Source organism: Oryctolagus cuniculus, chromosome 7 (assembly GCF_051225735.1).
Source record: "Oryctolagus cuniculus isolate XC-2025 breed Fujian yellow rabbit chromosome 7, ASM5122573v1, whole genome shotgun sequence".
Taxonomy (NCBI): Eukaryota; Metazoa; Chordata; class Mammalia; order Lagomorpha; family Leporidae; genus Oryctolagus; species Oryctolagus cuniculus.
In genome coordinates, this window is record NC_142873.1 from 145376452 (window position 1) to 145498379 (window position 121928).

The following is a 121928-nucleotide window of genomic DNA, read 5'->3' on the forward strand; positions in this document are numbered from 1 at the left end:
CAGGTAAGCAGGTGATTACAACACCGTGTGCTAAGAACTCTGTTAGGGGTGTGGAGTAGGCTGGTCAGGAATTATCCAGGCACACAAAGAAAGGGAGAGGCATCGCAGGCTGGTGGGAGAACACAGAGAAAACCTGGAGGCATGAAGGTATGTGTGATATATTCAGGGACCAAAGAGCTTCCCAGTGCCGTCTCCAACTCCCAGTTCCAGTTTTTCTTTCTTTCTTTTTCTTTCTTTCTTTCTTTCTTTCTTTCTTTCTTTCTTTCTTTCTTTCTTTCTTTCTTTCTTTCTTTCTTTCTCTCTCTCTCTCTCTGTCTCTCTCTGTCTCTCTCTCTCTCTCTCTTTCTTTCTTTCTTTTTTTAAGATTTACTTATTTGAGAGGCAGAGTTACAGACAGAGGCAGAGGAAGACAGAGAGAGGTCTTCCATCAGCTGGTTCACTCCCCAAATGGCCACAATAGCTGGAGCTGGGCGGATCCGAAGCCAGCAGCCGGGGGCTTCTTCCAGGACTCCCATGCGGGTGCAGGGGCTCAAGCACTTGAACCATCTTCTGCTGCTTTCCCAGGCCATAAGCAGAGAGCTGGCCCCCCAGTTCCAGTTCTTAATCCAGGCCTTGTGAGGCCCAGGCACTCCCAGCTGTCCCCTCCGTCAATCTAAGGCCTCCGTACGTAGGAGGAAGTACGTGTCTGTGGTCCAGGGAGTGGAAAGCATTTTCACAGAAGTTGTCTGATGAGCAGTTATTGCCGCTCTTGTGATAGCAGCAATTGTTGACCCTGCCTGGTGATGCTATCTTCGCTGTTGCACAGCGACTAGCTGAGATAATTGCTAGGAATGTCGTTTGCGAACCGTGCAGTGCTGTACAGTTGGAAGGGCACTGGCATGGACTTTTCCTCCCGGCGGCCACTGCTTTCGCATCACCCCCTACCCCTGATACTGATGGGGGCGCCCCGGGTCCCCTGTCAGATCTGGAGCTACAGAGAGCAGGGCTGTCTTCAGACAGGAACTCCTGAGGATTCACATGCGTTTGCTCCCAAGAGCAGGACTCACCTCCTCCATCAGCCTGTGGTCTCTGAGAGCTGACTTGTGTCGCTCCAATCTGATTTTGGGTACCCAGAGGCAGGGCCAGGCCAAGGCCCAGGCAGAGAGCTCCTGACAGACTGTCTTCCAGACAGAAACCCTCGCCTCGCAGCAAATGGTCCCAGTCGGGCTCAGGGCTGTAGAGACCCCAGCCAGGGCCCTTCTGCAGGCTCTAGGACTGACCACACACAGGACTCAGTTTCCAGGGGCAGGCGTTTGGCCTAGCGGTTAAGACAGGGCTCAGGACGCCTGCATCCCACGCGAGATATCTGGGCTCAATTCCCAACTCCGACTCCTGGTTCCATCTTCCTGCTCGTGTGGACTCTCAGAGGCAGCAGTGATGGCTAATGTAGTTGGGCTCTTGCCATCCACGTGGGAGACTGAGGACCTGCTGCTGGCTGGGGTTGCGGGTAAACCAGCAGATGGGAGCTTGCTCGCACACGCTCTCTCCCCCCTTCCTCGAAAAATAAAATAAAAATGTTTAAAAAGAAAGAAAACCCAATTTCCTACAGTGAAAAAATTCAACGCTGACAATGCGGGGACCTAGATTCCAGCGCAGACCTAGCTTCCAGGGGCCATCTCCCTTCTCTCTCTCTTCCTGCTCACTTCTTCCAGAAAATGAGGGTGAAGGCAACAGTAGCAGCCACAAAGCCACCTTTTATGGAGCACCTGTTGTGTGCAAGATACTTTGTATCCTAACGCACTGAGCCTCACTGAAGCCTGGAGGGGCAGGTTTTCTTTAAAAAAAAGAAAAAGATTTATTTTATTTATTTGAAAGAGTTACAGAGAGAGGTAGAGACAGAGAGAGAGGTCTTCCATCCACTGGCTCACTACCCAGATGACTGCAACAGCCAGAGCTGTGCCAGTCCGAAGCCAGGACCAGGACCTTCTTCTGGGTCTCCCATGCAAATGTAGGGGCTCAAGAACTTGGGCCATTTTCCACTGCCTTCTTAGACCATAGCAGAGAGCTGGATCTGAAGAGGAGCAGCCGAGACTTGAACCAGCACCCACATGGGATGTCAGCGCTGCAGGCCTGGACTTTAACTTGCTGTGCCACAGTGCCAACCCCAAAGGGCAGATTTTCTGTGGCGCTAACCCAGCCTGAAGTTCAGGGACCACACTTGCAAGGTTCATCCTAGGCACGGGGTGAGGCCCCAGCAATGTCTTTGGGGATCAAATACATATGTTTTTTGCGTTTTAATTTGCAAAAGTAAAGTTTCAAGCAGGGACAGTGCTGTGGTGCAGCAGGTTAAAGCCCTGGCCTGCAGTGCTGACATCCCATATGAGTGCTGGTTTGAATCCTGGCTGCTCCACTTCCAATCCAGCTCTCTGCTATGGCCTGGGAAAGCAGTAGAGAATGGCACAAGTCCTTGGGCCCCTGCACCCACGTGTGAGACCCGGAAGAAGCTCCTGGTACCTGGCTTCAGATCAGCTCAGCTCTAGCTGTTGCAGTCATTTGGGGAGTGAATCAGCAAACGGAAGACCTCTCTCTCCTCTCTCTCTCTCGCTCTTGCTCTTGCTCTCACTCTTGCTCTACCTCTCTCTGTAACTCTGTCTTTCAAATAAATAAAAATAAATTTTTTAAAAAAGTTTAAAGCTACAATTGGTTAAGATTACTGTGGCTTCCCCTGCATGCTACTTGCACATTGAATCAGGAGTTTCCAGAGAGGCCACAGGGATTTGGGCATCCAGCTGAGGGCAAGTGTGTTGGGGATATGTTCAGCTGGGGTGTGGTGGGATACAGGGAGGTGGCTGGCAGTTGCTTGTGGGTATGGCTAAGTCTTTGTGCGCTATCCTGATGTGGAAAGAACTTCAGGAACGTCCCCACCACTCACTGTGCATTGTACCCCTCACTGAGCAGGGTCTCATCCACACCTGTGTGGATAGTGATGGAGCAAGAAGCAAAACCATGTGTGATTTTTTCAATCACCACATGTATAAATTGTCATTTTCATGTTGACATAAACTCAAAAAGGATGTTACCTCCTATAAGGGATCTGAAGCATGTATAATCACAGATGCTCTGTGTATAATTTTATTGTTAATAGAAATTAGACAAAGTAGAATTTATCAAAATTTCTACTACACACATTCTCTCTCTCCCTCTTCTTCTCTCCCTCCCTCTCTCTCAAATTAAAAAAAAAAAAATCCTGCTACAAACTTATGATCTGTACTGGTGCTAGTGACTGTGTGTAGTGGCCTATTTTATGTATCCTATCAAGAATAAAAAATTTGAGGCCGGCGCCACGGCACACTAGGCTAATCCTCCGCCTGCAGCGCTGGCACCCCGAGTTCTAGTCCCGGTTGGGGCACCGGATTCTGTCCCGGCTGCTCCTCTTCCAGTCCAGCTCTCTGCTGTGGCCCAGAAGGCAGTGGAGGATGGCCCAAGTCCTTGGGCTCTGCACCCGCATGGGAGACCAGGAGGAAGCACCTGGCTCCTGGTTTCAGATCGGCACAGGGCGCCAGCCGTAACAGCCATTTTGGGGGTGAACCAACAGAAGGAAGACCTTTCTCTCTGTCTCTCTCTGTCTAACTATGACTGTCAAAAAAAAAAAAAAAGAATAAAAAATTTGAAGACTGGTATTGTGGCACAGTGGGTTAAGCTGTCACCTGCAACCCTGGTATCCTATACCCAGTGCTGGTTCAAGTCCTGGCTGCTCCACTTCCTATCTATCTCCCTGCTAATGCACCTAGGAAAGCAGCAGAAGATAGCCCAAGTACTTGGGGTCCTTGCCATCAGTGTGGGAGACCTGGTTGGAATTCCAGGCTCCTGGCTTCTGCCTGACCCAGCTCCAGCCATTGGGGCCATTTGGGTAGTGAACCAGCAGATGGAAAATCTCTAAATAAATAATAAATAAATAAATAAATAAATATTTTAAAAAGACACTTTTTGATCAACCATGCAAGAGGAAAGATAAAATCACTTCTCTATTCTCACTGTAGAAAATAGTTTTTTAAAAATGATTGCCAGCCCCCCCCCCCCCCCGATCATGGGGTTATTCTCTAAGAGATTGATCCAGAGCTCTCTGATGAACTGGTTGATTCCAGGGACTGGGGAGGTTGATATCAGAAAACAAAGGAAGGTTCCAAGAATGCTGAGAGCAGATCAGGAGGGGGCTATCAAAGGCCAAATCTGTGACAATCTGGGCATCAAAATAGATAATGAAGGGAGGGTGTTGTGGCACAGGGCGTTAAACCACCACTTAGGACACCTGCATCCCGTATCAGAGTGCCTGGTTTAAGTCCTGGCACACTTCCAATTCAAGTCCCTGCTGAGGTCCCTGGGAAGCAGAGGATGATGGCAGGTGGCTGGCCAGGGTGGGCTGGGCAAGGTCTAGAGACCTCCTCACTCTCTCTCTCTCTAGCCCCATTGGCTACCGTCTGAGACGGATGTCAGGACGGAGGAGCCGTGTGGAAGTAGAGCGCCGTTTCTGTCCCAATCACAAGCAGGCCTGGCCCCACTCTGGGGGACTCAGGCCCTGGCTGCACAGTTGAGCCGGTGCGTCCCGAGGAAGGAGCCAGGACTTTAGGGTCAGGCAGCTCAGGGTCCCATTCCTTCCTGGAGGGATGGCTTTGGACACGTCACGTCACCCCTTTGGGTCTCACAAAGGAAGAATCCGGAGTCAACACTAGCTCTCAATATTGGATCGGAAGAGGCCTGGCCCCCAGCAAGTGCTCAATACAGGCAGCTGTGGTTTGTGCTCATTCTGGAAGGACTTTTCCGCAGCCATGACCTTTCAGGAGCTCTAGGTATCCAAAACTGGGACAGGGGAGTCTGCAGCATTGGGTTTCTGCAGGGCCCCCAGAACTGGAATCAAAGGAGGGGCCACACAGCACAGTGGGCAAAGTCCTCCCAACCCCCCCACCAGGGTCCTGGCTCCCTTCCCCGCAGCCTGTTTCTTACCAACAACACGAGCAGGGCCCCAAGGTTAGGCAAACAAGCTAGTGATAAGGCACTTCCAGGCTGGGCCTCGCACTCAAGGCTCGTCCAGCTCCAGGGCTGGCTTCCTGGCTTAGCAAGAGCACTAGCCTTGTGCACACGCAGGAGCAGGCACCTTTAGGGACACCAGCCACAGCCACATGCTGATTGTGCACCGGAGGCCTTGGTGCCCTGGTACAGCCTGGGTTAATGACCCTGTTTATCCACTTGAGTCATCCGATAAGAAGCAACCGGTCAGCAGGCAGGTGGCCCTGTGCCCCGCACTGGCTACTTCATTGACTGAAGTGATATCAGCGCCACGTGGAGCTCCTAACGGCCCCGCCCTCGCCACTTCCCCATCAGTCCTGCCAGGGTCAGTGTGCGTGTGTGTGTGTGTGTGTGTGTGTGTTTCAATGAACATGACTTCTGGAGTCAAGGTTGCTGGCCCATTCCTCCCTCCTGCCCACTGGGGATATAAATAGCACTCGCAGCACAGCACAGAGGGCAGAGAGCAGGGAGGCAGTAGGAGTGGAGCCGTGACCATGAGCTCCAGCCAACCAGGGGCCTGCCCGTGCCAGGCCGCCGCAGGCCGCCCGACCATTCTATATGCACTGCTGAGCCCCAGTCTCAGGGCCAGGCCCTCTCTCCCTCCATCACGCAGCCACTGCCTGTGCAGGGAGCATCGGCCCGTCCGGCTCTGCAGCCCTCATCGCACCTGCCGGGAGGCCCTGGACGTTCTGGCCAAAACAGTGGCCTTCCTCCGGAACCTTCCGTCCTTCGGCCGCCTGCCGCCCGAGGATCAGCGGCGGCTGCTGCGTGGCGGCTGGGGCTCCCTCTTTCTGCTGGGTTTGGCCCAAGACATGGTGACCTTCGAGGTGGCTGAAGCCCCGGTGCCCAGCATACTCAAGAAGATCCTGCTGGAGGAGCCCAGCTGTGGGGCCAGCAGTGGCCAGCTCCCCGACAGGCCGCAGCCCTCGCTGGCTGCCGTGCAATGGCTGCAGTGCTGCCTGGAGTCCTTCTGGAGCCTGGAGCTGGGCCCCAAGGAATACGCCTACCTGAAAGGAACCATCCTCTTCAACCCTGGTGAGCTTCCAGACACTTCTGGGTGGGGCCGCAGCTGGGAGGGGGCACGGGGCACCCTCCGAGGGCTCAGTATCTATTATACTACTGGGTCCCACAGGGCCATCTCACACGAGGGGCTGAGTGGCTAGCAGGTGGGAGCAGAGCAGGCGTGAGAACTCGGGCCGGGCCGGGCCCCCTGACCCTTTGAGGGGAGGGCGGCTGACACAGCCGCGTCTCAGCACGCTCTCAAGGGCAGGTGGCGTGGCGAAGCTTTGAAGGCTAAACTCCCGTGTGGGGTCAGAAAGTTCCCATGGCGGGGGGGATGGGGTGGGGTGGGGTGGAGAATGAAGGAGGTGCGGGGGAGGCAACTCAGCGGGGAGGGCTACAGATAGAGATGGAGATGGTGTCCTTTGTAATCTGGGGGCAGCTGAGGAAAGCGTGCCATGCCAGAAGGTCCTTGTGCCCACGGACTGCCCTCCCCGCAGCAGAACCTCATGGTGTGGTTACCATACGGACCTTTAGATGCGCTAACTCCTTTAACCCTCACGGCAAGTCTTGGAGACAGGTGCGGTCATTATCATCTCCACTATACAGATAAAGAAACTGAGGCACAGAGATTAAGCACCCTGCCCAAGGTCACTCAGTCATCAATGATGGTGCCAGAAATCCAATCCAGGCAGCCCGGTCCTTAACCCTTACCTTATATGGCCTCGCTGTCGATGGATAGATAAATAAAGTGATAAAGAAATCGATGGAGGCCGGCGCCGCGGCTCACTAGGCTAATCCTCCGCCTTGCGGCGCCGGCACACCGGGTTCTAGTCCCGGTCGGGGCGCCGGATTCTGTCCCGGTTGCCCCTCTTCCAGGCCAGCTCTCTGCTGTGGCCAGGGAGTGCAGTGGAGGATGGCCCAGGTGCTTGGGCCCTGCACCCCATGGGAGACCAGGAAAAGCACCTGGCTCCTGGCTCCTGCCATCGGATCAGCGCGGTGCGCCGGCCGCAGCGCGCAGGCCGCAGCGGCCATTGGAGGGTGAACCAATGGCAAAGGAAGACCTTTCTCTCTGTCTCTCTCTCTCTCACTGTCCACTCTGCCTGTCAAAAAATAAAAAAAAAAAAAAAAAAAAAAAAAAGAAATCGATGGAGGAGGTAGTAGCGGAGCCTTGAAGGCTGAGCCGAGGAGGCAGGTGATGCCTGCTGGTGGCGGGGAGAGGGTGCTTACCAGACCTGTCCGTCCTCTCTGCCCACAGGCGTGCCAGGCCTCCAGGCCACCTCCCATATCGGGCACTTGCAACAGGAGGCCCACTGGGCGCTGCGTGAAGCCCTGGAGCCCTGGTGCTCAGCAGGCCAAGGCCGCTTGGCCCGAGTCCTTCTCACGGCCTCCACCCTCAAGTCCATTCCGGCCGGTCTGCTCGGGGACCTCTTCTTCCGCCCCATCATTGGAGACCTGGACATCGCCGGCCTCCTGGAAGACATGCTCCTGCTGAGGTGACATGCTGTGGCCCAGGCAGGGGTCAGCCATAGCCTGTGCAGACGCTGGCCATGCCACTTCAGCCTGCCTGTCCCCAGGGGTGCCCCGCTGCTCCTGCACAGCCCCTCTCTCAGCCACCTCCGGACTGGGACTTCCTTGGCATGGACGTGGCGCTCCAGCTGTCTGGCAGGCCCTCTGTGGTCTCCAGAGGCTCTGCGCCCAGACTCCTGTCCCCTCCTGCTGATGGCAAAGGACTGAAGCTGCTCTTTGGGCCGGGGGAGTCCTGCTGGCTTTGTACAGAACTGAATTTAAGTTATTGGTTTTTGTAATAAAAGGTGTGACACTCTCCAAGCCTGCCACTGTGTTTTGGGCACACGACAGGGACTGTCTCACCTCCGGGGCCCACCTGCTCCTATCAGAGGAGGGCAGGGGTCGTAAGGGGCACAGGAGCCAGGCCTCAGGAAACGGGGGTGTGAGTTGTTCTGGCTGGGATGGCGATTTCATCTCTGAGATGAGACTCATTTTGCATGTGGGGGAGTTCTCAGCACACAATGTCACCTCCTTGCCTTTATCCTTGGAGCGAGAAGGCTCTTCTCCCTGTCCCATGCCTTCCACTAACCCGTCTCTCAGCGCCCGAGCCCTGCAGACTCCCTCTCTCTCAGGGAAAGTTGGATCAGAGCCGGTCAGGAAGCAGCCTGTTCCCAAGTTGAAACAGACCAGGTGACTGCAATGTCTGCAGCTTGGGACCCGTCACTTGGCCATTCCTGCAGCTGGTAGCACAGGGGGGTCCGTTATTTCCCAACAGGAGAGGGCAATGGCACCCGGGGCTGGCCTGGCAGCTACTTGGAGGCCAGGGCAGGCCAAGGTTCCGCTGCTCACGATGGTGTGGCCTCATCTGTTGTTGGAGTCTGAAACACTTCCGCAACAGTTGGTTCAGGGCCACCACCTGTAGCTCCCTGAGTGCCCTCGCACCGCCCCTCTCCCATTATCTGTTAACCCAAGAGCCAACGCGTGCCATAGCCATGGCCTCTGCACTGCTTCATTCAGAGCCGGGCTTGGGGCTGTTCCGATCAGCCAGTGTCTGTGCCTCATCGTTCGTTAAATATTTGAACCCACTCTCCCCGGGGTCAGGGTGACTGACCTGAAGGGTGGACAGGAGGGAGCGATGACAACACCCTCGCCCGCGGGACTTCCAGGCCTCCTTTCCCCAGCAATGAGGCTGCCAGGCCCCGCCCCCATCACCACCACAGTTTGGATTCTTCTCACGGGGGCTGTTAATTATTGCCCAGTGAGAGGTCATTCACTTGGGGACAGCAGCCTGGGGGTCATCATCCAGGCCTTTCTCTAGGGCCTCCTGCTGGGACCACAGCCGAAGTTGCCTGTAGGGGTGCCCAGTGCCAGCAGCAAGCAGCAGCACCCCGTCCCTTACCCAGCACCCCACATACACACACACACAAGTCAGGCACCAGAAAGACACAGAAGCACAGAGCTCCAACCACACAACCAAGACCCACGTAACTCAGCCCCGCAGCTCTGCTACACACACACACACACACACACACCCCAAGACGTACAACTCAGACCCACCCCAGCAGGCCCATGACACTGAGCCTCCATCTGCCTACACACACACTCACTGGGAAACACACAGGAGCCCCAAACACATTCACAGCAGACACGGGCCCCCACGCCGGGCAGCTACGCACCCCAGGCCGAGCACACTCCAGCTTCGCAGAGAAGGGAAAGGTGGCCCCCAGAGTTTGCAGATCTTCAGGGCCTGCCTAGAGCCCGCAAGTCCAGACCAAGCTGCTCTTCCAGGCATCTGAGGGCCTCATCTAACCAATAGCCCCTTTTACCCATGGTGACCCGGAAATCCACCCCCAGCCCAGCCAGAACCTAATGCAATCCCCAAAAAGAACAAGCCCTGCATCACCCCCGCTCCTGCTTCCCGCCAAGCCCCAGGCCTGCCCTCCCCTCCCCAGTCCTTGCTGACACACAAAGCCACTGGAAGTCACAGGACCCAAATTCAGCAGAGTCAGGGGTCTGGGGCCGTCCGGCATCTCTGAAGCCTTTTTCCCGACGGCTTCTGTTAACTGTGGAGCCTCTGAACCCTTCCTGCCTCTCGCTGCCCACGCCCCTCCTCCAGCCCTGACCAGTCATCAGGAAGCTGTCCTCTCCCTGTTGCCCCCGACTCCCCACCCCTACCCCCAGCTCCCAGCCTTTCACCTTCAACTCCTTTAATCTTCCCATCATCCAAGGAGCTTCCCTTTGTACCTCTCCTTTTCCAGTTTCTCCCCTGCCTTTCTACCTGGCTGGGGAGTCATTTCTTGTTTTCATCTCTCAAGTCCTTCCCCGCACCCTGCCTCCTAGCCTTGGGCATGGGACACAAAGACAAACATGGGAGAAGCTCAGAGACATTATGGTACAACGAAACCAAACAAGGGTACTATGCTCTTTCAAACAGATGGCAGACTTCCTGGAGGTGGAGGCTCTGCCTCCAGTGTCACATCCTGGGACACAATGGACGTGTGTCTCATTTCCAGGGAAGGAGGAAGAGGAAATAGGCCCAAACCAAGAAGCACTTACTCCAGATCTGGGTCTATCGCCATCTGTGCTGAGATTTGAGCTCAGACCTGTGTGGTTCTGGAGGCCACGTCCTTGCCACCAGTGCAGACTGGAGCGAGTGATGGCCAGGGTCAGGCTGTCTGGAGCCAGCCCAGCCACCCCTCAGGCATGACCGCTGTCCTCAGGCCCAGCCAGGGGTGACTCACTGGAAAGCAGGAGAGCAGCCATGGCTCCAGGGCAGTCCAGGATACCCTTTTATTGCCATCATTATCTCGATCTTCATTAGCTGCGCGCTGCCCCTGCACTGACTCACCCTGTCCTTGATGCCAGCAGAAACGGCCACACCAGCCTCCGCTCCCTGCCTCGGCAGCTCTCGCTGTCTGCTTAAACCGAACCCCACACTAGACGTTGATGGTTGGGGCACGGAATAAAGAAGACACCAGCCCCTGCCCCCGTGGGACCTCCTGTCTATGGCTGAGGAGAACACAGCAGGAACTGTAACATCGAGTGACCTGAACTGTGATAGAGGAACACACAGCAGGCAGCGATGACAACACAGGGACTAAACCTGTCTGCAGGTGCGTGTTGCACTGGCTTGACTACAGAGAATGAGTGAAGGTTGCTAGGCAAACCAAGACAGCAGGAACAAAACTGGCGGAGCACAGAGGTGTCACAGAGCCAGAGATGCTAAGCTGACTGCATGCAGGGCCCGGGACAGCAGGGGATGGGCCTGAAGACAGCAGAGAAAGGGGCATCCTCATGAAAGTGCTGCAGGTGACAAGGACGAGGCTCAGGGGAAACGGGGTTAAGAAGGGTATCTCGGGGCAAGGCATGGCCAGAGGAACCCCAGACTGGGCTGCTCACTGTGTGTAGCTACTAACCCACAACCAGCTAACATTTAAGATGTATTTATTTGAAAGGTAGAGCAACAGAGAGAGGAAGAGAGATAGAGGAAGACTGACTGACTTTCCATCCGCTGGTTCATTCCCCAAAGGCTACAACAGCCAGGTCTAGGACAGGCTGAAGCCAGGAAATCTGCAAAAATCTAGAATGCTTCAGGAATCTCTGTGTTCTGAAGCCAAGAGCCCAGAACTCCATCCTGGGTTCCCACGTGGGAGGCAAGGGCCCAAGCACTTGGGCCATTCTCCGCTGCCTTCCCAAGCCCATTAGCAGGAAGCTGGACAGGAAGTGGTGCAGCTGGGACATGAACAGCGCTCTGCTATGGGATGCAGGTGTCACAAGCACCGGGTAACATATATTAAAAGCTGTGCTCGGAACGTGGGGCCGGCGCCGCGGCTCACTAGGCTAATCCTCCGCCTAGCGGCGCCAGCACACCGGGTTCTAGTCCCGGTCGGGGCACCGGATTCTGTCCCGGTTGCCCCTCTTCCAGGCCAGCTCTCTGCTGTGGCCAGGGAGTGCAGTGGAGGATGGCCCAGGTGCTTGGGCCCTGCACCCCATGGGAGACCAGGAAAAGCACCTGGCTCCTGGCTCCTGCCATCGGATCAGCGCGGTGTGCCGGCCGCAGCGCGCCGGCCGCGGCGGCCATTGGAGGGTGAACCAACGGCAAAGGAAGACCTTTCTCTCTGTCTCTCTCTCTCACTGTCCACTCTGCCTGTCAAAAAATAAATAAATAAAAAAAAATAAAAATAAAAAAAATAAAAAAAAAAGCTGTGCTCGGAACGTGTTACATGGATTGTGCTATTTACTCTGACAACAGCACTGTGCTGGAAGTGCTACGATGCACTCCATTTTAGAAAGAAAATACCAAGGGGAAGACAGGTTACGTCACGTGTTCAAGGTCACACAGTTACTGAGTGGCAGAGTCAAGATTTGAACTCCTATCATCTGCATTCACGTTCTTCGACACCGAGCTAGCTGAACAGTCAGAGATTCTGCTCACGTCGGCAGCACGTAGACTAAAGCTGGACCCCTGCAGGGTGTGCATGGCCCCTGTTCAGCATGACACACAGATTCCTGAAGAATTCCAGGTTTTTGCAGTTCTTCACCAAAGGTGCTACAGGAACCTGCTGTGGAAACGCCTGGCTAGCGTGTGTGTCTGCCCCCAGCTTGCTTGTGCGGGGTCCGTGTGTGCTAGGCCCCTCATGGTTCCTCAGAGCAGGCCTGGGGATGGCCTAGCCCCTCCCTCGCCTCCCTGGCTCGAGTCTGGGCAGTTTGCTGTGGGGCCCCCTGGCCTCTCCTCCTGGCCCTTCTCCTTGGGGGTGGTCAGGCCTTCAGTGAGGACACAGCATGGTGGGGGCTGCGCTCGAGAGAGGCAGCCCCCCGTCCAAGCCTCCCCTTCCTCCTGGGTGTTTAAGGAGGCTTTACGAGGCTCAGAGACCATCCCCGAGGCTGTCCGGTGTCTCCCAGTTCCTCTCTTGTGCTTCTGACAGCCCAGGTTTCCACATAGCCCAGCCAGCTCATAGCAGAGGGGAAGCCGTGGCTGCCCCGAGCTGCCTCGGTTGCCTTCTGCTGCCAGAGAGCTGAGCCATCCACGCCAGTGCAGAGACCAAAGCCATACTTACAGGGCGGGCCACTGCCAGGGCCTCCGCGGGGCAGGGCTGGAGCCAGCTCCCCTGTCAGCAGCCCTCGGTGCCTCTCCCCGGAGGGCACTGGCAGGAGGGAGGCAAGAAAGGGATGCAGGCAGACAGCAAGCTCCTGTGGGGCAAGGAGGGGAGGACACTTTGTCTGCCATCTTCCTGCTGGGGGTGCAGCCTGCCTCTGGCCCACCCCACTCCAGGCTGTAGACTAGGGGCCCTCATGAGTGGGAGGGGGCTGCACTCAGGGTCTCGCCCTTCCCTGCCCTTTCTGTTGGCTCTGTGGCCATCCAAGGGCCAATTGGCTTTTTCCCCAAACAAGGGCTGGGATTTCTCCTCCGTTCCTGGAGGTGATTTCCCCTAACTTCCACCCCAGGTGGGTGACCACCTGGGGGCCAGTTACAGGTGTTTCAAGAGACCACAGACATGTGTTTTCATGAAGAAAAAAAAGAGATGATCAACTGGGAATAAATAATGGGGACCAGAGCCTTTCTCCTCACCACCCCACTATAAGATGAAAGGAGAGTGATAATAAAGTCTTGGGTTCAGTGTTATGGTGCAGTGAGTTAAGCTGTAGCCTTATGGTGCTAGCATCCCATATGAGTACCAGTTCAAGTCCCAGCTGCTCCACTTCCAGAGGAAGATGGATCAAGTGCTTGGGTCCCTGCTATCCATGTGGAAGCCCAAATGGATTTCCAGGTTCCTGGCTTCGGCCTGGACCAGCAACAGCCATTGTAGCCATCTGGGGACTGAAACAGTGAATGGAAGTGCTCTCTTGCTCTCTCTCTCTCTCCCACTCTCTTTCTCCAGCTCTACCTTTCAAATAAATAAAATTAATCTTTAAAAAATTATATATCGGCTGGCACCACGGCTCACTAGGCTAATGCTCCGCCTTGCGGCGCTGGTACACTGGGTTCTAGTCCTGGTTGGGGCACCGGATTCTGTCCCGGTTGCCCCTCTTCCAGGCCAGCTCTCTGCTGTGGCCAGGGAGTGCAGTGGAGGATGGCCCAGTCCTTGGGCCCTGCACCCCATGGGAGACCAAGATAAGTACCTGGCTCCTGCCTTCGGATAGGCACGGTGCGCCTGGGGGCCCCACAGCAAACTGCCCAGACTGGAGCCAGGGAGGCGAGGGAGGGGCTAGGCCATCCCCAGGCCTGCTCTGAGGAACCATGAGGGGCATAGCACGCATGGACCCCGCACAAGCAAGCTTTCCCCTTTGTCTCTCTCTCTCTCACTGTCCACTCTGCCTGTCAAAAAAATTATATATCTATTTATTTGAAAGTCAGGGTTACAGACACAGAGAGAAGAGAGAGAGAGAGAGAGAGAGAGAGAGAGAGAGAGATCTTCCATCCACTGGCTTACTTCCCAAATGGCCAAAACAGCAGGAGCTGAGCCAATCTGAAGCCAGAAGTTTCCCCCTTGTCTCCCACATGGGTGCAGAGACCCAAGCATTTGGGCCATCTTTCACTGCTTTCCCAGGCACATTAGCAGGGAGCTGGATTGGAAATGGAGCAGCCGGGACTTGAACTGGTGTCCACATGGATGCTGGCGCTGCAGACTGGGGCTTTAACTAGCTGTGCCACAGCACTGGACCCCCTAAAATAAATTTTTAAAAATTAAATATATAAAAGAATTTAAAAAAAAAAAGAAGAAGAAGAATGGGGACGGTGCTGTGGCATAGCTGGTAAAGCCACTGCCTACAGTGCCGGCATCCCATATGGGCACCATTTCCGGTCCCGGCTGCTCCACTTCCAATCCAGCTCTCTGCTGTGCCCTGGAAAGGCAGTGGAGGATGGCCTGGGTCCTTGGGCCCCTGCACCATGTGGGAGACCCAGAAGGGGTTCCTGGATCCTGGCTTTGGATCGGCGCAGCACTGGCCATTGTGGCCAACTTGGGAGTGAACGAGTGGATGGAAGACCTCTCTCACTTTCTCTCTCTGCCTCTCCTTCTCTCTGTGTAACTCTGACTTTCAAATGAATAAATAAATCTTAAAAAAAAAAAAAGAAGAAGAAGAAGAGCAGGAGGCCGATGGAAAGCTGCTCAAGAGAGGGACCAGATTTATAAAGGCAGTCACCTTCTCCCTACTGTAGTAGTCATGGAGGAAACAGATCATGTTCCAGATTCCGATCATGTTCACCTTGTTGCTATCAATGCAGGAGGTATAACACTTTGAAACTTGCCATGAGGGCATATTTTTTATTCTTTCTTGTTTTACTTTTTTTTTTTTTTTTTTTTTTGACAGGCAGAGTGGACAGTGAGAGAGAGAGACAGAGAGAAAGGTCTTCCTTTGCCATTGGTTCACCCTCCAATGGCCGCTGATCCGATGGCAGGAGCCAGGTACTTATCTTGGTCTCCCATGGGGTGCAGGGCCCAAGGACTGGGCCATCCTCCACTGCATTCCCTGGCCACAGCAGAGAGCTGGCCTGGAAGAGGGGCAACCGGGACAGAATCTGGCGCCCCGACCAGGACTAGAACCCGGTGTGCCGGCGCTGCAAGGCGAAGGATTAGCCTAGTGAGCCGCAGCGCCGGCTCTCTTGTTTTACTTTTAAACAGATAGCCCTATTTATTTATCTGGATTTGTTTATTTGAAAAGCAGAGTGGCAGAGAGAGAGGGAGAGACAGGGGTCCTCCATCCATTGGTTTACTCCCCAAATGCTCCCAACAGCCAGGGCTGGGCCAGGCAGAAGCCAGGGGCCAGCAACTCTATCCAGTCTCTCATTTAGGTGGCAGGAGCCTAAATACTTGGGCCACCACTGGCTGCCCTCCAGGAGAACTAGCAGGAAGTCTGTGTCCAGCCCAGTGCTGGGTTAAGAACAGAGGCATTGCGCACCTTGTCTAAGTCACACATGGCGATTCTTTGCGGTAAGCCATGTTCTAGAACACAAGAGGGTGGAGAAATTGTTCAACCTTCTCTGTCTTCCAGGTCCACAGGGCTTGGGTCAAGGTCAATATTGCCAATACACCTGACAAACACCTGCAAGAATTTTTTAAAAAGATTTATTTATTTGTTTGAAAGACAGAGTTACAGAGAAGCAGAGGCAGAGAGAGAAGGCTTCCATTAGCTAGTTCACTCCCCAAGTGGCTCCAACAGCCAGAGCTTGGCCAATTCAAATCCAGGAGCCAGGAGCTTCTTCCACATTTCCCACGTGGGTGCAGGGGCCCAAGCACTTGCTCCATCTTTCACTGCTTTCCCAGGCCACAGCAGAGAGCTGGATCAGAAGTGGAGCAGCCAGGACTCGAATGCAGGCACTGCAGGCAGTGGCCTTGACCCACTGCACCACAGCACCAACACTGACAGTTTATTTTTTATATTTTTTATTATGAAATAGGAGCAAGAGAGGGAGAGAGGGAGAGAGAGAGAGAGAATATCTCATCCGTTGTTGATTTACTCTCAAATGCATGCAGTGGCTGGAGCTAAGAACTTAATGTAGGTCTCCCCCGTGGTTGGCAGAGACCCTACCACTTAAGCCTTCATGCTGGCTCCCGGGGTCTGCATTAACAGGAATGCTGAACTCAGGGCCCAGAGTCCCCCAGCACTCCAACACCAGGTACAAGCATCTTCACCACTGGGCTAATCCACGCGGTGAAGCTTTTAAGGATCCTCCCACGTGGCAGAAGTGATGCTCCACTCCTTGCATTTCCTTCCTTAATGAGATTGAGCATCTTTCACTGTTAACTCAGAGTGGGCATACCCTCCTCAGTAAAGATGCCTAGCCCCGTTTTTCTGTTGGGTTGTTCAATTTTCTTACAGATTTGTGAGTTCAATATGTTTTGGAGGAATAAACAAACGACTGAAACGGTTCTGAGTTGAGGAAGACAAATGAGAATTAACAGATCCACAAAAACTAAGTCTTGGAGCCGGGGCTGTGGCATAGTGGGCTAAGCCTCCGCCTGCGGCACCGGAATCCCATATGGGCGCCAGTTTGTGTCCGGCTGCTCCTCTTCCCATCCAGTTCTCTGCTTTGGTCTGGGAAAGCAAGAGAGGACAGCCCAAGTCCTTGGACCCCTGCATCCATGTTGGAGACCTGGAAGAAGCTCCTGGCTCTTGACTCTGGATGGGCTCAGCTCCGGCTGTTGAGGCCATCTGGGGAGTGAACCAGCGGGTGGAAAACCTCTCTACCTCTCAAATAAATAAAATCTTAAAACAAAAACTAAGTATCTTAAAATGAGCACTCCCGGAGGCGTCCTTCTGACCCTCGCGAGAACTTGACGAAAGCGATTCCTTCATCACAGGCTTCCCTCTGTGGGAAAGAGACTCAAGACTTCCCCTGGCCTTGGCCAGCTCGGGATCGTTCACCAACCACAACCTGCATATACATTAATCCCAGGTCCACAACCTCATGACGTAGACGCCGAGTGCAGCGCGGGATACTCTCGCGAGACTTGGTTACAGGCGATCATGTGACAGTCCAAGATGGCGGCGCCCAGCGAGGCGGAGGAAGAGGCAGCAGTTTACCTGGTCGTGAGCGGTATTCCCCCGGGGTTGCGCTCGGCCCAGCTACGGAGCTACTTTAGCCAGTTCCGAGAGCAGCGCGGCGGAGGCTTTCTCTGTTTCCACTACCGGCATCGGCCTGAGCGCGCCCCTCCCCACGCCGCTCCCGACTCCGCCCCGACTACCGCCGGCCGTGCTGCTGAGGGTCCAGCTCTCGCCGAGACTTCGGCCACCGATGCCGGCGCTGTCTCGACCCGCACCTGCTGCTGCGTGATCTCGGTACGAGGACTGACGCAAGCCCAGCGATTTCTCCGCATGTACTCGGGCCGCCGGTGGCTGGATTCCCAGGGCACTTGGCTGCCGGGTCGCTGTCTCATCCGCAGACTTCGACTACCTACTGAGGCATCAGGTACGAGAAAGATGATAAGCTGCATCCATGGGCGCTAGAACAGAGGCGCTTCTCCTGGGGGCAGTGAGGGTTAAGTCGGGCCTCTTGTTCCCGCTCTTTCGGAGTTTGGATGGATTCCGGATAGAGCTTAGGGTCCAACCTGCACCTTAATTTAATGCGGAGAGAAAAAAACAAAGAGAGGCCTATTCGGATGATCTTTAATTTTTCAGTTTATCTGGTTCCTTCTGAGACCCTTTGCTCTATCTAAGGGGTTGGTTTTGCAATGACACAGGAGGGCCACAGGTTTCTGTCAACCCAAAACTCTTCTCCAAAGAGTTTATTCAGGAGGGAAAGAGAGCTTGCAATGGGGATACACATACCTTGGTGAACCGGGGGGGTGGGGGTGGGGGGCAGAGGCCTGCCCAGGGCCACAAAGGTTTTTTGTTTTGTGTAGTTTAAAGATTTTACTTATTTATTTGAGAGGTAGAGTTACAGACAGTGAGAGGGAGAGACAGAGAGAAAGGTCTTCCTTCCGGTGGCAGACACTGGCTTTCTTGAGAGATCAGGAAGTGTGGCTTTTCATCTGGATCTTGAGTTTGTGGGAAAGAATGGTGTTCAGGTAAATGCATTTGCAAAGACACTGAGATGTGAAAGCTGGTGAAAGGGGGCACAGGGGGATGGAGTGGGAGTCGGTGCAGCTGAAAGTCAAGAGGGTCAGCGGGAACGAGATCTGGAGCAAGCTCATGTGCCCAGCCAAGACGATGACAAGTGGCATGGTTAGTAGGTGCTTCTGGCCAGGAAGGGAGGAAGGAGCAGCATTGGGCTAATGGCATTAAGCCTCGACAGATCTCTGCCTCATGTGTTCTGGAAGCTTCTGGGTTCCGAGATCCACCCTTCTCTCTCCACCCAAGGTTTGGGCTCCTTTCCCTTTAAGACCCGGAAGGAGCTGCAGAGGCGGAAGACTGACAGTGAAGCCTTCACCCTGGCCGACCTGAGGCAGCTGCCAGAGTTGAACCCACCGGTGCTGATGCCCAATGGCAACGTAGGCACTCCCCTGCGGGTCTTCCTGGAGTTGATCAGGGCCTGCCGCCTGCCCCCTCGGATCATCACCCAGCTGCAGCTCCAGTTCCCCAAGACGGGCTCCTCTCGACGCTACGGCAACGTGCCCTTCAAGTACGAGGACTCGGAGACCGTGGAGCGGGAAGAGCTTGTGTACACAGCTGAGGGTGAGGAGATACCGCAGGGAACCAGCCTCGAAGTGCCAGCCAGCCCCTGCGGAGGGCCTGAGGAGGAAGGGGAGGAGCAGGAGGAGGAGGAGCCGCACTCAGAAGACGTGAGTACGCCTGCAGCCCTGTTCTTGCTGGCACTGTTGGCAACACCATGCCTCAGCTGTGTATTACAGGGCTCCTAACCCGGGGTCCTTGGGAGGGCTCCAGGGAGCAGGAGGCCTCGCGGACGCTGACTGAAGCCGCAGGTGCGTGTGTGCACTTCTGTAGTGGGAACGTCCAGAGCATCAGTTGGAGGATTCTTCTTTTGAAGATTTTATTTGAAAGGCAGGGTTATGGAGAGAGACAGAGACAGAGACAGAGAGAGAGAGACAGAGAGAGAGAGAGAGAGAGAGAGAGAGAGAGAGAGAGAGGTTTTCCATCTGCTGGTTTACTACCTACCGGGCCACAGTGACGGGGGCTGGGCCAGGCTAAAACCAGGACCCGGGACCCAGGACTTTCTTCCAGGTCTTGCACATGGGTGCAGGGCCCATGCACTTGAGCCATCCTCTGCTGTTTTCCCAGGTGCGTTAGCTGGGAGCTGGATTGGAAGTGGAGCAGCCAGAACTTGAACTGGTGCCCATATGGGATGCTGGGGTTGCAGGCCAGGGCTTTAACTCGCTGCGCCAAGGTGCCAGCCCCTAGTTAGATTTCTCAGTGGGTCATCTTTTCATTTCCTCAGAAGGAATAGAAGAGCTTTTCACAAATGAAAACGTACCGGCCAAGAGAGGCACAGTGACTTGCCTAAGGTCATCTAAGTAGAGACAGCGCTGGGATGTGAACCCCTCCACCCCCTGCTTCTCTAACCTCCGTGGGCTTCCACCCTGTGGCTGGAAGTCACTTCTACTTTCTGACCTTGAACCAGCAGATTGAACACCAGCCTCTGCTCTGACTTTGTCAGCGAATGGACAAGTCTTTGACTGCCTTCTCCAAGCCTGGTTGTCCATCCATAAAATCAAGTGATGTGGGATTAGTTAGGAATTTTTTATAGTGTCTATTCTGGGTGAAAAGTAATTCACCTGGGGCCAGCGTTGTGGCACAGTGGATAAAGCCCCTGCCTGCACCCAGTATGGGCACTGGGTGGAGTCCCAGCTGCTGCACTCCTGATCCATCTCCCTGCTAATTGCCTGGGAAGAAGCAGCAGAAGATGATCTAAGTGTTTGGGCCCCTGCCACCCATGTGGGAGGCCCGGCTGAAGCTCCTGGCTCCTGGCTTTGACCTGCCCCAGCCCTGGCCATTGCAGCCATCTGGGAAGTGAACCAGTGGATGGAAGCTCTCTGTCTATATATAACTCTTTAAATAAATAAATCTTTAAAAATAAAAAAAAAGTAAGTGACCCATGCTTTCGCAGCCCAGCGTCGTTAGTACAGCTGGACCACGTCCTTGAGGTGCTACCATCCTGACGGTGTCAGCCGCTGCTGCAGCCTCCTGGGGTCTACCTGGGACAGGGGCCCCCAGGGTTTCACTCCAGCAGTCAGCCTGTCTTTCCACAAGTCCAACCACAGTTGTAAGCCAGGGGCTAGTGTAAGATTTTGTTCAAAAGCATTCTAAGACCCATTTCCTGCCCTCAGGAAGCTCATGTTTCCCCAAAGGGAGAGAAGCAGCTTCTGGAAAGGCTGCGTGGGTGGCGATTTGGTTTGCACACCAGCTCTGCTCTCCGGTCTAATGTTTCGGGCAAGTCACTTGACTCCGGAACCTCAGCTCATCTGGAAAATGGGAGTAACGGTCCTCATCTCACAGGGTGCTGGGGTGACTGAAGGGTTTGACACAGAAGCCACACAGTGTTAGTTCTTGTCCTTCTTTCTTGGGACATGTATAAAGGCCTAAACTGGATGTGTTGATTAGCACTGAGATTGGCGAGGCACCTGTTCGGGAGGGCTCTGTGCAGCTGTTAGGACCCAAGGGACATCTGGAGAAGAGGCTGTTGGAGGGGAGGGTAGACATTTCAGGCATGGGGAACCCCATGACCAAACACACAGAGCCAAGAGTGAATCAGGCTTGTGGGGGAAGGGGAAGAAAGAGGGGAACGAGAGGTGTGTTGGCCAAGGCTTCAAGGGCCAAACTCCTGCTACTGCTTGGAGAAATCGGAAGGGATGGAGGTGAGGGCCCACTCCCACGCACATCTCGCACGGGAGCAGGCGGGTCACCTCCCCTCCTTCTCCCAGGACGATGACCGGGGTGAGGAGTGGGAGCGGCACGAAGCACTGCACGAGGATGTGACGAGGCAGGAGCGAACCACCGAGCGGCTCTTCGAGGAGGAGATCGAGCTGAAGTGGGAGAAGGGTGGCTCCGGCCTGGTGTTCTACACCGACGCCCAGTTCTGGCAGGAAGAAGAAGGAGGTAAAACCAGTGCCCAGGCAAGGGCAGGGGCCATCGCTTCTGCATTCTCTTGGGGTCCCCTCTTCTGCATGGCAGATCCCTGGTGGTAAGCTCAGACAGAAGGCCAGGGATCAGCTTACCCTGAGACCAGTCTTCCTTTCTGGGAGTGGGTTATCAGTGGGATGGAGAGAAGATGAGTTCCAGCCTCATCATTGTTCCCAGCTCTGGCATCTGTCTCTAGCTTCCTGACAGTGTGGACCCTGGGAAACAGTGGTGCTGGCTCAAGTAATTGGGTTCCTGCCAATCACATGAGAGACCTGGATTATGTTCCAGGCTCCCAGCTTTGGCTCAGGCCAGCCCCAGCTGATGTGGGCATTTGGGGAGTGAGCCAAACAAAAGTCCCAAGTTGTAGAACATATGTCTTAACTCTAGGTTAGCTCTCAGCAGAACTGAAGATCCTTACGGTACTCTTCTGGATGCTTTTCTATCCCTACAGACTTCGATGAACAGACAGCCGATGACTGGGACGTGGACATGAGTATATACTACGACAGAGGTACTGGGCAAGGACTGGCAACCACGGGACGGGGGACTGGTGCCTGGCCTTGCAGCGACACTTTGCCAGACCTGTTTAACAGAGGAACAGCTCCCTTGGGGCAGCCCAGAGAGAGTTCCTCTCTTAAGTCATCTCTAGTTGAGTGCATGCAGTAGTGGTTGTAGACAGAACTTTTCTTTCCTTGTGGAGGAGAAGACAGGGCCTCTGGGAGCTCTGGGGCTGATGGGCTGCTAGTACAGTGGGATAGTCAGGAGCTCAAGTTCTGATCAGAGCAGCAAAAAATAACAAGTGAGGGGGTTTGTAGAGGGGAGACTGGGTTCAGCCCCATCTCCCTCATTTGCTGGCGCTGTGACTTCTGCACTAGAATTTCCTCACCTGTAAGATGGGGTGGGGCAGCCTGGTCCTAATGTTGCCTGGCGCACAGTCTAGTGATAGAACGTAACGGAGCACCATGAAATGAATAAATCTCATAGGGTCCTAGAAGCCTGATTTCCCCCTTCTGCTGAGGGCCCCCCTTCCACAAACTGGCTTCTGGTACCCCAGGTGCTGGAGACAAGGATGCCCGAGACGCTGTCCAGATGCGTCTGGAACAGAGACTCCGTGAAGGCCGGGAAGATGGCTCTGTGATTGAACGCCAGGTGGGAACCTTTGAGCGCCACACCAAGGTGAGTAGTGCTGTGCCCCGCCCACTGACCCCCTTTTCCTTCTCTGCCTCCGTCCCTCCCCCTCCTCCCATCCCCATCCTCTTCCTCGGCAGGAGCCCCAAGTTTTGAGTCTTGTCCCTTCCCTCTGCAGGGCATTGGGCGGAAGGTGATGGAGCGACAGGGATGGGCCGAGGGCCAAGGCTTGGGCAGCAGGTGCTCAGGGGTGCCCGAGGCATTGGATGGTGATGGCCAGCACCCCAGGTGCAAGCGTGGATTGGGGTGAGTGTGGCTGAGGGACTCGTTGAGGCTCCAAGGCAGCCTTCAGCTGTACCCTGGTTTCCTTTTTCCCAGTTGGACGTGGGAAGGTGCTTGGGGACAAACTTTGAAGCAGAATTAGAAGGAAAAAGCGGTTCTGGCACTGTTTTGTTTAGACCAAGCGCTGACTTAACAGGTTGTTGATCGCCTGTTCGCTCATTCTGCAGTCTGCAGTTAGGACTCGAGAGCTGCTGGGGAGTCTCCAGTGACGGAACCAGCGTGTGGCTGAGGCCCCCGCTGCTGGCGCTGTCAGTGGATAGAGGAGCCGAGAGCAAAGATCCAGACCAGATAGTTGTAGCTTGTTTTTAAGATTTATTTATGGCTGGCTCTGCGGCTCACCAGGCTAATCCTCCGCTTTGCGGCGCCAGCACACGGGGTTCTAGTCCTGGTCAGGGCGCCGGATTCTGTCCCGGTTGCCCCTCTTCCAGGCCAGCTCTCTGCTGTGGCCCGGGAGTGCAGTGGAGGATGGCCCGGGTGCTTGGGCCCTGCACCCCATGGGAGACCAGGAGAAGCACCTGGCTCCTGCCATCGGATCAGCGCGGTGCGCCGGCCGCAGCGCACCGGCCGTGGCAGCCATTGGAGGGTGAGAGGGTGAACCAATGGCAAAAGGAAGACCTTTCTCTCTGTCTCTCTCTCTCACTGTCCACTCTGCCTGTCAAAAATTAAAAAAAAAAAAAAAAAAGATTTATTTATTTTATTTGCAACTGAGAGTTACAGAGAGAGAGAGAGAGAGAGAGAGAGAGAGAGAGAGAGAGAGAGAGAGAGATTGAGACCTGCCATCTACTGGTTCACGTGGCCACAACAGCCAGGGCTGGGCCAGGTGCAGCCAGGAGCCAGAAGCTTCGCGTCTCCCACGTGGGTGCAGGGGCCCAGGCAGTTGGGCCATCCCCCGCTGCTTTCCCAGGTGCGTTAGCAGGGGGCCGGATTGGCGGTGGAGCAGCCGGGCCGTGAGCCTGGGCCCACGTGGGATGCCGGCATGGCAGGCGGTGGCCTCACCCGCACCCACCCTGCGCTCCCGGCCCTGTGACGGGGCTGAGAGAGAGCGGCCCTCTCACGGGGAGCCTTTGTCATCCAGGTACCACGGAGAGAAGCTACAGCCTTTTGGGCAGCAGAAGAGGCCCCGCGGCACCGGCCTGGGGCTCATTTCCACCATCTACGACGAGCCCCTACCTCAGGACCAGGGCGAGGCACTGCTGCGCCGCCAGCCAGCCACCAGCATGAAGTTTCGGACAGACCTCGCCTTCGTGAGGGCGGCCAGCTGCGCCGCGCCCGAGTGACGGCGCCGCCGTGCGGGAGCAGCCGAAGCCCCCTCTCCGCCTTCCGGATTTTAAGGCTTGACGAGCCGTGCTCGTGGGTCTGCCAGGCCCCGGCCCGGCCCCCAGTGCTCTGAGACGCTGGGCTGTCCGGAGTGACCTACGCGCCTGGGAAGAGGAGCGCGCTCCTGGTGCTCTCGGGACGGTCGGGGGCCTGACTGGCCGGCACCGGGCGGCGGCGAGTCCGCGGGAGACGCCCCAGGCCTGCGATGTGATGGGAGAATAAAGTGTACCGACGCACCCCCCTCTCTTACCTGGGGCTTGGAGAAGGCGGGGAAATGACAAGAGGCGTTTCCGCTCCCAGGAAGAAATGCGTTTGCGTGGCCACGCCCTTTCACCGACTACGTCACCGGGTTTCGGGCGGGGCTTCCGCCCCCAGGGCCCGCCGCTTCCGGCGCTGTCCGGAAGTCGAGGGCCGATCGGGTAGTACCGGGTCATTTTCTCCCTTTGCGTACCGCTTGGTCTCTGCTGTTGTGTGGTACGAGACACTTGTCCTTCCCCGTCAGCCTCCAGCTAACTGCAGGCCAGTAGGTCTTGTCCCCGCGGTCGGTCTTTCCTCCTGCGCGGCTGACTGTCCTGTTTCCCCACTGATTCGGCTTGCCCCGCGCCTGGCCGCGTGCGCCCATGGCAGAGGCCGCTCCCGCCACCGCTTTCGGGCAGGCGGTAATCGGCCCGCCGGGCTCGGGGAAGACCACCTACTGTCTGGGCATGAGTGAATTCCTGCGCGCGCTGGGCCGGCGCGTGGCGGTGGTGAACCTGGACCCGGCCAACGAGGGGCTGCCTTACGAGTGCGCCGTGGACGTGGGCGAGCTGGTGGGGCTGGGCGACGTGATGGACGCGCTGCGGCTGGGACCCAACGGCGGCCTCCTCTACTGCATGGAGTACCTGGAAGCCAACCTGGACTGGCTGCGTGCCAAGCTCGACCCTCTCCGTGGTCACTACTTCCTCTTCGATTGCCCGGGCCAGGTGGAGCTGTGCACACACCATGGCGCTCTGCGCAACATCTTCTCCCAGATGGCACAGTGGGACCTCAGGGTGCGTCTCGGGCCAGGGAGACCCATTTGCAGAACTGAGAGAGGGAGGAGGACAGATGCCACGCCCCCATGTCACACAGCGAGGTAGGGGCTGAGCCTGACTCTTCGGAGTAATATAGATGGGAGTTCAAATCCTGGCTGTGCCACTGACTCGCTGTGTGGTCTGGGAGAGTCGGTTCATCTCTCTGAACCTCAGTTTCTTATTTGTTAAATGGATGTGTGTGTTCTCGAGTTGGCATTTTTGGGAGTAAGGAGGGATTTTGTAAAAAGTGACATGGTGGGCCGGCGCCGCGGCTCACTAGGCTAATCCTCCGCCTAGCGGCGCCGGCACACCGGGTTCTAGTCCCGGTCGGGGCGCTGGATTCTGTCCCGGTTGCCCCTCTTCCAGGCCAGCTCTCTGCTGTGGCCAGGGAGTGCAGTGGAGGATGGCCCAGGTGCTTGGGCCCTGCACCCCATGGGAGACCAGGAAAAGCACCTGGCTCCTGGCTCCTGCCATCGGATCAGCGCGGTGCGCCGGCCACAGCGGCCATTGGACGGTGAACCAACGGCAAAAGGAAGACCTTTCTCTCTGTCTCTCTCTCTCTCACTGTCCACTCTGCCTGTCAAAAAAAAAAAAAAAAAAAAGTGACATGGTGAGTGTTTTAAGTCGGTGGGCAGAAGTGAAAGAATGAAATCAGATGCAGTGGGATTTGAGCCTGCCGCCCACCGGAAGGCGCTGGTGCAAGGCATCTTGTAGGAAGAGTGCCCCTTATGTCCTGGGAGAAGGAAATGAGGGTGGCATTAGAACAAAACAGAAAGAGGAGGAGACTGAAGGGGACAGCTTACGCCGTCTCGAGTGCCCGGCCTGATGGGGGAGACTTGGGCTCTGAGGTTCCCGTCTCTTCCGCTTCCAGCTGACGGCTGTGCACCTCGTGGATTCTCACTACTGCACAGACCCAGCCAAGTTCATTTCGGTACTGTGTACCTCCCTGGCCACCATGCTGCACGTGGAGCTGCCTCACGTCAACCTCCTCTCCAAGATGGACCTCATCGAGCACTACGGGAAGCTGGGTAAGACCTCCCGCCCCGGGCGTGCAAAGGCGCAAGCCGCTGCAGCCGGCCAGGCTGAGGCCGAGGTCTCAGCAGAGGGAGGCTGCCTCGGGCGGGCCGCGCAGGCCTTGTGATGGTAACCACAGGCACGTCCTGATCTGGCCCGTTTCTGTCACTCTGTGCCAGATACCGTTGTAGATTCTGGAGACGAGAGCTGCGGTTGGTGACGTGGGTGTGAAGGAATTAAAGCAAGGTGACCTGACAGCGGCAGTGAGTGGGGGCTGAGCGGTATCTGACTGTTCTGGGGCAGTCGCGTCTGAGCTGAGGCCTGAGTGTCGAGAAGGGGCCAGTGGAGGGACAGATAGACATAAAGGCCTTGTCTTGGTTTGGGCTGCTGCACCCAAAATACCGTAGACCAGCTGGGTCCAGCCACATTTATTTCTAACGGTTTTGGAAGCCAGGAAATTCTGCATGAGGCTCTGGCAGATCTGGAGTCCGATGAATGCCTGCTTCGGATAAATTATCGGAAGTGAGATTGTTGAGTCAAGGTATGGCAGTGTGCGTGTGCGTGTAGGTAGGAGCCTGCTGCACGCTGACAGCTGTTTTCTGAAATGGCTGTGCTAATTTACTGTGCCGTGTGCAGGATGCTGCACCAGAAGAAAATACTGTGGCAGTCCTCAGACTTCAGCCTGATGCCAGCTGCCCCGACACTGGTTTCTCTCCTTAGCCTTCAACCTGGACTACTACACAGAGGTCCTGGACCTCTCCTACCTGCTCGACCACCTGGCTTCTGACCCTTTCTTCCGCCACTACCGCCAGCTCAATGAGAAGCTGGTGCAGCTCATCGAAGACTACAGCCTGGTCTCCTTTATCCCTCTGAACATCCAGGTACTGGGCACTAGCAGGCCTCTTCCCCTGCTGTCTGGCTGTGCTTGAGACTCCCCAAGCCAGGGGCACAGGAAGCTGTGCAGACAGTGGTCTTTGTCCTGGCTTGGACTGTCACAGGGTCCTCTTGGTTTTGGTGGGAAAGGCTGTGGTGGGCAGGATTCCAGTAAAGAGAGTGGCCCACGTTCTCACCTGATCTCTTCTGGAGTCCTGGGTCCCCTCCATACACGTCCTCCTCGGTGTGAAAAAAGGTGGGTTCAGGAAGCCCTCAGCGAGACACTTGTCCTCGTCCAGGGCGTGTCTGTCAGGCCCGTCAGCTGGGCAGGTGCCCAAACCCTGTGCCTCTTACCTTGCACCCTGCAGAGAGCGCCTGGGAGAGACAGGTACTTTGTAGATTCCTTTCCTTGAACTGACTTGCCTCTACCCTTTCTCTTGTTTTTATTTATTTATTTATTTGAAAGGCAAAAAGAGCTCAGATCTGCGGATTCATTCTCCATTTGCTAAAAACAGCTGGGGCTGGGTCAGGCCAAAGCCAAGAACTGGAATTCAGTCCAGTTTTCTACATGGATAGCAGGAGCCCAACTGTTTGAGCCATCACCTGCTGCCTCCCAGAGTGTGCATTAGCAAGAAGCTGGAATTGGTCACAGAGCCGGGCCTCAGACCCAGGCACCTAATATGAGAGGCTGGCATCTCAAGCAGCACCTTTTGTTTTGTTTTGTTTTTATAAGATTTACTTATTTATTTGAAGTGCAGGGTTACAGAGAGAGAGAGGTCTTCTCCCCAAATGGCCGCAGTGGCTGGACCTGGGCTGATCTGAAGCCAAGAACCAGGAACATCTTCTGGGTCTCCCATGTGGGTACAGGAGCCCAAGCACTTGGGCCATCTTCCACTGCTTTCCCAGGCCACAGCAGAGAGCTGGATCAAAAGTGTAGCAGCCGGTACTCAAACCAGTGCCCACATGGGCAGCAGGCACTGCAAGTGGCAACTTTACCTGTGATGCCACAGCTCCAGCCCTTAAGCAGTATCTTAATTTTCATGTCAGTTGCCTGTCCCTGGTTCTTCCCTTTTTCTTTCTTTCTTTCTTTTTTTTTTTTTTAAGAGTTATTTATTTGAGAGGCATAGATAGAGATGTTCAATGTACTTGGTCACTCCCCAAATGGCTGCAATAACCAATGTTAGTTCAAGTCAAAGCCAGGAGCCAGGAACTCCATCCTGGTCATTCACGTGGGTGGCAGGGACCATTCTCTTGGGCCATTCTCTGCTGCTTTCCCGGGCTCATTAGCAGGGAGCTGGATTGAAAGTGGAGCAGCTGAGACACCAACCAGTGCTCCTCTGGAATGCCAGCATCGCAGGGGGTGGCGTAACCCGCTGTGTCATAATGCAGGCCCCCATCTTTCCTTTGTAATCCATACTTTTTTAAAAAGATTTATTTATTTATTTGAAGAATTACACAGAGAGAGGAGAGGCAGAGAGAGAGAGGTCATGGCCGGCGCCACGGCTCAATAGGCTAATCTTCCGCCTGCGGTGCTGGCACACTGGGTTCTAGTCCCGGTCGGGGCGCTGGATTCTGTCCCGGTTGCCCCTCTTCCAGGCCAGCTCTCTGCTGTGGCCTGGGAGTGCAGTGGAGGATGGCCCAAGTGCTTGGGCCCTGCACCCATCTGGGAGACCAGGAGAAGCATCTGGCTCCTGGCTTTGGATCAGCGCGGTGCGCTGGCCGCAGCCAACGGAAAAGGAAGACCTTTCTTTCTGTCTCTCTCTCTCACTGTCCACTCTGCCTGTCAAAAAAAAAAAAAAAGAAAAAAAAGAAAGAAAGTAGAGAGAGAGAGGTCTTCCATCTGTTGGTTCACTCCCCAGATGGTTGCAACGGCTGGAGCTGCGCCGATCCAAAGTCAGGAGTGTCTTCCCTGTCTCCCACATGGGTGCAGGGGCCCAAGGACTTGGGCCACTGGGCCATCTTCTGCTGCCTTCCCAGGCCATAGCAGAGAGCTGGACAGGAAGTGGAACAGCTGGGTCTCAAACTGGCACCCGTATGGGATGCCGGTGCTTCAGGCCACGGTGTTAACCCACTGCGCCACAGCGCCGGCCCCAATCCATGCTTTGTTCTCTGTTATGAGATGGCAGATTCTGTGTGTGAACATAGCAGGTAGCACTTGCTGAAGGCCTTCTCTGCTAGGCACTGTAGCAGGGACTATACAAGCAGTGATTTGATGCACCCCCATTCGGTGATGTGGGCTATTCTTAACACCATGTGGTGATGAACCAGTGTAGTGAAATACCGTACATACTTACTGAATGCCTCCTTGATGACCAGTGGCACTGAGCCAGGGCTGGGGATCCCTCTGAAACAAGCCCCTGGCCTTACAGGGGACGTGGTTGGGTAGGGGAGGCAGGTGAGTTGATGTTCCTCAGGTGAAGGACAGTCAGCTCTCTGCTGTGGCCTGGGAAAGCAGGGGAGGATGCCCTGATTGCTTGGGCCCCTGCACCCACACGGGAAACCTCAGGGAAGCTCTTGGCACCTGGCTTCAGATCAGCCGAGCTCCAGCTGTTGCAGTCATTTAGAGTGAACCAGCAGATGGAAGACCTCTTTCTCTGTCTCTGCCTTTCAAATAAATAAATCTTTTTTTTTTTTTTTTTAACAGATTTATTTATTTTACTTGGATGTCAGAGTTAAACAGAGAAGGAGAGGCTGGGGGTGGGAGGGTCTTCCATCCGCTGGTTCACTCCCTAGGTGGCTGCAACGGCCGGAACTGCGCGGATCCAAAGCTGGGAGCCAGGAGCTTCTTCCAGGTCTCCTATGTGGGTGCAGGGGCCCAAGGACTTGAGCCATTTTCCACTGGTTTTCCAGGCTATCGCAGAGAGCAGGATTGGAAGTGGAACAGCCAGGACTCGAACTGGTGTCCATATGGGATGCTGGCACTACAGGCAGCAGTCTCACCCACTACACCACAGCGCTGGCCCCCATAAATAAATCTTTAAAAAAAAAAAAAAAAAAGATGAGGATGGGGGATGGTGTCTACAGTAGGAGATCCAGGGGAACTTGGGAGAGATGGAGGAGCTTTTGTGTTCTGGTCAGGGTGGTTGCATCAGGAAAGAGCCACGCGGCACTCCCCCCAGGCCTGGGGAGCTGTGTGCCCAGAGGCACCACGGGGCCGGACGGTGCCTGGGAAGGTGTGTTTGAGGAGGCCTGCTGTCCACTGCAGCCTCCATCCTCACAGGGCTGTTTCTGTCCTTCCTGCTCAGGACAAGGAGAGCATCCAGCGAGTCCTGCAGGCTGTGGATAAAGCCAATGGCTACTGTTTTGGAGTCCAAGAGCAGCGAAGCCTGGAAGCCATGATGTCTGCAGCAATGGGAGCTGACTTCCATTTCTCCTCGTATCCTTTCTGTCCAGCCTCTCCTGGCCGTAGCTGAGGGGGTGAGACATGCGGTCTAGGAGTGGCCTCGGGAGGTGCAGTCACTGCCCTTGTAGGTGACTGATTCCGTGAAGGTGGGTTCCCTGTGACCGTCTTTCCTATGCTTCAGGATTGCTGTCCTGAGGATAAGAGAGGATGCCGATCCGAAGCAGCAGCACCTTCGACCCAGAAGTGACCCCGTCACTGGGAGAAATGCAAAGGGTTCTGTTGGCCTGGAGTGTTGTGTGTGGAGGGCATCGGAGGGTGCCGGGGTGCAGGGGCAGGCTGGCTGGCAGTGGAGGGCTTGGATGCGCTACTGCAGAGCGTGGACTTCAGTTCACGGTTGAGTACTGTTCCACTAGTGCTGTCAGGGCGTGCCTGGATCAGATGCACATTTTACAGAAGCTCTTCCGAGTGTGGAAAGCACACTTAAGGGATGTGATTTGGGACGGCGGAGTTTTAGTCCTGCTAAGTGAGAACAGAATGAAATACATATATAGGGAGACTAGAAAGAGAACACAGATCAGAAAAGGATGCGGACTGCAGGAGCTGGTGACTAAACGGTTACGGGTGGAACAGACCAAAGGCTGCAGGCTTCCGGCTTAGACGGTGGGATGGGTGGTTGTGCCAGTCACCGAGGCAGAAGAGGGCTAGGGCGAGATGAGGTGGGAGCCGGCAGATGGCAGATGTGTTCTGTAGATGTGTGTGTATGATTGACTTTATTTATTCGAAAGGCAGAGTGACAGGAAGAGAGAGATCTTCCATTTGTTGGTTCACTCCCCAAATAGCTGCAACAGCCAGGAGCCAGGAATTCCATCCTGGCGTCTTACAAGGGTGGCGATCTTCGCTCCGTTCCTTGGCATGTAAGCTGGATTAAAAGTGGAGTAGCGGGACCAGCATTGTGGCATAGCAGGTAAAGCCACTACCACCTGTGACACCAGCATCCCAAATGGGTACCAGTTTAAGACCCGGCTGCTCTACCTCTGATCCAGCTCCCTGCTAATGGCCTGGGAAAGCAGCAGCAGGTGACCCAAGTGCTTGGGCCCCAGCACCCACCTGGGAGACCCGGACGAAGCTCCTGTCTCCTGACTTCTGGCTGCTGGCTTCAGCTTGGTCTAGCTCCAGCTGTTGTGGCCATCTGGGGAGTAAACCAGGGGTTGAAAGATTCTCTCTAACCCTTCCTTCAAATAAATACATTTTTGAAACAAAAAAGTGGAGTAACCAAGACGTAAAACCAGCAAGTGGCAGTTTAACCTGCTGCACCACGATGTCAGGCCGGATGTGTTGTGTCCAGAGCCATGCAAGAGACAGTGAGGCCTTTGAGCAGAGTTGGTGAGGGAGCTGTGGTCACGGGCTGGTGTCTGTCAGATCACAGAGACCGGACATGAAGCAGGACAGGGCAGCCCCGGCCCTCCAGGCCGATGGCCTCAGAGTCCACATCTACATGGGATGCAGGAGACGAGGGGGGCTCCAGACTGTTCGGGTGCAGAGCCTCACTTCCAGCCAGCGCTTTGTGCTCTGTGTTAGATGCTTTCCTGTGCGGGGACAGAGCTCCCAGAAGCAGAGGAGTGAGGAACGGTGGCAGTGGGGTGTGATGGAGCCATAAAGGGGCCACCTTGCACCGGGGGTAATGTTGGCCAGTTCATCTACATGTGCTAGCAAGAGGAAGGGGATTTAAAGAGCTGTGTATTATGTTGCTGTAATATTTTACTGCACATCATTTCATGTGCTCCGCGCGTCACACAGGGTTGTGTTCACAGAACTGTGGATATCGCTGCATTTAACCAGTGATTTGAAGAATATTTTTTTTAATAAAGATTTATTTTTCATCTGGGAGGCAGAGTGGCGCAGAGAGAGAGGGAGACAGAAGGGATTTTTCCATCTGCTGGTTCACTTCTCAAATGGCCACAAAGGCCAGGGCTGGGCCAGGCCAACGCCAGGAGCCAGGAATTCCATCTGGGGCCCAAGTACTAGGGCTGTCTGCTGCTTTCCCAGGCACATTAGCAGGGAGCTGATTGGAATCAGAGCAGCTGGGACTCAACTGGCGCCTGGGTATGGGATGCTGGTGCTGCAGGCAGTGACCTAACCTCCTGCTGCACAGTGCCAGCCCCTGGAGCAGTGTCCCAGGGCACTTTTGCCCATACATATTCGTGCTAGTTTTAGATTCTGCCCCTCATCCTAACCCCCTTAAGGTTCCACTCCACTGTGGGTAAGAAACCAGAGATTGGCACAAGGAAGGGAGTGAACAGCTCTACTGAGGGGGGCAGATGGGTGAGAGAAGCTTCACGGAGGTCATGGGCCGAGCGGAGTGCCCACCACACCCTCAGCAGTGCCCGGGAGCCGTGGGCCCTGGCACCAGGAACATTGGCCCCGCTTGGGCTGTGCTGGCCCTAAGTGGGAACAGGAACGCTACAGGCAGAGGTGTAGGGGCTTCAAATTGGGTGGCGTGACTTGTGGGCGGGGCTTTGGACTGTGGCGAATGGGGCCACATGCAGAGCTTCTGGGGCCCTGCTCAGAGCATGGACTCAGGGAAGGGTTTCTGATCGCGACAGGTCAGGCAAGATGGACTCCAGTGGCGCTGAGCCGTTGTCAGAGGCAGCTTCCCCGAGTGACGCGGGGGCCCGGGTCAGAATCAGTCTGAGTAGGGGTGAGATGGGTTCCGATGGCTGGAGCCAGAGGGATGGCACAGAAAGGCCACTTCGTGGATGAAGCGGCTGGGCTCTGAGTCAAGGACTCCACCCAGGCTCCCACGTGAGTGGCAGGGGCCGCTGTCTGCTGCCTTCCCCGCACGTTAGCAAGGAGCTGGACCAGAAGCAAGGTAGCCAGGGCTTGAACCAGCACTCCAATACGGGGTGCTTATATTGGAACCAGTAACAAAACCTCCCGCTCCACAACACCGGCCCCCATAAATTCCTTCTCTGGCAGAAAAAGAGAAGTCACAAACATTTATTGAGTACCCAGTATGTGCAGGTGCCATGCCCGGCACTTCCTGTTCATTGTCCCATTTGATCCTCACAACAACGCAAGTGATACTTACGGATGAGAAGAAGGAAGTGGGAAAAGCAGGATTTGAACCCCCTGGCCTGACTTCGGTGCCATGTGATGTACCTGTGAGCCTAGCAGTGTGGGAAGAGGCAAAGCCAGGAGCACTCAGGTCTGGCTGCCTTGGTGGGCTTCCCAGATCTCCTAGGTCCTTGCGGCCTGTGGTGTGAAGCTGTAATGAGAAGGAAGAGGGGTGGGGGGGATTGGAGGGCAGGCATCCCTGGAGGTCTGATCCTGCACAGACCAGCTTCCCATCTGCCTATGCTATCACCTTGACACACCCTCCCTCAGCACGCTGGGCATCCAAGAGAAATACCTGGCACCCTCGGACCAGACAGTGGAGCAGGAAGCCATGCAGCTCTAGCTGCGGGCTGAGCCCTGGAAAACAGGGTCCATAACCCAGCACTGGGGAAGCAGAGGCTCCCAGTGGGCAGTGAGCGCTGGCCAGCTTAGCGGGCACAGACCCAGGAGCAGTCTTCTGAGCCAGAGCCGGGATGCTGGCACGGGGCCATCCAGCGAAGGGTTTCTGGCCAGAAAGCCAGACGTGGCGCCGAGCGGAGTGCCCACCACACCCTCCGCAGTGCCCGGGAGCCGTGGGCCCTGGCACCAGGAGCTGAACAGTGGCCCCGCTTGGGCTGTGCTGGAAAGTGCTACAATATAAGAGTTTATTTTCTGCTTTTTTGTGGCTGAAAAAGTTTCTTCAATCCTCCAGGCTGAGGGAGCTTGGGCAGAGCGAAGGGGATGTCACCCTCCCTTGGAAGAGTCCCATTCATACCGACAGTGTTTCCCAAGCACCTAATGTGTCATCCTAGAGGCTGGCTTCCTCCCTCCCCTCCCCTCCTCTCCCCTCCTCTCCCCTTTCCTCTTTTGAATGATTTTTTTGGAAACAGTACAACAGAAATGTCCCATCTTCCACTAACTCCCCAGATGCCTGCAGTAGCCAGAGCTGGGCCAGGCTACAGGAACCAGAACTCAATCCAAGTATTGAAGTCGCCACCTGCTGCGCCCCCAGGTGCACATCGTCAGGAAGCTGGATGCAGAAGCGGAGAACTCAAACCCAGGCACTTCGTACGGGATGTGCAGGTCCCAAACGACAGCTCCGGGCCGAGCCCGCCCCATCTGCTGGAGAACTGAGGGTCTCCAGTCGTGCGTTTTGTTAATCCCCATTGTATCGGGGAGCCTCAAGCTCCACCTTTTCCAGGCAACACGTCCTACTTATTTTAAAAATATTTATTTATCTGAAAAAGAGAGAGAGGGAGAGCTCTTCCATTCACTCATTCACTCCCCAAATGGCCACAATGGCCGGGGCTGGGCCAGGCTGAAGCCAGGACTTCTTGGTCTCCCACATGGGTGCAGCAGGACTGGGCTGTCTTCTACTGCTTTCCCAGGCACATTAGCAGAGGTGAAGCAGCCGGGACTCGAACTGTTGCCGACGTGGGATGCCAGCACTGCAGGCAGCTAACCCACTGCACCACAACACCAACCCCCGTCCTATTTAATATTTTATTTTGTATTTCATAGTTTTGCTCTTTTTGGCAGGTTTCAGCCTAATTTTACACTTATGACAATAATTATAAGTTCACCTCAAAGATGCTATTTCTACAAACCGAGTTGGTTAAAGGAAAATGTAAAGTGTATGATATAACAGTTACAAAGGTGTGGCAAAATTGAGATTGGTTTTGCTCTTGCCGCTGGTCAGGTACAGTACATATTTTGAGCCAGTAGGTGGCGTCCCCGACTTACTTTTTACAATTACAACCTGGAGACAGCTGGGGAAGGTGGTTGTGCACATTTGGGGCCTGTTAACAGCTGAAGCTGTGGTATTTTACAGAGAGCTTCCACACATCTCACCCTTGATGGTTCTCACGGCAACTCCTCGAGTTAGACAGTCGGGAATATCACTGTGCCATTACCCAAAAGATGGAGTGATGGGGACAGGGAGTGACGGAGAGATCTTCCATTTGGTGGTTCACTCTCCAAATGCCTGCAGTGGCCAGGAGTAGCCCAGCAAGAGCCAGGGTCTCCATCCTGGTCCCCTGTGGGGGTGGCAGGGACCCAAGAGCTCAGGCCATCATCTACTGCCTCCCAGGCCTACAGCAGGAAGCTGGAACTGGAACCAGCATTCCCAGTGTAGGACGCATGCGACCCAAGTGGCGGCCTACTGCTCAGCACACAATGCCCACCTGGCACCTCTTTTTGTGGAAATGAGACCAAAAGGTGAAGATTTGAACTTGAGTTGGCCCAGCTCTCTTTCATAGCCTGCCTTGCTGACTGAATTGTGAATGTGGCGTCTGTGGTTGACTTAGTGGTGAAACGTCTCCGCCCTCGCTGGACAGAATCTAGCCATCGACAGAAAGAACTGGGGCACCTAAAATGTATAAGTTAAGGGAAAGGTAGGTCACTGGTGGTTTGAGCCGCTGGAGAATTCCATTTGGGAAAATACTCTGCCAGCACTGACACAGGGCTAACAGCCTTGCCTGCCAGTGTCGGGAGCTGGAGCTGAAGGCAGAAGAGTGGGCGCTGCGGGGAGGCCGCTGTGGCTGGGACGGTCTGAAAGCCGGCCCGGCTCCCACGCCTGGCTGCAGAGGGGATAATGATGGGGTGCTGCTTCCCCAGCCTCTTTCATCTGGACTTCAAAGCACCTCAGCCCTATTAACACCCTGTACAGCAGGTGGGGAGTTCCAGCAGAGCAAGCCAGGGAAACTGAGGCCAGGAGGCACCGCCTGGGGCTGGCTGTGAGTCACCTGTGGGGCCTGGAGCCCAGGAATCCTGACGCCGGGGCTGCTGAACAAATCCCTCATCAGGGCGTGCGGGTTTCTTAAGACAGCACCAATAGCTGCGGTCAGGAGTTCTGATGCTGGCCCGTCGGTGAGGCCCCAGCTGTCACCAGAATGGCCCAGATGGGGCTGGAAGGCGTCACCGCGGACTTCATGACCTCATGTGCAGGCCCCCAGCATTTAGCCTCTGTAGTCACTTCAGGCTTTGGTGTGACTGCAGATGTATCTGCTTCCCCCAATAAATGGAGCTTCCATCTCCCGCTGATGGCAAAATGACCTTCTGTTCTCTGTAGACACCAAGGTGATGGGGAGGGGACAGCATCGAGCAGATGGGGAGATGCCTGGGTTCCAAGTGAGGCCCATTCAGTGAACAATGGTGTAAGGTAAGGGGACGTTCATCTTCAGTAAGACTGGCACATGGCAGCCATCTTGAAGTTATTTGTTTTTTTGAAAGGAAGAGGGAGAAAGAGTTTTACCATCTGCTAGTTTAATCTCCAAATGCCGACAACAGCCAAGGCTAGGTCAGGCAGAAGCTAACAGCCTAGAGCTCATTCTGGGTCTCCCAAGTACGTGGGCCATCACCTTACCTATTAGCAGGAAACTGGCCTTGAACTCAGGTGTGGGATGTGAGATCCCAGGCAGCATTCCAGCAGCTGCACCAAATGCCTACCCCACAACCACAACCAAGACTTGTTTACTCCCCAAATACCCAACAACAGCGGGGACTGGGCTGGGTCCGAAGCCAGGAACTCAATCCAAGTCTTCATTGTTTTTTTTCTTTCCTAATAAAAATGAAAAAAAATTTTTGAAAAATGAAAAGAGAAAATAAGTCACTTATAATCCTATAACAGAAATGATCATTAATATTCACAACCAATAATAAATTGTCTATCAAATGTATGAATGCATTTTGTGTATTCTTTCAGTCTTTTGTATAAATACATAGGGATGGTGGGGCTGACATGTAGGAGGTAAAGCTGCCGCGTGCAATGCCAGCATACCACATAGGTGCCGGTTCAAATCCCAGCTGCTCTACTTCCAATCCAGCTCCCTGCTAATGTGCCTAGGAAAGCAGCAGACGGTGGCTCAATTGCTTGGACCCCTGAACCCACATGGGAGACCCAGAAGAAGCTCCTGGCTTCAGCCTGGCCCTGCCCTGGCCATTGTGGCATTTGGGGAGTGAACCAATGATAGAAGATCACTTTGTCTCTCTCTCTCTGAAACTCTAATTTTCAAATAAATCTTTTTAAAAATAAATATATAAGGATGGATTTTGTATTTAAGTGAAATTTTTAAAAGATTTGTTTATTCACTTGAAAGGCGGAATTACAGAGATCTCCCATTGACTGGTTCACTTCCCAAATGGCCACAATGGTCAGGGCTAGGCCAGGCCAAAGCCAGGAGCCTAGAACTCTATCCGGGACTCCCATGTAGTTGGCTGGGGCCCAAGTACTTGGAACATCTTCCCCTGCTTCCCCAGGCACATTGGTAGGGAGCTGGCTGGGAAGTGGAACAGCAGGGACTGGAACCAGCGCTCACATGGGAGGCTGGCGGTGGAGGCAGAGGCTTAACCTTGCTGTGCCACAACTCTGGCCCCATGGAATATTTTGTAATTGTTTTTCATCTTGCTCTTTTTAGTTAACAAATTATACTGTATAATTAAGAATATACAGGCTGGCGCCATGGCTCACTAGGCTAATCCTCCACCTGTGGCACCAGCACCCCAAGTTCTAGTCCTGGTTGCTCCTCTTCCAGTCCAGCTCTCTGCTGTGGCCCGGGAGGGCAGCGGAGGATGGCCCAAGTGCTTGGGCCCTGCACCCGCATGAGAGACCAGGAAGAAGCACCCGGCTCCTGGCTTCAGATCGCCTCAGCGCCGGCCGTAACGGCCATTAGGGGAGTGAACCAACAGAAGGAAGACCTTTCTCTGTCTCTCTCATTGTCTATAATTCTCTCTCTCACTGTCTAACTCTGCCTGTCAAAATATATATATATACAACGAACTTTTTTTTTTCTGTAAGTTTTTTATTTGAAAGGAGAGACAGAGGGCACTTCATCTGCTGGTTCACTCCCCAGATGGCCACAGTGGCCAGGGCTGAACCAAACCAAAGCCAGGAGCTGAGAACTTCTTCCAAGTCTTCCAAGTGGGTGGCAGCCCAAATACTTGGGCCCTCCTCCACTGCTTTTCCCAGGCCTTTTTCCAGGAAGCTGGAGTGGAAATGGAGCAGACAGCACAAAAAAAGGCTTCCATATGGGATGCCAATGTCATAGGCGGTAGCTTTACCTACTATACCACAACACCAGTCCCCAAAGAAATTTATTTTTAATTATTTTATTTGAATTGGCATTTTGGCTAAGATGAAGTGTAAAAAAAAAAAAAAAAAGATTACTCTGTTTGAAAGGCAGAGATACACAGATCCTTCAAATGCCTGCAACAGCCAGGGCTGGGGCAGGCTGAGGCCAGAGGCGGGTAACTCAATCCGGATCTCCCATGAGGGGGCAGGGACACCACTGCCTCAGCCACCAGCCGCTGCCTCCCGGGATGCACATTAGCAAGAAGCTGGGGTGAGAGCGGAGCTGGGGCTCAGAGCCAAGCACCGATGTGGCGGGCAGGCACCCTAAGTGGCTGCCTCCGTGAAGGCCTCTCCTGTCTGCCTGGGAATATTTGGTGGTGTGGCTGCAACAGTTTATCCGTTATTAGTCATTTCCTGTTTAGCTATTTTAAATAGTGCCGCGATTAACATCTTCGTGCCCAACTTTGAGTCTCTGATTTCTGACTTGAGCTATAGACCTACACATGGAAGAGCTGCCATTTTCCTACTCACACTGCTTGACATCTACCGAAAGCGTCTGAAGCTGCCCCTCGCCTTGCTTACCTCGCTTGCCGCAGCCACACACAGGCGTGGAGGGAAGAAACCCTTTCCCATCATCCCTGCTAACCGCTGACCGCTCAGAATGGGAGACCCAGCAGGTGGAGGGTCGCATGGACGTGAAGAACCCACTGGGGGCTGCAGGGAGTTGGAGAGGCCCGAGTTAGCCAAGCGCTCACCACAGCCAAGTGAGAGTGGGAAGTCTGATCCCATTAGGGTGTGGGGGAAGGAGAAAGGGAAGGGGGGGGGCTGAGGGCCTCTCACCTGTCTCAAGAATCCCGAGCTGGGGGGTGGGGGTGGGAAGTGGCTTCAGATCCACACCAGCCATCGGCACTACTGGGGGCACACTGTTTCTCTCTCTCTTTTTTATGTTTTTTCAAGATTTATTATTTATTTGAAACAGAGCTACAGAGAGAGAGGGACATACAGAGATCTTCCATCTGCTGGTTCACTCCCCAAACAGCTGCAATGGCCAGGGCTGTGTCGGGCCAACGCCAGGAACCAGCAGCTTCTTCCAGGTCTCCCACATGGGTACAGGGGCCCAAGCAGTTGGCCTCCACAGCTTTCCCAGGCACATTAGCAGGGAGCTGGATCAGAAGCGGAGCAGCCAGGACTCGAATGGGCGCCCGTATGGGGTGCAGGCGTCACAGGCAGAGGCTTTAGCCGCTACACCGCACTGCTGGCCCCACACTGTTTTCCTAAGCAGCGAGACAACCTGGACAGAAATTCTCTGGCACTCTGAGGAGCTCCCTCCACTCCCTTCCCTTTGCTTCTTCCTGGTCCCTGGCTAGTGAGCCCTCACCCAGGCTGATCTGGGCCACCCGCCCCCTCTTCCCGTGCCCTTGAGAAGGAAGGCGCCCAGCAGAGCACATCCCCTGCAGCGTCAGGCCTGCCCGGGGTGCGGAAGCCCCCTGCCTCCTTTCCAGCCCCGACAGCCCCGGGAGCCCTCGTGTTCAGACGGCTGAGACGGGCTGTGAGGGGTAGGCTGGGGACTGGGGGCCCACCTGAGCTATTTTTTAAAGGTATTGATGAAATGCTCCAGACAAAAACACACAGCAGGTCTTCAGGCCTTTCCCTTCATTCCAAAACTCTGGAAGCGGTGTGGAGGGAGATGAGAGGCCCTCCGAGCCATCCCGGATGACCGTGAAGTCTCCAGCTACATGTGGGCTGTGTAAACTTGGCTCCAAGGGGTGACCCTCAGTGCTTCCCTGTGCTCTGAACTGTCCCCTCGGAGTTCTTCCAGTTAACCCTGGCGCCTCCACATTGCTCTCTGGTGTCACAGCAAATAGCAAAGAAGGGAGATCCAGGCATGGCTAAGATTTAGCCCCACATACAAGTCCTCTCCAAGGTCACAGAATCTACTTGGAACGTAACATCCACTCTGTAGTCAGGCAAAGAGATCCCAGGTGAGATCTCCCGGGAGCAGGGAGGAGAGCCTGTGCCCTCCCTCCCTTCCTCTTCCGCAGCTGCAGCATTGAACGCCCTGCCTGGCCACAGACCTTGACTCTGGTTTGCAGAGGCCAGAATTCCCCTCTTATCCTTAGACAAAGAGTTAAATCTCTTGAGAGAGAAGGCTGGGCGGGCAGAGGTGAGTCACCTGACACCCCGGGGTGACATACCTGTCTGCTGCCCCCACAGACATTCCTGCCTGCTGACTCGGTGGGGAGGTGGGGTTAAGGGGGTTCTCTCTCGGGGGAGAGAGAGACAGGGACCCTGCAGGAACCTGCCTTCCCACCCCACACGTGGCAGGGGTGGGGATGGGGCGGCCTCTGAAGAGGATGAATAAAGGGAAAAGAATGGGTCCAGGTTAAGGAAGCCAAACTTGGGGAGTGAGCTGAGACTTCGGTCCACTTCACCATCTCTCATTTAATTCAGTTCCTTGCGGCCGCTCTCTCAATGCCAAGACAGGAGCAGGGTAGTATAGCATAATGTTCTTTTCTAACCTATTTTGAAACCGCAGTAGACAAAGCAGACATCTGCGTGGCTGTTTTAGCCGAAAAGTGTGTGAAGACAGAAAACTCTGATCACGGGGCCCCTACCCCTTGGCAGGTTCTGGGGAAGCCTCTGAACAAAGTTTGAAATAGCTGCTACGGTTCCAAAGTCCTGGGCCTCGCAGTCAGCCCTGGTTCCAGGCCCCCGTAGGTAAGCCGTGTGGAACCTTGGCTGTTAGCTTGTTTTGCTGCTCTGAGCTGCAGTCTCTTCATATGCGAAAGAAAAAGCATACATGCCGTGGGATGGAACTGCCTGGCGCCCACCCGGCTTGCCAGCCACTGTGACTGTGGAGAAGCAGGAGTAGCGCGGGCATCTGAGACCAGGGGGATCTCCTGGAAAGGCCCTGCGCGGTCTGGGCGTTGGACAAGCCTAGGTGGGGGGTGGGGGGGTGGTCGCGGAGGAGGGGAGAGGCACCTTGTTTTCCTGGAAGCAGCCAGAGTGGCCGGCCTGACCCCAGTGCCGTGGCCCCTCCTGGGTGCCTGGTGGCTCTGAGAAGGCAGTGTTGTGCTCCATCACCTGCTCGTGGGGCTGCGGTGCCAGCTTGGACGCGGCTCTCTGACTTGGCTGCTCTGAGGAAAGTAGATACCTTTAGGTTGTAGACACCTTTAGGGGATTTTAGGTTAGCAATTTTCCATGTAGAAAGGCCTGGGCTGAGGTTTCTTGAATCTTTGTGGGCTTGATCTCTGTCTAGACAGCCACGTCTGAGGACCAGCTATATGGCCATTCCCGTGATAAAGGATCTGGCACTAACCTGGCTTCCAGGCATTGGGGAGGCTGGTTTTATACCCAGGTCAGCATCATTGTACACACAAGCCTTGCTGCTATCATTATGGGAAGAAAGGAAGAAAATAGGACAGAGTTACTGGTCTTAGGGAACTCTCTGAGGAGACAGAACAAACTAGGACACAGCTGAGACTCCATCGAGTGAATCAAGCAGATCGGGAGTCGTAACCGAATACATGTACCCACCGAAGCCAGGAGCTGGGGAAGCAGTAGCAGCCTCACCCATGGGTTCAGGGAGATGGCAGTCACATTCTGACCTGAACATGGATTCTGAAATTTGGAAAAGGTCAAAAGAGCACGGCCTAATGGACGTGGTGGTGGACAGTGGGTAGAATGGCCGCCATGAAATTTCCCGTGGAACCTGGCGTTCTTACTTGCTGCCTTCTGGGACAGTTTTTCCCAATTGAGATATAATTTACATATCATTAAAGTCACCCTTCTTTTGGGTTTTAATATATTCACAAAATTGTTCAGCTATCAGTTCTACTTAAATGTAGAAAATGTCATCAAGCCTCCAAATAGCCAGACCTGGACCAGGCAGATGCCTGGAGCCAGGAACTCCATCGCAGGACCCCAAGAACTTGGACCGTCATCTGTGACCTTCTGGAAGCATCAGCAGGAAGGTGGATAGGAAGTGGAGGTGAGGCTGAATCCAGGCACTCTGCTCGGGGTGCTGGTCTGCAGTGCAGTCCAGTGCAGCAGATTAACCCACTGTGCCACCATGCCTAACTGCCCTCCCCTCAAAAAGAAGTTTGTAAATGTCAAATCTGGGCCAGGAAAAGATGGCAAGAAATGCTGAGTTGTTGTTTTTTTTTTTTTTTTTTAATATGTCATGAACAAAATGATCTGCAACCATAATGATCAGAAGCTGGTGCCCAAACCAGCTCACACCCAGTGATAAACACCTGATCGGACGATCTAGTCCATAGCATTCGCTTTGGAAATCCCTTCAGCACCAACTCCAGCTTAGAGTAGCTTCTGTCTTCCCATACAGGGCAGCCACGCGTAGTCTGGAGCCCACAGACACGAGTCAAGAGATACAGATAACAAAGAAAGAGTTCCTTTCCCAGGACCTACCCTGTTAAGAGAAAGTCACCAGACCTGTCTAGTGAAAGAAACCAGGTCACCTCCAGAGCGGAGGGAGTCACTTGCCCTGGCCCGGAGTTTCTGCCTGGGTTGGAACCTTGAAGCCAGACACACCTCCAGGAAAGGAAGGGAGAGGAGCAGGCACCCAGAGGCATCAGGGCGTCTCCGCAAGCTTCCCCTGCAGAAGTAGCTGTGACAAGAGCCTTTCGGATGGAGTCCCACGGGTGCAGCCAGACTTAAGACTGGGGAACCTGCGGAGTCTGGCCCGCGGTCCCTTAATGTCACCAGGAGGCGGAGCGGCCCCTGCTGTCAGGTGGCCCAGCCTGCAGTGGAGCCTGGCTTGTTCTGCTTAGTGTGCAGCAATGCTGGTTGAGTCCTAGACTTGTCGATGCCAGGATTAATAAATAGCTGAAATGTGTTGAACAGGAACTACTTCAGGTGCACTTCTTTTCTCAAGCTTCATGGCAACTCTAAGATGGTACTGTTGTGTTTTTGTTTTTTTTTTTAAGATTAATTTATTTGAAAGAGTTACAGAGAGAGGGAGACACACACACACACACACACACACACACACACACACGGTGGGGGGGGGGGAGCGAGCGAGCTTCCATTCGCTGGTTCACTCCAATGGCCACAATCAATGGCTGGAGCTGGGCCAGGCCTAAGCCAGGAGCTTCGTCCTGATCTCCCACATGGGTGCAGGGAACCAAGAACTTGGGCTATCTTCTGCTGTTTTCCCAGGCCACAGCAGAGAGCGGAACTGGAAGTGGAGCAGGCAGGACTCCAACCCGAGTCCACGTGGATGCCGGCACTGCGGGCGGAGGCCTAACCTGCTGTCAGTGCCTGGCCGGAAGGTACTGTTTTTTGAGTGTTCCCTTGAAAAGGCAAGCAAGGCCGGCTGGGAGTCGATCCCAGTCGTCAGAGCGCCTTTTGGTCAGGCCCCTTATGACACAAAAGGGAAACTGAGGCCCAGGGCTTTTCCAAGGTGGCAGTCCTTGACACTCCAAGCCCCCTCAGACCAGGCTGCCTCCACTCTGAAGTGCGGTGGGGCATCTTGCGGGCTTTCTCCCAGCCGCGCCTGCCGGCCCGCCCCGTCCGACCCAGCCCGGCCCGGCCCGGCCCAGCCCGGCCCAGCCCAGGCACCGCCTGGTGAACGCATGACTCAAAGGGCGGGGGCTGCATTTTGCGCACGGCCCGCCCCGTCCCGCCGCCTTGAGGAAGCCGCCTCCCGGGTCGGGCGGGTGGCAACTTGTCTGAGCGAAACCTGGAAAGCGCCGCCCCCTCGGCGCCCGGCGGGTGGTGGGGACGCCGCTCGGTCAGTCTGCGAGCAGCCGCGCCGGGGGGCGGGGCGCTGGCTCCACTGCTCACTCCCTCATTGGGCCATTGCGCCCCGAGGGCGGTACCCCGTGAAACTCTCTCCTGTGATTGGGCTGTGTCGGCCTCCGGCCCCGCCTCCAGGGGTGCCGGCTGGCGGAGCGCGGCAGCCTCCGGTCCCGGCGTGTTGCTTCCTGCCGGGAGTGGAGGCTGTGGGTCCAGCGAGCCAGGCACCCCGAGGCCGTTCCCACCCAGCGGGTGCCTCCTCCGCATCCCCGAGCGCTGCTGGGGGCGGGGGGCCGTTCTCTTTTCCTCAGGTCTGGGCATCTAATGGAGGCGCCGTGCCTCTGCCCCAGGTCGTGCACCCTTCACTCGCTCTCGAGGGTGGGGTGCTCCGTGCCGCTCGCTCCGCGCAGCACCCCGCGGCCTTACCTCACACCTGAGGCACCCGCTCCCCTAGCCCGAGGGAGGCGCCTCAGTGCTGCCTCTGCTCTCCGCCCCTCCCGGGACCAGACCAGTGTGGGGCCACCCGGAGCGGGGAGAGGCCCCCGCCTCGAACCTGGCTGCGCCCCCGCAAGGTGTCTCGCCCGCGGGCCGTTGGGCCAGCCGCGGGGGAAATCGGGGCCTGTGCAAAGCCCACTCCCACCCCTCTCCCAGCCCAGCGCCAATAACTGGAGAAGACCGGAGGACTGAGTGTCACGGGGAGTTTATTGAGCCGAGCCGGTCACCGCCGGCAGACAGACGCTTTCCCTCTCGCTCACTCACAGTCACACGCGCACCCCAGCTCCCGCCTCTGCCGCCCGGCGCCGCGCTCAGCCGCAGGGCGAGCAGCCGGAGGCAGCAGGGGCAGGAGGGAGGCGAGGCGGGAGGGGAAGGGGTGCGGAGAGCAGGGTGGGGGGGCGGCCAGGGGCTGGGAGCGCCCCGCGGCTTGCAGGGAGAGCGAGACCCCCGGGCGGCCTCGGCTCAGCGGCTCCCTTCTCCAAGGAGCCTTTGGGAGCCGGGGCGGCGCAGCGAGGGGGAGAAGGGGGGCGCCTCCCACCCCGTAGTAGTCCTCTCCGCGGGGCGTCGGGGACCGGAGGGGGCAGGGCGGCGGCGGGCGGCTCAGCTCTGCGGCTCCTCGGGAGCCTCCCCGCCCTCTTCGCCGGCGTTGTCGGCTGTCCAGAGCGTCAGGTTGTCTCGCAGCAGCTGCATGATGAGGGTGCTGTCCTTGTAGGAGTCCTCGCTGAGGGTGTGCAGGTCGGCCATGGCCTCGTCGAAAGTGGTCTTGGCCAGCGTGATGGCCTCCTCGGGGCTGTTGGCGATCTCGTAGTGGAAGACAGAAAAGTTTAGGGCCAGGCCCAGGCGGATGGGGTTGGTGGGCGGCATCTCCTTCTTGCTGATGTCCATGGCCTCCTGGTAGGCGGAGCGGGCCGAGTCGATGATGCGCTTCTTGTCGTCGCCGGTGGCCACCTCGGCCAGGTAGCGGTAGTAGTCGCCCTTCATCTTGAGGTAGAAGACGCGGCTCTCGGCCTCGCCTGCCTCCTTGATGAGGTGGGAGTCCAGCAGCCCCAGCACGGCGTCGCACACGCCGCGGAGCTCCTTCTCCACCCTCTCCCGGTACTCGCGCACCTCCGGGCCCTTCTCCTCCGAGCCCTCCTCCGTGCTCTTCTGCTCGATGCTGGACAGGACCCTCCAGGCCGCCCTCTGGCCGCCCACCACGTTCTTGTAGGCCACCGAGAGCAGGTTTCGCTCTTCACAGGAGAGCTCCTCGCCCTTCTCCACCGCGCCCTTCATGAAGGCCGCCATGTCCTCGTAGCGCTCAGCCTGCTCGGCCAGCTTGGCCTTCTGGATCAGACTGGCTCTCTCCATGGCTCTGGGGACAGAGAGACGGGCGGCGGGCGAGCTGGCTGCCTGGGGACCAAGGCTGGACTCTGTGCCTCTGCTGCTCTCAACCTGCCTTTTGGCTGGGTGGCTTGGCCTAGGCAAGGGTGGGGAGGGGCGGGGGGGCGGGACTGGGGCCCAGGACCTGCCTCCCTGTCTTCTCCCCACACCCTTTCCGGCTCTTCCTTAAAGGTAAAAGGGCCGGGATGTGGGGGTGAGTCATTGGAACAGTCAGCAGGAGAAATCTGGGCGTGGGCCCCACCTGTGCGGGCACCTTGCTGGGCTCCAGGCTGCCCCCTCCTGTCCAGCACCCGCGTTAGGAAGCTGCCAGGAGGTAAGGACGGCTTCAGCCACCTGGCAGCTTCGGCTTTGGCATAGCCTGTGGGCTCAGGTGGGTGCAGGAAGATGGGGCTGCTAATCCGGCCAGGTGCACTGCCCCCCCCCTTCAGGCGAGGTAACCCAAGCGCTTCCCTAGTCCTCACTGGGTGCAGTCCCCACCGTGACTGTGAGGTGTGCAGCCCTGACGTGGTGTGGGAGCCTCTTCACTCTCAGGCTGTGAGACTTGCTCAGGGCCACACAGCTGCCAAGTCCCTGCAGCTCTCTCCTGCACCCAGCTTCCTTGGGCTTTTCTCCTATGGGCTCTGCATGCCAGGTCACCTGCCCCCTCTGACCGGGGAGCTCCAGACTTTTAGAAGTGAGGCCAGGCTTCTTCCTGAGTCTACTGGGAGACAATTCCAGCCCCAGGGCCTCAGCCATGCAGGGTCCCCTCCGAGCTCCCAAATGCTCCCAGAAGGGTGGCAGCTATCAGGGTGCTACTTAACGAAGTGTTTAACGAGCGGCCTCCGAGGCTCCAGCCGGGCCTGCGTAATTAGTCACCCAGTAGGTTCGTCGGACACCTTCCCCTTCACAGCACAATTTTCCCTTTCAAGTCGGTGGCCTGTTGCCACTTGTTGGAGGACTTCCCATGAGGCTCTCCAGGCCGGGTCAGCTGCCCCCTCCACGCCGCCTGCCATCACAGAGCAGCAGGGCTCACGAAGGGTCCCACTCTCCTTCCTGACTCAGCTTGTCCTCTGTCAGAGGCTGGGAAGCAGGCCACCTGGGTGCTCAGTCCAGTTTGGTCCCCCAGGGGGGACGCAGGCAACCCCGGGGAGAGACGGGGCCGAGGAGAAGGAGGTGGCGCTGACACACACTGTTTTATGGGGCAGCCGTGGAAGCTGAGTGACGCCTCCCCCCAGCCTGTCTCCCAGAAGTTTCCATGTCCCTTGCACTTGACCACGGCCCCAGCTCTGACCACAGCAGAGGTGTCGGAGCTGGAGACCTCCGTCGCCAACCTCTGTCCCTGCGTGTGGGGACCCAGTCCTCGAGTTTCACGTTGGCACTGAGCCAAGGAGGGTGGGTTCCTGTTTAGCTGCCCTGCCCCTAGCCAAAGCTTAGCTGGGACTCAGGGGTGCGGCTCCCGTCTGGGATTCAGCCAGCCTAATCCTTCAGCTGGGACCGTTTCACAGGCCTGTGTCTGGGCCGGTTCTCAGTGTCTGAACATTCACCTGCCTCCTGGAGAGTGGCCTGGGCCAGAACCCTGAGGATCCAGGACGACATCTGGCTCTCTGCCACAAGGGACAAGTTTGGGCCAGGCCTCCCAAGGCAGCAGACAGGCTGTTGGCCCTGACATCCTGACAGCTCTGCTCAAATCGGAGCGCTGACGCAGAAGACGAAGGAAAGGAACTAGGCTCGAGTACCAGTTTAGCCAGAGTATCTGCTAGTGAAACTTCGTGGTTTTTTTCCTCTTCACCTTTATTCTCTGTTATTCTTGCTGCATGTGTATTATTTTGCTCTGAAAGACAGAGCGGCCTTGCATCTTTGGGATCAGACTGTGTGAGTCTGTGGTGCTGTCAGCCGGTGGCTGACCCTCTGAGCCTCAGCTCCTGGCGGTGTAAGGTGAGGCTTTTGTGAGCATTAAATGAGTTCGTGGGAATCTCTTGCTAGAGTGGATGGTGACTACTGCTACGTGAAGAAATCCAGCCAACTCTGTAGACATATACACACAGAGCTGGGTGCTGGCAGTGAGGAAGGGCCCCAGACCGGGCCCTGCCCACAGGGGAGAGGGGCAGAGTTGCCCAGGCTTCCCTCTCCAGGGGATGAACTGTCAGGTGCACTCAGCTCTGCCGCCCCCTCTCCACCGAGCAGGCTCTGGGCCCTCAGGGAGCTTCCCTCGCACTAGTCAGCCAGCCAGGGCTTCCCTGGGCTTCCCCAAGTCCGGGGGGGTTGGGGGTACCTGGAAGGCAGAGCCCAGCAGGCGTGGGAGTTTCGGAGCTTCTTCTGAATGCAAGGAGGGGCCTGGTTTAGACCACGTGCCGTGACTGCCTCAGCTCAGCCCTGAGCGAGGCAGAGGGGGGCCCTCACTCTTCCTCCCGCTGGGCTGCAGGTCAGGGATGAATCCGGGAGCCAGGCAGCCGACACCTCCTGCCCGCTCTGGCCTGTTGCTCCTGACTCAGTTCCTGTCTCAGGTTCCTCCCTTTGCCTCCAGGCCTCCATTTCCCAAGCCCAGGAGCCCGGGCGGGCAGGAGGCAGCAGGCCCTAGCAGGGCTCAGAGTTCCACCGTCAGCTCCCTGAGTCAGCAGGGCAGCAGCTGGGGCTGCGGCCCAAAGGGGCTTTCCTCATGCTGCCTGCTGCCTCCGCACACTCTGTACAGGATCTGCCCCCCTGCCCCCAGCGGGCTCAAGGTCCCTGCACCCACAGCAGGCAGCCCCTTCAGCGGTGGTGACAGCTTTGAAGGACTGTGTTGCGGAAAAGGCAGCACCCGGCTGCTGTCTATCCCCACTGAGAAGAGGGCAGGGCCAGGCGGCTGGTGTAGGGGTCAGAGGCCACTTGGGGCGCCCTCGTCTCACAGCAGTGTCCCCGGGTTTGCGTCTTGGATCCCCTGACAAGCCAGCTCCTTACTAATGTGCACGTTGGGAGGCAGCAGTGAAGACACAGGGCTCGGGCTCTGGTCACCATGTGGGCAACCCGGAGTGAGTTCTGGGCTCCCGGCTTCAGCCTGGCCCAGCCCCAGTCGTTGGGGCCATTTGGGAAGTGAACCAACAGATGGAAGATCTCTCTCTTCCTCCCTCTCTGCCTTTCAAGTAAACTTAAAGAGGAAGGAGGGGAGGGGAGGAAGGAAGAGAAAGAATAGAGGACAGGCCTCTGATTACAACAGGAGAGATTGGTTAGACTCCAGAGAGAACTTCCTAGGGAGTTTTTCAGTCTTGCAACAAAAATTAAACCGGTGAGCAGAGGCAGCTGTAGCTCCTTCTCCCCCTCATTAGCTGTGAATGTAGCTGCCTGTGAGAAGAGCATGACATGTCTTTTAAGTGATTCAGCTGTTTTGAGTCTTTCTCTTCTCAAGTCACTGCTGTTCAGAGTATCCCACATCTGCTAAACCAGTCCAGTGTGAGATAGCTTAGAGTTTATGGAGAGAATGGAGTGAGGTCAGAGTGTGGGACCACATCCCAGCTCTGCCGTAGGCCTCGGGCAGGCCCCTTCCTGCCTCTGGGGGCTGCCCCCATGATCTCAGCCCCTGTGAGCCATGGCCGTCTCTCATGTCGGGGTTTCTCAGAGACCCCATCTGTTCACTCCGGGGTAGTGCAGACGAGTCAGGTACTGGGGAAGAGCTTCGGGTTCCGATCCTGCCTGCTGGGTACCTGGAACAGTCCCTGTACCTCCCAAGCCTCAGTCCTTTTCTTCATGTGTCAAAAGGTCATTACCTTTCTTACAGGTCAAGACACTTGGCAAGCCCTTGCTAAATGCCCGTGGTCATTATGTTTTTTATCTTTTGGTACAGCGTGTGCGCGTGCACTTGTGTCTCTACGTGGGGGGACAGCCTCCGGGGAGTGAGAAGGTTGCATGAGGGGGATACCCTGGTTCAGGGTGTGACAGTCCTTGACTGGAGTTAAAACAGGGACCAGCTAAGGCCTAGAGGTCTCTGGAATTGAGACCGAGTGTTCCAGAGGAGTAGAGGTACCTCTGGCCCCTTCTAGGTCCCTTCTGGCTTTTTTGTGTCTCTTAAAAATCTCCAGATCGGTAGCCGGCACTGTGGTGTAGCGGGTAGAGCGGTGGCCTGCAGTGCCAACATCCCATATGGGCGCCTGTTGGAGTCCCAGCTGCTCTGCTTCCAATCTAGTTCTCTGCTATGGCCTGGGAAAGCAGTGGAAGATGGCCCAAGTGTTTGGGCCCCTGCACCCATGTGGGAGACCCGGAGGAAGCTCCTGGCTCCTGGCTTCGGATTGGCCCAGCTCTGGCCATTGCAGCTATTTGGGGGGTGAACCAGTGGATGGAAGACCGACCTCTCTCTCTCTCTCTGCCTCTCTGTAACTCTTTCAAATAAATAAATCTTAAAAAAAAAAAAATAATAATAAAACTCCAGAGCCGTACTGAGGAGTGGGCACACAGCTGGGAGTGAGGATAAGCTAGACGTTCTCCTGAACACAGGGCCCACCCCCAACCCCAGAGTAAAGGTGGCACCAGACAGCAAGGCTATGGCAAGAAGAGGGGAATCTTTATTTGGTTATAAAAGGTACAGGACAGCAGATGAGCGGCCCCCGCCCTGGGCTCAGTGGGTTTTCCCAGGCCAGGCCCAGCTTCCTTTAGTTCCTCTGAAGAACTTGGGGCTGTGCGGAGTGAGCTCAGCCCCTCAGTGCCTGGAGGGGGCATCCTGCCTACTCCGGGGGCGCGGGCGTGGGAACAGCGTCAAGCCCTTCGTGCTTACAAGTCACCCAACTTGTTCAGCCGCGTCGGCAACCACCACCACCCCAGCCGGCTCCTGAAGAAACCTGCTCGGCTTGACCGCGGCTGGGCCTGCTCTGGGGGAGGGGGCAGGAAGGCCAGATTCCTCGAGGCCCAACACCTCGCCACGCTGGGGAAGGGGCGGTGAGGCAGAGGAGGGCGGGGGTCTCGGCGTCGTGTGGCACTACTGTGCTGCCCCTGCCTTATGGCTTTCCACACTCCACCGGCATGGAGGGGGCGCAGGGGCAGAGGCCAGCCCATCCCCCTGGGCGGGGGCCCTCAAGGGCACACGTGTGGGGCAGGCTGGGGGCAGACCCTGTAGGCACAGATGGTGGCAGACGGGCCACAGGTTAGGCAGGTGGAGGTGCCGGGTGCCTGTCTCCTCCCAGGCCGCTCCTGGAGAGGCAGAGAGCAGCGGTCCTCAGGAGGTCCTTAAGCCCTCGCACACACTGGACATCCCCGGCAGGACAGCAGAGAAGGAGAAGAGAGAGGGTTAGCGGGGCCGGGAGGGGAGAGGCGGTCTGCAGGGCCCCGCAGCGGTGGGGACAGAGGGTGCCACAGCACCGGCCACTCCCCCAGAGAACCAAGGCTCGGGCAGCAGGCAACGAAGCGGGAGAGAAGACGGGCAGGTGAAAGCTGGGCAGGGACAGAAAGCCAGGGCGCACGTGTTAGTGACCGAGGGGCCCTGCACCAGGACACCACCGGGACAGGCCCACGCCCCGCGCAGCCTTCCAGCGGGAGAGCTGCTCTGTGCAAAGCTACCTCCTCAGTCCAGAGCGGGCAAGGCTCTCGGCCGTGCTCCCCGCGCCGGGGTCTTCTGCCCAGCGTGGAGACCTGGGGCCCTACCACCATCAGCACACACGCTACACCACACACCAGACGGATGGATGGGCTCGGTGAGGTGGCGAGGCATGCGATGAGATGAGATGGTGTGTGAGGGGAGCGGGCAGTGCTGGCTGCCAGGGGAGATCCGGTCTTACCAGCTAACCCTCTGCAAAGAGGCCTGTTAGCGCCCCTCAGGCTGTGCAGGAGATGGCAAAATCCTGACAGGTGTCCTCCTGGGGGAGATACCAGAGAGGCGGGCCAGTGTTATGAGTTGTCTGGCCAGGCCCTGCTGCCCGGGGAGGCTGCGGCTCTCCAACAGGAATCTAAGGTCTCACATGCGCTCTGGGCTGGTGGTCACTGGGGTGAGAGCGGAGAGGCTGCGGGGGAGGACGCGGCGTCTCCGAGCCTCAGGGGGCAGGGGACGGTGGAGGCTGGCCTCTGGTCACACCTCCGGGTCACAGCCCCCTGCTCTGCCTGCCTGAAGCGCACGGCTCCAGCCTGCTGCCTCCTCTGTCTCCCCACATCTGAAAGAACCAGGGCTGCCAGCTGGGCCTCAGCAAAGGAAAAGCAAACAAAAACCAAACCAAAGCAAATCAACTCTTAAGAACCAAAGTTTTATTACAAGCAGGAACAAAGGATACTGACTTAAAGAAGAGGCATGTGGGAGCCCCTCCCCTCTAGCTGGCTCCCTCCCTGTGCCCAGGGCCCTGAGGCTGGGCGAGGCTACTTTTCCCAGAGGGGACCCTCTGTGGCTGCCACTTCGCAGCTGTTTGTGACCCAGAAGGGCAAGACCCAGGACCTCCTATGTCCCTCTCCAAGGCCTCGGCCCACCTGGAGGGCGATGGGAGGGGCCAGAGGGACAATTCTCTGCCTACTTGATGGGAAACTGCAGCTCCCACCACAGGGACACCCTCTTTCTGGCGCAGACCTGGGCCCCCCTCCAGGTGCCTCTAGGCCCACCCTGCTCCTCCACTCCTCTTCTTCGAGTGGAGGCTCCCAGGTGGCACATCCTGTCCTCTGGTCTCTGGCACTGGGTCCAGGACTCAGCGCTCTGAGGAGGGCGTGTGGCTTAGAGGACAGCAGCTACCCCGCACAGCCATCACCCCCCACCCCTGTGGCCTTGGCCTGTCTGGGCAGATCCCAACTTGGGGCTGGGGTAGGGGGCAGCCAAGTCCCCAGTCACTGGTTGTCTGAAGTCCTTGGAGAAAGGAAAGGTAGGAGATGGGGGATGAGCCCCAGGAGAGCCCAGGGGTCTCTTACGACCAGTACATTTGTTCCCTGTCCCCATTGGCTCAGGCTGCTCATGACAACCTGGAGATGGGTGAGGGGCAGCCCAGGGAATATGGGAGCCACATTCGTATAAGGGCACACGTGAACACACACACACACGCACGCACACGCACACACACACGCACGCTCCCTCTCTCACAGCCAGAAGGTCTCTTGTAATAAGTTATGACAACCAACCAGCCCTCTGACAAGCCTTCGCCTGGCACTGGGGATAGCAACGTAAGCTGACTTTTTTTTCTCCCTTTTAAAAAATGCTATGTAGAAAAAAGGTCTATAAAATTGTGCAAAATACCCAGCATTAGTAAACCCACTTCAAGTATTGCCAGCAGGAATATAATCTGCCCAGCCCCAGCCCTGGCTTGGGTGAGAAGAGGGGTGGGGTGGGGGTGGGGCTGGGACCCCTTAGCGAGTCCCCATGGATGGGAGAGCTCCTACAGGGGCGGAAGCTCTGGCTGCCTCCCAGCCTCCCCCAACCCTGCCCTATCCTACCGGCCAGCTCCAAACAGAGAAAAACAAAAACAAAAAGCCCATCAGAAGAAACAATTACAACCCCCAAGAGAGTGCAGGGGCCCCCAGCCACAGCAGCGCCCGGGGCCTTCCTGTCCACGGCCACCCAGAGCTGACTGCCTGCAGTCCTGCAGCACCCTGAGAGCCTGGCGCAGCGTGGCCCAGGCAGTGCCCCCCACTGGGAGGCCTCACGCTCAGCTCACACCCTCACTCACACAAGGCTCGCCCTGGTACGAGCAGACACTTGGCATGGTCCCCTTGGTGGCCTCCAGAGGCCTCTCCTGTCATTCCTGCCACGGAGCAGCTCGGGGGGACCTCGAGCCCTGGGCTTAGGGAGCAGAGGGTGCAGCCACGGCAGTGTGAGGAAAGCCACGCAGAGTGGGAAATAAATACGAAAAGACTTGAGTCTTTGGCAGCTCTGCTCCCCTCGGCTGGGATGGGGAGGGTCCCGGCAGGTGTGGAGGGCGCGGGTGAGTGCAGAGGGGTGGACAGGCCAGCAGGTGGCAATACTGAGCCCCTCTCAGGGGTGGCCTCCTACCATGCGGGCATCAGGCTTGGCTCCACAGGCCGGCTCGTCGCTTCTGATGGGCGAGGGCAACACGGTGTCCGGCTGCACAAATCCCCTCCGGTCAATCAGGCTTCCAAAACACAAAGGGGCAGGCACCGTGAGCAAGGCCAGGGGCCCCAGGCTGGAAGGCAGAGTGGGCCTCCCAGCCACGGAGACCCAGCCCTAGAAAGGCTAAGGGCAGGGGAGCTGCTCTCCACCTGGGGGCTCAAGACCCTCCCCTTTTGGAAGGCCTCTCTCTGCCCTCTGGGCAGCTGGCTTTTGGCCACGGAATTTACTCACTGTCAGTTCCAACTGGCCCACCTGTCTGCCAGGGAGCCGGGCTGCAGGTGGGGGGCATAATGAGGTGCCCACTGCCCCTCCCCCCAGGGTGGGTGACAGGAATACTGGGCTGGGGGAAGGGAAGAAAGGGGGCGGGAAGGACACGGGTGTGGGCAAGTTTTGCCCCAGCAGTGTCCCCAGCAACCAAATCCTGTTCTGGAGCTCTGGCGCCCCCTGGTGTTGGGAGACTCCCCCAGCCCCTAGGGCTCCTTTCTGCCCAGAGGGGGAAGACCCCACCCAGTGCAGGAATGGCTATCCCTGGGGAGTGGGATTATGTAACGCTGAATACTCTTCTCTCTATAGGGATCCCCCAACCTCTGAGGTGTGGACTCAGGCCCAGCGCCAGGCCCTGCTGCTTACCTGGGAGGCAGGGGGCCGCAGAGCACAGCACAGCAGTTGGTGACGATACTTTTATGGCTGTAGGGGTTGACAGAGGCCTCACCGCCCCTCTTGCTGGACCACGAGCCTTTGATCTGCAAGCAGGAAGGAGGCCTGGGTCAGGTGCCCCCTTTGAAAGCTTCACTTTTCCAGGAGGGAGGGAGAAGCCGAGAGCCTCTAAAGTGGTTCTGGTTAGATCACCGGAGGGACGGGTCTCTAACACAGGCCTGAGGATGTGCCGGGGTGGGCAGCAGCAGTTAGGAGGCCTCAACCAGGGCAGAAGACAGAGCCAAAGAGAAGTCTCTGGAGGACACCTTTTTGGGTGACTCCACACAGGGCTCGGCTGACCGGGCTGAGAACCCTGGCCGTGCCCACTCAGGAGTAGCACCACCCTGAAAAGACCGCTTCCGCCAGGGCGGGTCCTCATCTCAAAGAGCAGAGACCCTCGTGCTCAGCTTTAGGTGCAGCCCTGCCCGCCTCCTGCTAGGTGATGTTGGCCACGGGAGGCCGCCAGCCAGAAGGTTCTACACTGACTTGACCACAACGGCCCTTTCCGCTTAAGCGCCGGGAAGACGCCGCTGAGTCAGCACCCAGGAAACCACTTGGGGAGATGCTGGCTGATGTCACTGCCACTCCCGTCCGTCACGCAGCACATCACGCCCGTCTCCTCCGCAGAGGCTGACATCGGAGTGCACCTGCCGTTGGCGGAGGGGTCTGATCTGACCAGATGCTCACCCAGATGCTCTCATTCGCTTCTTCAGTGTTTGGAGGGTGGGGAGGGGAGGCCAGGTGTGGCCCACGGCCGGGCACACACTGGTGGCAGACTGCCAGGCAGGCCCCGTGCAGCCCTCAGGAAGGACCCCCGAGCCCGTCACGGCTCTGCTGCCTGCGGGTGGGGTGTGGCGGAGCACGGCAGGACCGGGATTCTGGGCACCAACCCTGGCTCTGCCCCCTCCCAGCTGTCACCCCTGCTCCTCTTGCCTCAGGCTTGGCAAAAGGACCCAGAGAGATAACGGAACTGAGAGCGCTGTAAGCCGGGGTGTTGGCCACTTGAGGGGGTTCTAAAGGAAGCAACCTGGGCGCCTTGGGAGCCTGCGTCAGGTGGCCCAGGCCAGGCCCTGAGTGCCGGAGACGCCTGGAGGAGCCACGCCGCCACCTGCTTCTCCAGTGGCCCTACCCCCTCAGCCCTGCCCCCTCCTGAGCAGCCTGCCCAGGCCCGGGGGGCCGCTGCAGCCGCACTCACGTCTTCATTGGTCGTCAGGTTGGAGGCGACGAGGTACGTGTGAAACCCTGAGAGGCCCAGGATGGACCAGATGGAGAAGAAGCAGATCACCAACTCCAGCACGGTGGGGCGCAGTCAAGGACTGTCACGGAGGGGCGGAGCGCCGTTCCCCAGCGAGGGGTACCTTCCGGGACCTTCAGAAAGGATCACCTCCCGGATCCTCACCCCACCCCCACCCCAAGAGCAAGACCAGACCAGGGAGACGGAAGGCACAGGGCACTAAGGGTCCCACACGGCCTCGGGCACGGCGCAGTCTAGGGAGCTTGGCCCCGCAAGGGACGCGCTCTCCTCCAGGCCCCTGAAGATGGGAGGGCGCCTCCTGAGAGGGCTTGGCCAGCCCAGGTCCCGTAGGGTCAACCTAGTTTGGGTGGGGGCTGCGGCAGCTGGTACCGTGGACACTAGGTGGTAAATACGGCTCTACCCAGCTCCCTCCTGCTCCTGGGGTGGGTGCGGTGCCCGCCCTGCCCTGTGAGGGACCCTGGTCCCCTGGGCGGCTAGGAACCAACAAAGGATATCTTGCCGGCGTCGCCTTCAGAGTGGAGAGGAAGTTGCTTCGCTGAGAGCCTGGGGAGGAAGACGCCGGGAGGGACACGGCTCAGAGGGGCACAGGGAGGGACACGGCTCTGAGCCTGCAGGCCAGCCCCCCGCTCCCCGCTGCCCTCACCCCCAACTCACGCATCGTCAGGTGGGTGACCACGCAGGCGAAGATGAAGGCCGTGAGGAAGGAGAGGGAGAGAATGAACGCGTAGAAGAAGCGGTAGTTCCGTCTCCCCACGCAGTTGCCCACCCAGGGGCAGTGGTGGTCAAACCGTTCTGGAGGGGATGAGGGGAGGCGGTCAGTGTGCGCCAGGCCCGTGACCAGCACAGGTGTTTGGAGGCCCCACCCACAGCCAGGCCTCTCCTACCCCTCGCTCTGTCCACTCCACTGCCAGCCGACTCCCTCGGACACACCCTGCTTCCGGTCCTGCCTCACATATGCCTCCTGGCCTCTATTCCTGTGTCCCAGCTGCACAGCCACTTCTGTAAGCCTCCTCGGACAGGCTAGGTGGGGGTCCCTTGTTACCTGCCCCTCACTTCTCTTTTGCAGTGATGCGCATTGTGTGTGTGTGTTGACATGAGTATCTACAGGAACCGCAGTGGCCGATACCCTGGCTTGACTGTGCGCTCCAGGGAGGAGGGCTCCCGACCCACTGCATCCCCGGGGCTAGGCAGTATGTGGCCCACAGAAAGAACTGGCTGCCCGACCTACAACCCAGCCAACAGCCAATGAACCCCGACCCTAGCCCCAGGACTGGAGGCCCAGAGAGGGGCTGGGCCGCTATAGAGCTCACGGACAGCTGGCATCGAGGGCTGAGCTCACACCAGCACCATGTCCCCGGGGTGGGGGCACACCCAGGCTGGTGAGGAAAGTGGCTGTGAGAATGTGGGTCACAAGCCCGTTGCAGGCCTCGTGCCAAGGCTAGCACCTTGCAGGGAGTGGGTGGAATAGTCTCGGGGGTGAATGACACCCATTGAGTCACCCACTTCACTGCCTGCCTCATGGGTGTTCCCACCGCTCTCTGGCTCGGGGCCTGCTGAGCTGGCGCGGTGAGCTCACTGTGCACCATCACCGTGGCTCAGCTCACCTGGGCCCTCTCACACAGCCCTTCCCTTAGGACACTCTCCCTGGGGACCACCCAGGGGGGCCTCTGGAGAGCAGGGAAGGGGACAGTGCAGCAGTGTGGGTCAGGAGCCCAGCGTCCTGTTCCTGGACACCCTCTCCAGCCCAGCAGTCCCGGAGTCTTGTCCCTCCCATGCCCTGGGAACCCAGGAAGTCTCACAGAGGCGGCCTTCAGCCACTGGGTGACAAATCTTTCTGGCCCAAACACACCTGGAATGTTACCACCCCAGACTGTGGGGCCTGGGAACCTGGACCTACTTAGGACCAGGCTAAAGCCTGGAGAAGGGTTCACGGCCTGGCTGTGTCCACTGCGCTTGTCAGAGCTCGGGGAAGGAACCTGCCAACCCCGGGCTGAAGCCACAAGCCACTGGCAGCCCTCAAAGCTACCCAGGCAGGGCAAGGCTGGGAGACCCTGCCCACGCCAGCCAGGACTCGGTCTCTCGGGGACCCCTGCGCCCCTGCAGCCTCTGCTCACCCACGCAGTTGTCACAGACGCTGCAGTGGGAGGTCCGGGGTGGCCGGAACATCTTGCAGGTGAAGCAGTACTTCAGCTTCACCATCTGCCCGTTGATCATCACCTCCCGCGTCCGAGGGGGCGGCCGGTACGTGGAGCTGCCGGTGTTGTCTGAGGGTGGAGGTCAGAAAGACGGACGATGCCCAAGGCAGCCAGGCCAGGGGCCCTAGCAGGGGTGGTGGGGAGCTGCGGCTGCCTGGCAGGCCCGAGAAGCCTCCCAGGAACAAATGAACACCGGGGTAAACGGGCAGAGGCAGCAGCAGACTCTAAGAGCTGCTAGCACCGACAGAGACCTCCTGCGTGCCAGGTTCCGTGTCCCACCTGCTCACACACCTGCGGGCCTAATACAACCCCGATCAGGGCCCTCACAGAGGGAGACCCCAGGAGGGCTGGGAGGTTTATCTACATCTAAGCAGGCCCCAATCTAGGTTCCAGTTTACAGGAGGTTCGGGAGATGGAAGCAACCACGTCTGGAACGTGGGACATCTACAAGACCCGGCCTGATCTCTAACAGAAGCCAGCGTCACTGACGAGGACACAGGGGAGACCTCGGAGTCAGCAAATCCAATGCATGATCACATGATCCTGGAGTGGGCTTGTCTTGTACAAGTGCATTTACTTATTTACCTAACCTGAAAGGCAGAGAGAGAGGGAGAGAGGGAGAGAGGGAGAGAGGGGGAGAGGGGGAGAGGGAGAGAGGGAGAGAGGGGGAGAGGGGGAGGGAGAGGGAGGGGGAGGGGGAGGGGGAGGGAGAGAGGGAAGGAGGGAGAGAGGGAGAGAGGGAGGGAGAGAGGGATAGAGGGGTGAGGGGGAGGGAGAGGGAGGGGGAGGGGGAGGGAGAGAGGGAAGGAGGGAGAGAGGGAGGGAGGGAGGGAGAGAGGGATAGAGGGGAGGGAGAGAGGGAGAGAGAGAGGGGGAGGGGGGAGAGGGAGAGGGAGGGAGGGAGAGAGAGGGAAGGAGGGAGAGGGAGGGAGGGAGAGAGGGATAGAGGGGAAGGAGAGAGGGAGAGAGGGGGGAGGGGGGAGAGGGAGGGAGGGAGAGAGAGGGAAGGAGGGAGGGAGAGAGATGGAGGGAGAGAGGGAGAGAGGGAGGGAGGTAGAGAGGGAGGGAGAGAGATGGAGGGAGAGAGGGAGGGAGGGAGAGAGAGAGGGAGAGAGGGAGGGAAGGGGAGGGAGGGGGAGAGAGGGGGGGAGAGAGGGAGGGAGAGAGAGGGAAGGAGGGAGGGAGGGAGAGAGAGGGAGGGAGGGAGGGAGAGAGGTCTTTCACCCATTGGCTCGCTCCCTAAATGCCTGCAACAGCTGGGGCTCAAAAGTGGCAGCTCAAACAGCCTTAACACCTGTCCCAAAGTCTTGTCACTGGGGAAATCTGAATGTAGATTAAAAATTAGTGAACTATGTGGCGTAGAAGGTAAAGCTGCCGCCTGCAGTGCCAGCATCCCATATGGGTACCGGTTTGAGTCCCAGCTGCTCTGCTTCTGATCCAGCTCTCTGCTATGGCCTGTGGAAACAGTAGAGGATGGCTCAAGTCCTTGGGCCCCTGCACCCATGTGGGAGACCTGGAAGAAGCTCCAGGTTCCTGGCTTCAGATCGGCCCAATGCCAGCCCTTGCAGCCACTTGGAGAGTGAACCAGCAGATGGAAGATCGATCTCTCTCTCTCCATCCCTCCCTCCCTTTCTACATCCCTCCTTCTCTGCCTCTGCTTCTGTAACTCTGCCTTTTTAGTAAATAAATAAATAAATAAATAAATTTTTTAAAAAATTAGTGAACTATTAGTTTTCCTGGATACAATGATGGAATTGCGGTTATGTAGGAGATTGTCCTTAGGTTTTGAAGATACATGTTGAAATATTTATGGGTAACATCGATGCTTTCTACAATTTACTATGATATGGTTTAATAAAAATAAAAATTAGGGAGTGGACATTTGGCCTAGTGATTAAGACATCCCCATCACAGTGCTTGGCTCTGACTCCCAACTCCAGCTTCCTGCCAATGCAGACCCTCGGAGGCAGTGATAATGGCTCAAATACTCAGATTCCTGCCAATCATGGGGGAGGCATGGATTGCATTCCTGGCTCCAGAACCCAGAAGCAGCTCCTGGCTCTTAACTTTGGCCTGGCTCAGCCCTGGCCATTGCAGCCATCTTGGGGAGTGAACCAGTGAATGGAAAATCTCTTTCTCTCTCAGAGATCTTTCCTCTGTTGGTTTACTCCCCAGGTGCCCACAACAGGTGGGGCTGGACCAGGCTGAAGCCAGGAGCCAGGAACTCCATCTGGGTCTCCCATGTGGGTGGCAGGGCCCCAAGCACTTGGGCCATTTCCTGTTGCCTTCCCAGGCACATTAGCAGGGAGCTGGATAGGAAGCGACTGAACTGGCGCCCCAATGTGAGATGCTGGTTTCCCAGGTTGTAGCTGTACCACAATGCCAGCTCCCAAAATCTGTAATTTAAAAAGGTAAAAAATATACAAACATATGATACAAATAAGACACTCTTAATAACTACCAAATCTAGATGATGAATGCATAGGAATTTGTTGTATTATAATTTTTTAAAGATTTATTTACTTATTTGACAGGCAGTTACGAAGAAACAGGGATAGAGAGAGGTATTCCACCAGCTTGTTCAATTCCCAAATGGTGGCAACAACAGGTGCTGGGCCAGGCTGAAGCCAGGAGCCTGGAACTCCACCCGGGTTGCCCATGTGGGTGCAGGGACCCAAGCACTTGGGCCATTTCCTGTTGCCTTCCCAGGTGCATTAGCAGGGAGCTGGAATGGAAGCAGAGCAGCTGAGACTCAAACCAGCAGCCACATGGGATGCTGATGTCCCAAGCCGTGGCTTAACCTACTGCGCCACAACACTAGTCCCTGCTGTACTATGATTCTTCCCACTCTCCTATGTGTTAGAAAAATGTTAAAACATTTAAAAGAAAAAGAAATGCAGTGCTATAACAAGAGTGGAAGACAGAAAATATTATGAAAAGATTTATTCTCCCCAAAAGGAATTTAACATAAGCCCAGTCAAAAAGCCCAGCAGTTTTGTGGAAACTGATACACTTGTTCTGATTCCTCGGGAAATGCAAAGGACCAGACTGAGAGGACAGCTGAGGGACAAAGCTCGGGGCTCCGACTCCCACGGATTGATACGGAAGAAGCTACAGTACCCAAGACAGCCTGGCTGGGTGCAAAGATAGAGGTGCTGCCCAGTGGAGCGGAGGACCAGACGCACACCCAGCATGTGTTTGCTGGTGTGACTCTGACAGGCCACACTGCAGGGTGGCGAAGGAAGATGGCCTTTTCCCCCCAAATGGCACTGGGTCCCCTGGAAATACAAAGGGGGGGAAGTATACCCAGCCCCTCACCAAACACAACATTCAATTCTGCACAGATTGTGGCCCTAAACACATTACTTTTTAAAATGATTAATTTATTTATTTGACAGGTAGAGTTACAGACCGTGAGAGAGAGAGAGAGAGAGAGAGAGAGAGAGAGAGAGAGATCTTCCATCCGATGGTTCACTCCCCAAATGGCCGAAACAGCTGGAGCTACGCCAATCCAAAGCCAGAAACCAGGTGCCTCTTCCTGGTCTCTCATGCGGGTGCAGGGCCCAAGCACCTGGGCCATCCTCCACTGCTTTCCCAGGCCACAGCAGAGAGCTGGACTGGAAGAGGAGCAACCAGGACTAGAACCCGGTGCCCATATGGGATGCCGGCGCCGCAGGTGGAGGATTAACCTAGTGCGCCAAGGCACCGGCCCCTAAACACATTACATTTTAAAAAATTTAATTAATTTTATGGGGCTGGGGCTGTGGTGTAGTGGGCTAAAGCCTCCATCTGTGGCATCAGCATCCCATATGGGCACAGGTTTGAGTCCTGGCTGCTCTTCCTCCAATCCAGCTCTTTGCAATGGCCTGGGAAAGCAGTGGAAGATGGCCCAAGTCCTTGGGCCCCTGCACACGCATGGAAGATCTTGAAGAAGCTCTTGGCTCCTGGCTTCAGACTGGCCCAGTTCCAGCTGCTGAGGCCATTTGGGGAGTGAACTAGTGGATAGAAGACCTGTCTCTCTCTCTCTCAAAAGAAGTAAATATTTTTTAAAAATTATTTTTAAAATTTGAAAGGCATACAGACAAAATGCATCTTCCATGTGCTGGGTCACTCACCAAATGCCTGCAAAGGCTAGAACTGGGCAAGACTGAAGCCAGGGTCTGGCGCTGTGGCGCAGTGGGTTAATGCCCTGGCCTGAAGCACCAGCATCCCATAGGGGCGCCGGTTCTAGTCTCGGCTGCTCCACTTCCGATCCAGCTCTTTGCTATGGCATGGGATAGCAGTAGAGGGTGGTCCAAGTCCTTGGGCCCCTGCCCCCACATGGGAGACCTGGAAGAGGCTCCTGGCTCCTGGCTTCAGATCGGTGCAGCTCTGGCCGTTGTGGCCAATTGGGAAGTGAACCAGTGGATGGAAGACCTCTTTCTCTCTGCCTCTCCTCTGTGTAACTCTGACTTTCAAATAAATAAATAAATAAATAAAAATCTTAAAAAAAAAAAAAAAAAAAAAGACTGAAGCCAGGAGCCTGGAATTCAATGCAGATCTTCCAAGTGCTGGTACAAGAGTTAATGACTGGATACATGTGAAGTGGAAAGAGCAAAGCAAATGTTTAACCAAGTGCGAGCTGCGTTTATCAGTCATGGAATTATAGAAACAAGTGAAGAGGCATGGGGGGACATGTCACTGAGCGCCTACTGTATACCGAGCACATGGCAGACATGACCTTTCTGCCCCATTACAGCTCAGACTTGTCCAGTGAGGCAAGGCGACCTGCCCGGGGCCACACGGCCAGGACTACGGAATCAGGACGTGTACCCGAGTCTCCAAAGCTTGGGCAAGAACTCTTCAGTAAGTGTTAAGCATCAGAACGGTCCCTTCCCGGTCCGTTATTTCTTCTTTTTTAAAAGATTTGTTTTATTTATTTAAAAGGCAGACTAGTTTGAGAGAGAGAGAGAGACGGAGACACAGAGAGGGCTCTCCCATCCGCTGGTTCACTGCCCAAATGGCCCCAACAGCTAGGTCCGGGGCAGCCTAAGTCTGGAGCCTGGAATTCCACCTGGGTCTCCCAGGAGGGTGGTGGGGGGACCCGAGTGCTTGGGCATCATCTGCAGGTTGCACATTAGCAGGGAGCTAGATGAAAGCAGAGGCAGGGCTCGATCCAGGCACTGCTATGTGGCACGTGGGCTTCTCACGTGGCGGCTTGACTTGCTGAGCCCCAGTGCAGGCCCCAGCCTGTGTTGTCATGTACTGACCTCTCTAACTGACTGGACGCCCCTTGACAGCAGGGACAGTGTAATGAAGAGGCAGTCCTGGAACCACCATCGATGAGGCAGCAAGCACGGAGGAGAGAGACCTGCCCTGGGCTCAGCCTGGGGTTCAAATCCTGACCCTTCCACGTTTGGGCTGGGGTTGTGGTGCAGTTACTTAGCTTCTGAGAGCCTGCTGCACACAGCTGCCTTGCAGGGCTGTGAGGAGCCGAAGTAATACCCATAAAGGAACCGGCACTCAGGTTCCAACTCAGGTTCCTCTCAGGAGGGGCGGGGCGGCCCCTGCAGCCTGAGAACACCGCCTGGGAATCCGTTGGAATCCAATCCACTTGCTGCTCAAGGAAGTCCCTTCACTTCAGTCTCTATCCGTGAGACAGACAGGAGCCGCCTCAACCCCACAGGGCTGGGGTGAGGACTGCATGAGCGGCTGTGAGGATGGCCATGGGCACAGAACCGGAGTCGTGGGAGCTCTGGCCTTGGTCCTGACCAGCAGTCCAGCGTGCAGACTCCCCAGCTCTCTGCAAAGCTATTGACGCTGCTCCAAACCAAGGCTCTAACCCTGCCCCACTGGCCCCTAGCCCACTGCTGCCTCCTGGGCTGGGACACAGGCTCTGGAGCCAGTGAGCCCCGCAGCTACCAGTCTCTAGCCAGCCACTCCCTAGCTGAGTCACTGAACTTCTCTGAGCCATCATTTGCTCAAAATAAAGCAGAGAAAAACTAAACCCACTTCAGGCAAGGATTCGGCAGGCATGGTTTAGCAAAGTGTCTCACGCCCGGCGGCAGCTGAATTGGCACTAGCTGCCGTTATTCCTGCGGTCTGTATGAAACACTGCATTCCAGATCCTCAGACCGCAACCCGCGGCGAGCGCCCGCCAGCCACCGACCCGCTTCAGCACCAGGGAAGTGACTGAAGCTCCCTGGATCCCTACAGTTCTTCCCCAGAGAGGAAGGGACCTCCGCAAGGCAGGGAGGGACTGCGGAGCAGTGTGTCCTGGCCTCGGCTGCCAGGCTTCTGCCCGAGGGCTCTGCCCACCCAGCTGCCGAGAGCCAGGGAGGCGGGAGGAGGGGTCGCACTGGAGAGGGGGCCATCCAGGTGCTGAAGGGAAACCAGCAGGGAAGGGGCTGGCGATGCCGTGCGGGGGCAGCCGTGCTACTGCTTCGTCTCGGCCAGTGCTGGCCAATCACCGCTCCGGACGCAGCCTCTGAATTCCCCACCTGCTCCTCCCAGTACCTGGAGCAAGTCCACTGGCCACCCCTCACCAGAAGGCTTGAACCTCTTAAGTTTCCTACAGAAAACTCATCTTTAAAGCGTCCTGACAGCCCCTGGGCCAGGGAACCCACACTCCCACGCCACAGCTGGGAAGCCAAGCTCTCTCTAGTAGTACAAGGTGGGGCTGAAGTGAGAACCCTTGTTTTCCACAGCATTCATTTGTCCCTTCTTTCAAGCACTGGGGCCTGCTATATGCAAGATTCTGTTCCAAGGCCTGGACCGGTCCAGCCCTAGATATTGCAGGTGTGTGAGGAATGATTAGTGGATGTAAGATCTCACTCCTCTCTGTCTCTTTGCCTTTGAAATAAAATGTTAAAAAGAAAAAAAAAAAAAAGCTATTTGCTTTGTTGATCCTGTGCCTTCCCGGCACACAGATGTTCAAAATGTTTGCTGACAAATGAAAGGGGCAGGAGTGACAGACAGAGATGTATGCCTGCCCTGCAGACCTGATCCGCTCCAGGGCGCCTTCCGCGAGGCCAGGCTGCTCCCCGAGGGAAAGGCCTGCCTGCTTTCCCATCCCTCCCGGACAAGAAGCCACAGCTCTGACGGTGCGGCAGCAAGGGCAGGCGCTCACCCTCATGAGTGTCTGTGGGAAGCAAACAGATTTCCCCACGCCTTGCTGACCAAGGGGCGGACTGTGGACCTCCCCATCCCCGGAGAGCCCTCGAGGAGCGGCTGGGGCGGCCACTGACGCTTCCGTGGAAGTCCCCCGGGGCTGGCCCGGCCTACTGAGAAGGCCTAAGTGAAGGAAGGCTGCTGAGAGCCGGCTGCCCTTCCGCTGTGGCTACCTGTGGAGGAAACAGCTGTGCAACTGCGGTCTCCCAGACCCCGGGGCCAGGTCAAGGTCAAGGTCAAGGTCAAGGTCAAGGTCAGCCACAGTGTCCGGGCTGGTTTGCTGGCCATTTCTGTTCATTTCAGAGGTCTTTGGAGTCCCGCCCTACACCCGGCTTAGAGCGAGGCCTGGGCATACAGGAGGAGCTCAGCCTGAGGGCAGAGTCCGAGAAGTAGTTAACTGCAGGGCCCTGTGGGAGCACCGTGAGTCAAGGCCGCCACGCTCTCATTCTGAAACCAGGCGTGCCATGTGACTTGGAGGAAGCAGCTCAGCTGCTCTGGGTCTCTGTTTCTTCACCTCTAAAATGGGTAATAATAGCAACCCTGCAAGGTTTATGTAAGTTACAGATGATGTAATATCAAGGTCTATCAGTTAACGACATCTACACTCAAAGCCTCCACCATACAGAGAGGCCTATGTGGGTGAGGGGCAGGAGGTAGCATTCAAGACAGCAAGGAAGTAAGAAGGGGCACTTAGGCTGGACCAGAAAGAATGGGACCACAGGCTCACCAGAGGGGGGCACAGCAGGCAGGGGTGCAGGAAGGCGGGCAGCAGCCTGCAGTACCTGAGCCTGAGCCTGTTTCCTGACCTTACAGAAAGCAACACTGAATCACCCGACCAGGAAGTCATTGCCTTTCCAGTCTTTTGACTCCATCAAGGGGAAACTCTCATCACCTGTGAGCCTCAGGACACTTCACAAGTCACCAAGAAATCGGCACACTCTCACGTTTGTCTACGATTATCTTGTATGAAAGCAAGGGCGTCTGCCTTTCCCCTTAACACGGTGATACAAATTTTCCTTTTAAAACACACAGGTCGGGCTTTTGGTCTAACAGTTAAGACACCCACCTCTCATATCCTACTAGGGGTTCAACAGCTCCAGCCCCTGCCTCCAGCTTCCTGCTCATTCAGACCCTGGAAAGCAGCGGCAATGGCTCGAGTGACTGAGTGCCAGTCACTGGGTCCCTGCCACCCAGGTTGGAGACCTGCACTGCATTCCCAGTTCCTGACTTCAGCTCAGTCCCAGTTGTGGGCATTTGTGGGCATTTGACGAGTGAACCAGAGGACAGGAGCTCTCTGTAAGTCTGCCTCTCGAGTAAAAATTAAAATTATATGTGTGTATATACACACACACACATACACAGAGTTGCACATGACCTAATGAACAGGATATGTTCTAAGAAATGGGTCATTTGGGGGCTGGCATTGTGGTGTAGTGGGTAAAGCTGCCACCTGCAGCACTGGCATCCCATATGGGCGCTGGTTCAAGTCCCGGCTGCTCCACTTCTGATCCAGCTCTCTGCTATGGCCTAGGAAAGCAGAAGAAGATGGCCCAAGTCTTTGGGCTCCTGCACCTTTATGGGAGACCCAGAAGAAGCTCCTGGCTCCTGGCTTTGGATTGGCTCAGCTCCGGCCATTGCAGCCATTCGGGGAGTGAATCAACAGATAGAAGACCTCTCTCTCTCTCTCTCTCTCTCTCTCTGCCTCTGCCTCTCTGTAACTCTTTCAAATAAATAAATCTTAAAAAAAAAAAAAAAAGAAGTGGGTCATTTGGCAATTTCCTCATTGTGCAACATCATGGAGGGTGCTTACACACACGATGACCATGACGACACCAAGCGATACACTCATTTGGGCCACTGTTGTATACGCAGCTTGTCATTGGCTTAAACATCATTATGCAGTGCATGACATCTTTTAAAACATTTATTTATTTCAATCCATTTGAAAGCAGAGAGAGAAAGTGAGAGACAACTTGCATCCATTGGCTCATTACCCAGATGTCATCATCAAGGGCTGGGCCAGGCTGAAGCCAGGAGCCCAGAACTCCACCTGGATCCCCGACGTGGGTGGTAGGGGCTTAAGTACTTGGGCCATGATCTGTTGCCTCAGAAGCAGACAGGACTCAAACTGGCCCTCTGAGAGGGGCTGCAGACGCAGCACGTGGAGTTGTGATCCCCTGAGCCACAACACCCGCCCAGAGTATACAACCATTCTTAAAAGCCAGCTACTTAGATGAAAATACTAAAGAAATGAAGATACAAGACGGGATATGGAAAGGGCAAAAATCACATAGGTTGAGCTCAGGTGACCAATATTCAGAGACAATGCTGATGGCACTGAGACTCCCCCAAATTCTGAGTCCAGGAGGGTGGGGACAAATTTGGGTGTTGGGAGACAACTAAAAGGGAAGGGAGAGACCAGGTGTGTGGGGCCTGGTCAGCAGAGCCAGTCCAGGAGGAAAGTGAGGCAGGTGTGCCTTGGCAAGGTGGCTTTGGGACAAGGCGCTGGGGGGACAGACAGCAGGGAGTGTGAGCCGTGCGCGGCAGAGGGGAAGCTGCCTTTGCCTCTGTCCTGCGAATGGCAGCAGCGTCTGGGCGGGCAGCTGTCACTCAGATGCAGACACCTCGCGTCTCCCGCCAGACTGGGGGCTCCTTAGGAACAATGTTCCCGTCCCCTACCCTTTTCCCACTGCCAGGAGCCTGCAGGATGATCTAGCTATGTGACCCATCAGCTGACAAGTCCAGCTCTCAGAGGATAGTGACCAACCTCCCAGGTGGCCTGCACGGAGTGGTTTCCCATGGCAGGAGACTGTTGGCGCTAACCTGGGGCAGTCCTGCGCATGCCGTGACGAGCGGTCACCCTACCTCAGACTGTCCTTGCAGGGCAGGAACCTGGGCCAGCAGCTCACGCCTACACGGGCAGAGCCATCCGCCTGGGAGCCAGCCGCCACCTTTCTCAGATGGCAGTGACCCTTGTCCTTTCTGAGAAAACACGCTTTACCTTGGTCAGAAGCCTCCTGGCCACACCCGGAATTTTGGCTTTTACTCAAGTTCAAGAATTCAAAGGCTGGGCCAGTATCGTGGCACGGCAGCCTGCAATGCTGGCATTCCATGTGGGCACTGGCTTGAGACCTGGCTGCTCCACCTTTGATCCAGCTCCTTGCTAATGCACCTGGGAAAGCAAACAGAAGCCGGCCCAAGTGCTTGGGCCCCTGCCATCCACATGGGAGACCCAGATGGAGTTCCAGGTTCCTGGCTTCCACCTGGCCCAGGCCTGGCTATTGCAACCATAGATAGAACATCTCTCTCTCTCTGACTCTGCCCCTCTCTGTAACTCTGCCTTTCAAATAAATAAATAGTAAAAAAAAAAAAAAAAAAAAAAAAAGCGTGAGAGAATTCAAAGTCCAAAGGTCCCAAAGATGCCTCCCTAAGGCTTGGGAACGGTTCTCGAAGGAAAACCTTCTGCCCTGACGTTCAGGACCCAACCAGAGGAATTCCACCCCATCCTTGCACCTCTAGCTTCCCTGGTACCCACAGGCTCGCCTCATACGCCAGCCGACACGGCCAGCTCAGTGGCTCCATTCCTGCCCCTCCTCCTTCCCAGTCCTGCCTCTTCCCTCAGTCCCACCTGCCCAGAGGGCTCTCTCCACACATCCGTCCTGTGCCGAATTCCACCCGAGCTGCAAGGCCTGGCTCAGGCATCTCCAGTGGCCTCCCCACGTCCTCCAGGCAGGAGATGCTCCTTGTCTCACTCCTGCTGGTCGGTCGGGTCCTCCATCCCGGCTGACCCAGACTGCAGACCTCCAGAGGGCAGGCTCTACATCGGATCCGTTTTTTACCTCCTCCTCTTTCCCTCAGAATTAACATGCAAACGAGCGAGCAAACACGGATGCTCCTGGCTGGGAGCAGTTCCTACTGTCTTTCCATCCTTCCCCTCGGGACAGCAGGCAGGGCCTTCACGCAGACCCTGCGGTTCTTCACTCACTCACCCACCCGCGAGGCCGCATCACTGAGCCATGCGAGGGCGACAGGTGGACAGGCACTCACGTCCCACGCCCTCACAGCCCAGCAGAAAGGACAGTCGCACAATGGGGACAGGGAGGAAGGAGAGGACGCTCCGGGGGTGCCCGGTTGGGGGGTGGGGTTCCCAGAGCACAGGACAGCAGAGACAAGGATGAAGGGGGTGCGTCCCTGCTCCCATCTCAGAAGACAAACTTGGGGCCAGCATGTGGTGCAGTGGGCTCAGCAGAGCCTGCTCGCCAGCCTCCCATGTGAGCAGCGCTTTGAGTTCTGGCTGCTCTGGTTCAGAGCCAGCTCCCTGGGAAGGCAGAAGATGGCCTAGGTACTTGGGCTCCTGCCACCCACACAGGAGATCTGGACGGAGCTCCTGGCTCCGGAATGGCCCGGCCCCAGCCGCTGTAGCCATTTGGGGAATGGACCAATGGGCACAATATCTCTTTCTCTCTTGGTCCTTCTCTTTATGTCTTTCAAATAAATGAATCTTTAAAAAAAAGAAGGAAGGAAGGAAATAAAGGAAAGGAAAGGGGGAGAGAGGGGAGGAGAGGGGAGGGGAGGGGAGGGGAGGGGAGGGGAGGGGAGGAGAAAAGAAAAAGAAAAAAGAAAAAAGACGACGACAAAGCTGAGGGGTCTGGGAGAAGGCACACTCACTCCATCTCTGCTCCCCCTGGCTGAGCAGTCTGCTGCCCGGGTTAACAGGGCCACCTTCACCAGGATGCTGTGAAGATTTGTGTGCTAACGGACGCAAAGCACTCAGCACATGCCAACCACTCCCCAAACACGGGGATTACAGCTGTGGGTATTACCCGAGCCCACAGGAGGCCAGACCTGCCCGGCTGAGCAGGACAGTAATCCTGCCTCATGATTAGCCCCGACCTTCAGAGGTGGGGGACAGGCTGCCACCGAGCCTCCCCAGCCGCCGGCACACAGGCCCAGGGCCGCGGAAGGAGCTGCACCCGGGAGGCAGGCGGAGGGCAGAGGGGAAGCTGGATGGCGCTGCGGAAGGCAGCGAGGATGGGCGTGGCTGAGCGGGCCTGGGCAGGAGCGTGAGACAAAGAACAAAGCTCAGAGAAGGCCCTGGAGCTGCTCCAGGGACCCAGGGAAAGGCTTTGCGGAGGAGGGTGCGGCAGGGCCTGACATTCACGCGCCAGCAGACCTCCTGAGGGCCCCGCGTGCAGCCACGCTGTTAGGGGAAGGAGCCAGCCACGGGGCGGAAACCCCGGCGTGTGCAAACACTGGGCGTCACTCCTCAGCAGGAAGGGGCTGGGGTGGAGCGAGCCGAGACCAAGGCCGGCTCTAGTGCCCAGCCACCGGGGGAGCCAGGTGGCACCTGCCTGCGAGGAACCAGGGCCCAGCTCGGCTGCAGGGAGCCCAGAGGCTTTCCGGCTCACTGGAACGTCCTGCTGTTCCTCAGATGCACCCAGCCTGCTGGCAGCTCCGGGCTCCTGCCTTTCCTCTTTCCAGGTCGTCAGATTCCCACGCCATCCAGGTCTCCCAGAGGCCTCCTCTGCCACCTCGCGAGAACCAGCTGGCAGCCCCACGCCCACTGTAGTGGTCCCCAGGTCCCTGTCGCCTCCACCCCCACTTCTTAAGGCCTGGGCTCAGCAGATCCTGCTTGGCAAGATGTCCGCTGAGCGCCCTGTTTAAAGCCACAACATCCTCCTCCAGTCCCCCCCTTCTCTGACACCTTCTCTGTTTAATGATTTGTTTGGAGTCTGTTGCTGTGGTGTAGTGGGTAAAGCCGTCGCCTGCAGTGCCGGCATCCCATATGGGCGCCAGTTCAAGTCCCAGCTGCTCCACTTCCGATCCAGCTCTCTGCTATGGCCTGGGGAAGCAGAAGATGGCCCAAGTGCTTGGGCTCCTGCACCCACGTGGGAGACCCAGATGAAGCTCCTGGCTCCAGATCGGCGTAGCTCTGGCTATTGCAGCCAGCTGGGAAGTGAACCAGTTGGATTGAAGAATCTCTCTCTCTCTCTGCCTCTCCTTCTCTCTGTGTAACTCTGATTTTCAAATAAATAAATAAATCTTAAAAATCTAAAAAAAAATGATTTGTTTGTTCGCCATCTTCTTCCTCACAGGGAGATGTCGCCTCCAAGAGGCATGGGTGACTGTCAGTTCTGTTTACTACAGAATCTAGAGAAGTGCCTGGTACACAGTAGGGGCTCAATAAATGTTTGATGAGAGAAATGAATAAGCATAAGTTTTAGAGCCGGGGCACTGGCCAGACTGCCTGGGGTCTCACCCCAACTCTTCCACTTACTGTGTGATCTTGGGCCATTTAACCTCTCTGTGTCTCAACTGAATTAAACGGTACAAGGAGAATCACAACTAACCTACCTCATAGGATTATTAGGGGATTAAGAAAGATCCTGCAAATAAAGAGCTTAAAACAGTGCCGGGCCCCCGGAAGGCCCTCTGTTCCCCGCTGGCCGCCACCACAGCCTTTGCTCGCTGGCATTTCTGGCTTAGGCGCTTGCTCACTTGTTCACCCTCTGTCTCCTGCTAGCCAGAGGCTGCCCGTCTGCCTTGCTCGCTCCACGCAGTCAGGAGAGAGCACCAGGCCTCCTCCTGAGCCAGGGAACCTGCAGCTTGGGCTGGGGGCCCGTGCCTCACCGATCTGCTTCTCCAGGGCAGCCGCTTCACAGACGGTGGCCCGGGGCAGGATCCCGGGGTCGGTGAAGCTCGTCTGCAGCAGGCAGCTCATGACGAAGAAGAAGAGGATGGCGGCGATGATGGGGATGGCGAGAGTCAGCTCACAGGCCAGGAAGGGACAGCTGGAACGAGAGGGCGGGGGAGGTCAGCAGATCCGGAGGGCTGCCTGGAGCACCGGGCCACAGCACCAGCAAGTGCTGCTGCCTCTCCCTGAGGCAGGTACGGCCCTTGGGGAACGCGGCCACTCTCCCTACAAGCGCCCACAGCCCAGATAACCACCTGATCCTGCACCTTCCCCTGCAGCACAGGCAGGTGTAACCAATAGGCCCTAGCACCGACCCCTGCGCTGAGCTGCATCCTCACGGTCCTTCTAAACCCAGAGCCTCAGATGCCCGCTGTGGCACGAGTGACCATCATTCCAGAGCAAACCGTTCATCCAGTGGGTCAGTCACGCACTCCACAAACATTCACTGAGGTCGTCACCTTCACCAAGCAGCAGGAGCAAGGCAATGACCAAGACGGGCGCCCTGCCCCCACGCAGCTTGCCAGACAGGGAGACGGGGAACCGCCACACAGGGGGCCGCATGCCTGCAGGAGATGCCACCTAAGCCAGAGGCCGCAGAAGGGGCAGAGGGTCTGAAGACAGCTCGGACCAGCTGCTGCCCCTGTCACCCACGGGATGGCATCCCAGCCCCTGGCCCTGGTGGCTGGGAGAACACCTCCTCTACCGCCAGACAGGCTGCCTGCCACAGGGTCCCACAGCCCTGTCCAAGGCCCCTCCTCCATCGTAGGGCAGGAACCTTCTCCATGCCAGGGATGCCAGGTGGGGTGGGGGGCACTGCTTCACGACAGAGTGAACCCATCCGGGCTCTCTGCTGTCTACCCCGAAGCCAGAGCCAGCTTTTGAGAGTGTCATTTCTCTGCTTAAAACCGTCCAACAGCTTCCTGCCACATTTTAAACAAAACCCACACTGCTGGGGCCGGCGCCGCGGCTCACTAGGCTAATCCTCCGCCTTGTGGCGCCGGCACACCGGGTTCTAGTCCCGGTCGGGGCGCCGGATTCTGTCCCGGTTGCCCCTCTTCCAGGCCAGCTCTCTGCTGTGGCCAGGGAGTGCAGTGGAGGATGGCCCAGGTGCTTGGGCTCTGCACCCCATGGGAGACCAGGAAAAGCACCTGGCTCCTGCCATCGGATCAGCGCGGTGCGCCGGCTGCAGCGCACTGGCCGTGGCGGCCATTGGAGGGTGAACCAACGGCAAAAGGAAGACCTTTCTCTCTGTCTCTCTCTCTCACTGTCCACTCTGCCTGTCAAAAAAAAAAAAAAAAACCACACTGCTGGCCACAGCATTCTGCACCCCACTGAAGGCTCCTCTAGCCTCATCCACGGAACTCTCCCCCCGCCCCCCCCATGCCCATCCACGGAACTCTCCCCCCATCCCCTCTAAGCCCACCAGAGGCCTCGCCTTGAACGAGCCTGCTCCTCCCGCCCTCAGGCCTCTGCACCTGCTGGTCCTTTTCCCTGCAATGTCCTTCCCCCGGCAAAGCAGGCCTCCCAGCACTCCAGCTCCCCGACAGCGTCTCTCAGCGCTCGGACTGTCCATCTGTGTCGACTGCCTCTCCCCTGCCAGAACATAAGCCCCTGAGACAGGGACCGCCCTCTCTCTCGCGCACCCTTCTCCTTGCACACACAAGCAGTCATTATTGAACCAACAGCTTTCGCCTGGTGCCAAACAGAAAAACCGCTTCCATCTACCGAGGGCTTACCATGTGCTAGACACTGCCCTAACCAGCCAGATATTGACACCATCTGAAGTACAGATGGTTGCGGTGGGCCAGGTCCCACTTCTCACTCAAGTCCTCACCTTACAGGTGAGAAAACTGAAGCTCAAGACTGCCTAAGGAATCCACCCCAGGCCACGCATCTCGGGGCACTAATGTGGGACTTGTGTCAGGGCTGACAACCACCACCCTTCACTGCCTTCCCTCCCGAAGCCAGGTGGACCTGAGCGGGGGAGGGGCCGCCCTGCCACGGGAGGCCAGAGGTCAGCCAAGATCCCAGGAGCCCCTACAGAGGCAGGAAGCAAACCCGTGGACACGCACTCACCCTTTTTTGAGCCTCCATCGAGGTCCTTCCCCTGGAGGGTAGAGACCGCCAGGGCCACGCTCTGCCCATAGACCTCAGCCCTCCCTGGGCCCTGCGCATGTCACCAAGGATGCGGGCCAAGGGGAACGCCCAGTAGGGGAGCAGGGGTCAGAGGAAGCCCATGATCAGCGGCCCTGCTCTTACCCCGACAGTCCAGGAGAACGGGGCTCTGACTGGGAATTAAAGGGGGCACAAGCTTGGAGCCCCCAGGTAGGCCTGGCAACACCGCACCCAACCACTCACAGCAGGAGGGCCCCTGCACAAAGGGGAGGGGTGAGTGTCTCCCCACCCTCCACTCTCACCAACAGCACCACACCAGCTCCCTACAGAGGTCTCACCCCAGCCTAGCCCAGCCTAGGTGAGCTCTCAGCCCAAACCAAACCTCCTTGCCCAACCTACCGCCCCGGGAGAGGAAGAGCAGAGACGAGAGGCGAGATGATGCATGAGCTCTCCCCAAACCCAGAGGTCCTGCCTCCTCTCTCGCCGGACAAGGTCCTGTTTCTGAACTGACCCTGTCCCTCGCCGCAGGGTGGGCCCCAGGGACCCACCACAGCAAGTGCAGCTCCTTCCTGCAGGCGGCCGCCGCGGCCAAGGTGGCCTGGAAAAGCTGGATCTGAAACTCGCCCGGGGGCCATGCTCAGGGGTGTGGGCGGCCGGGCTTCTGCTTAGAGACCATCCCTGAACCCTGCATCCTCCCTGAGTCAGAGAGAAAGGGCGTGCCCGAGGGTGAAAGGAGAAGCTAACGGGCAGGAAGCCTTCACCTTGCCTCAAGGGGAGCGGCCAGGCTGCAGAGGCCCCGGCTGGCCGCTGGACAGCGGACCTGGGGCCGCCGCGCCCACAGCCTCTCCAAAGCCACACGCCAGGGCTGCCAGGGAGGCACAGCCCACGTGCATGACCTCGGGGTAACCCCAGGGGCGAGCACTAGTAGAGGCCCCATTTTACAGAGGAAGAAAATGGGGCTCCGAGAGGTGAAGCCACTGCTCCGACCCATGATGAGTGTGTGAAGCGGAGATTCGCCCCAGAGTCCTGAGCCACACGGTGTAATGTAGGCAGCGTCCGCACAGCAGGGGCATCTGGGGGTGGGGGGGCGCAAGCTGAGACCACCGGCGGGGGCGCGGTAGGAAAATTTCCCACAGGCATATGCGACCTAAGCCCCCACTCCTCCGCCCACAACGTGGAGGCACGCCAGGGGCCAGTCGGGGGAGCAAATGGGCCCTGACACCCCAAAGCGCTCCAGAGTCTTCCTTGGAAAATAACGGGGCGCTGCAGCTGTTCCTGCCATGGCAAAGAAGGGGTGCGGCCGAGAGACGCTGGGGGAGCCCTGGCGAAAATCCACGGAGGCGCCTCGGGGTCCCAGGCGGCCTGCGAGCGGAGCCCGGGGAAGGTGAGGAGAGGTCCGGCGGGCGACACGGGCCGGAGCGCACGGGGGCCGCGAGGCGGGCAGGAAGGGCGCCCTCGGGGAGCGAGAGCTGGCCCGGGCAGGCGGACTGGAGGGGGCCCCCCAAGGAGGCCGGCAGCTCTGGGGGCCGCGCCGAGACAACCCCAGGGGCGCGGTCGAGCGGGGTTTCTAGGCAGGGCCGGGACGGTCGCGGACGCAGCCCCCACACGCCCCGGGCCGGCGCGGCGGCTTCGGGGATCCGCACGCAGAGGCCGGAGGCGGCTCCGAGAGGGGGCGGGGACGGCGTGCGCCGGGCACCGGGCACCGGGCGAGGGCCGGGGAGGTGGGGTGCGAGCGGCGGGGCGGGCGCCGGCGGCGCGAACTCACTCGAAGACGAAGAAGAGGACGGTGGTGGTGAGGATGAGCAGCAGCGTGAGCGCGAAGACGCCGCCGTGGCCGGCCAGCATGAGGCGGCCGCCGCAGTAGAAGCGGTTGCGGCCCGGGAACACCTCCCACTTGCGCCGCGGGCGGCGGCCGAGGCTCCCGCTGCCGCTGCCGCTCCAGCGCGGCGCTGCGGGGGCGATGGGCGCGGGCCCAGGGCCCGCGGCGAGGGGCGCGGCGGGGCCGGGGCGGCGCGCCCCGGGGGAGGCGGGCGGCGGGGCGGCCCCGGGGCTGATCTGCTGGTACTCGCAGTCCTTCATGCGGCCGGCCGCGGGCCTCGGCTCCGCGCCGCGCGCGCCGGCCGGGCCGCTCCGGGACCGGGCCGAGCAGCGGAGGTGGCGGCGGCGCGCGCGCGCGCGCGCGGCGCTCGTTCGCTCGCTGGCTCCCGCTGGGGGCGGCCTCGCGCCGCTCCGCCCCGGCCCGCCGCCCGCCGCCCGCCGCGGCCTCCCGCCGCAGCGCCCCCTCCGCCTGGGCCCGGCATGGCGCCGGGCGCTTCCTCGGCTGTGGAAAGCCGCCCGTGGGTTTGCTGGGCGCCCGAGCGCCGAGATTCCAGGGGCGGGCGTCGTGCTCTAGTCCCGGCGGTCTGCACGGCAGGGCCCGGCGTCGCCCGTCTCTGAGGCCTCCGTGGGCACCCGGGGGGACGGGAGGTCATGGGTGTGGGGACCACGATGTGCTCGGAAAGCCGGGGGCGTCTTCACTTCTGCGTTGAAGTTCGCAGTGCCCGAAGGGTGTGTCAGCACACCCCCTCGCCTCCCTCACCCAGCCCCGGGTCCTGGGCCCGGACCCCCAGTTTCCTTGATTGTCCCCTAATGCATGGGTCGTGCCGAGGGCCTGAGTGCTTTTTGGGAATTCTGAGTGTTTCATTCTCTGCTGTGGTACCCATTACCACAAACTTAAGGTGTAAAATATTGCGTTATTATCTCACGGGGTCCAGACCAGGAGTCCCGAGAGGGTCCTATGTGTAGAGTTTCTCAACCAGGGCGTCGGCCAGGCTGCATTCTCACCTGCAGACCCTGCTGGGGAGGGAGCCACTTGCCACCGGTTCAGGCTGCGGGCGGATTGTACCTCCTTGAGACTTCCCAGAGCTCCCCAGAGGTTACCACGGTTTCCCACCACGTGGCCTTCTGCAGAGCCTGGCTGCATACCATGAAGCTGACAAGAGGCGTCTCTGGCTCCAGCCTGCTAACACAGAGCTTCATATTACTTAACATACAAGTGACAGGAGTGACAGCCCACCACCTTGCTGTGGTCTGCGGACAGAAGCGAGCCACAGGTCCCACTTGCACTGGAGGCGAAGGAACCACACAAACACCAGGAGGCAGGAGTCACCGGGGTCACTTAGGATCTGCGCATCACTCTGGGGTTACCGGAAAACCCAAAATGTGCAGGGAAAGAGCACCGGGGATTAGGATGGGGGACAATAAGAAGCGAAATCAAAATACACAGGAGTAGAGCGTGGCAGGTGTTCGGCCTGGCGCTTCAGCTGCTGGCTGAGACGGCCGCGTCCCAGGTGAGACCTGGATTCAACTCCTGGCTCTGGCTCCTGCCTGGGAGGCAGCGGCGCTGGGTCACGTACCTGGGTTCCTGCCACCCACGTGGGAGACCTGGGTGGTGTTCCCAGCTCCTGGCTTCAGCCCCGCGCTGTTCTTGGCCATCACAGGCATTTGGGGAATGAGTTAGCAGATAGGAACTCTCTTTCTCTCTCACTCTCTCCTTCTCTCCGACTCTGTGTCTCTCTGCTTCTTAAATAAATAAATAAAACTTTGAAAAACTTATACCACGGGGAGGGTTAGGAAGCCAACAGCCGTGACGACGGGGTGACTAATTGGTACACATGCAGGCTGCCCCCCCCCACGCCCCTGGGGCCAAAGGCTGCGGGTGTGCTGAACCTCACTGGAGTGAAGCACACTGAGAACTTGCTCCCGCCTGCTCCTTGGCTGCAGGGCAGAGTGACACAACTAGACACACTGCTCCTGTTGTCCCAGCCCAGCTGGGTCCTCTGCAACCCGGCACCTTTTCTTGCCCCGTCACTTCACAGAAAGCAGAGCTAGCCTGCTTGATGGTGTTCCCCTCTCTCTGTCTTGGTGACTCTGCATCTGTCTGTCCTGGAAGATGCAGGCCTCCCTCTGCCCATGGCTAGCCCTCCACTCCCGTCCTGTTTCTCTTTGAGATGTATCATTGAGACTGCAACACGTGCTCAATTCTCTGTCGATTGCAGAGCAGGTGGAAACACCAACAGAACTTTGCACCACTGGTCACCTCCTCACTCTGGTTCAGGTTTGTCTTTTTTTGCTTCCATCAAGGTCAAATTAAAGAGCAGCTACCTCTTCCTGTCCCTTATGATTTCTCAACTTTTAACAATTTGGCCTCTGCATCACTCTCTGGCAGCTTCTATCCTAAGTGCCACCAATGACCACAATCGTGTGGTATGAGCTACTTCCTCTCCCCAGTACTCACAGTTCACAGCCTCTCTTGCAGCTAGCTATGGTCACATGACTGAATTCTGGCGCGTGGACGTGACAGGTGCTGCACCTTGGTGCTGATCCTTGTTCTTCCCACCTGCATGCAGAGCAAAGGAGAGTGTGAGATTCTACAGTGGCACAGACGTTGTGTCCGTCACAAAAGGAGGGGAACCTGGGTGCTTGCATAGTTGTACGGAGCAGAGTGTCTCTGTGTTATTTCTCACTTATACTGAACTCGGATGTAGAAAGAAATAAAGTGTTGCTGGGGCCGGCACTTGGCCCACTTGGTTAATCCTCCACCTGTGGTGCCGGCATCCCACATGGGCGCTGGGTTCTAGTCCCGGTTGCTCCTCTTCTAGTCCAGCTCTCTGCTGTGGCCCGGGAAGGCAGTGGAGGATGGCCCAAATCCATGGGCCCTGCACCCGCACGGGAGACCAGGAGGAAGCACCTGGCTCCTGGCTTCGGATCGGCGTAGTTCTGGCCGTGGCAGCCATTAAGGGGGTGAACCAGTGGAAGGAAGACCTTTCTCTCTGTCTCTCTGTCTCTGTCTCTGTCTCTCTCACTGTCTAACTCTGTCAAATAAATTAAAAAAAAAAAAGTTTTTTGTATAAGCCACTGATTTTGGGAGGCTGTCTCCTAGAGCAACTCTGACCCTTGTTAATATGTAAATGTGTCCCAAGAGTGGGTGCTGGCATAGTAATAAAAGAGCAGGCGCTTAGCCTAGCAGTTAAGACTCTGCTGTCAGTGCCCTCATCCGTATCCGAGTACCTGGGTCTGAGTCCTGGCTCCACTCCCAGTTCCAGTTTCCTGCTAATGTAGAACTTAGGAAGCAGTGGTGATGGCTCAAGTAGCTGGGCCCCTGACACCCACATTGGGAGACCTGGTTTGAATTCCTGGCTCCTGATTCAGCCCCAACTGTGGTTATTGTGGGCATTTGAGGAGTGGACCAGCAGATAGAAGATTCTCTCTCTCTCTCTCTCTCTATTCCCCCCCATTAAAATGCAAATAAGTAAATAAGCAAAAGTTGATCACACAAAAACCCTGTATGGCACAGAATTAATGGCCATGAAGTGGATTGCATAAAAACAGAAGTAGGACTCTGATGGTTCGCCAAGGACTAAAGCCAGGAACCAGGAGCTGCTTCTGGGTCTCCTATGTGGATGCAGGGCCCAAGGACCTAGGCCATCTGCTGCTGCTTTCCAGACACATTAGCAGGGAGTTGCATCGGAAGTGGAGCAGCCAGGACTTGAACCAGCATCCATATGGGATGCCGGCACTGCAGACGGTAGCTTAACCTGCTGCACCACAGTGCTCCCCAACTGTTCTCGTTTCTGTAAGTCGTCACAATGCCATAGTTGATATTTGTGACTTTGTTTTTCTTTTTTTCTTTCTGGACAGGCAGAGTGGATAGTGAGAGAGAGAGACAGAGAGAAAGGTCTTCCTTTGCCATTGATTCACCCTCCAATGGCCGCCGCAGCCAGCGCACCGCGCTGATCTGAAGCCAGGAGCCAGGTGCTTCTCCTGATCTCCCATGGGGTGCAGGGCCCAAGCACTTGGGCCATCCTCCACTGCACTCCCTGGCCATAACAGAGAGCTGGCCTGGAAGAGAGGCAACCGGGACAGAATCCGGTGCCCCGACCAGGACTAGAACCCGGTGTGCTGGCGCCGCAAGGCGGAGGATTAGCCTAGTGAGCCACGGCGCCAGCCGTGACTTTGTTTTTCAACTGTGCATCCCGTATTGCCTTTGCCCTCTGCCAGGGCCTCTGCCGTACAGAGGCTGTATACTTGGGAGGGTGACTCAAACCTTCATTTCTGAAGGAGTTGACTCCTCAGTGGGGATACACCACTGTCCCCAGGGGCCAGCCCTGGGCGGAGCTCTCGCCTCAGCCTTCCACCGTCCTGCAGTGCAGCATATGGTGCAGGACCATCTGTCAGCCAGGCTGAGGTTTCTGCTGCTCAGGCAGGCACGGGGAGCTCTCTGTGAGGGGCGGGAGCTGGGGTCAGAGGAAAATTCCCTGCTCGTGCGACTTGCGCCTGCCGGTTCACCTGTGCCGTCTCCTCCCATGTGGCTGTGCCTGCCTGAGCTCATGGCTGCGCTGGTGAGAAACCACCCAACTCACAGTGGACGCTAGGCCACAGGGCTACTTAGGATGCCAGGGCTCGGAAGCAAGTGGAAGAACGGTGTGCAGAGAAGGGCCTGGGCCTGCTCCCGAGTCCCAGAGGCCTGTGCCGGGATTCACTCTCGGTGTTTTGCAGATGCCCGTACCGCGTTTCCGTTTGCCACAGCCACTGTGTCAGTAACTGCTGGTTCCCGAGGCACGAGAGGAACAGCGTGCTCTGCAGCCTGCGTGGACAGAGCTGTGGGCCCCGATCATTCTCGTAGTAGTAGGTCCCAGTTTTTAATTTTTGTCGTGCTTACATCCCACCCTTTATTTCGCATGCTTTACTGAGCCTTATAAAATCCTTGCTATTTCTGACTTGCTGGACCCAACCAGAACCATGTCATCCTGCTACTTTCCCAGGTGCACCAACAGGTCGGCGCTCCCAGGCGATGCTGGCGTCGCAGCCCCTAATGCCGTGGTGGACCACGTCATGGCGGATAACTGAACCGCCGATGCAGCCCTGAGGACATGTGCACTCTGCGCCCTGCTCTGTGGAAGCAAATTACTCCTGGTGTTTCTTACAAATCACATGGAGGAAAGCACCACTTGCCGGGTCGGTAGTGAATACCAAATGCCAGGGGCACTCCTGCAGCTGGAACGGCTGCTGGAACTGTAGTCGTTGCCCTGTTAAATGAATGAAAATTCATAGTCACGCTCCAAGATGTGGCCACCATATTTACAGGCCAGACACGCGACTCAGTAGGGAAGTGACTGGTTGCACCACCCCAGCACCCTTCACGACTCGGATGGCGACACTCATTTCTGCGGCTCCGCCAGCGTGTGAGCCAGCTGGCGCTGTCCAGGTAGAGGGTCACAGACTGTGGGGCTTGGATACTGGAAATTTTCTCACAGTTCTGAAGGCTGGATGTCCAAGTTTAAGGTGCCGGCAGCGATGGTTTCCAGTAAGGCTTCTCTCTGGTTTGCACATTACCAGTTGTCATCTTGCTGTGTCCCCAGGTGGACTTCTCTTCCGTGGACACACACACTCCTGGTATTTCTGCCTCTTCCTTAAAGGACCCGGGTGCTACTGGAGTAGGGCACCTCACTTGAACTAGCTGTCTCCTCCAGGGCTTCCTTGAAGCCTGCTTGAAGGATTGGAGCTTCAGTGTGTAAGATGGAGGTGGGACACAATTCAGCCCAGGACACCCAGGCGTGCAATTTACCTCCAGTTTGCATCCTCACGGAGAGGGGAAGTTCCAGGGGCATCCTCCCATAATGGCCTTTTTTTTTTTTTTTTTTTTTGACAGGCAGAGTGGACAGTGAGAGAGAGAGAAAGAAAGGTCTTCCTTTGCCGTTGGTTCACCCTCCAAAGGCTGCCACGGCTGGCGCGCTGCGGCCAGCACACCATGCTGATCTGAACACGGGAGACCAGGAGTAGCACCTGGCTCCTGGTGCTTCTCCTGGTCTCCCATGGGGTGCAGGGCCCAAGCACTTGGGCCATCCTCCACTGCACTCCCGGGCCACAGCAGAGAGCTGGCCTGGAAGAGGGGCAACCGGGACAGAGTCCGGCGCCCTGACCGGGACTAGAACCTGGTGTGCCGGCGCCGCAAGGTGGAAGATTAGCCTAGTGAGCCGCGGCGCCGGCCCCCATAATGGCCCTTACTCTGTGGGTCAGCGAGCCAAATGATCTGTATTATTTACTAAATATGGGCATGAGCTGCTTACCGATGGGGACACATCCTGCGAGATGCATCATTAGGGATGTCGTCATGGTGTGAGCATTGAGAGTGTGCTGTCACCAACCTGGACGCTATGGCTGTTCCACTCCCAGCCCGCATGGTGCCTGGTGCGTGGTGTGGGCCGTTGCTTCTGGCCTACACACCTGTGCAGCATCACCATCCCGAGTACCTGTAACACAGTGGAGAGTATTTGTGCATCTAAATGTGCCCAGACACAGGAAAGGTAGAGTAGTATGGTGTACGAGACACACAAATGGTGCAACAGTGAGGGCACGCAGGGGGACGGAGCTTGCCGGACTGGAAGCTGCTCTGGGTGAGTCACCTGCTTGGGAGACCTGGAAGAAGCTCCTGGCTCCTGGCTCCAGCCTGTCCCAGCTTGGTCCTTGCGGTCATTTGGGGAGTGAACCAGTGATGGAAGATTCTCTCTCTCTCTCTCTCTCTCCCCCCCCCCCTCTTTCTCTCTCCTTTTCTCTGTATCTCTGCCTTTCAAATGAATAAATAAATCTTTTTTAAAAAGTTTTTTTTTCTTCAATAGTAGATTAGCCTTAGTTTACTGTGACTTTTTAAACATTTTATATGTTTTTTTAAATCCTAAATGATTTATTAGTTATGAATTTTACAAACATTATTTGAGTTAGCAGTATCGGTGCAGCTAGAGGGTACTGCGCCTTCTCCACGCTGCACAGCGAGAACCACCAATAGTGTGGCGGAACTTGTGACCCCTTCCAAGGCCATGACTCTTGCGGCCTGCAGATGTCAGCCGACGCATTTCCCTGCACTTGTGGACTGGTTTGGTGATCCAGTGGGTGACAGGATTTCTTCTGATGGCTTTATGGAATGAATCAATGAGGGTAACCTCAAAGAATGCGTTCCTGGAATCTTCACCAACCCAATAAGAATTCAGGACTCTCGGTGCCCAGCTCGTTCCTTGGCAACACACTGAAGGCTTCCTGCACACTTTAGCTGGTTAACACCATGATGGACAGGCGTGCGGTAGGTTGCACCCTTCAGAACTGGGCGCCTGTGACCACCAGGGCACACACGAATGCTGTAGATGACGTTACCTTGTTTGGCCTTGTAGCCCAGTCTGTGTGCCTTGTCGGGCTGAGTGGGGCGGGGTGCCCTGTGCAGCGCTGAGAGCTGGTGGCACTGCCAGCAGCGGGCCCGCAGGAGGAAGCACACACGGCCGGCTGCTCCTTTCTCCATAGCTCCTGGAGGCACTTGCACGCACCCAGCTTCCCCGATGGCTGCCGGCCGACGGAAAGGACATGTTATACTGTTGACTTGATAATGCTTAGCTAAAAACAGACACATCATGCAGCTTACGGAAACATTTTTCCTTTATATGCTTATGCTGGCTTATGCCGTAAGCTTTCTTCTACCTTTATATATATTTTACTTTCTTTGCATGTGGTAAAGCAGGTTAAGCGCCACTTGCGATGACAGCACTACCTATCAGGTGGCTGCTGCACTTCTGAGCAAGTTTCCTGCTAATGCACCTGGGAAGCAGCAGGTGACAGCTCAACTGCTTGGGTCCCGGCCACCCATGTGGGAGACACAGATGGAGTTCTTTGCTCCTGGCTTTGGTTTGGCCCAGCCTTGGCTGTTGGCATCTGGGGGAATGAACTAATGGATAAAAAACCTCTCAATCTGTGTGTGTGTATGTGCATGTGAGACTCTGTCACTCTGCCTTTCAAATAAGTAAATAAGTAAATAAATAGAATTTTCAAAATAAAAATAACAAAAAAATGTTTGGTTAAAAACTAAGACACAGAGGGGCTGGTGCTGTGGTGCAGCAGGTTAATCTTCCACCTGCGGTGCTGGCGTCCCATGTGGGCACCAGTTCTAGTCCAGCTGCTCCTCTTCTGATCCAGATCCTTGCTAATGCGCCTGGGAAAGCAGTGGAAGACGGGCCAAGCACTTGGGCTCCTGCTCCCACATGGGAAAACTGGAAGAGGCTCCTGGCTTCAGATCGGCCCTGCTCTGGCCGTTGTAGCCATTTGGGGAGTGAACCAGTGCGTGAAAGACCTTTCTCTCTGTCTCTTCCTCTCACTCTCTGTAACTCTACCTCTCAAATAAATAAAATCTTTAAAAACAAACAAACAAACAAAAAAAACTAAGACACAGGGGCCAGCGCTGTGGCGTAGTGGGCTAAACCTCCACCTCCACCGGTTTGTGTCCTGGCTGTTCCTCTTCCAATCCAGCTCTCTGCTATGGGCTGGGAAGGCAGTGGAAGGTGGCCCAGGTGCTTGGGCCCCTGCACCCACCTGGGAGACTGGGAGGAAGCTCCTGGCTCATGGCTTTGGATGAGCCTAGCTTGGGCCGTTGTGGCCACTTGGGGAGTGAACCAGCAGATGGAAGACCTCTCTGTTTTTCCCTCTCTATATCTGTAACTCTGTCTCTCAAATAAATAAATAAATAAATCTTTAAAAGAAAAAAACAACTAAGACACAGGCACACGCATTAGCCTAGGCCCGCACGGCCTCACTGAGCAGTCTGCACAGGTAAGGAGGTAATGAGGACAAGGACGGAGCTGTCGCTCCTGTCTCTGGACACCTGCTGAGGGACCAGCCTGAGGCCCTGGCTGAGGGGGTCCCTCTTCAGAAATGTGGCCCGCGGTGGTTTGCTCCTTTGTCCCTCACAGATTTGCTTGTGAGCGGATAATGCACGATGGACGTTGTTCTTCATTAATGAAAACCTTTCAGGGTCAGAGTCCTTGTTTTCAAACTTTACCTAATTTTTTTTTTTTTTTTTTTTTTTTTTTTTTTTTTTTTTTTTTGTGACAGGCAGAGCAGACAGTGAGAGAGAGAGACAGAGAGAAAGGTCTTCCTTTGCCGTTGGTTCACCCTCCAATGGCCGCCACGGCCGCTGCGCTGCGGCTGGCGCACCGCGCTGATCCGATGGCAGGAGCCAGGTGCTTCTCCTGGTCTCCCATGCGGGTGCAGGGCCCAAGCACTCGGGCCATCCTCCACTGCACTCCCTGGCCACAGCAGAGAGCTGGCCTGGAAGAGGGGCAACCGGGACAGAATCCGGCACCCCAACCGGGACTAGAACCTGGTGTGCCGGCGCTGCTAGGCGGAGGATTAGCCTGTTGAGCCACGGCGCCGGCCAAACTTTACCTAATTTTTAAAAATTTTTAAATTTCTTTTATTAACATGTAATACTTGCACATTTATGGTGCCATAAAATATTTCAACACATGTAGGAAGCATGTTCTCCAATCAGGCATCAGCATTTCCACGTCCTTATCTTTTCTTTCCGCTTGGAGCTGATCCCTCCTCCAGTTTGTCACGCAGTGTGCAGTGTGTAATACGTCGGTGTGAACCAAGGTCACGCCACTGTGCTGTGCCACACTAGGCTTTGTTACTTCCAGCTGTGTTTCCCACCCTTTATCCAACCTCCCTCTGTCCCTCCCCCACACCCTTCCCAGCCTATAGCAATCACTACTCTTTTCTTCTTGCATTATTTGTTTATTTCTTTGAAGGGGAGAGAGAGAGAGAGAGAGAGAGAGAGAGTCAGAGACAGAGCGGTCTTCCATGTGCTGGTTTTCTTCCCAAATGCCTGTCGCTCCCCCTCTTCGTGGAGGAACGACACTAAACCCTGCCTAGGCTTCATATCCGAGTCATGGCACCATTATGTCGCTCCCCCTCTTCGCGGAGGAATGACACAGGACCCTGCGCTGTTCTTTTGTCTGCTCGGCCCTTCCCGGGTTTGCTGCTGGTTCTTCCCAGGTTGGCTACCGTCCCTTCCACCTCCGTGGAAGGGCGGTTCCCCCTGCCACTTTCCCCACTTCCGCGGGGGAGCGGCACACCGCTGGCCGGCTCTCTCGGGGGCTGCTCAGGTGTTCCCTTTAGATAGATGTTCCTGGTGCATGTTGTCTCTCTCCTCCTTTATAGTCCTCCTCCACCAATCCCAACTCTGCTACCCACACGCCGAGTACGCTGCTCTCCTCCAATCAGGAGCAGGTCCTGCTGTTTATTGGTTGAACTGGAGGCAGCTGTGTAGAAGCTGTTTCCTCCTCTCCCAGCGCCATATTGTGGGAGAGCAGATGCATAGAATAAGTCTTAATTCCAGTAACTTAGTCTAGTCCGAGTTGCTCCCCACAAATGCCCACAACAACTGGGGCTGAGCCTGGCCTAAGCCAGAAGCTAAGAACTCCATCCTTGTCTCCCACATGGGTGGCAGGGGTCTAAGTACTCGGGTCATGATGCTTTACCTTCTTCTTCTTTTTCCTTCCTTCCTTCCTTCCTTCCTCCCTCCCTCCCTCCCTCCCTCCCTCTCTTCCTGTCTGTCTTTCTGCTGGTTCATTCCCCAAATGGCTGCAATGGCCAGGGCTGAGGCCAGGAGCCGGAAGCTTCATCTGGGTCTCCCATGTGGGTGCAGGGGCCCAAGGACTTGGGCCATCTTCCACTGCTTATCTTAGCAGGGAGCTGGATTGAAAGTGGAGCAGGTGAGACTTGAACCGACACTGCAGGTGGCACTTTAAGCACAGCGCTGGCCCTCATCAAGTTTCAATCTTCTGCATGTGGATTTCCCAGCACCTCTTATTTAAGAGGCTGTCTTCTCTCCATTGTATTTTTTGTGACCTTTGTTGAGAATAAGTTGGCCGTAGACCCATGGATTCATTTCTGGGGTCTCCGTTCTGATCCATTGGCCTGTACGTCTGTTTTTTTTTTTTTTGCCCACACCGTGCTGTTCTGGTCACCATAGCTCTTCAGCGTGTCTGGGAATCAGGTGTTAACTCCAGTTTTGTTCATTGTTTTGGCTACTCAGAATCTTTTGTGCTTCCATATGAATTTTAGGGTTGTTTTTCCTAGTTCTGCAAAGAATGTCATTGATATTTTGATGGGGATTGAATTGAAACTAAGTCAGTTGTACAGTATGGACTATTTAAAAAAAATAAAAAGGTTTTATTTATTTATTTGAGAGGTAGAGTTACAGAGAGAAAGACAGAGACATAGACAGAGACAAAGAGTAAGGTCTTCCATCTGTTGGTTCACTCCCCAAATGGCCTCAATGGCCGGAGCTGGGCTGATCTGAAGCCAAGAGCCAGGAACTTCGCGCAGGGTACAGGGGCTCAAGCACTTGGGCCATCTTCTGCTGCTTTCCCAGGCCATAAGCAAAGAGTTAGATTGGAAGAGGAGCAGCCAGGACATGAATTGGTGCCCATATGGGATGCCGGCACCATAGGCAAAAGCTTAGTCAACTACACAGCACCAGCCCCAATAGTATAGACATTTTAATAATACTAATTCTTCTAATCCATGAACATAAAAGGTCTTTCCATTTTTCATGTCCTCTTAAATTTCTTTCATTAATATTTTGTAATTTTCATTGTAGGGCTTTTTCACATCCTTGGTTAAATTTATTCCAAGATACTTTATTTTATAGCTACCATGAATGGGATTGCTTTTATAATTTCTTTCTCAATGAGTTTGTTATTGGTGTATACAAATGTTACTGATTTTTTGTGTTTATTTTGTAAGCTGCAACTTCATTTTTTAAAAAAGATTTATTTGAAAGGCAGAGTTATATGTAGAGAGGGATAGGCAGAGAGAGAGAGACAGAGAGAGAGAGACAGAGAGAGAGACAGAGAGAGAGAGACAGAGAGAGAGAGAGAGAGGTCTTCCATCCTCTAGTTCACGCCCCTAATCACTGCAACAGCCAGGGCTGGGCCAGGCGGAAGCCAGGAGCCAGCAGCTTTATCCTGGTCTCCCATGTAGGTGCAGGGGCCCAAGCACTCGCGCCATCCTCCACTGCTTTCCCAGGCACATCAGCAGGGAGCTGGATTGGAAGTAGAGTGGCCGTGACTTGAACTAGCACCCATGTGGGATGCCAGCACTGAAGGCAACAGCTTAACCCACGGTGCCACAGCACCAGCCCCTGTAACCTGCTGAACTTATCAGTTCTAATTTTTTTTTATTTGACAGGCACAGTTAGACAGTGAGAGAGAGAGACAGAGAGAAAGGTCTTCCTTCTGCTGGTTTGCCCCCCAAATGGCTGCTACTGCTGGCGCATTCTGCCGATCCAAAGCCAGGAGCCAGGTGCTTCCTCCCGGTCTCCCATGTGGGTGCAGGGCCCAAGCACTTGGGCCATCCTCCACTGCACTCCCGGACCACAGCAGAGAACTGGACTGGAAGAGGAGCAACCGGGACTAGAACCCGGAGCCCATATGGGATGCCGGCACTGCAGGCTGAGGATTAACCAAGTGAGCCACAGCGCTGGCCCCCCAGTTCTAATATTTCTAATATTTACTGAACTCATTAGTTCTAACTCTTTTGGTTGTGTCCAAACTCATTCTACCCAAGTTCTTCAGTCATCATCTGTAGCCTTTAGGAGTGTGCATTTGCAGGAAGCTGGTAACAGAGGCACAGCTGGAACCCAAGCCCAGGCACTCTGACTGGGATGCGGGTGTTCCAGTTGGTGGTGTAACCATCAAACCAAGTGTGCACAGATTTTGATTGTTTTGAATTTATTGAGATGAGATTTTTGGCCTAATGTATGCTGCTATTAGAGAATGTTCCATGTGTTGATGAGAAGAATGTGCACTGTGCGGCTTGCGCTTGGCCTAGTGGCGAAGGCTCCCGCATCCCAGCTCTGTTTGCAACTCCAGCTTCCTGCTGATGTTGACCCTGGGAGCCGAGGATGAAGGCTCTGCCGCCTCCAAGGGAGACTTGGATTGAGCTTCCAGCTCTCAGCGTTGGCCTGGCCCCTCCCAAGCTGTTGAGGGCATTTGGGAAGGGAACCAGTGGCTGGAAGCTCTGTCTGTCTGTCTGTCTCTGTCTCTTTGCCTGGCAAAAAACGAGAGAAGAACATGCATTATGCAACTGTTGGATAAAACGTTCTATAAATGTCTGTTAGTTCATTTAGTCTATAGTACAATTTAACTCTGATGTTTCTTCATTGATTTTTGTCTGGATGATCCGTCTATTGATGAAAAGGGGGTGTTGAAGTTCCCCACAATTAATGTAGTGGAGTTTATTTTCCCCGATTATATTGAATGTTTGTTTTATAAAACTGGGTGCTCTAGAATTAAATGCATATACATTTGCAACTGTTATATCTTCTTGTTGAATTGATCTCTTGATCAATTCTTTGTCTCTTTTTATAGTGTTCATGTTAAAGTCTGTTTTTGTCTGATATAAGCAGAATGTAGTTACTTTGCTTGCTTTTGGTTTCTGTTTGCATGGAATATCTTTTTCCAGCCTTTCGCTTTCAGTTTGTGTCTTTAGTGGTGACATAAGTTTCTTGTAAGTAGCATATCTTTTTCAAGATCTTATCTGTTTATTTGAAAGGCAGAGTGAGAGAGAGAGAGAGAGAGAGATCTTCCATCTGCTGGTTCACTTCTGAGTGGCCACAAAGGCTAGAGCTGAGCCAGGCCCACGTCAGGAGTGTAGAACTCCATCCAGGCCTCTCACGTGGGTGGCAAGCGCCCGTGTACTTGGGTCACCTTCCACCGTCTTCCCAGGGACACTTGCAGGGAGCTGTATTGAGTGTGGAGCAGCGGGGACTCCAACTAGTACCCATAGGGATGCCAGCATCACAGGCGGCAGCTTCGCTCTGCCCCACGCTGCCAGCCCGGGTAGCACAGCTTTGAGTCTCACTTTTGTATCAGGCAGAGAGACAGAGGCGGGTAGACAGAGATCTTCCCTTCATTCCCCAGATGCCAGCTGGGGCTGGGTCAGGCTGGAGCCGGAGCGAGGAGCTGGGTCTGGCTCCGCCACGGCGGGGGCAGGAGCCCAAGCACTCGAGCCACCGACTGCTGCCCTTCAGGGCGTGCAGCAGCAGGAGCCTGGACCGTAGCAGCCCTGGCACTGGGAGCAGGCACCGCAACCGGGGAGGTGGGCACCCCACGGAGCACCCTAACTGCTGTGAAAACACCCGCCTCAGCCTGCATCTTTTTTTTCCCCTAAGATTCATTTATTTGTTTGAAAGGCAGAAGGAGAGGGAGAGAGAGAGAGAGGGAGGAAAAAGCAAGCTCTTTCGGCAGCTGGTTCACTCTCCAAATGATCACATCTGGGAGACGGAAGTCCACCCTGGACCCCTACCCGGGCGGCAGGGCTCTAAGTTTGGGCCCCTCCTGCTGCCTTCCCAGGCACATTAACAGGGAGCCGAGTCAGGAAATGGAACAGCCAGAACTCTAACGGGCACCCAGTGTGGGATGCTGGCTTCATAGTGGTGAGTGGTGGGAAATTTACTCCATTTACATTCACGATTACTATTATTTAAAGAAGGTTTTAAAAATTCAATTTATTTGGGAGGCATGAGAGATCCCATCTGCCTGTTCACTCACAAGAGCCCGCCATGGCCAGGAGGGACTGGGGCCGGCAGCAGCCAGGAACTGGGAACTCGATCCGCGCCTCCCACTTGTGTGGCAGGAACCCGGTTATCCCAGCCGAGCCCGAGCCGAGCCGTGGCTGCTGCCTCCTGGGGTCTGCTGCCTCCTGGGGTCTGCCTGGGTGGGAAGCAGTCGGGAGCTGGCGCTGAGCGTTCCCCAATGGAACATGGGTGTGTCGACCGACAGCTTTGACTGCTAGGCTCAATGCCTGACTTGCCAAAGGCCTACCGCTCCTGACAACCCGACACCGGGGCCTTCAGAACCGAAATGGGCCAGAGAACCCAGCAGAGGACCCATCGGAACCGCCGGGGACCACATTTAAAGTGGAGGTCACAGGAACACAGACGCAAAGGGGCGGGCGGATCTGTCTGCCCGTCATCACTGCAGAAACCGGGAGCCAGCGACCGAAACCCACCCGGTGACCCAGTCCGGCCCCCGCACCCGCCCAGGCCGACCGAGCTGGGCGCTCTGAGGGCCGTAAACAGTCCTGAAGACCTTACAGGGCAGCGTGGGCGCAGCGGCCTGGAGACTCGAGCCTGCCGCGAGTGACCCTGCGGCACGCCCAGACGCCCCACAAAGCAGGACACTGTGGAAAATCGAAACTTAAAAAAAAAAAAAAAAAAAAAAAAAGATTTATTATTTAATTTGAAAGGCAGAGCACCAGAAAGAGAGGAGAGGGAGAGAAAGAGATCACCCATCCAAAGGTTCACTCCCTACATAGTTGTAACAACTGGAGCCAGGCTGGGCCAGGCCACGACAGGCTGAAGCCAGGAGCCTGGAACTCCGTCCAGGTCTCCCACGCGGGTGCAGGGGCCCAGGCGCTCGGGCCATCTTCTGCTGCCTTCCCAGGCCATAGCAGAGCAGCCGGGACTCAAACTAGCACCCCGATGTGGGATGCTGGAATGGCCAGCCACAGCTGAACTCGGTGTGCCGTAGTTATTACTGATAGGTAACGACTCGTCATTAAAAAAGAGCCCTGTTTGTTTTGCATGTCCTTTCTTCGTTGCCGCGGGGGTTTCTGCATCCCCATGGGTTCATGGTGCAGCTATCTTCCTCCTGCTTCTACGCACAGGGCTCCCTGCGCATCCTCTGTGCGGCGCGTCTCGCGGCTTGCACTTCCCCGGGAAAGCCTTTATTCCCTTCATGAATGAAGGAGCGCCTGGCGGGGCATGGCGAACTTGCCTGGGAAGTTGTCTCTTTCGGAACCTGGAGAACACTGTTCCCTTCCCCCCTGCCCTGCGAGGTTTGTGCTGAGAAATCTGCTGCTGTCAGTCTACTGGGTGCCTCCTGCCTTTGTGTTGGATTTTTTTTTTTTTTTAATGTCTTATTTATTTGAGAGACAGAGTTACCGAGAAAGGTAGAGGCAGAGAGATCTTCCATCCAATGGTTCACTCCCCAAATGGCCACACATGGATGCAGGGGCCCAAGGACTTGGGCCATCTTCTACTGCTTTCCCAGGCCATAGCAGAGAGCTGGATTGGAAGAGGAGCAGCTGGGATTCGAACCAGCGCCCATATGGGATGCTGGCACTGCAGGCAGCAGCTTTACCCACTATGCCACAGTGCCGGCCCCAATCAATTAATTTTTAAAAATAATACTAAGTGGAGGTTGGCATTGTGGTGTAGCAGGTTAAGCTCCCACATGTGATACCAGCATCCCATATGGGCACTGGTTCAAGTCCTGGCTGCTCTACCTCCAATCCAGCTCCCTGCTAATGGCCTGGGAAGGCAGCAGAAGATGGTACAAGTGCTTGGACCCCTACACCCATGTGGGAGACCCAGATGGAGCTCCTGGCTTTGGCCTGGTCCAGCCCTCACTGTTGCAGCCACCTGGGGAGTGAACCAGTGGATGGAAGCTCTTTCCCTCATTCTGTCACTTTGCCTTTCAAATAAAGAAATCCTTGAAAAGTAATAATAAGTGAAGTCTTGAAAGGTGTGAAGTACTTGCACTTCTGCATTTTATTGGCACAGCAATCCAGGGGGGCATCTTGGAAGAGGAGCTGGCCATGACTTCTGACTGCTCCGGTAGCTCATGGCAACGTGTCATTCCTCCAAGGCCCTGGACTTCTCGCAAAGCCGGATCCCAGAAGTGTTCCATTTCTAGCGCAGCACTGCACCCAGCCCAACTCTGTCCTGTCCTCAGAAGCCTTGGCGCCCGCACTCACTTGTCCCGACAGCTGAGTCTCCCAGGCGTGTGTTTCCGACACGCGTCCGTCTGTAGTGGAGTTCTGCTCTGGCAAGTAACTTTCCTCCGTGATCCACTTGTCCAGAGTTTCCAAAAATCCCCCAGCAGCCTTCAGCCCTGCCCCACTTTTACAGTGGGTAACGAGTTCTTGAATTATTTAAAACGTCCAGAAATAGCAGTCGGTTCCACATCGTGGTTGGGCCCAGCCTGTGCTCTCAGCATTGCTGGCCAGCGTTTTGCTTTGGCCGTGATGTCACGGTGCTGAGAGGGCCAAGTGTCTGCAGTCCCGGTCATTAGGGGTTCCTCACGCTGGACACGGACCATCCTCAAGCCTCCTTTAGTCTCACTGCCCTTGTCTGGGCATTTTCTTTACTGCCTCTGTCACTTTGTTCTTTTTTTTTTTTTTAGATTTATTTATTTATTTGAGAGGTAGAGTTACAGACAGACAGAGGCAGAGAGAGAGAGAGAGTCTTCCATCCACTGGTTCACTCCCCAATTGGCTGCAATGGCTGGAGCTGGGCTGATCCGAAGCCAGGAGCCAGGAGCCTCTTCCGGGTCTCCCACGCGCGTGCAGGGGCCCAAGGGCTTGGGTCATCTTCTACTGCTTTTCCAGGCCACAGTAGAAGAGAGCTGGATCGGAAGAGGAGAAGCCGGACATGAACTGGCACCTGTATGGGATGCTGGCGCCGCAGGCGGAGGCTTAGCCTGCTACACCACAGCAGCGGCCCTGTCACTTTCTTCTTGTTCCTCCGATCACAGCTATGATGCAATGGGACAGGCCCGACTGGTGGCGCAATAATTGTCACTGATTCCCCACTTTGTAGCCCTTGAGCACTTTTTAAAAACCGAGTGATGGACACTGTGGCACAGCAGGTGGATGCCTGGGATCAAAGCTTGGCTCTGCTTCCCACCCAGCTTCCTGCTACCGCACCTGGGAGGCAGCAGGTGATGACGCTCGAGCTTGGCTTCCTGCCACCACACAGGAGACCCAGATGGAGCTCCTGGCTTTGGCCTGGCCCAGCCGTGCCTGGCTGCTGGGGGCAACTGCGGAGTGAACCAGTGGATGGAAGATCTCTCTCTCTGTCTCCCCCACCTCTGTTACTCTTCCTTTCAAAAATAAATCTTTAAAAGTAAATAAATAAATAAGCATGAGAGAAAATGACTCAACCAAGAGACGTGGTAAACAGGTGAGGCTGCTGCACTGTTTCAAGTAGCAGGAGCTCACGCGGCAGTAATGACAGAAAGCAAAGTCTGTAACAGTCACTATCCTTAGCAAACATCCCAGACTGTGTACATATCACTCCAAGTGCTGTAATTTGTTTAAAAGTCATTTGAGAAGCAGAGAGACAGAGACAGAGATGCCCCAGCCTCTGGTTTACTCCTCAATGCCTCCAACAGCCAGGGCTGGGCCAGGTCAAAGCCAGGAACTCAGAATCCCATCTGGGGTGGCAGGGACCCACCTGCCTGAGTCATCCCCACTGCTCCCAGGGTGAGCCCCAGCAGGACCTGGGACCGGGCCAGAGCCGGGTTTCAGAGCCGGGCACGGCGGCGCGGGAGCAGGGCGCCCCGGCAGCAGCCTCAGCACGCCGCGCACCTGCCGTGCTGCACCGCGGTGGGGGTGGCGGCGCAGGAGGCTTGACAGCCCCAGCATCGCCGCAGCCGGGAAGAGAGCTGTGCTGAGGTTGCGATGATGCTGTGTCACTAGGTGACAGGAATTTTTCAGTTCCGTTATAATTTTTTTTGAAAAAAAAATAAGATCTTTTTATTTATTTATTTGAAAGGCAGAGTTGGAGAGACAGCAAGCAAGCGAGCACTCTTTTATCTGCTGGTTCACTCCCCAAATGGCCTAATGGCCAGGGCTGGGCCAGCCTGAAGCCAGGAGCCAGGAACCTCACCCAGGTCTCACGAGACCCGCTGTGCCACAGCGCCAGCCCCATAAGAGATTCTTTTATGCCTATCGTGGGAGCTCTACAGTTCTCCGATCACGGGTTGAGCTGAGAGTTTGGCGTTTTCTTTCTGCAAGGACTCTGAGGCTCTGAAAAATCTGTCTCCTACCGTAGCCCCACAGTCATTGTCATTGCCGTAAAAGTCAAGGGCAGCCACCACTTGCACCTCCAAGGCACCTGTTTTAGTTGGCGCCTCATCACAAAAACCACCGGTGAGAACTTGATTGACCATGTCACAGGATAGCATGGGTTGGTGGCATCACACTTCACACTGGCCAAGAGCTTAGCACAGGCAAACCCCCCGACGCCAGGAAGCCAGTTCCCCAGTCCCAACTTCTGGAAGCCATTCTCTGGGATCCTCTCCTAGTACTGATTTCCGTCTCAGTCAGGGTCCAGGCAATGAGAGAGAAACCACAGCAGTGCTTGGCAGAGAGAGTGTTAGGGATGCTTAGCCAGGTGTCCGGTTGTTAACCAGGTAACCACAGGTGTCAGCAAAGCAAACTCTGAGTATCACAGAGGCAGCAGCAGACAGCAGGAAGGAGCATCCGCAGCTCCCGGGGCTGCGGGAACCAAGGAAGATTGGGAACTGTAAGGCGAAGAAACTTGGAGGGCCCTGCAGAGCTGAAACTCAGACCTCTAAGCCTGGTGCTGGAGTCTCTGCGTGGGACACCACAGGGCTGGTTTTGCAATTGTTGGATGAAAATACCAAGTGGATTCAGCTGCGGCAACAGGCAGGCTCTGCTGCTGGGGGCCCGCAAGAGTAATTGTTAGGGTGCCTCTGGCAGGAACAGGAAGCGAGTGGAAGGAGCAAGTCCCGTCTTCTCCTTCCTCTGGCCTCGCTATCTCCCTCTAGTGGACAGAGCCAAGCACGCAGCCCAGTGACAGAAACGGGATTTGCGTTTGTCCCAGCTCTGGTATCTCACAACAGGAAGTAGAAGGGTGGGTTTGGAAGTGAGAGAAAATAGCTAGTACAGAAGTCTTTATACAGTCTCCCAAGAAAGGTGAGAATTTAGCCACAACGGCTGGGGCAGTGCCAACGCAAAGCCAGGAGTCAGGAGCTTCTTCCAGGTCTTCCCACACAGGTGCAGGGGCCCAAGGACCTAGGTCATCCTCCACTGCTTTCCCAGGCCATAGCAGAGAGCTGGATCAGAAGTAGAGCAGCCGGGTCTCAAACTGGTGCCCATATGGAATGCCGGCACTGCAAGCGGCGGCTTTACCCAGTACGCCACACAGACTGTTGGCTTCTGATTGGCTCAGCTCCAGCCATGGCAGCCATCTGGGGCGAGAACCAGGGGATGGAAAACCTCTCTCTCTCTGCCTCTGCCTCTCTGGAACTCTGCCTTTCAAATAAAAAGACTGCTGTAGGAACCTCTCTCTCTGTCTCTGTCTCTCTCTGCCTCTCCTTCTCTCTCTGTAACTCTTTCAAATTAAAAATTAAATATTAAAAAAAAAAAAAAAACACAAAGAATCCAGCAGTCTGGAGCTCCTTCAGGGTCTCCCACAAGGGTCCAAAGACTTGGGCCATCTTCTGCTGCTTTCCCAGGCCATAGCAGAGAGCTGGATTGGAAGTGGAGCAGCTGGGACTCGAACCAGTGCCCATATGGAATGCTGGTGCCACAGGCGGCGCTTCACCCGCTACGCCACAGCGCCGGCCCCATGAAAGCATTTTAAATGTATTTTAAGATGCACACACACAGCCTTTGACCAGCTGAGATTTAAAACAACCTTAGGGCCCCATGCAATCCGCAGCAGGAAGTGGCTGGTGACGGCAGAGCTTTCTCCACGCAGCCGTTCCTCCCCGAAGCCCGTTTAGATGTGGCCATGAGGGATCAGCAACCAGGAAGAGCTTCTGAGTGGGAGCTTCAGGGAGCTACGGGGAACAATGGCCAGAGGCCCCTGCTCCACAAATCAGGCAGGGCCGAGGGCTTTGCCCCCTGCCTCTTGGACCTCTCCCCACTTGGCTTTTCCGAAAGGGGTCAGAGCTGAGGTTGTCCTTCTCTTGCTCCACAGTGAACACTGGGTGTTTGTGAAATGAGCGAGACTGAGCGGGCTGTAGTGACTGGGGGCGTGTGGGGGAGCGCTGAGTACACTCTGTGAGGAGAAACCCGTGTTGGCTCAGAGGCACACTTGGACACACAGCCATGTTCGTGTCTTCTTGAGCCCACAGCAGACTTCACTTCCTAGTAGGGCTGCCACATTTACCAGATGAAAGTATAGGGGGCCTGGCGCTGTGGCGTAGTGGGTAAAGCCACCTGCAGTGCTGGCATCCCATATGGATGCCAGTTCGAGTCCCAGCTGCTCCACTTCTGATCCAGCTCTCTGCTATGGCCTGGGAAAGCAGTAGAGGATGGCCCAAATCCTTGTGCCCCTGCACCCATGTGGAAGACCTGGAAGAAGCTCCTGGCTTCAGATCAGCACAGCTTTGGCTGTTGCAGCCAACTGGAGAGTGAACCAGCAGATGGAAGACCTCTCCTTCTCTCTCTATGTAACTCTTTCAAATAAATAAATCAAAAAAAAAAAAAAAAAAAAAGAAAGAAAATATAGGAGAGGGCAAGCATCATGGCACAGCAGGCTGAGCTGTTACCTGTGATGTCAGCATCCCAATAGGGCACCAGTTCAAGTCCCGGCTGCTCCACTTCCTATCCAGCTCCCTGCTGATGCACCTGAGAAGGCGTCAGAGGATGGCCCCAGGAGTGCTAGGTCCTCTGACACCCATGTGGGAGACCCAGATGAGGCTCCTGGCTCCTGGCCTTGGCCTGGCCAGCCCAGGCCATGGTGGCCTCTTGGGGAGTGAACTAGAAGATCCCTCTCTCTATTCCCCCCTCTCTCTTTCTATAACTCTGCCTCCAGATAAAAAAAAATACATAAATATTTTAAAAAGCAAAAATAAATAACTGTGTGGAGATAGTATTTTTTTAAAAGTCGGCACTTGCTCAGTAGACGTAACTTCTTTCTTCCAGATATTTCCGATTCACAGTCGATTGAATGCACAGATGTGGAGCTCAAGGACGCGGATGCTTGGAGACTGCGCGGCTCAGAGCTTCGAGCTCGCACGCAGCAGAGCTGAGCTTGGGGCTGGTTTCAAACACGGCGTCTCGGAATGGTAGCACCTCTGCTTCCGGCCTTAGCTTTCAACCCCTGCCTACCCTCCAGAGCCCAGCTCCGCTACTGGGTCATTTCAGGGACCCCAGGTGGCAAGGACCTGCCGCCCCGTGTGGGTTTGGAGTACCTGCTTACGTTTCCCTAAGTGTACAAGAAAACAGTTGTCTCTGGTGAGAAGGCCAAGCAGAGGGGCACTGAGCAGGAAGCCTGTTCTTCACTCTGCAGGATGCCTCTCCTCTTCCTAGGTTCGCGGTTCTGTGTCTGCCAGCCACTGAGACAGTCATCTGTTAGGAGGCAGAGCTGAGACGGCGCAGTCCCCTGCAGCGGGCCCAAAGAATCAGTTTTCAATTCCTTGAGCCTGTACACAAGGCATTTTCAGATGAAGGGGAGGAACTGTTCAAAACAAACAAAAAGGGAGTGACTTTTTTTCCAGGAGGACTGGTAAAGGCATGCCAAACACCTCATCTCCTCCCACCTCCATTAGAGAACAAAAAGCTTCGGGCAGGCCGGTGAAGGTCTGGTTTCTGTTTTAGCAGGGTCTCAGAAGGAAATGACTTCTCTGAAACCGTAGACGCCCAACCCAGCTGCGGCATTGTTAGACCTCAGGGTAAACAGGAAGCTTCCTGCCTCGGCCCTTCATGTCCCTCTCCCAGACTGAGACTGTTCAAGGATGGTAAAAGGACAGCTGCCGGCCATAAAACCGGCCCATTCCTTAGATCCCTAGAAAGCAGCAACCGATCTCCAAGGTTGCAGAGAAAACGGCAACAGCTACTGCCCTGACTGTCCGAGGCGCGACCACCTAGCCCGGGCCCCAGGCCTTGGAATCGCTTGTTTTGGGGGACGATGAGATACAGCACAAAGGCTGTGCTGAGACCGCCACGGCAGGGAAATCGCGCCTACCCTATGCAGCTTGAGTCGCCTTTTCCAGTAGGGAACACTCTGTCCTCATTATGTCCCAACACCAGGCAAAGAGGAGCCTCCGAGAGCAAAGAACCTCACGCTGCTAAGGGAGAGCTGGGATGGGACCCCCAGCTCCCCTGCATGGGGTGGGGGCAGGGGAGGCCTGGGACTTGCAGCTGTTGCTGAGGGAGAGAGCGGTGCGACCAGCGGGAGGGACACTAGGGCAGGGGTGATAAGCTTTTGCCAACAAGGGCACTCAGTGTCTTGGCAGGAGACAGAAGGCTGTCCCCCCGACTCCGTGTATGTTTTCAGAAGCAATTGACTCTGGACCAAACTCTCAGCTGTGCTGGTGCTGCGGGGAGGGCCGGGAGACGCCGGCTGGCTGGGCTGAGCGCACTGTCCAACACAGGGTGCTGGGGCTCAGCCAGGAGCTGCCCTTTGGCTGGCAAGTTGCGCTTTCTGTCATGGTTGGTCGGAGGGAGTGTGGCCAAGATTCCAGTTCTCAGGACTCCCAGAAGCTGCTCATGATTGTCCATCTGTTTTGAAGAGCTTCTGCCGAGTGGAATTTTTGGCTCAAATGGGAACGAGAGGTGATGAGACAAAGCCGAACTCTTACCTGACTCAAGGGATGGACAAAAACAGCCCAGCAGGGTCAAGGTCTCACTGCACTTACTGTGCCTATCCGAGGGGCCTGGGGGCAGGCAGAATATCTGGTTTACGGACTGGTGCTGCCACGTTGGCTGCTCTGACCTGGGTCTACCAATCAAGCAGGCACAAGCTCTTGGGATGCCAGGAAAACCTGTCACCTTAGGAAACTGACGCAGGACAGAACGCCTTACCGCCAGATGTCCCTGCGTCCCCCCCAAACGGAAGATGACGTCAGTCACTCCTCAGTGCTGTATCGAGGTGGAGGGCGAGTTTTTTCTAACTGCCGAAAGCAGAACTGGAGACACTTTCTCCTGATACCACGTGTTTAAGCCTCTACCTAAGTGTTTAGACAGATGATTCTGTTGTTTAAGCATCTGAAAGGGAACTACAAAAGATTCTATAGCTCACCACTACCTGCTAGTAATAGTATCATTTAATTAGATAATGAAGGGGCCAATGCTGTGGCTTGGTAGGTCACCACTGTGGTGCCGGCATCCCATATGGGCGCCAGTTTGAGTCCCAGCTGCTCAACTTCCATCCAGCTCCCTGCTAATGTGCCTGGGAAAACAGAAGACAGCCCAAGTCCTTGGGCTTCTGCTCCCTCATGAGAGACCTGGAAGAAGCTCCTGGCTTTGGACGGCCCCGTTCCTAGCCGTTGTGGCCATTTGGGGAGTGAACCAGCAGATGAAAAATTCTCTCTCTGTAACTCTGCCTTTCAAATAAATAAGTAAATCTTAAAAAAAAATTGGGGGGCTGACACTGTGGCACAGTGGGTTAACGCCCTGGCCTGAAGCACCGGCATCCCATATGGGTGCCAGTTTGAGTCCTGGCTGCTCCTCTTCCAATCTAGCTCTCTGCCAGATGGCCCAAGTCTTTGGGCCCCTACACCCACGTGGGAGACCCGGAGGAAACTCCTGGCTCCTGGCTCCAGATCGGCGCAGCTCCGGCCATTGCGGCCATCTATGGAGTGAACCAGCAGATGGAAGACCTTGCTCTCTGTCTCTACCTCTCTCTGTAACTCTGTCTTTCAAATAAATATTAAAAAAAAAAAAAAAAAAAAAAACTGGTGTTGGCAATTTAAAAAATAGATAATAAAATATCATTTCCCCTATTTTTTTTAAAGATTTATTTTATTTATTTGAAAGACAGAGTTACAGAGAGGTAAAGAGAGAGGAAGGTCTTCCATCTGCTGGTTCACTCCCCAGATGGCTGCAATAGCCAGAGCTGTGTCGATCCAAAGCCAGGAGTCAGGAGCTTCTTCCTGGTCTCCCACGCAGGTGCAGGGGCCCAAGGACTTGGGCCATCTTCCACTGCCCTCCCAGGCCACAGCAGAGAGCTGGATTGGAAGAGGAGCAGCCAGGACTAGAACCGGCACCCATATGGGATGCCAGCGCTTCAGGCCAGGGCGTTAACCCACTGTGCCACAGCACCGGCCCCATTTCCCATTTTTAGAGGCTCTGAAAACCCTCCCCCCAGGTCACACACCAGAATCTGGGGCTCCTGCAGCATTCTTACCCTTTTTACCCCAGGTAATCCAAATTCTTTTTTTTTTTTTTTTTTACAGGCAGAGTGGACAGTGAGAGAGAGAGACAGAGAGAAAGGTCTTCCTTTGCCGTTGGTTCACCCTCCAATGGCCGCCACGGCCGGTGCGCTATGGCCGGTGCACCGCACTGATCCGAAGGCAGGAGCCAGGTGCTTCTCCTGGTCTCCCATGGGGTGCAGGGCCCAAGCACTTGGGCCATCCTCCACTGTACTCCCGGGCCACAGCAGAGAGCTGGCCTGGAAGAGGGGCAACCGGGACAGAATCCGGCGCCCCGACTGGGACTAGAACCCGGTGTGCCGGCGCTGCAAGGCGGAGGATTAGCCTATTGAGCCACGCCACCAGCCCCAAATTCTTTTAATAATTCATTTACTGCATGTGTAATAAAAAGTTGTTTAATTTGCTTGTTTTTGTAAAATTTTTTCATATAAATAAACGCATAATTCATGGGAAAAAATAATCAGAAACAATGTCCATTTAGAAAAGATGTTATTACAGCCACTCCACAGTTCAGGCCTGCACCACGCGTATGGACTGGCACCAACAGCTAGAGCTTTTGATGAAGTTTGCATTTACATTGATCAGGGATCAGCAATAGGTTTAGCGCTGTCTTCACTATGCTGGCTCAAGACAGATTCAGGTGTGTGCTTCAAACTTGAAATAAGGTCTCCTCACGTAGAGCCCAAACGGTCACTCTAAAACCTGCCCTGACCAGCGCCAGAAGGGGCTCTCGAGTGACTCCCACTTCTCAAATTCCTACCCAGCATCAGGGCGTGAGAGGGCTCGAACCGTCACGACTGCCAGCAGCGCAGGCACGCCCCATGTACAGTCTGACTTTCAGGTCTCTGGGTTAAGCCTCCAGCATGGCCCTTCGGAGTCCAGGTCAAGTCCAAGGCAGGAAGTTGCAATGCAGGAGTAGTCCCAGGAGCCAGTAAGTCAGGAAGTAGCCTAGAATGTAGCGTGTGACTGGAGAACAGGTTTTCCAGTTGTACAAAAGTCCCACGATAGAATTTCTGGGGACCATCTGTCCTGGTGGGAAGTCCCCCGCAGGAGGCTTCCATGGCACAGTCTCCTGGGATCTCAACAGTGGCTCTTGATCCTGAAGCAAGTGGGCTGGAAACCAGTACATGATAGGAGTGGAGGAGCCCAAAAACCTGGTGAGAACCTAGAAATCATAAGAGGAAAACCCACAGATTTACTGGATGGTCACTGACTCAAACTGGACCAGCCTGGAGGCTGCTTCTGCTGGGTGAGTGATGGCCTCACGACTAGGAATGTTGCGCTAGGCTGGAAAAGCCTTCAGCAGAGCTTACGATCTGCCTCATAAAGACACGTGTAACAACAGCCAGGCTACCACCATCTTCCAAACATGGCTGTGGACTCATTACCAAAATGGGCCAATCAGCATTAAAAACTCTACAGCGTTTAATTTTAGCCCAGGGCCTGGACTCAACTCTAGATGTGACTTGAGAGCTTGGGAACCCAAGGTGGTTGCCTTAGCCCATAGGGATGGCCAAGGAGAGGGAGAGAAGAAGGGGGCCCTGGGATTGAACACTGTCCCTGCTAGGGGAGCCCAGAGCCACGTCTCCAAATGGCCTCCCTCATCTAACCTGTGCTGGCAGGCACTCTGGTAGCTAATCCAGCTACCAACACAGCTCAGAGAACATCACAGTCAGGTGTGCCTCCAGGAGGCAGAAACTGCGAGAGAGACCAGCAGGGGCACAAAGAACTTCCTCAGGGTCATGCTGAAACCGACCACAGCCAAGAACAGAAAGTCAGGTCTAACTCCCCGTCCCTCTATCACAGCCCCCCCGACCCGACACCCCCTCTGAACACTGGGCGGCTGCTTGGGCTCAGAGGACCTCTCCGAGGCTCATTCAAGAAGCCAGCAAGGGGACGGTTACACACTAGGCAGGTGCCAGAGACAGACGCTGGGCTGCTTCTTGAGGCTCGACTGCATTAGGTCCCGTCATCACCCTGTGTCTTGGCCCCTCCACTGCTTCTCGACGCTGGCGCCTCACACCGCTCTGCCACCCAACACTCCCCTGCTTCTTAAACGGAAAACTCCTACGTTCTCTTCAGGACACAGGTAATAAGATGCCTTCCTCAGTGCCTCGTGGGTTCACATCTCCCTCTTTGCTGCCACAAAACCTGAGTGTTTTTAAAATCTCCCAACAGCAACCCCTCTCATCCTCCTGTACCGTGACTTTACCTGTCAAATGTCTGCCGTTATATACCACAAGACCCACTAGGGCTTCAATTTTCTTACTCATGTTCCATCTGGCATGAAGAAAACCCCTAAATAGCTGCTGAATGATAAAACCAGCGACGGGTCACCCACGTGGGGGCCGGCTCGGCCTGCTGCACGCCCCCCCCCCCCCGAGGGGCCCAGCGCACCTGGACGTGCATGCACAGCCATCCGAACAGCAGCAGCACTGACGCGTGCACCACGTACACAAACACCTGAGGACTGAGGAATCCGGCATCCGGCTTCTCGAGGCTCTCACTATTCTTGATCCTTCGAAGGCCAAGTGTAAGGCAGAGCCAAGGGTGGGTGGTCACGTATGTCCAAGCTGCCCAGGCAACCAGAAAAGCCGCTGGTGCAGCCAGTAGAAAATTGGGCAGCTGCTTGAGCTCATAGTACCTCAAAAAGCCAACATTCCAGTAGACATCCTGGATATAGCTGTATACTAGGGGAAGGTCCCAGGAACACCAAGGGGGCTCGTGTCCCCCTGCAATCCGATAGCCCTTGTCTGTGGCCAGCTGCACCAAGGGCTTAGGGATGGGGAGGACTGTGCCTGGCAGGCAGAACTGGCTGTAGGCATAATACTGAAAGAGCGCGAAGGGAAGGCTGACTGTGAGCACGGACAGCAGCACGGAGGCCCCCAGCTTACAAAGCTGTCTCGGCAGACTCCGCACCCCCAGAGCAGAGCAGAAGCCTCGGCACTGAGAGTGCACGAGGAAGCCAGCGCTGACCAGCCCGTTGGAGCGGACGCTGGTGGCAAGGGCGAAGAGGAGTCCGCTCGTCCAGACCCGGCCCCGCTCCAGCTGCCCCATGGCACTGAAGGTCAGGAGAGCAAACAAAGCTTCCGAGTAGCCGGCCGCCAGGAAGACGCTGGCGGGGCTGAGGCAGAAGAGCAGCGCTGCACACAAGGCCTGGCGGGGACAGTGCAGCACCTGACAGCCCAGGTCATGCAGTGCGACTGCGGCCAGCACAGAGAACAAGGAATTGAGCAGTGCTACTGAAATCAGCAGGCAACTGCGCAGGCTCAGGAACCCCCGCAGGGGTCTCAGCACTTCAGTCCCCAGCAGCAGGGCCAAGGGGAAGCCAGGGAAGAAGGCGAAGTTGTGCTCATAGAGGTAACCGTGCTCGGCAATGAACAGGAAGTGCTCAGCATCCCAGCGAGACAGGCCGCCCAGGAGACCTTCCACAAACTGGTCCACGCAGCCCGAGGGGGCCAGGCGAGGAGGAGCGAACGCTTCGGCGTGGTGATCTGGGATGATGGCATTGAAGAGAGCCTGTGGGGTAAAGGAGAATCAGGATGTTAACTGAAAGAAAATAATAATTACCATTTAATAAAATGAGGAAGAACAGACTTGTTGGGGGGAGGATGATGAGCTTGAGTCTGGATTAGTTAGCTTTGTGTTCCTGTCATGTAAAAGTCAACTGGATGGGCCCAGCACTGTGGCTTAATGGGTTAAGCCGCTGCCTGCAATGCCAGCATCCCATATAGGTGCTGGTTCAAGTTCTGGCTGCTCCACTTCTGATCCAGCCCCTTGGTAATGCACCTGGGAAAGCAGCAGCAGATGGCCCAACTCCTTGGGAATCTGTACCCATGTGGGAGACCAGATGAAGTTCCGGGCTTCTGCTTGGCCCAGCCCTGGTCATTGTGGCCATTTGGGTAGTGAACCAGCAGACAGATCTCTCTCACCTTCTGTCTGTAACTGCCTTTCAAATAAATAAATCTCGAAAAAAAAAAAAAAGTTGATTGGACAATGAGAGATAGGAGTCTTTGAGTCAGAAGAGAGATCAGGGCTACAGACATAAGTTTGGGAGTCATAAGTGCATAGACAGAATTAAATAATTTCTATTTACTTATAGATAAAGTGGGAGAGAGAGAGAAATCTTCTATCCATTTATTCATTACCCAAATGGCCACAAAAGCCAGGGCTCAGCCAGGCCAAAGCCCGGAGGCTGGATCTCCATCTGGGTCTTCCACTGAGATGCCAGGGACTCAAGTACTTGAGCCACCACCAGCTGTTTCCCAGGCACATTAGCAGGGAGCCGGATCAGAAACAGAGCAGCCAGGACGAACTAGAACTCCCACATGGGGTGCTGCTGTGCCACCACACACACTCTGAACACACGGACAGATTTAAGGGCGTGAAACTGATCGGGATCACCTGAGGAATAGATGAAGAAAACATCTAGGCGTTGGCACTATAGCGTATCGGGTAAGGCAACCGCCTGCAGTGCCGACATCCCAATTTCCCATATGGGCGCTGGTTCGAGTCCTGGCTGCTCCACTTCTGATCCAGCTCTCTGCTATGGCCTGGGAAAGCAGAAGATGCTCCAAGTCCCTGGGCCCCTGCACCCACGTGGGAGACCCGGAGGAAGCTCCTGGCTCCTGGCTTTGGATCGGCAAAGCTCCGGCTGTTGTAGCTATTTGGGGAGTGAACCAGCAGTTGGAAGACCTCTCTCTCTACCTGTGCCTCTCTGTAACTCCTTCAAATACATAAATCTTGAAGAGGAGGAGGAGGAAGAGGAGGAAGAGGAAGAAGAAGACATCTGAGAACTGAACCCTGGCCGGCGCCACGGCTCAATAGGCTAATCCTCCGCCTTGCGGCGCCGGCACACTGGGTTCTAGTCCTGGTCGGGGCGCCGGATTCTGTCCCAGTTGCCCCTCTTCCAGGCCAGCTCTCTGCTGTGGCCAGGGAGTGCAGTGGAAGATGGCCTAAGTCCTTGGGCCCTGCACCCCATGGGAGACCAGGATAAGTACTTGGCTCCTGCCATCGGATCAGCGCGGTGCGCCGGCCGCAGCATGCCAGCCGCGGAGGCCATTGGAGGGTGAACCAACGGCAAAGGAAGACCTTTCTCTCTGTCTCTCTCTCTCACTGTCCACTCTGCCTGTCAAAAAAAAAAACAAAAACAAAAAAAACAAAAAACACTGAACCCTGAACATGTCAACATTTAGTGGCCAGAAAGTGGGTGAGGATCCAGCAATGATGCAAAATAAAGGAACAGTCAGTGAGGACGGGGAAACCCAGATCAGCCAAGTGAAGCAATGGAAGGAGCGATTTTGCTCCACGCTGCTGACAGGTCAAGTTAAGATGCGGACTGAAAACTGACCACTGGATTTAGCAGTGTGGAGGTCACTGGTGAATCTGGCAGAAGCCATTCGGTGGAGTGGAGACGAACCTGCCTGCACTGGGTACAGCAGAGGGCAGATGAAGGGAACTGCAGACAGTGCGTGCACACGGCTTTGAGGAGTTTGGCTGTAAAGGAGAGTGGAGAAATGTGGTCAGCAATGAGGGTCAAGGGAAAGTTTGCTCTTGAAAGGTAAGAGGTAAGTGTGTGCCAGTGAGGAGAACCCCTGCAAGCATGCGGAGACGGGGAGAATGATGCCGTCTGCTGCAGAGGGGGAGGGGCAGGCCCGAGCAAGAGGACGGCAGTGCAGTCAAGCCCCAGAGGGAAGGCACAGAGGGCAGCAGGCTGAGGGAGGAGGTGGCCATCAGAAAGTCTCTTCTAATGCCTTCTGTTTTTCTGAGTTTTCATTCAAAGTGAGTATCGAGAAAAAGTTGTTACCAATTTGAGGAAAGAGGAAAACTGTTTAAAGTAAGTCAACTTATGCCCTTTGTTCCCAGCATGGGCTGTGGAATTACCCAGGGAGTCTGAAAAAATACTGATACCTGGTCTCTCCTCTAGCGTTAATGATTTAAACAGAATGGGGTACAGCCTGGGCACTGGAATTTTTTTTTAAGATTTTATTTATTTATTCGCGAGGAAGAGTTACAGACAGGGAGCTTCTTCCAGGTCTCCCACGTGGGTGCAGAGGCCCAAGCACTTGGCCCATCTTCCACTGCTTTCCCAGGCCAGAAACAGAGAGCTGGATGGGAAGAGCAGCAGCCGGAACATGAGGTAGCGCCCACACGGGTTGCTGGAGCCGCAGGGAGAGGCTTAGCCTACTATGCCACAGTGCTGGTCCCTGGGCATTGGAATTCTTAAAAAACTCCCCCAAGGTGATTCTGATCAACAGAAAAATTTGAGAGAATGGGAAAGTTAATGAACTAAAGCAATATGGTAAGACTGCCAGAAAGCACTTGGCTTAGTGATCTTGAATAAAAAGATGAGTTGGTACAGCTGGGTGTTCTTCTCTGGGTGGACGCAGACATAGGGTAGGCAGGTAACTGGATTCAGCCAAGGTCAGGCTTTTGTATTGTGAATAAGACACCAGAAGCGGGTGCAAGAGACAGTACGTATGCCTGGAAACGACAGACCTGGAGTTTCAGCTGGCTCCGAAGTGGAGGTACAGCCATGCGGCTGGTGAGGGACGGTGAAATGGTGGCAGGATCAATGCATTATAAATCCTGAGAAGGTGGAAGAATGGTTAGAACTAGGTACCAGAGGAGGTGAGCTGTAAACACAAGGAGATAGTAGCCGGAGAAAGCGATGCCTGAAATTGAGATTAGCATCACCAGCATCCCATATCAGAGTGCTGGTTATAGTCCCGCTGGTGCACCTGGAAGGGGGAAGATGCTGGCCCAAGACCCACATGGAGTTCCTGGCTCCTGGCTTCAGCCTGGCCCAGACCTGGCTGTTACAGCCACTTGGGGAGTGAACCACACGATGGAAGATCTCTGTCTATCCTTCACTTTCTGCCACCCTGCCTTTCAAATAAATAAATAAATAAATCTTTCCAAAACAACTGAGCTTTGGTAGGGGTTGGGAATATAGAGAATGATGAGAACAAGAGCAACAGAAGAGAACAGGATAAGGAAATTGGAGACCAGGGCACCAGATCCATCATCTTCATCAATACTGAAACCACTAAAAAATCAACAGAAGCATTGCTGGAAAGAGCTACAGTGAACCGGAGCTAAAGCCTTCAAGGAAGAGCTGTGAGTGACAGACAAGAGGACAACAATGAAGGTGCCTCAGAATACAATCTGATGGCATAAGCTTTAAAGCTGGAAGCGGGGTGGAGAGAGGACGTGAGAATGAAATAGCACTTCCTATTACACAAATGTCTTTGTGCCCCATTCGACTGTCAGCTTCCTAACAGTAAAAAGCTCATGACTTTTTACACTTACCATGTAGCACAAGTCTTAGAGCACTACAGGTAGTTACAGTCTTGGTGGTTGGGCAAATGCACTGTTTCCAACAGCCTCATATGAATGAGAACCCGGCTGTCCCGGCCTCACAGCCCACGTGCGGACTCGCAGAACTGCTCCTGTGGCTCTCCAGTAACTCAGCTCACGCCGGTTTGGAGCCATCGCGGAGTCAGGCTCCTCCCTAGCCTGGCAACAGGAGCACGTTTTTTTAAGGCTCTTTATCTTTTTGGTCAGTTTCCTTATCTCAGGCCACTTCAAACAATGAAAGCAAATGGGTTGGAGTGACAATCACAGATAACAGCCCTAGGCTCCAACTTGAAAACACTGTTTAACTAAACCTGGAACCCAGCAGGGGGAGGAGGGAAGGAAGGAGCTTTCCAGGAAGGAAGCAGCCCTGAGCGTCGGAGAGCTAGGTCTTGGTAAGAGGCACAGAGCTACGTTCATATAGCATCTCTGTGGGGTACACACCATTCAACACTATTCATGCACTCAAGAACATAAACTGAGGACATACTAAGGAAGAGACACTTGGTAAGACACTGAGGAATTCAAATGGATGTGAAGTTTGATTAAAATACATATTAAGGGAGTTGCAAAAGGGCAGCTGCACTGGGGACTGCGTGTGGGTGAGGCAGCGAGGGGACACTCACCGCTGAAGAACACCCATGGCGGTCATCCCACGTGCACGGGGCCACCCCCCACACTCGGCTGGCTGGCACAGGGCTCAGTCTCCTGTAAGCATGTCCAGGGTGATGCTCTGAGCTGTCACACCCTAAAGGCCTGATTACAGACTGTCAGGGTCTGTGTAAAGATCAGTAGCTCAGGAGCAGGGAACACTAGGGTCTAACTTTGGTGCTTCTCCACCTCACTAAGTGGCTTTGGGAAAGTCACTTAGCCTTTATGGGTCTCTGCGGGGTAAAACAGGTGTAAGTAAATCAAGGTACTAACAAGATCCCTGCCCACTTTCCAACTATAAAGTCTGTGCCTCTATGATTCCAGCCACGGCGGGGCACACCTGGGAGGTGACAGTAGATGGGGACTGCTTTTTGTGCTGGAGCAGACACGCAGCCCGGGCGTGCTCAGGACGGAAGATCAGACACTGACCTGCAGCACCAGAGTCAGAACACGGCAGCTGACCGCAAACCGCAGCACCTCTCTCCGGGACGGGTCCAGGGGCCACATCCTGTAACCACCAGGAATCCAGCAGTGTGGCTACCAGCACTGAGCTCCCTCGGCCTCCCAAACTCTACAACCAAGAAGGAAAAGGTCACACGCGGGCCGAGGGCAAACCACTGAGAAAATCCTTCACAGGAAGCTCCCCCTTCAGTGTTCCTGCAGCACAGCTAACCGGGCAACTGCCCAGATGACGGGAGGCAGAGGGCACCCCTGGGTGTCACTCAGGGGCATTGTGCACGTCAGGGGAGTTCCACACAGAGAAGCATGAGGCTGGACTGCTAAGCTCTCAGAACTTGAGACGGCTGAGCTCCTCTGCAGGAACCGCAGGGCGTAGTTCAAGTCCAGACTGCCACTTGCCAGTTCTCAGTCTCTCGGAGCCTCAGGTCTCTGTATAAAACAGGATCAGACCCCTCCCTGCAACTTCTCAAAGTTGTCATGCTGGTGAAATGGACTCGAGTGTGCAGAGCCACACAAATCCACGCTGCGGCTGCTGTTATCTGGCGAGCGCCCTCTCCCTCATGCCCAGAATAATACACGAGCTCCCAAACCAGACTCCCAAAAGTGGGGCACAGGACTGTTCCGGAAGACCACAATGACTGCACGCTCGAGCCCAGCTCTCTGATGTGTGTTCAGCTGGTCTGTAAAATTAAGTGGAGAAGGAAAAGAAAACCGCCACTCAGCAGGACTTCGGCCAGCTCACATGGCTAAAACAAACCTAGGGGGAAGACCGAGCCGACTACCAGATGGAGAAAACTCACTTCCCGCCTCTCTGTCACCACGGCAGCAACTATCAACAACTGCAAAGCCAGTCCGAGGCAAGGAATGACCTTTAGGACATTGCTAACAACTCCTTAAGAAACAGCAATAGTTCCTGCAGAATTTTGGAACGTCGGCCTGGGAAGCGAGGAAGGAGGGAAAGAGCACCACAGGCAGCCACTGACAGGGGGTGAGTAACTGTTCCTAAAAGAAAAACTATTCAGGGGCTGGCGCTGTGGCGTGGCGGGGTAAGTTGCTGCCTGTGATGCCAGCACCCTGTGAGCGCCTGCTGGAGTCCCGGCTGCTCCACTTCCCAGCTAATGCACCTGGGAAACCAGAGAAAGATGGTCCAAATACTTGGGACCCTGCCACCCACGTGGGAGCCCCCGGCTTCCGTCCTCCTGGCCCAGCCCCGGCAGTTGAGGCCATCTGGGGAGTGAACCAGTGGATGGAAGCTCTCTTTGTCTAACTCTGCCTTTCAAACAAATAAATCTTTAAAAAAAAAAAAAATTAAAGTAGGAAATTTAACAAGAGGGCTGGAAAACTCTTCTTACCTGGCCAGTCCCCACCGAACCTTTGGCTATTACTTGCCTGAGCAGTGCTTCCCTGGTCCTCACTAGCCTACGTGCTAGGCTCTGGCTGCCCTCCGCCTCGACCTCTGTATTGCCAGCGTTTATTTAAGTGGCCTGTGAGGGCTCGGCCTCCCCCACGCACAGGCTTCCTGCGTTCCAAACCAGTGGCACGGGCAGAACACAGTATCACCAGTTCACTCACTCGATATAAAACCACCGCTCCAAGTATTCCTCCCACACATCTCAAGTGAAGAGCAAGGCGACAGAAGTCACAAGCCACAAGAAAATGCAACTTCCCCAGACGGGCGGTGGGCGAGGGAAGCAGTACTCCTTCCTGGGCACGAGAGGGCGCCCGCGGCTCACGCCAGCACCAGGAGGCCTGGAGGAAGGGAGAGGCCGCCGACTCCACGCCGCTTGGCTCAGGAAAATTCAGTTCCAAGGCAGCTTCTGAGAACCCCCGAGGAGCCGGCAGTCTGTGCACGCACCCAACACGTCCAGCCTCTGGCTCGCTGAGCCGGGAGGAATCACAGAAAGCAGCCGTCCTCAGCCTCGCACGGCTGCGCCTGCTCTCTCACGGGTGCACTCACTCCCAGTCCTTCGGGTCCCACCCACACGCAGAGAAGCTGGGATCAGAAAGCACTTAACCCACCTCTGCCCCTGGCCCAAACCCGCATTCCTCCTCTGTCCGGAGCCAACCTCTAGCCTCAGCGCCCACCTTAGGCTCGTGGCCCCTACCTAGCTTACACGTGACCCAAATAAAAGCGAAAGCAAGCCAGTCAATTCTCCGTCTCAGCTCCTCGCCAAGCTCGCCTCCCGACAACCCTTCGGCCAATTCGCAGATCGCTTTTAACTGGCAGATCCCCTGGTTTCACTCCTTCATTTTCCCGTGAGATGAACAGGCCCCGGCGAGCCCATCAGACACCGCGAGGCAGGTATAATTACCATCGCCATTTTATGGATGTGAACACTGAGGCTCACTAGGGTCAAGTGCCACACCCAAGGCTGCCTAAACAGAGTCGTGGGTCTTGTTTCTGTGAACCTCATGGTGCCGGCACTCACGCCCCGCCAGACTCCAGGGCTACAGCCCAGGCCCCCCACAGCCTGGCCCAGTGCTGCCTCCAAGCCCGCTCTTGCTGGGTGCGCTGAGGGCGGACGGCCCTAGCTCAGAACTCGGGAAAGCCTGTCGCACTGGGGGCCTGGACCCTCTGTGGGTCAAGCTGCTTAGGCCAGGGTCGTCAGGGCCAGAGGCCTCGAGGGCGCTCGCCGTCAGGGGCCGCCCTCCGCCAGCCCTGTGGTGTCCGAAGCCCCTTCTCCGTCCGCTCCTTCCGGACACAGTCCCTAATGGGCACCGGGCAACCAAGCTCACCCCAAAGCCAAGGCCCAGGGGCTACTCCCGTGGGAGCGCGCCGGCCCCGGACAGGCAAGAGGGCCGGAAGCAGGCGAGGGCGCGGGGCCGTCAAAGGAAGAGGCGGCGCCGGAGGCCGCTATGGCGGAGGGGCGGGGCTCCCCGTTCCACCGCGGCCTCCGCCTCATTTCTCTCGGCCTCCGTTGACAGCTTCGCCTTCCCCCCAGAACTCCAGGGCTCCAAACCCGGCGCCGGGAGCTCAGCGTCACTCCGTCCCAACCTCCCCAGCGGGGCCAGAGCCGCAACACCTCCATCCGGGATCCGAGCGGCCTGCGCACGCGCGCTGGCTCCACCGACGGCAGCCCCGCCCCGCTCCTGCCCGGACTCCAAGCTGCCCCGCCTCCCGCCGAGGCGGCCATGTTGACTCCGAGCGAGCGGGGCGGGGAGCGCGGCACCTTCCCGCCGTGGTGACACCTGAAGAGTTCTCTCTCGCACCTCCCCCCGCCGTCAGTTCGTGCGCAGAGGCTGTGTCCCGGAGTCCATGTCCTGGCCCCAGTTCCACCCCTCAACCGTTCACTGAGCCGGGGCGCTTGTAGTTGGAGGCTGCCCTATGGCTTCGTCCCAGAAGGCAGAGTCGCGATTTCCCTGCTGTCGGGCTACAACAGCTCAGCATAGAACCTGGCAGCCGATGGGAGTTCTCTGGACAGTAAAAGAAAAGCCTTCTTGGGGTTTCTGCGGCCAGCGGCGGCACCCCGCGTCCTGGGCGCCAAGAAAGTGGGGGGATCCCCTGGACTTTCCCCTCGTCCAGCCGCCCGGGACCTTTCTGTCCTACTTGGGTCGTCAGCCCCATCTCCGGTGACTAAAGAGCGCGGCTGGGAAGCCTCAGAGAACACCCCCCAGGGCCCCTTTCTCCTCCTTCACGCAGGAAGTGGGGCCAAAAAAAAAAAAAAAAAAAAAAAACTAACTCAACAAAAGCGGCTGTTTGGGAGGAGCAGTCAGTTGGTACCCCTGTAACGGAAACTGTTAGAACGACTTTGCACCCTCCTTAAAGGAAACAGATAATAAATCCTTCCCCGTTGGTGGATTTCTTGTTTCTCGGGATTCCAGAGCCTTCTGTGGTTTCAGTTATCTGCCGGGGTCTGGGCGAGCCTCTGGCCCCAGCGAGCTGGCTGAGGGAGGGCCTTATCTGTGGCCACAGCCACTCCTGTGGGTGGGAACCGAGAGATCTCTCCAGGCTATCTCTCCAGGCAAGGAAAACCGGCCCACCTCGGTGCTGGGTGGGGGGCAGGGTCTGCCTTTCGGGTACTTTAGACCACATTTCGGGCGAGCCCTAAACTGCCTTCGGTCGGCGTTGTGTGGGGGGTGGGTTAAGCACAAACCACATTTTGGCCCTTGCCTGCGGGGAAGGGGAAGAAGGCAGGTTGGTGGGCGCTTCCCCCAGGTTTTCAGCGACAAGCTCGTGTTCGCAGCTCCAGAAACCTGTGCGTGAAACAGCCAGAGCCTGGGGCACACTTGCGCCTGGCGCCCACGGTTGTGATTCGGGATCTCTGGACGTGCAGGAGGCAGCAAGCAGCGGACTCTGCCAAGGCAGAACGGAGACAGGAGCTGCCCTTGTCCTGTGGATTCACGAGGGAAAAAGATACGCACCCCGGGGCTCCCTGTGTCCACACAAAATTCCTAACTAAATCTGTTTGCAAAAAGGCCAGGAGTCTGTCTGTGACAAGTCAGAATGTCTTCTAAAGTCCCGGGGGTCACCCTTCGGGGGAGAACGCGGCCAGGCCATCAGCCCCACTTCCCTACGCTTCTCCTTCCTCCCTTCTCTGCTTCCCAACCCCCTCCTCTTCCGCTCTGTTTCCTGTTTCATTTTCTGGCTCCTGCACCGACAGGAAAACAAGGAAGTGGAATCTTTTGCTCTCAAAGCCCTGGCTCCCGGCTCTGCAGGTTTTGAAGAGGGCGAGCTGGGCTGGGAAGGGGTCCCGGGCTCCAAGGCTGTGAGGAACTGGTGAAGGAAGCAGCTCTCCAGTGCGTTTTCATAGTCTGCGGCTAAAATGGAGCCGGCATCAACCAGGGAGCCAGCCGAGCTGCCCAGACTGAGACAAGCAGCACAGCTCTCCAGGCCAGGGCCCCAGAGGGGCTCTGGACCTGCCAGGCCTGCCCGTTAAGAGGCAAATACCCCACGTCACCGGGAAAATTCATAATAAAGTTGCTAACCTAAGCAGTGCATCACTGTTTATAAAAGTTTTTGTTAATTGGGGCCTGCACTGTACCTAGTAGGCTAAGCCTCGGCCTTTGGTGCTGACATCCCATATGGGCGCTGGTTTGTGTCCCAGCTGCTCCTCTTCTATCCAGCTCTCTGCTGATGTTCTGGGAGAGCAGTGGAAGATGGCCAAGTGCTTGGGCCCCTGCACCCACGTGGGAGACCTGGAGGAGGCTCCTGGCCTCGGATTAGCCCAGCTCCAGCCATTGTAGCCATTTGGGTAGTGAATCAGTGGATGGAAAACCTCTCTGTCTCTCCCTCTCTCTCTCTGTAACTCTGCCTCTCAAATAAATCCTTTTTTCTAAAGTTTTTGTTGATTTTATTTTATTTATTTTTATTATTTTTATTATTTTTATTTTATTTATTTTTATTATTTTTTTTTTTTTACAGGCAGAGTGGACAGTTAGAGAGAGAGAGAGACAGAGAGAAAGGTCTTCCTTTGCCGTTGGTTCACCCTCCAATGGCCACCGCGGCCGGCGCGCTGCGGCTGGCGCACCGCGCTGATCCGATGGCAGGAGCCAGGAGCCAGGTGTTTTTCCTGGTCTCCCATGGGGTGCAGGGCCCAAGCACCTGGGCCATCCTCCACTGCACTCCCTGGCCACAGCAGAGAGCTGGACTGGAAGAGGGGCAACCGGGACAGAATCCGGCGCCCCGACCGGGACTAGAACCCAGTGTGCCAGTGCCACAGGCAGAGGATTAGCCTATTGAGCCGCGGCGCCGGCTGTTAATTTTATTCTAAGAGAGATCTTCCATCCACTAGTTCCACAGCAGCCAAGACTGGGCCAGGCTGAAGCTAACAAACTGGAACTCTGGTTCTCCAACATGGGTGATACGGAACCAAGTACTGGAGCCCTCATCCGTTGTCTCCCAGGTGCATTAGCAGGAAGCTGGATTGGAAGTGGAGGTGGACTTTGAACTGGGCGCTCTGATATGGGGATGTGGGATCCCAAGCAGCAACTCAACCAATTTGCCAAACACCTGCCCCCCATCGTGATTTCTGGTATCCTTGAACTTGCCTGGCTCTGTTCTTGCTAGGTCTCATGCTTGAAATACTCTGCCTCCAGCCTGCCCTTTGACCAGCCTGCTCTATTCAAGTCTCAGGACAGATGCCGCCTCCTCAGAGAGGCTTTCCCTGACTACGACTTTCCCAGCCACAGCTGCGCCCCTGTATCATCCCATCACCCTGCTTCACAGCACTTAACACCACCTGCTTCCCTTGCCCGTAGACTGCTCGTTTCACTATTTCTTTCCTGGAATGTGGGTTCTGAATGTGACGGCAGAGCAGGGCCCTCATTCACCAGTGTATTCTCAGAGCTTCCAGCAGTGCCTTGCGCACTGTGTCTTCATGAAGGTCTGGGAAATCAATCAGTTTAACCTGATGTCCGTGTTTTATGGATGAGAATGACTAGCCTGAAGTCACGCAGCTGGTGGCAGAGACAGGGACTTGAATTCAGGTCCCCAGCCTCCCAGGCAGCTCCTTTCTACCACCCCAGTATTTGAAGCTTTCAGGGATTCACCCCGCCCCCTCTTGCCTCTTTCCACACAGCTAAGACCACGCTGAGAATCCTGTGTGGGGCACACTGCCTATCAACAGCCCCACCTACCCTTTCCTCCATCAAGTTCTGATCCTTCCTGTTTGATTTTTTTTAAAGATTTATTTATTTTTTTTGAAAGAGTTACACACAGACACACAGAGACAGACAGAGAGAGGTCTTCCATCTGCTGATTCACTCCCCAGTTGGCTACAATGGCCAGAGCTGCACCGATCTGAAGCCAGGAGCCAGGGACTTCTTCCAGGTCTCCCAGGCGGGTACAGGGGCTACACCACAGCAATGGCCCCTCCTGTTTGATTTAATTAACAATATGGCCATGCTTACCGCACAACAGGATGAGGTGGTTCCATGGAACAAGACAGACCCAGCCCACGTGGAGATCACGATACCCACCTCGTTAGAGTTACAGAGCTCGGCACAACGTGCTGCGCACGCAGAGACGGGCGTGGTAACTGCCTGAACAAAACCGGAGTGGGAGATGCTCCTGCCGGAGGTGTAGGGGAGAAGTTGGGTAGTTTTCCCAGAGCACGCACCTCCTTGGAGCAATCTGACAGCTCGCTTCTCTCTGCAGCTGCTTTGCCTGGGCCCTGCCTCCACATGTGGACGTGGCCTTGGCCCAGGCTGGGCAGAGAGAGACAGCCCAGTAGATCGTCAGTTTTGCAGTTTCCAGATACTAAACTCTCCATGACCCCAATGCCATGGGCTAGAGTAGCTCACCCTGACCTGGAACATTGCTCTGAGGCCATAGCATTGTGGAGCAAAAGTGACCACACTGGCTTTTTTTTTTTTTCCTTATTTAGCATTTATTTATTTATTTGAGAGGCAGAGTTAAAGAGAGAGAGAGGGAGAGACAGAGAGAAAGGTCTTCCATCTGCTGGTTCACCCCCAAAATGGCCGCAACAGCTGGAGCTGGGCCAATCCAAAGCCAGGATCAGGAGCTTCTTCCAGGTCTCCCACTGGGTGGGACTTGGGTCATCTTCTACTGCTTTCTCAGACCATAGCAGAGAGCTGGATTGGAAGTGGAGCAGCCAGGACTTGAACCGGTGTCCACATGGGATGCCAGTGCTGCAGGCAGCAGCTTTACCCACAATGCCATAGCACCGGACCCCACACTGACCTTTGGTTCCTGTAATTATCAGCTGTTCGCAGGCAGAGCTGATGCCCGTGATGACTGGCAGGTATGCCTTACCAGAACTTTACTTGTTTTTGTTGGGAATAAATGGACACTCCAGGGCAGTTTCTAAGAAAGCTGAATGATATTTATATCCATCCTGAAACCTGAGGTGACGTTAATCAGATTGGAGATGTTCACCAGAACCATCCTTGTTGGCCTCTGACGTCCATCTGTCCCCGGACTGAGAGGCTGTCCTGTCCAATTGATCCTTTATAACCCACGGGCACCTGTAACCCTTCCTTTAGTGTTTGCCGTTCAGGGCTTAAAAAACCTCGACTCCACCGAGAGGCCCAGTGGGAAGGCCTTGGTCACTTGGGGGTGGCAGTGACTACAAGGCAAAAACAGCCAATGAGGTTGAGAGTATTGTTTAGGCTGGACTTGGCTGCTGTTCAGCTGTGAAAGAAGGTTAAGGTCATTTGGAGTGGTGGGGAGGGAGGAGCCTGGGAAAAGAACTGGCCACACCCCTGAGTTCTCTACTGGAGAGGTTCTATTTACTTCTCAAAAGCGAATTACTCACAGCTCAGTGGCCAGGCGTTCTCCTGGCCCCTGGTAACTCCAGTCAGTAACTGGAGACCAGGCTGGGCTCCGCCTGCATTGCAGGAGAGCCTAAGAAAGGAACCCAGGAAACCGAGCTCCTAGGTAATGCTCTCCACGCTGCCTGGAAATGCATTTTCTAGACCAGAAAATGGAGCTCAAAAGGCCCAGGGCAAAAATGGCCATAGGCAATACTAGGCAATACTGCTTAGCCAAGTGTAGATAGGAAAAGCTTCCCATTTCGTTTTTTTTTTTTTTTTTTTTTTTTTCCCTAAAGAGTCCTAGGAAAGTGTCTTGGTTCACAGAGGGTTTTCTGTCTCAACAGAGAAGTAGTAATTATTCATTCCTGTCTCTTGCCCAAATATGAATGGCCATACTTACTTTGATGAACACTTGATTGAAATTCTTGGGACAATTTCACCTCATGCCAAATACCACAGAAGCCAATCTTGTTTGATGAGCTCGGCGGCCGCATTGCTGTCCCGTCCCGAGAGCAGGTGCCCTGGGATGAGCGTGGGCCTCAGGTCAGGTGGGCCTTGCTTCGTGTATGGGCTGGAGCAGACCTCTCCCTTCTCGGCCTCTTTCCTCATCTGTCAAGTGGGAGCAGGCGCACTGGGCTCCCGGGCACGGGGCCGCTGCTGATTCTTTGGAATTTATTGTTTCCAGCACAGAGGTGGGTTGTCTCTAGAAAACTTCCTCCAGGTGTTCAGGGTAATGTTTTCTGTGCCTGCTTGATTTCTCCTGAGAAAACCCAAAACTGGAGGTTTCTCCACTTCCCTAATTGGACAGAGATGCTATGTGTTGTGTTATGAACCTTATAAAAGCAACTGTATCCAACCAACACCTGTGATTTCATTCAACTACTACTTCTTTTTTTTTTTTTTTTTTTTTTTTTTTGACAGGCAGAGTGGACAGTGAGAGAGACAGAGAGAAAGGTCTTCCTTTGCCGTTGGTTCACCCTCCAATGGCCGCCGCGGCCGGTGCGCTGCGGCCGGCGCACCGCGCTGATCCGATGGCAGGAGCCAGGAGCCAGGTGCTTTTCCTGGTCTCCCATGGGGTGCAGGGCCCAAGCACCTGGGCCATCCTCCACTGCACTCCCTGGCCACAGCAGAGGGCTGGCCTGGAAGAGGGGCCACCGGGACAGAATCCGGCGCCCCGACCGGGACTAGAACCCGGTGTGCCGGCGCCGCTAGGCGGAGGATTAGCCTAGTGAGCCGCGGCGCCGGCCTCAACTACTACTTCTTAAGTAGATACTATGTGCCAGGATGCCTGTTGGGACAGGGATGCAGCAGTGAACAAAACAACCCCTCTCCCTAACCCTCACAATTATAGAACAAGACAACAGGTGGAATGATAATCTATGATAGGCTGCATGGTAACAAGTGCTTTAACAATAAGGCAGAGGGGCCAGCGTAGTGGCACAGAGGTTAAGCTGCAGCCTATGCCAGCATCCCATATCAAAATGCAGAATCAAGGGGTTGACACTGTGGCATAGTGGGCTAAGCCTCTGCTTGTGGCACTGGCATCCCATATGGGCACTGGTCCTAGTCCTGCCTTTACCTTTTCGACCCAGCTCTCTGCTATGGTCTGGGAAAGCAGCAGAGGATGGCCTAAGTGCTTGGGCCCCCACACCCATGTGGGAGACCCAGAAGCACCTGGCTCCTTGCTTTGGATCAGCTCAGCTCCAGCCGTTGTGGCCATCTGGGGAGTGAACTAGAAGACCTGTCTCTCCCTTTCTCTGTCTGTAACTCTACCTCTCAAACAAATAAAATCTTAGAAAAAAAAATGTGCAGGGCCACTGAACGCTGTGTTGTAGTAGGTAAAGCCACTGCTTGCAGTGCCGGCATCCCATATGGGCACTGGTCCAAATCCCGGCTGCTCCATTTCCGATCCAGCTCGCTGCTGTGGCCTGGGAAAGCAGAAGATGGCCCAGGTGCTTGGGCCCCTGCACCCATGTGGGAGACCCGGAAGAAGCTCCTGGCTCCTGGCTTCAGATCTGTGCAGCTGTGGCCATTGTGGCCCACTGGGGAGTGAACCCACGGATGGAAGACCCCTCTCTCTCTGCCTCTCCTCTCTCTATATAACTCTGCCTTTCAAGTAAATAAGTAAATAAACATTTAAAAAATAAAAATAAAAAATAAATGCAGATTCAAGACCCCCACCCCTACCCCTGGGGCCAGTGCTATGGCATAAAAGGTTAATCCTCCGCCTGCAGTGTCGGCATCCCACATGGGCACCAGTTCAAGATCAGGCTGCTCTACTTCTGATCCAGCTCCCTGATAATGCTCTTGAGAAAGCAGCGGAGGATGGCCCAACGCTTGGGCCCCTGCATCCAAGTGGGAGAACCTGAAGAAGCTCCAGGCTTCAGCCTGGCCCAGCCCAGCCATTCCAGCCACCTGGGGAGTAAGCCATCAGATGGAAGACCTGTCTCCCGCTCTGTTAACTTTGCCTTTCAAATAAATACATAAGTAAATAAATACTCCCACCCCCAACTCCAGCTTCCTGTTGGTGCACCTGGGAAGGCAGAAGATGGCCCGACTGCTTGGATCCTGGCCACTCACACGGGAGACCTGGGAGTTCCTGGCTTCTGGATTTGGCCTGGCCCAGCCCCAGCTGTCATGGCCATTTGGGGAGTGAAGCAGCAGACAGAAGACTCTACCTCTCCTTTTTCTGTCGCCCTTTCGAATTAAATCTTAAGAAAAAAGAAAAAAGGCAGAAAAGGGAAATAAGGCAGGGCAGCAGTGACTGCTATTTTAAATAAGGTGGTAGAGCAGGAGTTTGGTGCAGTGGTTGATGCCAGTTGAAACACCTGAACCCACCCCGCCACATCCCTGGGTTCATGTCCCGGGCTCTGCTTCTGCTCCAGCTTCCTGCAGGCCCACACTCTGGAAGGCAGCTGATGGTGGTTCAACACTGAGGTCCCTACCACCACGTGGGATCCCCAGAGTGAGTTCCCAGCTCTATCTTCAGCCTGCTCTGTACTGGCTGTTGTGGGCATTTGGGGAAAGCCTCACTCACAGACAGCAGAACAAAGACCTGACGAAGACGAGGACTCGAGCCACGCAGATACCTGGTGAATGAGGATCCTGGGTAGAGGGATCAGAGAGCACGAAGATCCCAGGTGCAAACAGCCTTGCATGGTGGAGGGAGGACTGGGGAAGAGAAGACGGCACCACAAAGGTAGTGGTAAAGCAAGGACACGGAGGCCTTGCAGGCCATCCTAAGGATCCAACTCAGAGCAAGAAGCACTGAAGGAGTTTCATCCTGGATTTTTGTTTTAAAGATTTATTTACTTTTTTTATTTTTGCCAGAGTTAGACAGTGAGAGAGACAGAGTTATAGACAGTGAGGAGAGGTCTTCCTTCCATTGGCTCACCCCCCCAAATGGCCGCTACAGCCAGCGCTGCACTGATCTGAAGCCAGGAGCCGGGTGCTTCCTCCCAGTCTCCCATGTGGGTGCAGGACCCAAGCACTTGGGCCATCCTCCACTGCCCTCCCAGGCAGGAGAGCTGGACTGGAAGAGGAGCAACCAGGACTAGAACCTGGGGTGCCGGCGCCACAGGCGGAGGATTAGCCTAATGAGCCACGGCACTGGCCTTATTTATTTACTTGAAAGGCAGTTGGAGGAAGGGAGAGACAGAGATCAAAAGATCTTCCATCTCCCGGTCCACTCTCTAGATGGACACAACAAACCAAAGCTGGACCACTGGGAAGCTAGGAGCTTCTTCTGGGTCTCCCACGTGGGTGCAGGGGCCCAAGCACTTGGACCATCCTCTCCTGCTTTCCCAGGCCATAGCAGAGAGCTGGATCAGAAGTGGAGAGGCCAGGTCTTGAACCAGTGCCCGTATGGGATGCTAGCACTGCAGGCGGTGGCTTAGCCTGCTGTGCCCACAGCGCCAGCCCCCGATCTTAGGTTTAAAAAGGTTGCTATGTTGAGAAAATGTTCAACCAGGGAAAGCAGCAGCAAGGCAGCCAGTTTGGAGAGATTTTCAAGAATTCAGGAAAGGCATGACAGTGTCTGCAACTAGTGGTGATGGCTGAAGATTACTTTCATTAGGCTGTTGACAGGATGCAGAAATGAATGGAGCTAAGGATTTTTTTTTTTTTTTTGCCAAACAATGCAAGGATGGAGTTGTCATTTGCTGAGAAAACAGATTTCTTTTTTCTTTTTTTTTTTTTTTTTAACTTCTTTTGACAGAGTTAGACAGTGAGAGACAAAGGTCTTCCTCCCATTGGTTCACCCCCTAAATGGCTGCTACGGCCATCGCTGTGCCGACCTGAAGCCAGGAGCCAGGTGCTTCCTCCCAGCCTTCCATGCGAGTGCAGGGGCCCAAGTACCTGGGGCATCCTCCGCTGCCTTCCCGGGCCACAGCAGAGAGCTAGACTGGAAGAGGAGCAAGCAGGACTAGAACCTGGCTCTCATATGGGATGCCGGCGCCA

General features: G+C 55.7%; 6 protein-coding genes, 3 long non-coding RNA genes and 1 pseudogene across 36 annotated transcripts; 4 read left to right on the forward strand and 6 right to left on the reverse strand.

The window, feature by feature from the left end:
* Window positions 1–5501: 5501 nt before the first annotated feature.
* Window positions 5502–7867, forward strand: NR0B2 (nuclear receptor subfamily 0 group B member 2). The gene is made up of 2 exons (XM_002716097.6): window positions 5502–6078; window positions 7301–7867. The coding sequence occupies exons 1-2, from the start codon at window positions 5538–5540 to the stop codon at window positions 7540–7542; spliced, it is 783 nt and encodes a 260-aa protein (XP_002716143.1). The 5' UTR covers window positions 5502–5537; the 3' UTR covers window positions 7543–7867.
* A 9048-nt stretch (window positions 7868–16915) lies between these two features.
* Window positions 16916–24092, forward strand: GPATCH3 (G-patch domain containing 3). 2 transcript variants are annotated; one of them, XM_070079023.2, is made up of 7 exons: window positions 16930–17461; window positions 18352–18773; window positions 20871–21045; window positions 21521–21580; window positions 22124–22245; window positions 22376–22503; window positions 23615–24092. In XM_070079023.2, exons 1-7 carry the CDS (start codon window positions 17035–17037, stop codon window positions 23814–23816), a joined length of 1536 nt encoding a protein of 511 aa, XP_069935124.2. In that variant the 5' UTR covers window positions 16930–17034; the 3' UTR covers window positions 23817–24092. The 2 variants fall into 2 exon arrangements, with proteins under 2 accessions (XP_089157378.1, XP_069935124.2); XM_089301252.1 differs by lacking the exons at window positions 20871–21045; window positions 21521–21580; window positions 22124–22245; window positions 22376–22503; window positions 23615–24092 and adding an exon at window positions 20277–20462 and having other exon boundaries at window positions 16916–17461.
* Window positions 17643–24195, reverse strand: LOC149125778 (uncharacterized). 2 transcript variants are annotated; one of them, XR_016211207.1, is made up of 2 exons: window positions 24107–24195; window positions 17643–21025 (listed from the first exon to the last, which is right to left on the reverse strand). It is a non-coding gene; the product is annotated as an uncharacterized LOC149125778 (long non-coding RNA). The 2 variants fall into 2 exon arrangements; XR_016211206.1 differs by lacking the exon at window positions 17643–21025 and adding an exon at window positions 22832–23191 and having other exon boundaries at window positions 24107–24180.
* A 34-nt stretch (window positions 24196–24229) lies between these two features.
* GPN2 (GPN-loop GTPase 2) lies at window positions 24230–36908 on the forward strand. 2 transcript variants are annotated; one of them, XM_070079024.2, is made up of 5 exons: window positions 24230–24887; window positions 25780–25936; window positions 26643–26803; window positions 30041–30171; window positions 33523–36908. In XM_070079024.2, the coding sequence occupies exons 1-5, from the start codon at window positions 24477–24479 to the stop codon at window positions 33593–33595; spliced, it is 933 nt and encodes a 310-aa protein (XP_069935125.1). In that variant the 5' UTR covers window positions 24230–24476; the 3' UTR covers window positions 33596–36908. The 2 variants fall into 2 exon arrangements, with proteins under 2 accessions (XP_069935125.1, XP_089157384.1); XM_089301258.1 differs by having other exon boundaries at window positions 24256–24970; window positions 33523–33910.
* Window positions 36909–44740: 7832 nt separating this feature from the next.
* On the reverse strand, window positions 44741–46064 carry SFN (stratifin). The gene has a single exon (XM_008265896.5). It carries the CDS (start codon window positions 45896–45898, stop codon window positions 45152–45154), a length of 747 nt encoding a protein of 248 aa, XP_008264118.1. The 5' UTR covers window positions 45899–46064; the 3' UTR covers window positions 44741–45151.
* Window positions 46065–50420: 4356 nt separating this feature from the next.
* ZDHHC18 (zDHHC palmitoyltransferase 18) lies at window positions 50421–76232 on the reverse strand. 4 transcript variants are annotated; one of them, XM_089301255.1, is made up of 10 exons: window positions 75776–76231; window positions 71832–71992; window positions 57972–58121; window positions 56512–56649; window positions 56352–56400; window positions 55798–55900; window positions 54537–54649; window positions 53829–53928; window positions 51649–51726; window positions 50421–51064 (listed from the first exon to the last, which is right to left on the reverse strand). In XM_089301255.1, the coding sequence occupies exons 1-9, from the start codon at window positions 76087–76089 to the stop codon at window positions 51685–51687; spliced, it is 1170 nt and encodes a 389-aa protein (XP_089157381.1). In that variant the 5' UTR covers window positions 76090–76231; the 3' UTR covers window positions 50421–51064; window positions 51649–51684. The 4 variants fall into 4 exon arrangements, with proteins under 4 accessions (XP_089157381.1, XP_089157380.1, XP_089157382.1 ...); XM_089301254.1 differs by having other exon boundaries at window positions 50421–51117; XM_089301256.1 differs by lacking the exon at window positions 51649–51726 and having other exon boundaries at window positions 75776–76232.
* A 6534-nt stretch (window positions 76233–82766) lies between these two features.
* On the reverse strand, window positions 82767–94832 carry LOC100344078 (large ribosomal subunit protein eL15 pseudogene; annotated as a pseudogene).
* Window positions 94833–101169: 6337 nt separating this feature from the next.
* On the reverse strand, window positions 101170–113066 carry PIGV (phosphatidylinositol glycan anchor biosynthesis class V). Of its 22 annotated transcripts, none has more exons than XM_051856805.2 (5): window positions 112280–112460; window positions 109227–109368; window positions 106210–106286; window positions 103188–104309; window positions 101170–101955 (listed from the first exon to the last, which is right to left on the reverse strand). In XM_051856805.2, exons 1-5 carry the CDS (start codon window positions 112388–112390, stop codon window positions 101674–101676), a joined length of 1734 nt encoding a protein of 577 aa, XP_051712765.1. In that variant the 5' UTR covers window positions 112391–112460; the 3' UTR covers window positions 101170–101673. The 22 variants fall into 22 exon arrangements, with proteins under 22 accessions (XP_051712765.1, XP_051712764.1, XP_089157390.1 ...); XM_051856804.2 differs by having other exon boundaries at window positions 106141–106286; XM_089301264.1 differs by lacking the exons at window positions 106210–106286; window positions 112280–112460 and adding exons at window positions 102401–102535; window positions 111993–112207.
* On the forward strand, window positions 111419–112313 carry LOC149125779 (uncharacterized). Its single transcript, XR_016211208.1, has 2 exons — window positions 111419–111558; window positions 112199–112313. It is a non-coding gene; the product is annotated as an uncharacterized LOC149125779 (long non-coding RNA).
* A 3492-nt stretch (window positions 113067–116558) lies between the features above and the next one.
* On the reverse strand, window positions 116559–117235 carry LOC149125780 (uncharacterized). Its single transcript, XR_016211209.1, has 2 exons — window positions 116899–117235; window positions 116559–116789 (listed from the first exon to the last, which is right to left on the reverse strand). It is a non-coding gene; the product is annotated as an uncharacterized LOC149125780 (long non-coding RNA).
* Between the last annotated feature and the right edge of the window lie 4693 nt (window positions 117236–121928).

What these genes read in the sequence shown, in the direction of transcription:
- NR0B2 (XM_002716097.6), top strand. Translation starts at nt 5,538, where the DNA reads ATGAGCTCCAGCCAACCAGGGGCCTGCCCGTGCCAGGCCGCCGCAGGC. An exon ending in AACCATCCTCTTCAACCCTG is followed by an intron (nt 6,079 to 7,300) that starts GTGAGCTTCCAG and finishes CTCTGCCCACAG; the next exon opens with GCGTGCCAGGCCTCCAGGCC.
- GPATCH3 (XM_070079023.2), top strand. Translation starts at nt 17,035, where the DNA reads ATGGCGGCGCCCAGCGAGGCGGAGGAAGAGGCAGCAGTTTACCTGGTC. An exon ending in AGGAGCCGCACTCAGAAGAC is followed by an intron (nt 18,774 to 20,870) that starts GTGAGTACGCCT and finishes TCCTTCTCCCAG; the next exon opens with GACGATGACCGGGGTGAGGA. An exon ending in CTGGCAGGAAGAAGAAGGAG is followed by an intron (nt 21,046 to 21,520) that starts GTAAAACCAGTG and finishes CTATCCCTACAG; the next exon opens with ACTTCGATGAACAGACAGCC.
- GPN2 (XM_070079024.2), top strand. Translation starts at nt 24,477, where the DNA reads ATGGCAGAGGCCGCTCCCGCCACCGCTTTCGGGCAGGCGGTAATCGGC. An exon ending in TGGCACAGTGGGACCTCAGG is followed by an intron (nt 24,888 to 25,779) that starts GTGCGTCTCGGG and finishes TTCCGCTTCCAG; the next exon opens with CTGACGGCTGTGCACCTCGT. An exon ending in TTATCCCTCTGAACATCCAG is followed by an intron (nt 26,804 to 30,040) that starts GTACTGGGCACT and finishes CTTCCTGCTCAG; the next exon opens with GACAAGGAGAGCATCCAGCG.
- SFN (XM_008265896.5), bottom strand. Translation starts at nt 45,898, where the DNA reads ATGGAGAGAGCCAGTCTGATCCAGAAGGCCAAGCTGGCCGAGCAGGCT.
- ZDHHC18 (XM_089301256.1), bottom strand. Translation starts at nt 76,089, where the DNA reads ATGAAGGACTGCGAGTACCAGCAGATCAGCCCCGGGGCCGCCCCGCCG. An exon ending in GGTCACCCACCTGACGATGC is followed by an intron (nt 56,401 to 56,511) that starts GTGAGTTGGGGG and finishes CTTCCTCCCCAG; the next exon opens with GCTCTCAGCGAAGCAACTTC. An exon ending in TGCGGCCCCCTGCCTCCCAG is followed by an intron (nt 53,929 to 54,536) that starts GTAAGCAGCAGG and finishes GTGTTTTGGAAG; the next exon opens with CCTGATTGACCGGAGGGGAT.
- PIGV (XM_051856804.2), bottom strand. Translation starts at nt 112,390, where the DNA reads ATGGCCGCCTCGGCGGGAGGCGGGGCAGCTTGGAGTCCGGGCAGGAGC. An exon ending in CGCTCGGATCCCGGATGGAG is followed by an intron (nt 109,369 to 112,279) that starts GTGTTGCGGCTC and finishes TCTTGGTTGTAG; the next exon opens with AGTTTGGGAGGCCGAGGGAG. An exon ending in GGCTGTGCATGCACGTCCAG is followed by an intron (nt 101,956 to 103,187) that starts GTGCGCTGGGCC and finishes TATGATTTCTAG; the next exon opens with GTTCTCACCAGGTTTTTGGG.